Below are 142,665 nucleotides of genomic sequence, written 5' to 3'. Positions count from 1 at the left end.
GAAAAAGAGGGATTTAGGTTAGCCATGGTGAAATTTCACTCTGAAATCCATTTTTAAAGGATTTGGGGATTTACCTTTCTCCTTAAATACTTTTCCAAGATATTTTGGACGTAGTTTTAAGTGATGTTTAAACATCAGTATTATCCTTCTGCTTCTATCATACAAGACAAAAATATCAAAAAAATTTTTAAGGAAACGTCTAGGGCATGTTTTAGGAAATGGCCAATTGGAAAAGAACAGGTCAGCTATGAAAAGTAAGCCATTGACTTTGCGAATAATCTTCTATTTCTGCTTTGGTGAGTGAGGAGGCAGAAGGAGCCTCGGGCGATGGGAGAACTCGATCAGTAAGACTTGGGGGCCAAGGATAGAAAGTTTGCAATAGAATTCTGTACCTTCTCCCATTGCTATTGGTCCACTTTCTCTTTTCACTTCCTAAATTCCCATGTCGGGCTGAGTGGGCAGGTGGAAATTAGTCATTCCTCTCTCCCCCTAACAGAAGTGAAAGGCCTGCTGGTAAGGCAAGGGAATCTATGTTGTTTTAGTTGCATTATTTTTATTTTATTATTATTTTAAAATGTATTTTTATTGTTGAGAATGTTAAGGTGTCCCCGTTTTCACCCCTTTGCCCCCCTCTACCAGGCTCCCGCCCCACCCCAGGCCTTCCCTGCACTATTGTCTGTGTTCATGGGCTATGCATATATGCATACAAGAGCTCTTACCCTTGGAGACAGCATGGAGAGACCTGCAGAGTATTATGCTGAGTTCATAAGCCAGGCAGAGGAAGACTATACCACACGATCTCACTTATATGTGGGATCTGATGAACAAAATAAACTGATGAACAAAATAGGTCCAAAGACATGAAAGCATATGGAACAGACTGACAGATCTGGGGGGAGGTGGCAGGAAGAGTTTTGGTTGCTTTAGAGCGCATAATCTGCTCTAGCCAGCTTGACTCAGTGGATAAAGCATCAGCCTGGGGACTGAAGGGTCCCAGGTTCGATTCCGGTCATGGGCACATGCTTGGGTTGCAGGCTCGATCCCCAGTAGGGGGTGTGCAGGAGGCAGCTGATCAATGATTCTCTCTCATCATTCATGTTTCTTTCTTTCTCTCCTTCTCCCTTCCTCTATGAAATCAATAAAAATATATTTAAAATTAAAAAATATGCCTAACAATATGCTTAAAAAAACAACAACACATAATTTTTCCCCTTTCTGGCTGTATATGGGTTCTTTACCATATGCTTATATGCCATGTTTTGATTACTTTTTTATAATCATTATAAACATATCTCTTTAAAGGAAAATTGTAAATTGAAGAGTGGTCGGGGGAAAAGGCAGTTTGGTCTCCTCATTTACTGGTTAGCACACTGAGGTCTCTTCCATGGATAATTTTCTGTGAGTAGTTCACCTGGTTATCACACAGACACCTCAAAGTTACACCTTAGCTCATCACTTTCTCCTTCTTCCGCAGCCTGATCTTTGCCCTCTATTCTGTCTCGATGAATGACACCATCATCCACCAATCACCAGGCTAGGAAACTGGAAGTTATTATTCACTCCCTTCCTTCTGCCTTTAGGTTGGTTAAGGCCCTTTTACCTTGGAAGTGGCAGACGTCTGGCTCAACCAGTTTAAGTTTAAAAAGGGAATTTGTGGACTTACAGAACTGACAAGTCCAATAGCACTCTGCTGTGACAATGAGGGCCTGTTGGATAAACAAAATAGGGTTGTTAAATGCACCCCCTCTAGATGATTGTGAGAACTAGCAAGATTTGGAAATCAGTTAAGAAATTACTAAAATTAAAAACGACAACAACAAAAACCCTCCAACTCCTTCAGAGCAAAGTTCAAACAATGGGTCCAGAAGGCTGTGTTCTGTTTTCTCTCTCTCTAAGGCCAAGGGACTTTGCTATTTATTCCTATGTCCCCGTTGTGTGGCCAGTACTTTCCCCAGAGCAGAGGGTGTGATAAATATCTATATCCGGACTGTCCAAATTTGGCACAGCTAGTGGAGGCGTGTCTGGTATCTTGGTCCTCAATTGGATCCCAGGTAATTCAAGGTGTTCAACTAGATCCTGGTTACATTAGAGCACCTTTCTCTGTCCCTCATCAATGAACACATTTATTTATTTATTATTATTTTTAAAAATATATTTTATTGATTTTTCTACAGAGAGGAAGGGAGAAGGATAGAGAGTTAGAAACATCAATGAGAGAGAAATATCGATCAGCTACCTCCTGCACACCCCCTACTGGGGATGTGCCCGCAGCCAAGGTACATGCCCTTGACCAGGAATTGAACCCGGGACCCTTCAGTCCGCAGGCCGACGCTCTATCCACCGAGCCAAACCGGGTAGGGCTGAACACATTCATTGAGCCCTTATTCTGCATGGTATTGGGGTCCCAAAGTAGGTGTCCCACTTGTGCTCAAGGAGCATCAGCGTAACCGGAAGGGAGCTGAGAGAGACAGAACCACGATGGGCGGTCAGGAGAACCCCAAGAGAATGGGGGTGAAGGGAGACCAAGGCAACAAGGTTTCTCCCGTGGCCTCTTCCCAAACTGTGTGACCGTGAAGGTGGAGGGAGTTTGCCTGGAGGGGCACTCCCGTGTCCAAACCTGGTCAGCAGGATGAGGACAGAGCGTTTGCTTTGCTCAGGGCCTACTTTACTGCTGTTTAGAATGTGGTCACTCTTGCTCTGCTTTATGTATCCTCGTTCAATGTTATTCTTTCCGTATGTACCCGGTGTTGATGTTCACCTCCCTGACCCCAGTCTGGCCCCTGGTGGGCCTTCCTGCCCGCCGCTCAGAGGTGAGTGTAGACTTGGCTCGCGCCTCCCAACCTGCGTGAAATGTTCCATTCGCCGCTCTGCCGCTGCTCACTTCATTAGCGGGCCTGGTGTTTACAGAGCCAGGAGATAATATTTTTAGGCTCCATTTGGAGTTTCCTGGGCAGCTTCTCTCTAAGCCACTTAGGAAGTTTAGAAAAGGAGGTCATGGAAATGTTAGACGTTTTTCCACTGAACTTTGGTTAAGCAAATGGTCTTGAGATGATGTGCGTAGACTCCACGGGGCAGACTTGACTGGATGATAGGAAATTCCTTCTTCTTTCTCTTTTATTTGTCTTGCCTTCACCTCTGGAAAGCAGAGGGGCTATTTTTTTTTAAACAACTTTACGGAGATAACCTTTATTGATATAGAGTTCACATACTATACAATTAACCCATAAGGTGTACAAGTTAAAGTTTGTATGTATATTCACAGTACTGCACAACCATCACCACAATTGAATTCTACGACATTTGTCCCTCCTAAAAGAAATCCCATACCCATTAGCAATCAATTCCATTCTCTCTCATCCCTTGTACCCCTATGCCCTAGTACCACTGGTGGAATTTTTGTCTATACATTTGCCCATTCTGAATTTCTCTTATAGATGGAGTCACACATTATGTAGCTTTTTGCTACTTTCTTCTTTCACTATTTTCAAGGCTCATTCACTTTGTAGTATATATCAGTAGTTCATTTCTTTTATCATCAGACTAGAGGCCCGATGCAGGAAAATTTGTGCAAGAGTAGGCCTTCCTTCCCCCAGTTGCCAGCACCGGCTTCCCTCCGGCACTCAGGATTCCGGCTTCCCTCCTCTGGCTGCCCACAGGCACCCGGACCCAGGCTGGCTTCCCTCAAGATGCCTGCAGGCAATGGGGACCCGGGTTGGCTTCCCTCCACCCCAGCTTCATTAGGAAGGACATCCGGAATGACGTCCGGAAGATGTCTGGTCTAATTAGCATATTACCCTTTTATTATTATAGAAGATAATATTCCATTAAATGGATATGCCACATTTTATTTATCCATCATTTGTTGGACATTTGTGTCTATTATAAATAATGCTGCTATGAGCATTCATGTATAAGTTTTTGTGTGGACATACGTTTTTGATTTTGTTTTTCTCTTGTAGAAGTGGAATTGTTGGGTCATATAATAACTCTATACTTAAATATTTGTGGAAGTGACAGGCAGGTTTCTAAAGTGGCTACATCATTTTAGATTCCTCATACAGCAATGCCTGAGGGTTCCAATTTCTACATGTCCTCACCAATGCTTGTCATTGGGTGTCTTTCTGATAGTTCTCCTAGGGAATGTGGAATAGGATCTCATTGTGGTTTTGATTTATATTTCCTTAAAGATTAAGGATGTTGAACATTTTTTTTTGCATATGCTTATTGGCCATTTGTATATCTTCTTTGGAGAACTGTCTCTTTAATTTTTGCCCTTTTTTAAGTTGGTTTGTCATTTTACTATTGAGTTGTAAGAGTTCTTTTATTTATTTTTAGTCTGGATAGAAGTTTTTTGTTTGTTTGTTTGTTTTTATATATATTTTTTATTGATTTTAGAGAGGAAAGGAGAGGGAGAGAGAGATAGAAACATCAATGATGAGAGAGAATCATTGATTGGCTGTCTCCCTCAGGCTCTGCTCCTCCCCTCCCCCCCCCCACTGGGGATTGAGCCCACAATCCAGGCATGTGTCCTTGGCTGGAATTGAATCTGGGACCCTTCAGCCCACAGGCGATACTCTATCCACTGAGCCAAACCAGCTAGGGCTGGATATAAGTGTTTTGTTTTTAATCAGATATATGATTTGCAAATATTCTTCTCCAATGAGTTGTCTTTTTACTTTCTTGATGTTATAGTTTGCAGCACAAAAGTTCTTAGGCTTAATTAGCCTAATTTACCTACTTTTTCTTTTGTTTCTAGTGCTTTTGGTGTCATAACTAAGAAATCATTGCCTACCCCCAAGGTTATGAAGAGTTACTCTTGTAAATATTGTTTCTTATAAGAGTTTTATAGATTTAGCTGTAACATTTAGGTCTGTGACCCCCTTTGAGTTAATTTTTGTACATAGTGAGAAGGGGTCTTTCCTTTGCATATGAATATCTTGTTGTCCCAGCACCATTTATTAAAAAGACCTTGAATTGAGGTCAGGTCAGCTCGACTCCTGTGCTGGGCCTTGAGCAACTTGTGTGAAATAATAGCAGCCAGGAAAAAGCAACAGAAAGCAGCCATGATTAGTGCAACTTGTGAAGAATGCAAAAATCTGAAAATGTAGCTATGCCAATTGGTTATCAATTTCCTCATCTCCAAATAGGAACATAATTCCTTCCCCCTTACTTCCTGAATTACAATAAACCACAGCATATTTAATTTTTAATTCACTCCAAGGAAAAAAAATCAGCAGACTTACCTAGGAAAATGTCATCAAAATGTTATGAATTATTTGTATACATCTTATTTAATGCAAGTTTTTTTTTTGTCCAAGGCATCAATATTGATATTTATGCTATAGTTCTTTTTTTTTTAATCTTTGATGGTTTTAAAGAAGGTCACTAACAGTTGTCTGGCAAGCATCTTGAAAGTATAGAGTTTGCCATAGATAACACTCTTTTTAAAAAAAATGATTGATATTAGAGAAAGAAAGGGGGGGAGGGGAGAGAAAGAAAGAGAGAGAAACATGGACGTGAGAGAGAAACATTGATCTGTTGCCTCCTGAATGTACCCTGACCCGGGATTGAACCCAAAAGTTGGGTATGTGCCCTGACCGGGAATCAAACCCACCACCGTTTGGTGTACTGGACCATGTTCCAACCAACTGAGCCACACTGGCCTGGACAACATCAATGAGACTGTTAATAGGATTAACATATTCAATTAGGGCATCTTAAAGGAACAGCTACTATGAAGCCAGAGGAAGCAGAAATACCTCCTACATTGGAGGTGTCGATATGCAGTATACCCAAGTCAACCCCGTGAGCCCTCTTACCTTCTTTTCTGCTTTCTCCCTCTGTCAGGGGCTCAATTGGCCTTTGGGGAAGAATTTGAGATATGTGACTTTAGGACGAGACCTTTCCCAGAATGTATTGTTGGTGCATCTGTAATGCCATGTCCTACTCTACAGGAACATGCTACTATATCATCTCAGTATACATTCAAAAGAGGAAAAAAATTAGAAATCTGTGTCTGAGACCAGCTGCTCTTATTTGTAATGCTTCCCAACATCTTCCCGCTGCAGCTGCGAGGGAGATGTGCAGCAGACACTGACCCTTCAGACCACAGGGGTTACTCCGTGTCGGTTTCCCTCGCCCCTTAGTTCCCAGGGGAAGAAAGCTGAGTCCTTCCTCCCCTTTCCCTTAATCCCCAGGCCTGATTTCAGTCCTTCTCTGGTTCATCCTTGAGCTCAGGCAGATGCATCACTTCGCATCCTACTGCATCCACCTCCCAATGACAGCTTCGCTTACGGTTTCCCTATTTCGCTTGGAGATGGGTGAGAATTAACACATCAACCATCTCTTCCCACCATCATGCCTTCCTTCCATCTCCCTCTACGCACACTTTCTTAGTGGGAAAATAATGACTCCGAAGGTTTATGGTACACACGTGATAAAATGTCTAATGAGAAATCCAACAAATGATGACAAAAGACTTGGCAGGAGAAAACCACAGTTAAAGGTCTCTGAGCGGCAGGTGAGAGATTTGGGACTTAGGAGTCATTTGAAAGAGTCGAGCCAATCTGTGTCTTCAGTATTGTGTGCAGCTGACTCGGATCAGAGTTGTGCAAAGCACTGGAGAATCTCTGCACCTTGGACAGACATGCAGTCTGAGGGCTAGGGTCCTGCCCTCCTCCTGGACATTTCTCAGAGGGGCTGGGAGATGCCATTGAGGGACGTGCTTGGTGACCTTCCAGGCCAGACAAGGTAACCCACTGCTGTTATTTCAATCACAGGAAAGGAGCTGTGCACGCTCACATTTACTTCTGAGGTTTGGCACATAAAGGATTTAAAATGATCCAAACTGAAGAACAATATAAATGAACAAACAAAACAGAAACAGACTCGCAGATACAGAGAACAGACTGAGCTGCCAGAGGGGCGGGGGGTTGGGAAAGTAGGTGAAAAAGGTGAAGGGATTAAGAAGTACAAATTGGTAGTTACAAAACAGTCACGGGGATGTAAAGTACAATGTAGGGAGTATAGTGAGTAGTATTGTAATTACTATGTATGGGGCCAGGTGGGCACTGGAAATATTAGGGGAAATGCTTTGTAAAGTATCTGATCGTCTAACCCAGTGGTCGGCAAACCGAGGCTCGCGAGCCACATGCGGCTCTTTGGCCCCTTGAGTGTGCCTCTTCCACAAAATACCACGGCCTGGGCGAGTCTGTTTTGAAGAAGTGGCGTTAGAAGAAGTTTAAAAAATTTGGCTCTCAAAAGAAATTTCAATCGTTGTACTGTTGATATTTGGCTCTGTTGACTAATGAGTCTGCCGACCACTGGTCTAACCAATATGCTATACACCTGAAACCAATATAAAATAATATTGAATGTAAACTATAATTAAAAAACAAAATAAAATAAATTAAAAAAACAAAATGGCCCAACTCTATGAAGATAACATGTAATGGATATCTTAAGGGTCTTAATCTCCCTTCTAAGGAATCCTATTTGGAGAACTACATGGCCAGCTTATCTTGAAGCCATTGGTTAACTAACCTGCTAACTGGAATGTATTGATATGAACTATCGATGGGGCTGCTCCTTATAGTCAATTTCCTCTTCTAATGAGACATGTCTTGTGTGTCTTGATTTGTCTATGTTATGCCGTTTGACATTGCTCAAAACTTCAACTGGTTTTAGAAAGCAGCTATTTCTATCCCATATAAAGTATGCTATCTTCTAAGACCCTAATAATATTGTTTACCCAGTGTACTTAATTCTTGTACCCAATATATCCACAACAGTGCTCACATTAGCATGTTTCTTATCTTATGTTCCTACTCTTTGAAGATTATATGCATGTGATATTTCTATTGGATCAATATGGCATTCACACTTACATCCATTTCCAGTCCCTCTTCTCTTTCTACCATGTTTTCTATTTATCTTTGTTGTAACAGGTTATTCCTGCCATGTAGTTTATTTGACCTGCCCTTGATGAATTAACAGGTGTGATTTTTACACGCTCCATGCTCAATGGCTGCTTTGTAGTCATACCAAGTGGTATATTGAGGAGACAGATCTATGTAAAAATGCAGATCTACTTGTCTTCATTTATTATCCTATTTTCTGCACATCTTCGAGGTGTTGGGCAAGACTGCCTTAAGGCAAGATACTAGAATGGAGGCGCACTGTGGTGAAGGCAAGTAATAAAGAGCTTCTTGCTAAGCAGAATTTAATACTACAGCCTTCAATCCATTATGATCATCGTAAAGTGGGCGTTCCTAGCAAGTGGGGGGCTTGCCAGAGCAAAGTCACTGCCAAATGAATGGCAGTGTTTTCTCCTCTGGTCTCTGGTTGGAGGTTATAAACGCTTTTGCTGATAAGATGACTTATTACTGTGATGGCTACTGCATGATCATGGAATCGTCTCTGTGTCTTTCTGCCTTGGTTTCCCTCTCTACATCGAAGGCACCCTCCAATATGAGAAAAACACATCTCTTGAAAGTTGAAATTGTGGTGGCAAAATAGCAAGGAAAGAAATGACCCCAAATGACACCATGCACAGAAATGAATTTAGACCAAGAGTCATCGGTCAGTGATTTTTTGTTCAAGGCTTCATGATTTAGGGATTGGAATCATTCAGTGACTTTGGCTTTAAAAAAAAAATGTTTAGGGATTTGGCAGAGTTCAAATTCTGTTTTGCTAAGTGCTTTAATTTTTTTTAATGCTAATTTTGAGGCCCATGACTATTTCATGGAAAATTTAAATTGAATGGGATTTCTTTGTAGTTTAGTCATTCCCTCATCTGTGTAGGACATCCAAACAGATTGCTGAGGCTTCTTAAAACACTTGGAAGGAAAGGTTTGTATGGTTTAAAAATTAAGTAAGCTAGAACCCTCAAAGACTGCAGTTGGTTTGAAAAGTTAAGTTCTCGAACTATTAAAAAAGATTTAGAAAATGACTGGCCTGGTCTTCAACTTTATTATTAAAAAAAATTGTATCTAGCCCAAGCCAGTTTGGCCTAGTAGATAGAACGTCAGCCTACGGACTAAAGGGTCCCAGGTTTGATTCCGGTCAAAGGCACATGCCTGGCTTGCAGGCTCAATCCTCAGTAGGGGGCGTGCAGGAGGCAGCCGATCAATGATTCCCTCTCATCATTGATATTTCTATCTCTCTCCCTCTCCCTTCCTCGCTGAAATCAATAAAAAAAATATTTTTTAAAAATTGTATCTAAAATGTGTGTGTATGTGTGTGCATGTGCATGAGATAGGACACTTTCAAATGGAGAGAACCGTGTCTTAAAATACTAATATTCCTTTCCAAGGGCACAGGCCATCAGCAGGGAGGCTGGCCATAGGCCTGCTTTTACTATCTCAGGTCACATAGAACATCAAATGGTCATTTTCATCATCCCTCCTTTTATTCATTATTTCATTCACTTACTCCTTTATCTCTTCTTTCAACACTTACTAAAGCAGTGACCATGCTACTATGGTGAAGTCGCTGTGTTTTAAGCTGGAAATGAACACTTGGATGGAATGTGGTTCCTGCCTTTCAAGGGCTGAGATTTTTGAGCCGTGGAGAGAGTGCTCCCTCCGTCAGGGCCTTGTGTGCTGATTTTAAGCGATTTGTCCTGAGAATAGAGGAGGATGGGCAGGAGGGGAGGACTGTGTCCAGGAAGGACCTGGAAACCTGCATGGGATGGGGGGGGGGTCGTGCTGTTTGCTGCTGTGTCATGACAGATGAGTGGGACAGGTGGCCTAGGGCTTTGCAGAAAGACAACGGCCTCCAAAAGTGCACCCAAGGGCCTGAACAAGTCCCCACTGTTGGAATGCAGGGTCCCTCTTGGGGAAACAAGTGAGCCATGGTTGAAAGGGGGTAGACACCCATTTTGGCCTTTTGGAGGGATTTACACTGAGTGGCCAGATTATTATGATCTCTGAACGCATAATAATCTGGCCACTCAGTGTATACCCGATATAATAAAAGGCTAATATGCAAATTGTCCCCTTGACCAGGAGTTCCACTAGCAGGCAGGCCGGCCAACTGCCCATGTCCCTTCCCCCTGGCCAGGCTGGCCGGACCCCACCCATGCACGAATTCATGCACCAGGCCTCTAATATAGATATGTATATATACTGAGTGGCCAGATTATTTTGCATTCAGAGATCATAATAATCTGGCCACTCTGTGTATTTCTCTGTCATATTTAGAAAGTTGTGGTCGCCACGTGTTCTCTAATTTCTGCTTTCCTGTCTGATACCTTCCCGAGAAGCCCTCTCTTGGCACAGGTCTGAGGGCTGCCACGGCCCAGGAGCCCAGGACACAGACTGGCCTTCAGCTGTGCTGGCTGCGTCCCCCAGGCTCAGAGGCTTCAGCTGGGAGGCCTTCAGAAATGCTCCCCTCTGGCGGGAATGCAGCTCTTGCAAACTCCCATGTGTGGCTGGATTCTCACCAAAGATTTTTACATGGCAACAGAAATTTTTCCTTCCCAAATCGTTCATTCATTTTCATTTTTTTAATCCTCACCTGAGGATATGCCCATTAATTTTTAGAGAGAGTGGAAGGGAGGGGGAGAGACACAGAGAGAGAAACATCGATGGGAGAGAGACACATCAATTGGTTGCCTGCCACACGCTTCCAGACCATGGCTGGGGATTGAGCCTGCAACCCAGGTACATGCCCTTGACTGGAATCAAACCTGGGGCCCTTCGGGCTGTGGGCCGATGCTCTATGCACTGAGCCAAACCAGCTAGAGCCCAATTCATTTATTTTTAAAATAATATAAACTTCATCTATTCCATGAGGATGGAGGTGACTGAAGTCTGAGCTGGGATTGACAATGTGCAGCACGCACCAAAGATGCCATATTGATGTGATGGCTTTTCAAAGGCTCCCATTGGCGATGGGGGCTGGTGAGAAGTGGAACATCGGCTTATCTATCTCTAGGCGCTTTGCGGAGGTTTTGGACCGAGGGCTAGCTCATCAGGAGACCTGCATGGGGAGAGAGGCGTGTTATTTAATTAGCTTCACAATGGGCTGACTTGAAGGCACGTGGTGGTTTTAATGGAGGGAGATAGATGTCCTTTTTTGCTGGGCTAATTGTTGGGGAAAAGCAGGGTCTTTGTTCAGGCCCAGCATGAGGGCTCTGATCTCTTGGAGCCTAGGGCTGCCCCTGCTTATAATTTTAGACGGAGCTATTCAAGGCTGCCCTGTAGAGCAAAGAGGAACAAGAGCAGCATTGTGTGTGCAGGATCAGTGCCCAAACCTCCCCAAAGTCACCAGGAAAAAAGAGAGAATGGGAGGACCCCGCCATGTGCCTGTCGGAGTAGTTCCCCATCATTCATTTGCTACGCTTGTTGGAAAAGGGCAAAGCGACACTTTAATCAACTTGGAGCTGAGGCGGGGTGACTTAACTAAGCACCCTCAGAAAACCAATTAAGTTCACTTTCCCCATGATAGGGCGTTCGCCTTGCCAAAACGGGACGAGCAACCCGTGTGGAGACTGATGTATATTCCACGCTGCCAGCTTTGGTGGCTGGGTGCCAGGCACCAGTCGTGCCAGAATGCAAATCGTGTAGCTGGTGCCGCTAAATAGCGCAATCTGTGTTGCTAGAGGGCAACAGAAGAGCAGGGATGGGCTGGTGGGTGATGGGTGGTGGGAGAGTCAAGGAGGATACCTTTCCCTGGGGCTCTTTTGGGCAATTAGCACAGGTAGTTGATGCCCGCCCGCAGGTAAAACACTTCATCAGAATTGTGGGCAGCTACATAGGCCCAGCATTCTGCAACCGAATGCGTGTGTTTGGCCCAACTAGAGATGGTGAGAAATTCAGGTTCCGAGTACAACTTAAGTTGTTCGAAAACTTTTGGCGGTCAGAAAAAGGTTAGGTAAGGGAAATGTAAGATGGGATAATGCAGAAAAGGGCTTTAATGAAGCGAAGGCAATGGTGCTCTGTCTAAAGAGGGGCTCGTCTGGAGGAGGCCTCAGCCGCACGGAATAGGGTGGGTACTGCACAGTGTGTAAGGTTGTGCTAACTCTCTGACCAGCTTGAAAGCCAAGTGGCGAGGCCATTTGCGTAAGATCTTATTTTGCTCAGGTGGCACAAATCACTGAGTGGCTATCAAACCCGCGGCAAGAATCCAGTGTTGGAAGGAATCCGAGAGGGTGCCTGTCGCCTTTCTGCTGCTAACATGTAACGTAGCTGTGGACACATGATTAGAAGTCCCATCACCGCCTCTCACGTCTATATAATCATAATCAACCCCTTTCATACAAGGGACTGGTGTCAGGATTTGTGCGGAGTTGCAGACTCAGGCCTAAAATTAGCTTTATGATGATGTCATGATTTTAATGGCACACACCAGGGTGGGCCGCCATGTTGGAGAACATTGTACGCCCCAGTTTGGATGAACTTCCATGAAAATGTTACACTCACTGCATTTCATTGGTCACAAGCTCGTTTTCCAATGAAAAACAAGAGTGAAGGGACGCTGTGCACACACTCTATATCCCACACAGTGCAAGTCCTTGGCACACAATTCCTGCCACACTCAGTTCAACCCTGCGCACTGGGCTCCGTGATCGGCTCCATTCGACAGGTGAAGAAACTGAGGCTTCCTGAGGCCAAAGGGCTGGCAGCTGGGGACTGGCAGGGCGAACCCCCAAACTGCTGCCTATCTTCTGCCGGGGCCTGTGCTCTTTCCCAGTCTCTTACTTTGCCTCCCGGTTGTTTCAGGGTTGAAGTACCTTCTCTACAGTTAGGAAAGCAAAGCCCCTGATGGTGGATTTGGCAAGAAACTGCAGGTGTTTGCATGGGCTGTTTGGAGACTGCAGATGTTTGCATGGGACATTTACTTGGAAGTGTCTCCTTACCTCCACACTTTAGTCAATTCAGTTCAATTAAAAAAAAAAATGCTCTCCACAACAGAACATGCTGGCTCACTGAGACTGAGGAATGTGCTGGGCCTCTCCTGGATCTGCAGGGATTGCTGCCAGCCATCTGGTCCCTCAATGCTGTGGAATTCCCTGAAAGAAGAGTCCAGCATCTTTTTGATTTTTCAAAATTCTCATGATGAGTTAGAATGTTTAATTCCTGGAAAGGGATCTCTCTTGGGAACTTGCCCTGGGAGAGCTGCCTACCCTGTGCTTTCCCCCCAAGTCTGCTCAAGTCCCTGCCCTCTGCCCCTCCCGCCCCCCCCCCCCCCCCCCCGCCTTGGCATCCCTGTGGCACTTCCCACCCAGGGCCTTTCTGGGATGAAGTCTTTCAAGATGGTTTCCCAGTCTGGGGAAAACACGTGTTTCTGATCAATCTGATGAAATCCGTTTCCATGCAGAAGGAACCTCTATACTTTCTCCTGTCTTCATTCTCCGCATTACCTACATCACCTACATCACTTATGATGTTGAGCCCCGGACCCCTGGAAGTGCCGTACAGGCCAGACTGATTAAAGGGCGCCTTCTTGCAGGTCACACACGTCAGACTTGCTTCTCTGCTCTTCACCAGCTTGAAGGAAGAAAGGTTTTTGTTGTGTAGGAGCTCATCCAGATAGATGATGTGCGCTGGGGGCTGTTCCACCCCACGTGTCATCGCCAGGCTCCCTCGCAAGGGAGATGCAGATGTGGAGCGAGCACAGCTGGCTTCCTGTAAATTAAAGAGGCTTCCTCTCTTTTGGGCCCTTAAGAACAGAGAATTAAATGTGAGCTGGAATCCCAGAGAAGTTGACATATCCTTTCTTGAGGCTGTTTTTCAACTGTCAGCTTTCACTCAGTGGCATATTTGCTGCTCAGAAAATTCGAAGTCTGAATCATGACACTGGGCACCCTGTTGTTGTTTTAATGGATTTATCTTCCTGCGTTATTGATGAAACTCAGATTCTGGGCACATTTTTTTAGGATAGTACACATACAAAAGAGGTCTGTAACAGCAAGAAGCAAGATCTGTAACAAAAGCGATCTCTGTTACTAGATTCAGCACTGGCAAAGGTAGGATTTGTATTGACTCATTAGAACCCAATAATGTTGTACAGTGAAGGATGCTAAAGTTAAGATAGAAATAGATTCCTGTGTGTGATGCTTGTAGATGACTGCAATGTTGCACTCAAAGAACGTTAGATTGATGAGCTAGTAAGATATACTCATTCTATGTTTTCTCGGGCCTGTTATATGAACCGAGGTCTGAAGGAAGGGATACAAAATCATGTGTGTTCATGATCACCATCACAGCTCAGCGGCAATGGTAGACCCTAACCAAACCCATTATTTCCATGGTTTCTATGGTGTAAGATCAGTCTGGTTTCCCATGGACACAGCTCCATTAGCAGATATAACTAAGTGTGGAGAGGTGTAGGCTGCCACAGTCCAGCCGGCAAGAGGTTCCGGCCTTCTTTATGTGTTTCTGCACCACCTGCGAGGGGGCAGTGGCTTAGCTGACTCACCTCCCCTTCTCCATTCCCAGTCCCACTCTCAGACCATCCCTTCCCTGGGGGATGCCTGCCGTATGTCCAAAGGATTCCAAAAACACAATGCTTTCTGGGGACCCGACCAGTGACAGTCAACTTGAGAAGGTGCAGGGGATTCCTAACAGGCACTGGCTCCCTATAAAGCGTCTGACGCTTGATTCTTCCTCACAAAGATGGAGAAAATTGGGCTCGTTTTTTGTATTCTTTTACCTTACAAACTAGGAGCCCAGCATGCAATTCGAAATCGCGCTGCGCCGTCCACCCTCGAGTCGCTGGTCCGGCCCTGCCTCGCTCTCTGGCCCTTGAAGCAGCTGCAGCCGCTGCTGATCAGGCCCTCCCCCAGCGCAGGCGCGTGGAGGCCCCTGCTGCCCCGTCCCCAACACTGCATGCACAACCTCCTCCTGTCCAGTCAACCCGTTACGGTGTCCCAGTTAATTAGCATATTTCTCGATTATATATAGATTAAATATAGAGATAGTGAATTCGGCGAGTACATCTTACCTTCATGATAATTTGCGAAATAAAAGATTCCACTCAAAGTTCAGAAATTCCTGAAGGCTGTTTCTGAGCAGCAGTCTGAGACTCTGAACAGTATGATGGTGTGAAAAAGTTCAGACCAACAACACAACAGCTGGCTTGCTTTGTGGCGAGCCAAATGCCATTTTTCACAAACAACGATACCCAGATATACTCAGATGAAAAATAAAGCAAATATGGTGACCTCAGGCAACACTGTCCTTTACGGGGCTGGGGAGCGGGAGAAGAGAGGAGCAGAATAAAAGTTTACAAGGCTCCTTTCTGTTGGAAGAGAGTCCCTTGGGTATCTCTTTAGTCTTCAGCTTTGAGGAACGTTAAGTCTCACAAAAAACACAAGACAGATACCGCAGTTAAAGATCTATCTGTGGATGTCAGAAAGTTATCTGTTCATTCATTAAATAATCAATATAGTTTATTGAGCTCCTCCCCTTCTTGGCTGAGCACCTTAGTTTATAATGAGGATTGGAACTAGCCCCTGCCTTTAGGCCAGTGGTTCCAAACCTTTTTTTGGCCATGTCCCACCTAAGCATCTCTAAAATCCTGACACCCTCCTCCCCCGCCCCCCGTGACATAGAATTCTTACTATTCAAAAAAGTGAACTCCTATTCACATGGAGGAAGCCTAAAAGGCCATTAACTTGGTCTAAACAAGCTTCCAGAGAACATGGCTTCCATGAAAGAGAAAAACAAAAGAATGAAAGGACATTTGAAGGACTGAGGAAGAAACCACTATGAAATTGTTAAAATAATAATATGAAGTGACATGAAAAATAGCAAATAAAGTTTCAAAACATATAATAGAGAACTGAAATGTATAAATAGGTCACAATATATATCTATATGCTATATATGAAGCCCCTAGAAGCATAAGAAATGCAAAAAATTCACTGTTAATAACTCATTCTTGAATTGCCCCCCTTAAAATTCAAATTGCCCCCCTGTGGGTCGTGTGCCCCACATTGGGAACCACTGCTTTAGGCCTTGTGGGAGGCAGACTCGCAGCTTCAAATAGGCCCCGGGGGTGTGCGCAGGCTGCTGAGCACAAAAGGGGCACCTCTGGGGACGGGGAGGGGGGTTCTCGAATTCTTTGCATACAGCAAGTGTTCATGCGGGGCAAGACGGAGAAAGAGCCTCTGTGTTCAGTGTCGGTTTTTGGCTTGACCTTCCCTTGCAACGCCTGTGACCTGCTGAGACCCTGTCACTTCCATTCCACTTTGTATCCTTTGCCCTGGACCAGACGGGGGACCTCCTATTGACTTGGTTCATTGTCCTTCCATCACCACTGGCCATGCCGGACAACTACACTGGCTCTGTGAAGTCCTGGATAGATCACCAGTCCTTCATTTCATTTTGGATTCATGGGGATAAGGACATAGAATTTCTGTGAGTCTACAGCCTCTTCCGGTCCCACCCTCCCCTTCCTTCTGCCCCCCCCCCCCCCACTTCTCCTTCCGCTGTTCTCAGAGGAGGTCCCTTCTACTGCTTCCGCCTACACCATGGTCCCTTTTCCTCTCAGGGATTTCTTCTCCCAGTGCTATCTGCCCTCTCCGCCTGGCCTCGGGCATCAAGAGCAGGAGGAAGAAATCCCCCCCCCCCCCCCCCCCACCATCTCTGCTCCTTCATCTCCAGGGTGGTAAATGCTAGTCCTTTGGGGCGATTGACTTGGCATTTCCAAATGAAAGGGAGAGGAGGAGGGGGAGGGGGAAGATTCCACAATAAAATTATCTTCATTTAAGATTCAGGCCACAACTGCACAGAACATCTGTTTTGAAGTCTGGTGTTGTCTTTGTAACCAAGAGCCGAGCAGAGCAAGATCAGGGGAGGGCCTTCGCCTTCCAGCAGCGAAACCACCTGCATCCTCGGGAGGGGCCAGGATCCTGTTCCCAGGGGTGCTGCCGAGGAGCACCTTGCTGGGAGCCGGGCTTCCTGCCTCTGCCCGGTTATTTAAGAACATGGGTCCTCCTGCCATCTACGCCGATGCCATCATCTCACTGCCTCCCCCAGAGGCCAATTTAGGACAACTTACATCGGAATCCAAATTACACAATCCCCAAAGGCTCATGGGTCAGCATGAATTCTGCCTGATCCCTGCCCAAGAGGGAGCCACATTCCTGGGGAATCTGCTCCTGCCAGTCTTTGCAGGAAAGCAAGCTGATGCTGGGTGTGGGGGAGCCTTAGAACCCCGCGGCCTTGCCTGGCAGCTCCCCGCCTCTTTGAGTGCGATTAGGGTCTGATTTACTGCAAGAGGGAGACGTGATGGCTAAACTGGTGGATTCTGAAATGTCTGCTGGCCTGGTTAGGGGGCCAATCCATCCCACATTGTTGGGGCTGCAGATGCAGCTGAATGGCTCATAATTACAGTCTGAGGAAAGTGCAGACGGCGAGAGAGCCAACCCAGACCCCTATTCTCCTCCAGCCCACGCCAAGCTGTCTTCCACAGGGAATGGCAGTGGTTATCCTGTCATGTGCTTGCCCCACGACAGCACATGCAGGGCCGAGAAGATGGTTGTATTTCTAGAAGCCGAGTCTGATCCTCGGCCTGTTCCTGGGTACATTGCATCCCGGCTTCGTGTCTCAACAGGGTCCGGTAACAGGCCAAGCCGAATGGCAGTGGCTTCTCCAGCGAATGTGATATCTGTAAACGCAAGGAGCTGCCAGGAGAGAATTTCAATCGGGGGCGGTTGTGGGGGGGGGGGGGGGGAGGGAGGTCCCGTTCTAGTCCTGGTGTTGCCTTTTTTCAGGCTGTGTGGCTTGAGCTGGATGACTTAACCTCTCAAACACACCCACACACACACACACACACCCTGGTAAACAGTAGGGCTGGCCTTGCCTCTTCCTAAGAGACCCTCCCCTAGTTGTAACGTGTGACAAAGCCCAGACCTAAGGTTTTGTCTCCAAAGAGCCACCGCAAACGTGGCCTTCCTTCTGAATGTGAACCACAGCTTTTCCGTGACTCTTAAACACCAACCTGCAGTCTTCTCTTCCTCTCCGATGGGGCTGGCGTTTCCCACCCGAGACCCATGGTGGTGAGTTCCCAAATCGGGAAGGGAGGAGCAGGCGTGGGGAGAATTTTAAATGAAATGTGGCCATTCTCCCTGAGGGTCCCGGCTTCTCTGCCAAGGGTCCCCCCCCTCCCAAGAGATTTAATGTGATTTCTCCAATATTCCACCTTATACTGGAGCTTAATAGCAGTCACAATCTTCTATATTATAAAAGGCCAGTGACCGTAACGCCGTAACGACCAAATGACCGATCACCAGTAGGTGCATTGATGGGTCCCGCAGCGCAGCAGGTCTGAGTCTCGCGTGATTTCGCGTGCTGGGCCTCCAGTGATTCAATAATAACTGAGCACTCGTTCTGACCTAGACACGACGCTAATAGCTTTGCATGCATTTTCCCACTGAATCTTCCAAACAGCCCTAAAAGGTGGGTGCCATGATTATCCCTGCTTCCCACAGGGAGGGACTGAGGTTCAGGACTGTGTGCCTGATGTGGGCTAACTCAGCTGGTTAGATTGGGGAGCTGGAATTTGAACCTGAGTCTCATTCCAGAGCTTACGCTACTCGTTTTTGTCTTGGTTTTATTATGGAGAGATTCCCTGGCGAACAGGCCCCACGTCCTCCCCTCGCCTGCCCATCCCTCCGCCCGCTTCCCTCCCAACTGCAGCTCCTCTTATCGCTCATTGTTTATTGTACCATCTAAACAATAGCTAATGAGTCTGTATTACATGGTGGGGAGAGCCAGGGCTGGTTTTCTTCCCTGAAACAGAGATGAGGTTGTGACACAAGAAGGTTAAGTGGCTTTGCTGAGGTCACAGAGCCAGCCTGCAGTCAGTTCTGGGTCCCCCGCTCGGGTTCTTGGGTTGACCCCAAGGCCCTTTGACATCAGAGTTTAATTAAGAGAGTTATTCTCACCCCTCCCCCCCCCCCCAATCTCTGATTTTCCATTTTATTACTGCTTGATGGTGGTGGACAGGGGGGCCCCAGGCATCTTTCTTGCCCTGGTGCCTTTAAATGACTTGACTTATCAGAGAAACCACTTGCCTTCCAGTTAAGTCTTAGGCGCCTGTTTCTGTGTTAGAGACTGTTGCCTGTTCTCAGAGAAAAACAACCACAAACTCAGACAGGTTGTTAATCGAGGAGTTTCTCTCTCTCTTTTTTTTTTAATCTTACACTTAAACCGGTAAATTAACATCTGTGAGTCATCAGCTTGTTCTGGAGTAGCCGTTAGTGGTCTGAATGTTTTTGTACTTACCTCTAATAAAGCGTATTTTAGCTTGAAACTCAGAGATCCAACTCAGGTTTGTCGAAGTTCAACATTCAGGAAAATAGACGACTTATTCTAGCACACTTCTGGAGAGGGGAGTCGGTCTGCCATGTTTGAAATTAGGTGTATTTTAATATTTCTTTTTGTTAAATTTGGAGTGGAGTTGAAGGAGTATAACTGACAAAGTTTGTTTTTTTTCTTTTTACATACTTCATTGTTTTTGAGGGAATTCATGTAAAAATGTGATTTTTTTTTTTTTTTTTTTTGTACAATAATGTCTGGCTCCACACCCTTGTCCCTCAACTCCTGCAGCCTTTTTTTGATCTTACTGCCATGATGTTCCTGGCTTAAGCAGCTGCAGCCCTTGCTGGATGTAATTCCCTAAGTCTAAGGAATGTTTAAAAATATACTTCTGTTTTCTCCCAAGTGCGGGAACAAGAGAATGCCACAGGACAAGCAAAAGCTAAAAAGTATGTCCTCGGTTGATTTGTCTTGAAAGCCTTAACAATCAGATATCATCTAGGAACAACTAGCCAAGCCCCAGGCAAGGCTCAGCCGATCTTGTTTTGCTGGTGGGGAAACTGAGGCACAAATGACCTGGAGTGGCATGGGTATGGGGAACAGACGCTCTCCCCTGCCCTGCGGGAGAACGGGCAGACCTGGGTGCGGAGTCACTGCCGTTTTTCAAGTTCATCTTCACAGCCATGGCATACCAAACTCACTCGATCTTTGATTTAGAGAGAGTTGGTGGCAAGCCGACGCCCACATGACCGGGAAGTTGATCATTCATCATTCAACACATATTTATGGAGCATCTGCAGTGTGTCAGGCCCTGGGCCAGGCATTGTCTTTAAGGACATGGCAAGACAGAAATGGCATCTAAAGTTCATAAGGAACATTTAGAAAAATCTACTTGTGTCCCAAAGAGAATAAAATTTTCGCCCAGCTGATGTGGCTCAGTAATTGAGGCTGGACCTATGAACCAGGAGGTCATGGTTTCATTCCCAGTCAGGGCATACGCCTGAGGGAAGGGTTCGATCCCCAGTAGGGGGCGTGCAGGAAGCAGCTGGTCAATGATTTTCTCTCATCATTGATGTTTCTCTCTCTCCCTCTCCCTTCCTCGCTGAAATCAATAAAAACATATTTTAAAAAAGAAGAAAAATTTCATTAATCAAATTTGATTAGGTTAATCACATTGATACTTGCAATATTTTAACTTGTCCATAGTTTCAACCAGGGGGTTAGATGCATAACTTCTGATAACACCGATATGATATTTATGACCGCCTCACAGAGACGTAACTTTCTGGGAGGTCTGTGGTGGCTCCTGGCTATCTCCCCAACCTGGCCATCTCCCCAACCCCATTCCTTGACTGGGACCCTCAAACATTTCCAGTTTCTGAGCTTCCGGCCTGGCTAGGTTAGAAAAGGGTGAGGACACGTTGAGTTGGAGAACTGAAGGACTAAATCTCCCCACTGCTGGAGTGGAAGGTGTTTACAGTTGAACCAGGGAGGACTCTTAGCGAAGAGGGGGCGGGTGGTATTAGCAGCAGTGTTTAGGCTAGCGGCTAGCCTGAAGAAGAAAGCTGAGGACCCCACTGGGGAAGAGAGAAGGGACTTGTTCCGAGGAAGCTGCTTTTGAAAATACCGAAGTACTCATACTAGAATTAAAACAAAGCCCATTTTCTTAAGATAACATCAATGAGAGAAAATTCCTCAAAGCCACACTTGATTTGCTCAGTTCTTCTGCTAATGTATTCACAGTGGGTAAGGCAGGGCTGGTTTCCGATCCTTTTCTTTGGGGCTCATCTGGATGTGTGAATGCACAATTCATTCATCAGCTGCTTCCCGGCTTTTCCCAGGATCAGAACTGCCTGTTCTTGTCATCTGGGGGCCAGCATTGTTTTCCTGTACCTCTTGGAAACACAGCTGGATGACAACAATCCTTCACAAATTAGGATTATTCCGTACAAATATTTCCCCCCTGGTTCCTGAAGGAGGGGCATGATTTGCAGTTTGAACCGGAAGTTCAAGATTTATTTTCTATTCCTAGTTCCTTCCCCACCAGCCTGCGAGTTAGAAGGCTTTAAGGAGATGAACCTGGGGTGTGTTAAAACTTACCAGAAGCAGGTGTGTTAAAACTTACCAGAGGCAGAGGTTACAGTGACAGGCAAATTTGTGGGAGTTCAACGTATGCTTAGAAATCAGGCAACAACACTTAGTAAAAATAGCTTTCTCTGGCGTTGCTCAGAAAAATTTATATTCCATCTTTTAGTGACTCAAAGAGAGATCTGAATGTCTGGCCCTAGCTGTCTCTATATAGGAGTAGATTGTATGTACCTCTATATCTTCTGGTTAAGACCAAGGATCTCCATTTATGATAAGCAATGTACCAGGGGCAAATCATTAATTATTTGGGATCACGTTGGCGTGTCCAAAGTGTCTGGCGTTCCCAAGTGGATGATGTCACAGATGATGGTTCCAGAAATTCACAGCCGCAGAGACACCCCATGGCCTCTTTGGTGGAGGTGGTAGAGTGGGGTTGTCAGTTTCCTCTCACAGAGGAGAGCCTGTGAAAGGGACAATGGGGACATAGCTAGGGACAGAACAGTAGTTCCCCTTCAACGTCAGCGCTGCTCTAAGTAAAATGAAGCTTATGGAAGCCCAGGGCTGATTCTATTTGGGGGCCCTGTTCTGGACTCTCCCAATAAAACAGCAGCACGCGAGCCTCTGTCTTGGGGTGCCCAGGAGGCTGCCTTGGGCTTGAGGCTTATCAAGGGCAGGTGGGTCTTTTCTTGATTGCACTGGTGGGTTCTGAAAAACCTAAAACCAGTCCTGCTGCCTGGCTCACTAAGCAGTGGGAGTCCACTCTGCCCACAGCCCCGTGGGGACACCCGCTCGCGAGGCTCCTGCGCCTGCTCACACGCACGCCCTCCATCCGCATGCCTCACGTCCTGTGTGTCAGTCTTTGTGAATGAATGATGCACACGCACTTCCAAAACTATGCTGCCACCGGGAGGGGGCCGGAGCGGGTGACCAAGCCCTCAAGAATGCGTGGAGAATCAGGGGGACTTTCCCGAAGGTCGGGGAGACTCTTGCACGCAGCCTGCTTACCCCGCGGCCCCGCGCCTCCGTGCCCAAGGGCCCCCGGCCCGCCGGAGGCGCACCCAGCTCCACGCCTACTCCTGGGCGGCCTGACCCCGGGGTCCGGGGTGCGGGGCGGGGCGCCGGCTGCCGGGAGCCCCGCCCACCTTCCTTTCACTTTGGGCGGCCGCTGGCGATTGGCTGCGGGTCCGGGCCCAGCCGCTGCCCGCCCCGCCCCGCGCCCCGCCCGCGCTCCCCCCTGCGGAGGTCCTGGGGGATGCGGTGGGGGGGCGCAGACCCGGCGCCCGGCTCCGCGCGGAGAGAAACGCCCTAAAGAGGAGGGAAGAGCGCGCGCGGGAGGGAGGACTGGCGAGCGGCTCCGGGGAGCGGCGACGAGCGGAGGCAGCCGGCGGCCGAGAGGAGGGAGCGGGCGCGGGCGCGGAGGGAGCGGCGCGGCGCGGGCGAGCCTGGGACCCGAGCGCGCGACTTTCCCCGCAAAGTGCCAACTTCGCCGGAGTGCCGGGCGCGCACCTCCTGGGCGCGGTGGGGGGAAAGTCGGCGGGAATTTGAGACTCGAGGGAAGAAAACCGGATTGCCCCCCGTCCCCTTCCCCCCCGTGACGAATCCCCATTAAAAAAGCACACAAACAACAAGAATAACAGCAAACTTGCTCTCACCCTGTCCGCCCTTCACTCCTGGCACCATGAAGGCGGCCGTCGATCTCAAGCCGACTCTCACCATCATCAAGACGGAAAAAGTGGATCTGGAGCTGTTCCCCTCCCCGGGTGAGTGGTGACTGCCCAGACGCGCACCCCAGCTCTGGGGGTCCGGGTCTCCTCCACGTCTCCCCCCCACACGCCTCCAAATTCCCTTCCAGGCTGTGCGTTGGTGCCTGAGCGGGCGATGCTGGTGGCAGCTGGAGAGAGGCAGGGAAGAGGACTGTTGGTGGCCTGAGACCCTGGTTTGGGGGTGGTATTTATTTTCACAGCTGTGTTTTTGTGAAGAGTGGGAAAAAGCTTATAGAATGTCCAGCACCCCCATTCCCGCTTCTGTATTTTTTCCCAAATGAGCAAGAACCCTCTGGCTTTTTTCCCTTCACGTTTGGGGAATGGATACCCGCAGAGGACATCATTCTCCTGACTCTCCATCCCCCAGAAATGGACCTGGATGGAGGGCCCGGGGCAGTCAGAAGGGGAAAGCTGTCTAACTGGCTGGCCCTCCAGGGCTGGTTCACATGTCTTGCTCCCCTGTCACCGGTGCCTTAGCTTTCTAGCCCCTCTTTTTTCTGGCTGAAGGACAAGGAGGTGGGAGGAGAGTTGAAATGGGCATGTTAATTTCGGGAAACACGCTGATGCTTTTCATGCAGATTACTCACTTTGGCCATTTTTTTTTTTCTCATCTGTCCTCTGGGACTACAGATGCCTTAGCAGAGGGCAAACATCATCCCAACACCCCACTTTGGGTCTTTGGTTAGTTAGTGGGTGGCGGTGGCCTCCTCTTTGATTTGAGGGACTTGAAGAAGAAAGGGGTGGGAAAGAAATTTCATTTTGCCTTAAGCACAGTTTTTTTTTTTTTTTGGTGCTGAGCAGTTTCACGGAGTCTGACACTCCATTATTCCTGGAATAAATGCCGTTGAAGAAGAAAAAGATGATGGCTTTCAGGATAAGGCACTGCCAGCTCTCCTTTGAGATTGGTGATTTGGGAGGGGAAGTTAGAAAGATACCTGGAAGAGGCGCTGCTTTCTGGAAAACCATGAACGGCAGTCGTGTGTAAAGTGTGCATCAGCTTCTCCATTCGTTTAGCTGCTGCTCCCTGCGGCTTACCCTTCACCGCCTCTGCCAGGAGAATTAGTTGTGCATTTTAACTCTTTCTGAATCTGCTCGCACTTTCCACACAAGCCAAGCCTCTGTTTTGTCACTTGGAGGGTCCTTCAGAGATGTCAGTCAGGGCGCGTCCTCTCCTCCCAGACCCCCTAAACACTCAGCCCCAGTTTGGATCACGGAGAAGTACGCAGAGAAGGCTCGAGCTTGTGTGTCCTCAGGAGGAGGGCGATGGGTGGCGAGAGCAATGCTGAGATCCACTCGAAGCAGAGACCTCTCAGGCACTGAGCGCTACAATTCAAAACTCACGTCCCTATGACAGTTGCCTTTGGGGGGTCGGAAGGAAGCTGGAATAAGTTTTGTTAGTCACAGCTGGTTCCAACCATAGAGGCGAGAGGCGAAAGGGTCGTGTCCTGCAGAGACATACATGCAACTAGTAGGTCTTTTCCTTTAGAGTGGCTTGTTGATCCGCGTGTCCACAGAGTGGGTCGTGTGGGGAATATGGTGTGGCTATGTCAGTTCACACACCTACCGTGGAGCCCAGGGGCTGGGAAGGAAAAAAAAAAAAAGTCCTTGGCAACCCAAGTTTTAGATCACAGTAAACAGCTGAAGCAACTTTTAAGTAATTAAATGTTAAATTTTAGACAGGTTAAGTATATTATGCTGTTATGTGGGTTATTGATAAACACAAACCCTGGGTACATAACTTCCCTTCGTTTTTCCATCTGCAAAATGGGTAGAATAAGGCCTAATGTTACAGTCACATCCATTCAAATAAACGTCTTTATAGGCCCCTCTTTATTTTTTTCTTTTTTTTAAAAAAAGGTTAACAAACCATGTAAGCAACCTTCAGTACAACAAATTTCAGCTGGTCAAAGGGGTTGGGCAGTTGTCTGCCATTCGTTGTAATGAGGCTTGATTTCTGGAACTATCTTGGGGAAAATAAAGGGAGAAACTTGGAAATACATATATAGGTTATCATAACCAAGTTTTAGTGAGTTTAATTCTGGGTGTTTAGAAACATGCATGAACATTATACCCATACCCCACAGAGCGGGGAGGGAAAGAGAGGCAGAGAGAAGGTGAGTCTCTCACCTGGGAATATCTAGTGAGCGCTCAGCTGAAGTACATCAAATCCCTGCTTCTAACTTCAGCGTCCACTGCCTTGAGCAATACTGCAAGTTACCTCTGCAAAGCCCAGCAAAGAACCTTCAGTTGCGACTTAAACGTGCAGGTGCAAGGATGGAAAACACGCTGGCCTGGCCGCCTGCTTTGTTGTGGGAGGAGAAGACCCTGGCTGAGCGGGGATTTGCCTTGCCCACCAGACCGTACAAGACATGTGTTTAAAGTTTAACTTCTCGCAGCGTGGCTTTGTGTCCACAGCTGTGACTTAAATATTTGTCAGAATGAGTCTACGGGTTGTTTAGTTTCTTAGGTGTGGAGACAACCAGTTTGGGATCTTATCTGGTTTAAATAGTTAAACCAGGTCCCCCCCCCCCACCCCCGTCCCCCACTCCCATGGGAGAGCCAGAGGCAGGCAGTAGGGAGGCGGGGGATTGGGGAGGGGGGGGAGGGACAGGAGTCCTGGATTGTTTGCCTGTGTTTGTGAATAGGACTTGATCAGGAACCTTTATGCTAGATGGAGACCTCCCAGCATTTTTGACAGCTTTCGGGCCCGAATTGACATGTCTGTACTTCGAAATGACATTGGAATTGCATTTTCCTTCGGCGTGGGAAGATAGACCATGTTGATGGCAATGTGCAATGGCAGGGTTCTCAGATCTTAAATGGGCTAAAACAAACAAAGCTATTGAGTGTCCATGGAGTCCCCTCCGGGTGGGGACCTTGCTGGGGACGGGGTGGAGGCTGGGTGCCAAAGCAAATACATTCCCAAGCTGCTTCAGTTTTTGTCTCCTTCCCACTCCACCTTCTTGGTGAGGTGAGTGTAATGCCCAGAGAAGAGCGAGAGAGTGTCCTAATTCTGGATGTGTGCTGCTTTACAAAAGTAAAAGATTCGCCCCCCTCGGGCCCGAGCAGAGGATGTCCATCCATTGGGGACCTTAGAGATAGGAAGACGCTTTGTCCCTCTCCCCGTCTCTCTCATCAGTCTGTGTGTCTTCATCAGTGTAGACAAGAAGGAGGCAGAGTTGCCAGGCTACCAGGATCCCTTGTTCGTTGTGCTTCAAACCTTCCCCACCCCCCCCCCCCGCCCGCCACGGACCACCCCATTAGTGACTTAAGGACCCCAGCAGCTCAGAGCTGGGGCTCTGGAGCCAACCTGTCTGAGTTGGAATCCCGGCTCTGCCACTTCCTAGCTGTGTGACTTTGGGCAGATGGCTTCATCTCTCTGTGCTCCAGCTCCTGCATCTATGAGTGTAGTCAGTGTCCTACCTCATGGGTTGACAGGAGAATTAAACCTATGAATGCGTGCAACCTCTTAAAACAGTGCCTGACCCATAATACATTCTCTTGAACAGTTAACTAGAAAACAAGTCAACAAAAAAAGTGACCCTGATTGGGGTAGAATTTTCAGGGGCCCTTGAAATGTTTGATAGGGGCTGCCGCTGTATTCTGTACCTCTTTAGGTATGAGAAGAGTGCAGTTAAAGAGACCGCCTTCTCCTGCTTAGTGGAGATCTACAGAGAGCACACACGGAGATGGGTACCTTTCAGAGGATCGCGAGGTCTCGCCTGTCAGAGCTAAAGGCACAAGGGTCCGTTAGTTGCTTTGGGTGATGGGCTTTGTCAATGCTGCCTCAGATCCAAACAGCCACCAAGACTAGAGGCCACCAGGACATTTGCAGGGCGGATGGAAAAGTAGGGTATTTCAGTTATGCAGGCTTGGGACATGCATCGTGTCCAGTTATTATAAAGTATCTCACATTTTATTTATTTATTTGGTTGGCAGAGCTTGCATTCCTGGCATTTTTGGTTGGTTTGTATTGCTGGGTGTTTTTTGTTGTTGTTGTTGTGTGTTTTTTTGGTCTGTGCAACTTTTTTTCTTTCTTAAAGAGACCAGACCACCCTGTAGGAGATCACCTCCCTCTAGGAGACAAACCAGCCCTGGTCAACCTCCCAGAGCCAGCTTGCTCTGAGCTCCATCGGACTCTGTGCAAACCCAGAGCCGGTTAGTGCAGGTTAGGGCTTTTCAACAAAGCCAGGCTCCCATTTCCAAGAGTGCAGGTTAACCACAGAGGCTCAGCAGCAGCACAATGGGATGCCCCTCAGGTTTGCAGAAGGAATGGCCCGGGCTGTGGTGGCATTCCATGAGTTTGCGTTGAAGGGAGATTCTTGCATTCACCCCTATAGGGGTCTTCCTGATACAGGTGGAGCCTGCATCATGTACTTGTCGTGCTAACATACAATTGCTCTTTTACATTCTGGGCTGGGGGAGGTCTTATTCTATCTCCTTTTCAGAGGAGGAAAATGATATACAGAGAGGTGCATAATTCCCCCAAGGCCACACTGTTAGAAAATTGCAAACTGACCAGCTGTTGCAGGCATTTTATGCCTAAAAATAAAAACACCGTGTTATTCTTAGAAACTGTGGAAATTAGAAGAGGGCCCTAGCCGGTTTGGCTCAGTGGATAGAGCGGAGGCCTGAGGACTGAAGGGTCCCGGGTTCAATTCCGGCCAAGGGCATATGCCCGGGTTGCAGACTCGATTCCTGGTGTGGGGTATGCAGGAGGCAGCCGATCAATGATTCTCTCTCATTGATGTTTCTATCTCTCTCTCTCTCTCTCTCTCCTTTCTTCTCTGAAATCAATAAAAATATTTTAAAAAATAAATAAAAGAGGGGGCAATGAGAAGGCAGTGGTGGTTGGTGCTTTGGGGGTTTAAGAGGTGCAGGGGTCCCAGCCACCCTGCATGACTCCGCTGAGCCTGGGGAAAGAGCCTGTCCAGGCACCGTCTCCAGACCTGGCTGCTTCAGGAAGATGCTGGAAGGGTCCAGCAATGTTTGCCTCCGATCACCAAGCAGAGACCCAGGGGCTCTTGTCTTCCCAGTGTGTTCACTCTCGCACAGGTGGGGAGGTGGTTATGTTCACTTCCAAGGTCGCTTCCTTCCCGCGGCTCCTGACTCGGCTTGTTCCACCTCTTTCATCACGGACGCTGCCCTTCCTGGCATCTCACTTACACGCTGGGTGGTGAGAGACAGACCAGCAATGAGTTCCCTTTCTTTACATGGGTTTAGGTGAATTCTCCTGCTTGCAAAGAGGCCGGAGGTACCTACCTTTGCTGTCTGCACAGCAAGAAGTGTGTGTGTGTGTGTGTGTGTGTGAGTGTGTGTGTGTGTGTGTGTGTGTGTGTGTGTGTTTTGGCCTAAAATTTAGTGTTTTTCAAAGCCTAAAATTTAATGTTTCCAAGCTCATTCCATGGGCCAGGGTACACTGTTTGCAGTTATTCCGGCCCAAGAGGGAGAGTGAGCCCCAGGATTCTACCTGCAGACCCGCCCGCCCTCCTCAGCCCACGGCTGATGAAGAAGCAGCCAGACACCAGGCTCCTTGTCTGAGCCTGAGGTATGGGCTCCTCTCCCCCTGCCCGACGGGGAGCATTTTCTCCAAATCACCAGCATCCTCAGGCCCATGCAGTCATCACAGAGGAATTTGTGTGTTAACAACGCAGTCGCCATGTTTTTATCTGGCTGCCCCAGAACGAGATGCTGGCCCCATTTCTCTGCTTAGACAGACTCTCGGATGGGATGTGCCTCTCTGTTCACCACATTCTAGGTTTCTTCTTTGCTCCTCGCTGCTAAGCTTTTCTTAACTCAGGGTTAGGAATGCCAAGACAATGCCCACATCTCTCATCTCTACTTGGCATGCGTCTAGAGCTACTTTTTTTTTGCAGCTGGGTTAAAGATCCTTTTTTATTTTTTTTCTCACCCTGTCAGTAGATGTTTTTCAAATTGCATAAACAGACTCTTCCTCCCTGGCTCCCTTTCGGAAGCCCCGTGTCTATCTGTGTTACCTTTTTCATGTAATCGGGCAGTTTATAGTCTCCATGCAGATACAGCAAGAAATCGGTCTGTAGCGTAGGTTGCAAGAGATCCAGTTTCACTGGCAGGGAGCCATGCTTACAGACACACTCAAAATATTGTTGTTCGGGCCATAAATATTTATTGATTATTTGGCCAAGTTCATTCTATTTTCCAGGTGCTTCCCAGGGTCTCCTGCTTGGGTGCCAGCCTTTCCCTGGACCCTTGAAATGTGGCTTCTTACTGCCCCATCAGCTTCTTTCCGTTCTTTTCTGTAGCATTTAGTTCTTTCTCTGAAAATCGTAAACTATTGGCCAGATCATGCTTTAAGACCCAGAGTAGCAGTGGGAAGTTTCAGGCTATTGGGTTTCGGATCTTGATGGTGTATAGATTGGGAGGTCATATAATTTACTATCTAAACCTGGACGCTTCTGACGAGAGTCAGCTACTTAGACACGGAATTGGAATGATAATATTCTTTTTAACATCTACTCTGAGTTGTTAATCTTAGGGTTTACACCATCCAAAGTAAGCCGAAAGGACCAGATGAAGAGTTTGAGGCAATCTAAAGTGCAGTGTGGTTTTCTCCCCAAGCACGGGTTATATTTTTAAATGTTTTTGACGCATAATGTAATATTTCTCAGCGCCTGAGAAACAACTAACAATCAACCTCAAACAAGTTCATTTCAAGCATCTGAAACCTCTTGGTAGCTTGGGGTCGTGATGCTAAGCTGTTCACTTTGGCTTTGCAAGGTTCTGCTGAGGCCCTGTAAACTTTCTGCTTGGAGGAAGAGAGAGAAGGAGGGAGCGAGGGAGGGAGGGAAGGAGAGAGAGAGAACTTCTGAATAGCGGGGGATGTCATCATTACACAAGTGAAGACAATTAAAACTGTTGTTTCGTTTTAATGCTTAGCCAAAATGAGAAGTTCTACTGTTGGGACCAAATGGGGCAAAAAAAAAAAAAAAAAGAGTTTTTATAACATTAAAGTGGGTACCACTAAAAAGTAAAAGCAAGCCCTCAATTCTTTAGGGAGGGAGGGAGGGAACGGTGGATTCAGTTGCAACATCCCTTTTGGCTAAAGGAGAAAGGAAGAGGAATGATAAGAAAAAAGTAAGAAAGTATAAACAAACTGACACAACAACAAAAGGCACTAATGAGAAAAGGAACGAAGGAATGTAAGTGATGTTTCATAGACTTTTGGAAAAGTCCTCCTATGGGCCAGGCATTGCCCTCGGTCGGGTTTGCAGTCTCCGGCGACCATGTCGGTCAGCGTGGCTGCCACTCTTTGTGTCATCATTTCTGAGTACCTGTCACCCCTCCCGGTGTGTGGCTGGTCAGGAGAACTCAGGCCAACTAGTCGCGGTGTTCCAGGTGCTTCCATGGCTAGAGGTGCAGGAGACCACTGTTGGAATTTATGGAAGTATGTGGGTGTCAATACGTGGGCCCCTTCTTCCAACAGTTCTAGGCTGGAATGAGTTCATGGGTCGGCTCCAGGGAGAACAAGGGTATTTCAGTAGCATTTGAAGGAGGCCTTAGAACAGGGCTGTGACGGTTTTAGGTTTTAGACGTAGAAGACAGCGTGGGAAGAATGTCGAAAGTTTGGAGAGTGAGAGAAAGGCTTAGATAAATATGAAGAAAAATATTGATTGTAGGAAGGAAAGAGAGGAGGAAGTGTGTGAGGCAAGACGTATGTGAGAGCATCTGGAATCCCAGGATGAATTTTGCCTTTGAAAGAAGGGAGATGTTTCAGGACAGAGTCGTGTTATCGAAGAGCCTTGTGAGAGAGGTGATTTTTTTTTGGTAGCATTACTTTACTTCACCCTCAAACTGTCAGTTGTTAAAACCTCTATATCAGCTTATCAGGCTAAGTGTTAAACCTCAGAGATGATGACGGAATCAATCAGGTACATATTTTCAAGATACAAATGGAAAATAAAGAAACTAGGTCAGGCCAGGGCATTCCTAAGTCTGCTAAGTGTAGGTACCTGGGTTGTGAAGTATTGAGGAACGCCTGCTCCCAATTGATGAGATTTTTTTTGTGCAATTACAGTTTTGTGCGAGGGTCCCTCATTAGTTATCTATCATGTACGTTTCAAGTCAGAGTGTGCTGTTGAGTCTGATTCTAAAATTCCCTTCAGAAAATGCCTCACAGGAGATTTTTCAGCAGAATTCCCATGTGAGGACTTCAATACTTCTAGTGTTCCTACATGTTTCCCCATCTGGTTGATATTCTTTGCCTAAGATTTAAGTTCATTCTATACAGTATGCATACGTTGTCTTCTATCCTCGAATGGCAATTAAAGGCCTGGAGTGTCATGAGGATTCATGAGTGATAAGGAGAGACCCGTCAGCCTGGTATGAATAAATACCGTGTACGGAATAAATAGGATGACCACTCCGGGGGAGCCTACCACTGCCTGGAGGCCTTGATTCTAGCCCTGGCTTCGCAACTGTTTATCCCCCTGTGACCTTGGACCTCATGGTCTTCCTGAGTCAAAGAAATTAACTGGGGATGATGGCCTATTAGGTTGCTCTGAACACTGACATTTTGTGACTCTCACATTGAAAATAATCAGGGCCTCCAGAGAGCAGGGACTGTCATCCAAGCGGTTGGCAGAATAACCTGCCTTCTCCCCCAAATTGGGCTCATCCCCCAATTCTGTTAATCACGCTTCCATCACCTGGGGGAATTTTGAGTGTAGCTGTGAAGGCTGCCTTTCTCGGAAAGAGACGTTGGGCATTGTCAGTGGCCCTGCTTACAGGGACAGACACCGGCGCATTGTCTGGGGGTGACCCTGGACCCGGGGTCAGACCTTCCTCTTGGTCGCCCTCCATGCAGCAGCTTCCTTTCTCCATAGGCCTCTGATACGGTTGCAGCGGAAGGCAGCTCCAGCGCGGGCTCTGATCTGGAGGAAGGAGGGGGAGGTTGGGGGTCCGGGAGGCGAGGCAGCCAGGCCCAGCTGCATCCTCAGGGCTGGGCCTGTGGTCTGCGCAGGGAGCTTGTTTCATCGAGTGCCCTGCTCTGTACATGAACAGTCCCTCCTGGGTTTGCTGGAGGCCACCTCGTGCCTCTTCCTGACATCCCCACGGAGTCAGTCCCCTGCCTCCTGTCTGTCGGAGGGGAGGGCCCGGCCCCCCTGGTTTCTGGCATCTTAGGGAATGGTGTCTGGACCCAGGCTGCCCACAGAGCCTGGGAAGACAGGCTACCCCTGCCTTGGGCTCCCTCAGCTTCTGTCCGTCTGCCCGGGAAGCTACACATGTGTTGGGGGGGCGGTGAGCTTTGTAAAGGCTGTTTTTGCAGCCGTGGGAGAGCCTCATCGCGCACACGCAGGCGTTATCTGAACATCATTTTCTTGATGTTGTGTCTACATCTTGAGAAAGGCCCATCACAGTTACTCTTTTCTCTCAGAAGCAGAGACCTAAGATCAGCATGCCGGTTTGGGGGGGAAAACAAGAAACGCTGCCCTTGATAATAGGGCAGAGTTTATCTAGGGGTACTTCTGTAGGATCATCTCATATCCACTCTTCTTTAGCTTTGTGTTTTTTTTCTTTCCTATTAACGAGTGGGTGCTGTCTTATGAATGTGTTAACGTATTAACTTTGCCAAGAACCTTATTCTTTTATCCTAACATTCCCATTTCACAGATGAGGAAACTGAGAGGTTAAACACCTTGCCCAAGGTCACACAGCTGGATGCTTGTTGAATGTGGGCAAACGCTAAGGTCTGTGGGTGCTGATGGTGTACCAGCTCACTTAGTGCTTGGCTAGAATTGGCAGCCTCGTGCGGCCTGACACGTGACTGTGCCATATTCGAGCTCCCTGGTAATCCTTGGAGTTGTCAACAGTTTACAAACAGTCCGGGAACTGCAGAGCAGCCAGGCTGCTGCTTTTCCGAGGTCACGTGGTACCTGGCAGAGCTAGACCGGGAAGCTAGATTTCTCTACCCTCACCCCCTGACATTTCCATTCTGCCACCCCATTTTAAATATTCCTTTGACTTGATTAGCACATGGTGCATTTACCTTAATAATAGTAATACTAATAATTACAACAATAATAAACATTAGCTTGAGATCAGAACTGTCAACCAGACACCCTTTCCTGTTTTGCTAGAGACAGATTTCCCTGTGTATTTTATATGTAGTCGGTCCCACGCACACTCATTGAGCTCTGAGTGGGCTGTGACATAGGATGAAGAAAATTTGCTGAGTTCTCCGTGATGCCAAGGCCCTGGCCAGCCTTTCAGTAAGATGGCAAGTTAGTTCCTTCTCAAGAAGTGAAAAAAACATGACTGACTTCCCGGGCTGCTCACAGATAGGCAACTTCCCCCTGGTGTAGGTTGCCCTTGGACTTTGAGAAACACATTTGTTTTTAATCTAACGTGTTTTGAAAAGAATTTTTGATCCCACCTCTGCTTTTTTTTAAAAATTACATTTTATTGATTTTTTTACAGAGAGGAAGGGAGAGGGATAGAGAGTTAGAAACATCGATGAGAAACATCGATCAGCTGCCTCCTGCACACCCCCTATTGGGGATGTGCCTGCAACCAAGGTATATGCCCTTGACCCGAATCGAACCCGGGACCCTTCAGTCTGCAGGCCGACACAATATCCACTGAGCCAAACCAGTTAGAGCCCACCTCTGCTTTCTCATGTTGAAATATATGCACATGGTCTTCCGTGCCTCAGTTTACTCTTTTTAGCAAACGAGGTCCACTTTAATGAACAGGAGGACCTTCAGCTAACTGGAGGAGCAGATCAGGAAAAAGAAAAACACCCCAAAACCTTTGAATCTCATACTGCATGTTATGGAAAAGAAGCATATACGAATTAATGACATCGTAGATGCCTGAATTCCGCCCCCCCCCCACCCCCCTTGTTAGATTCTATTTGGTGTAGGGGCGTTTGCTAGGGCACCAGGTACCTACACAGAGTTTAGTAAAGTTATATTAGATTACCCCTTGAATACAATGTGTCGCTTCTTGCCATAACTTAAGCCCTCTCCCTCCTTGTTGGCTTCATTCTGGGAGCCAGAGCAGCCCAAGGCCAAACCCCAGGTGTTTACATTGAGCAGGATCCTGTTAGCCGGTTACTGCTTCCGTGGGAGGGAGTGTGATGCTAAGTAGCCAGCAGTGCCCTTGCAAAGGGCCTCTGGATTATTGGGGAACAGGAGGTGGGATCGGGAAGCAGAGGTGGGTTCGGTTCGTCTGATTGCAGCAACAATGGAGACCACAGCGTTAAGTGTGCATGTTTGTGTATGGGCACTAACGTGGATGCCAGGAACATGTAGGCTTGTAAAGCACGTCTTAGTGTGTCTCCTCACAGGGGTATGCAGGCCTCTGGCTCATGCCCCCCCCTCCCCACCTTCCCGCCACCCCCTCCCCCACTTGGGAATAGTTTGAACATTTTCTGGACTGACAGCCAGGCAGGTCCACCTATAGGGGGCCACCCTTTTCCCTTTCAGTGCCTGGGTGAGAATCAGGACACCTGAGTCTGCTTCTGCTCTGAGCTGCCCGGTGGGAGCCGCCTCTCCGAATCACCTCTCTGTTCCTCTGGGAAAAGGGCGCTCCCCGTGACCGAGCTGCCTTTCTGGGGAGACAGTGGGGGGAGTCCACGCGTTCACGTGGAGAAAGCGCTCTGGAGTCGCTGGCGATGCCAGGAGTGTTATTGGATTAGCGAGAGCTGTGATGCAGAGTGGTGATTCTGAGCACATATGGACTCTCTGAGGGTGAGTCACGTGTGTGTGTGTGTGTGTGTGTGTGTGTGCGCGCAGGAAATGCATCCTTGATTTCACAGAAGATCAAGAGTTCAATCTCACACCTTTCTTGCCTCTTAATGGAAACCAAAATGCTCTTCAAAACTGCTGGTGCTTGCTTTTGGTCTGTGTATACGTCTGTGTTCAGTTGCGGGGAGAGAGAACAGGGAAACATAAGAGCACCTACTGTGTGCCAGGCATTGAGCAAGGTGTTTCACACAAACAATCGAATTCTTCAAACAACCCTGGAAAGATAAAGAGATTGGATCTTGGAAAGGCTCCGGTAATTTTCCCAATCAGAGAGCTTTCAGGTCACAGATTGGAACTTCGATCTTTCCAATTACAAAGCCTTACAAACTCAGAATCTGTTCCTAGAGGAAATTTGCCAGTATTCTCATCTGAGACTTTGATTCTTGGAACATTCTTCTGTGCGGAGTGCCTTTTAGGCTACTCATGATGTGAGGATAGGGCAGAAAACATTCAGGATATCTATAAATATCAACCATTGGGATGTGTAATAGAGAGAGAGCAAAAAAAAAACAAAAAACAAAACAAGTTCACCTAATGTCTACTTTGCAGTTCCAGTTTCAAAATGGACAAATGAAAAGTGGCTAACTAAATTTACTGAACTTGTGCACAGAATGGGCACGCATTGGCCCCCATTGTCCACATTGGGAAACTGAGGAATGAAGTAAGAGCTTCCACCGGGGCTTGAGAATTCTCCAAGCCTGGGGGACGAGTCTAGGCCTTGAGGCCACTTGATGCCATAGGAATGTTTGCAGAAAAGTAAACACACCCGGAATGATTCCGTACCGACAGGGTGCACCTGGAGTTCACCTCTGATTGGAGAGTTTTTAAAAAATAGACGTGCGTGTATTTTATTTATTTCTGGATTTCCGAAGGCTTCTCGGAGGAGCTCCCTGGCTCTCTCAGGCCCTGACCCATACTGTCCTGTGATGGATGGGCTGAGGGGGGACCTTTGAAATTCCAGACTGGCTGCATTGTCTCAGAGGATGTTGGGTGCTGGGTGAACCAAACAGGGACCTCGTTTGTGAAATGAGATTGGGCCCCGGCAGCTTGCCCTGGCTTCCCAGGGTCTGATCAGCTGTGTGGTGCGCAGGCTCCTGCAGACGGCCAGGGAGGAGTGGAGATGGGTCCTGCCTGTCCCCCACTGCCTGGCTTTGTACGGAGAGAATAGTTTCAGCGTTTTTATGGGCGGACCGATGCCAAGGAATTGATGTTTGAATTTCGAAAAGGCTGGGGCAAGACACATAGTAGGCTCCTCCCATACAAACCAGCCACGAGTCTACTTGCCAGTCTTCTCACAATCCCTCTGCTAAGGGAGCCTCAAGTGCAACTGACCTCTTCCAGGAATCAGTACTTGGTTCTTACATTCATCTGGGGCATTTGTTTATGCCACACGTTTCTTACCCTCATCTTAAAGTTTAGGTAAGAGGAGGCCTCGAAGTCCGAGGGAAGGGATTTGCATTGGGGCTGCTCCCTGGAAAGTAATCGTTGTCCCTGAATCGCACAGCCTCTCATTCATTATTTTGGTTACAAGACATTCCTCAGTGCAGGCACCCCGGTGCCCTGGCTTGAAAGCAGTTCTGGAGGGGAGAGCCCTGGGTTTGAAGTCCTGCTTGCTGATTTGTCCGTACGTACAGCATTCAACGCCCTGAAGCTTTCCTTTTTCTAATCCTTTCGTAATGAAGAGCTGGCAGGGCTCTTGTAAGGCTTCGAGAGAATTCCTGTAAAATACGCTTGCCCCGCCACAGGGCACGGTATTTTTATCATTATCTTGTGGGCACCGTATTTTGTACAAACGTTCAGCTGACGGGGCTGTTATTACTTCGGTGGTTGTTAAAACTGTGGTTACTGTTAACCTGGTTACAGAAAAATTTTCCACTTGACACCCCCGTAACCAAGTGGGCCAGAGCAGGCCCTGTGGCCAGGTCACCCTGGCTTCCTCTCACGCACCCTGAGCGAGAGGGCAGGTCTCACTCCCAGCTCGCGAGCATCCCTGGCCGCGCGGGGACCAGGCCTTTTACTGGAATCGTCCTTATCTGGACGTGGTTGCCTAACTGCTCTCCTCTGCGCCCTGGAGTCCTTTCCTTTCTGGGAGTGACTTGGGCATCTGAGCTTTGGGAGGAAAACTCCACGGATGAATCCAGCAAGCCAGGACTGGAACTGTGTCCTCCCTGCTGTCCCTACCTGAGCCAGGCTGCCTTCCACGGCCAGGCCAGTGCATCTGTTTGGACCGTCCTTTCTTTCTTCCCCACCCCCCTGTCCCTTCTGGGCCCCAGCCAAGGCCCCCGAGACCCTCCCAGCCCCAGCAGACTTTCCCTGAAGTGCTCTGGGGCGGAAGGCGTCTGCAGGAACCCGGGCCCCCCTGGAGGATGCCCGTTGCCAATCGCGGGGGTTGATTTTCAGCCAGAATCTGGCACCTCGAAAAGGGGATCCTGTGTCTTTAAACAGCTGTGCGCCAATGTGTGTAAATGGGCTTGCTAATCCGGTGACTAATTCAGTATATTATAAAGCAGCAATGAGCTGGCTGCCAAGGCAGGGCTGAATCCCAACTGGAGTGAGTGGTGTGTAAGGGAGGCTCAGAGAAGGCGCTCTTGAATGCTGCCATACCACCCGTCTCTGGAAGGGCCTCGAAATTTCATCTGTGTGTTCCCCGAACCGGAGTCAGCACTTGCCTTCCCTGTTCCCCTCTCCTCCATCCTTCCTGCTCTCTCCAGCCCCTCCCCCCTCCCCCCTCCCCCCCTTCCTCCTTCCTCAGGTCAGTTTATTTCCCCATGTGAGGGTGGAGCCCGCTCCCTCTGAGTCAGGGCCAGGGAGCCAATGGGAACTGCTCTGGGGCATTCCAGGGGACAAAACTCATAACCCCTCTTGGGAAAGAATTTTCCAAAAGATCCCTTTGGTCACAGCGTGGTGACTGCACCTTTCCCGGCTCACGTCCAGGGAGCCTGGCCGAGTGTGTGTTAGCCAGGAGCCCTGTCCTACCTGCCCGTCCTTTGTCTCCCCCCAAGGGTTGGGTAGGAAACCTCCAGAGAGAGCCAGGTCTGATGGGGACTTTGTTCTAACAACGCAATGTCACTGTGAGTGCTGGGCCAGCCTGCGAGGGGGACACCTGTGGGAGAGGGGTGTTGGAGGTATCCTGCTCGTCTCCTACAATCTGTGCCCCCCTCATCCCCACATCCGAGATCCCAGAAGGGGGAGAGGCCAGGTGTCTGCCTCGGGAAATGGACCGGCCTTTCCCACCAGGCTTCCCTGGCTGGTGACCCCTGACCCCTCCTCTCCTTCCCCCTGGACACTCAGGACACCATCAGGCTCTTTCCCACCCCCTGTCCTGCCGAGCCCGGCGCACACTCTTCTCCATTCCATTCAGAGCCTCCTGTCTTAGCAGCAGCAGGTGCGAGCCTGTGGCTCTTGCCTGGCCTTCGTTTCCCGCTGGAAGGCAGGGTCCCTGTCTCCCAGGCACCGACCTATTCACACGGCTGGGCCCGTGGCACCTGGCTCACTAGATCTGCTTTAGATTTATTCATTTCTATGGAGATGCAATTGATGCAATTCACGTAACACAAGTTTTCACCATTTTCAGGTGTATAATCTGGAGGTTTTAGCCCTTTCTCAGAGCTGTGCAGCCATCACTGATATCGAACTCCAGTACATTTGAACCTCTCCAAAGAGATCCCATACCCACCAGCAGTCAGTAGGTCATTTTGAGGAAAGGAATGCCGGTGGGTGAGGCTGGGGAGCAGGGGGCGTGTGTTTCCTGACAGAGCCCCAGCATTGGGCCTGAGGCTCCAAGCGATGCCTGGAGGGGAGCTCCCTGCATCGCCCCTGTCTCTATGGACGGTTTCCATCCCCCTCCCTCACCCACCCGCTCAGCTTTATTCTGGCGGCTCACTGAGTTAGGGGCCACTGGGCAGTGAGCTCCTGTAAGTCTGGGCGGAGATAATGAGCGCCTTCCCCAGCTGCAAGCACCGTATTCAGTCCGGAGCTGGAGGCTGTGGCGGCTGCAATTTCCTAATGGCTTCCTGACAGGCAGAGCCATTTACCGGGAGGATGAGGGCTGCGCATCCCAGGCTCTCTCTTCCCCACCTGAGGCAGGCTGGCAGGCGCAAAGTGGCTTCTGCTCCCGCCTCCTTTGGCATCCAGCACTTTTTCTCTGCTCGCCACCCAGGGGCCTGTCAGCCCATTGATCTGGGCATTGGTTCTCAGCCTCTGGGGTTTGCTGCTGAGGGAGGCATCTGACGCTGTCCGCTCTGGGCCAGCATGGGTCAGGCCCTGCGCCACAGTGGGCTTGTGAGATGACCCCAGCCGAGGTGTGAGGGGCCATGAGCAGAAGGCCATTCTGAAAGGAGAGAAACAAATCTGCAGAGGCCAAAGGAGCTCGCAGCTAAATGCATCTTTCCCAGAACCCTTAGCTCCCTGACCTCTAAATGCATTTGCACGCAGACCTGGAGCTGCTTGGGTAGCTTCGGGACATGGCCTTTTGGAGTTGCACCTATGGCCTCATTAATTAGATACGCCAAGTTCAATGTACAGGCCGATGCCTCAGATTTCAAATTCTGGCTTTGGTGGGGTTTGCGGGATCCCCTCAACCCTGTCACTGTGTCTTCGTTCCCCTACCTGCAGCACAGCTGGGACTGGGGTGGAAGTTATAGAACCTTTGAATGGTATCATGGTGATCTGCTCTCCTCGCCATCCGTGCGTTTTAGACGAAGGTCAATAATTGATCACTGGCATGTCCTGCCGCCTTCACTCTTTCTGGATGGGTAGGCGAGCACCTCACATTTTAGAGCCCCTCACATTTGTACAGATGGGTGTCCTGCAACTGAATATTGCTGGCTTTACCACCCCTGGTATTCCACGGGCATCTCTGCTCAAAAGGAAGGTCTACCGTAGGGCCTGATCATTGTTACCGAAAACTGGTAACCCGGGGTGGCGACAGGTGGCATCCGGGGGCTGAACATTTCTGTCGTGTTTGCTCGATCTTAGGATGGGTCGTTTCTCTGTGGTTCTTATGAACTTGGGGAGGCGCAGTGTTTGTCCAGAATGAAGATCCAGGAGCTTGATAGCAGTGGTGATACGTGTAAGTAAACACGGTGGCGTAGAGAAAAACAGCAGACCGGGCGGCAAGAAGTCTAGAATGAGTAACCATGTGGCCAAGGGCAAGTTGGTGTCACCCCCTTGAGCCTATTGTCTCTGTTGGTCAAAGGAAGGGTTTGAACGAGGTGATGTCTGAGTCCCTTGGGGGGATGGTGTGGGACCAGTGGTAGAGCTGGCTCCTCCCCCTCTCCCCAGGGAACCTACTCTTCTTTCATCCTAGTAGCCAGCGGGGAGCACACCCCTCCAAGAAGTTGTCCAAGTTTCATAGAAAATTCTGTGAATTCCTCTTCCTGCTTTGGCCCTGGAGAGAGCATTGTGCATCCTCTGGCCACGGTGAGGGTAGCTCAGAGGAGCAGAGACCAGTGTTACAGGGAGATAGTCTGATGCTCAAGGCCACAAAAATGGGCAAAGCTGAAGAGGTGTAGGGGCCAAAATCTGTCATTGGCCCCTAATGACAGGTAGGTCTAGACAAACTTGGGAGTCGCCACCGATGATAGGTTTAGCGGTAAACTTAATGGTTTAGGGAGAATACCCATAATCCCTTTGTGGCCATCTCTCTGGATCCTAAGTACTTCCTTAGCAGCTCAGGAAACGTGAGCTGGGACTCTGAAACTATTACCTAAATCCCTTAGAGCAACAGGATTCCTGACTCCTCATTATGGACATGAGTTTGGATTTCCTGTACGGAACGAAGTGGGACCTTTATTTCATGAGTTATTGAGCACCCAGAGCCTGATGCCGTGAAGTCCAGCTGCTCCCTGTTAGGGCAGGGCCATTGCTTTGTGGTGCATTGAGCTGGTGTGCAGGCGCTTTTGAAGGCTGTGATAGGTGCCGAGACGGGCTGACTCATGAACTTGCCAAACACTCTGGGTGGGAAGATTTGCATCTTTGACGTCACCCTGGCTTCAGGGTGGCAGTGTGTGTCTCTGCCTTCTCCCTGCTCCTGCCATGTGGCTCCCACGTGGCTCTCTTGACTTACACTGGGGTGATTCAGCAGGGCCCTTGGGAAGGGAGAGCTTAGCCTGTTGGAAGCAGGGGGTGGGGGAGGAGTCAAGGAAGCGGCATTCTGGGAGGTGGGCCGAGCACCCACTTAACCTTCATAGTTTAGTGTAGTTTAGGCAATCGGAAGGTTTTAGTCTCCACCATCTACTTAGCACAGAAGATGCATAGGCGTGTCTGCTTGTGGTGGCCTTGTCCATGTTACCTCAGTTTTGCTGGTGGTTCAGGTGTATTAGACCACCCCACAGAGGTGAGCCCTCAACATCTGACTCCTGCACTTGGGAAGTCAGTGAGAGAGTGTGGGGTGTGGAAGGAACACAATGCATCACTCTTAACCATTCCTTGGGTGCACCGGCCCCAGCCATGTCCAGCCCATGCCTGCTCTGCGCTTCAGCTTTTAAATGATAAAACATTGACGTGCCTGCCTCCGGGTCCCTCTGAATGTGGCGCCGTTCCCCGCATAGTGTCATTGAAACATAACCTACGCTATCTACATGGAGAGGAAGACAGCGATCATGTGTAGGTTTCTCTCTGCTTACGTAGTGTTGCTTTTCCAAGAGCAGGGAGGGAAGTTGGTGCCAGGAACTTGGAGGCAGCAGCGGGAACTGAAGTTACTCTTCAGGGGACGTCTGTATTAAGCCCCGAGTTTCTTGCCTTTGGGGGGTTCCTGCTTTGCACTTCAGGGGGGGCAGTGGGACGGGATCCAGGGTGCATTTGTGGCTCTGTTGGTTGCCCAGTACTGTTGAGGGTTGTTGGTGGACACTCACAAGAAGGCAGGAGGGCATGCAGCAGATGACTGCCTGAAGGGCACACTCCTGTGTCCCCACGCCGGCTCCTTTTCAGTTTGGTGTCTGTCAGGCTTGTGTGGCCACTGCTGGCCCTGTTCAGTGAGGATTAAGAATATAAGTAGCACAGTCGGGAGGGATTAAAATGGTCCCTCCAAAGTTATGAAGGAACTGTCCAAAGGGGCTGAAATAAAGGGGAGACAGGTCTTCCCCGAGACACGAGGCACACAGTCGTGCCTTTCAGCTCTCGGCCTCTATGATATCCAACGAAGTGGGGAGGAGGAACTTGCCCATGGAAAAGCTCTTCCGTAGTGCCCTACACATGTGTGATCAATGGCCCTGTGAGGACTGCTGTTCCCGGGACCACAGAGTTGACCTCCATCTACTGCTTAGCCCCCTGACATCTCCTCCTTCCTTTGACCTCTGTGCAGAAAGGTCTTCACTGCTTTGGGCTGGGCTGAGCAGTGGTTACTGTTCTGACCTCCCGTCATCACAGTGGCTGCATGTTAGCAGCAGCCCAGCTAACGACTTGGCTGAAGAGATCCTGTAGACTAAGAAGAAACCTTGTGAGAAAGAGGGAGCCTATTCCTAAGCAGGCCACGTTCTTGGTGACCTCATCTTCCTCCCAGCTCGAGTCCAGTTGGAGCTGTGTGTACAGGGCAGACTTCCAGTTCCTCCTGTCTGGGACCCACAGTGGCAGATATAAATAGACCAAGACTTCGTCTGCAGCCATTGTTCTCTCAGCGCCCATTGTTTCTGGAAGCAGAGTGACTGTAGCAGTTGAGTGTTAGGCATGCTCTCTCTCCCCCCTCACTCCGTATCTCCCTTCCCTCCCCCCCCCTCTCTCTCACACACACACACACACACACACACACACACACACACACACACACACACACTGTGCAGAGATCTGAATCCCAGCTCTGCTGTTCTCCTCAGCTGCCTTGTGAGAAACTTGAGGGAAGAACAGGTTCCACGACGGGTAGACCAGCTGGCTCAAGTGAAGCTTCTGCCCAAGTCTTTCCATGATGTATTTGTGGCCAAGATGAGGCTGTGTGGATCCAATGATAGTCAAGCCAGGAGGATTTGTAACTGGTTGAGCAGCTGTACCCAAAGGGTCTTGATTAACGTTGGTGTCGGGATGATGCAGGGTCTCTGGTATTACCTTATGGGGCTCAGAGCTTGGTCATTGCCTCTTCAACGTTTTTGTCAGGGGCTCCGATTAGAGAAAGATGCCGGAAGCTTACTTAGTAAGTGGCAGATGGTGCAAAGCTCACAGGACGAAGACAGATTCATGATATAAAAATGACCTCTACACGTGGAAACATGGATCAGAACAAGGTGACGTTTAATACAGACACATGTAAAGCTCTATTTGAGGTTAATAGGATTCTGGTGGTGCCGACATGGCTCAGTGGCAGTGACTGAGCAGGGGCCTGGTGTGCATGGTGCATGGGTGGCTTTTGGAGAGTGGCTGTTAGAAAAGCGAGTGTTCGTCTGCACCAACAGAAGTGGGCGGAGCAGGAGGGTTACCCCCGTGTCCCCATTTCATTCCTGGGAAGGGTGGGGTTCACTTAGGATGCTCAGAGGCTCTTCTTAGGAACAAAGGCTTCCAGGATTGCTTCTGGGTGGGGGAATGGCCAACACCATGCCATCACGAAGGAATCGAGGGATTTTAACACCTGGACGGAAGTGATAGCAGAGGGACCAGTGAAAAAGGGTGAAAAGCTGGTAGATGAGGAAAGATGAAAGTTGTTCCACGCGGCTTCCACCAATGGAACTCGGCCTTATGGATAGAACGCATAAGAAGGCAGATTTGAACTCAATGTGTGTCATTTCAAAACAAGTATTGTAGCCGAAACCTATTTGGCTCAGTGGATGGGGCATCATCCTGCGGACTGGGGGGTCCCAGGTTCGATTCCGGTCGGGGGCACGTGCCTTGGTTGCGGGCACATCCCCAGTGGGAGGTGTGCAGGAGGCAGCTGATGGATGTTTCTCTCTCGTCAATGTTTCTGATTTTCTATCCTTCTCCCTTCCTCTCTGTGGGGAATCAGTAGAATATATTTAAAATAAAAATAAAAATAAATAAATAAAAACAAGTTATTGTAGTCTACCAGGGAAATTCAGTGGCTGGAAGAGCAGACAGCGACTGAACATGTTAAGTGAGGAGTTGCTAGGAAGGACCTCGACAGGCCTTACCAGAGAGTGTGGAGGTTGTGTCCCAGGTCCTGCCCTGCCTGGATTGTCATGATTCACTAGCAGGGAGTCCTTTGTGGATTTGGAAAGCTCGGGTGGGAGATGTTTGACGAGTGTGTTGGCCTGTTGGGATTTGTCCCTGCGCTGGGAAAACGGGCTTCTATGTTCTTACTTTTCATTGTGGTTTCCCCGGGGTTGAAATCAGACAGTTGCCCCGTGCGAGTGTGTGCGAGTGCGCGTTTCCTCCGCTCCCAGATTTATTTATTAAAAGGAAACACATCTGCATGAGAAGCCTCAGAACACAGGAAGAATGTCCACTTTGTTTTTCTTGCCGCAGCACCGAGACATGGGGTTCAGCTTCCTCCGAGGCGTTTTGAAGACTGGCTTTCATCTCCAGCAAGGCTCTTTCCCATTGGAAAAAAAGAAAAAAAAGTGGCCCTTTTTTGGTTTAAAAAATTATTTGTATAGTGTATAAATAAATAAGAAAGTCGAGAGAGAATTTCCCTTCCAGATTGATGGGAAAGTGCTACTTTCTGAACACACCATTCATGGGGAGTAGGTTGCTGGCTCTTCCAGGCCCCCTGTGTCCCTTTATTCTGGTTTGAAATGTTCTGATACTCACTTCCCCCGCCAATTCCTTTCTTTCCTCGTTTCCTGCTTTGCCATCGCTCCTTCTCTGGTCCTCACCCAGCTCTTCCCACCTTTGCCTCTCCCAGCGCCTACCTGCCGCCAGTGGACCCTGCCCATCGCCGGCGGCTCCCTCCTTGTGCGTGACCTTGTCCTTCTGCTTTTCCCGGGTCGCCTTCAGCGACGGGAGCCACACTGAAGAGGCCTGTCTCTGTGTTTGTTTCCTGCGTGGGAGGGAGAGGCAGGCCTTGAGAAAACAGTTCAAAAGTGCAGGAAAACGTTGCCTCTTCCAGCCCAAATAAACGGGCTCCACTCCATTTGTTTGCCCACATTTTCCCTCGCCCTCCGCCTTGCCCAGCCCAGCCTGCCTGGTGATGCTCAGGAGCCCCTGCCATGCCTATCTTGGCCCCAGACCAAGTGCCCGGTGGCCCCTGACACGGCCGGTGATGGGTCCAATGTGGGGTGGAGCCCTGAGCTCAGGTGTCGCAGCTGCTGTCAGCAGAGAGCCCTGGGATTGGGGTGCTTCCCTTCTCCAGAGGGAACCCTCTCTGGAGAGAACATGATGGAGACAATGAAAGGAAATATTCTTGTGTTCATTGTGAGGATTAAACTAAATAGCTGTGAAAATGCCAAAGCCTACTACATAGTAGGTGCCCAATAAATTGTTGGTGACTGGGACTTGTTTCTGCTCCCCCCCCCCCCCCCCCCGGCTTTGAACTCTGCCAGCAGGTGTGGGGAGGAAACGCCTGGTTCCGTGTCTGAGGGTCTGGGTCGCGCATCTTGGTTAAGCCACTGAAGTTACCTGTGTGCGCCTCAGTATCTTCACGTCTGTGATAGAGAGAGTCCCCAAACCTGGTTGTTTTCAGGATCATATTAGCATATGGGAGAAAATATTTTCTAAAACATAAAATCCTACTCAGAGGGAAGGACTGAAAATTATAGCTGGGAATCCAGTGAAATGAAAATGAATTTGGTTCACCCAGTCACCTGCATCTGCGGGATCTCGGGGAGCGAGGCCTCAGACCTGCCCTGTGAACTAGTGGGAGTGGGACCTTGGATAAACAGCAAGATGTCAGATGTTTCCCGTGCGCTTCTCGAGTGGGTTATCCTGTGCCATGTTGTTGGTAGCAAAAGCCTTTGACCTTGAGAGTGTTGTAGTTGAAGGCGGGGCCGGAGCCTGCCCACCCTCCGAGGCGTAGGATCTGGAAGGGACCCATCGCATGCCCCTGGCTCTCTGCCAGGTGCTGGTGGCCGGGGCCCAGGCCTCGCTTTCCTCCTGAGTAACCTGCAGGCCCGGCTCTGTGTTTTCATCACGCTGCCCTGGGATGCCCGGTGTGGTGGGGGTCAACTGTGATCATCCGTGCAGCGCTGGTTGGAGCCACGGGAGGCACTCTGTAGAGGTGTGCATGATCTGCATGATCATTTCAGAACTGCAGCTGTTAAAGTGCTCTGTTGGGGTGGGCTTTGCATGCGGGAATCCTAACCTCCGTAGTTAAAACCTCCTCTTAAATTGTGAGAGGTTATTCATTTAGGGGCACCCGAATGACTGGGATAGAAAAACAGCTTGGGTCTCGGCAGTTCCAGGCCTAGAGAAATAAGGGTTGGAGTACAAAACTATGGTTTCGTTTTGTGTCATATTGAGTCCGCGATGGCACTCTTAGTAAGTTTTAAAAACCGAAAGGATCTCAGGCCCATTGGATCCCGTAGCTGTGAGGTGTTCTCATGGCAGAACACATATGTTAGGTCAGTATTGCTACAGAACGATTTCCCCTGTAGCAGATCGGAGGATGCAGGATAGATAAGAAATCAGTTTGTTCTGTTAAAACAAAGACCCAGTTTCAGGGGTTGTCAATTTCCACTTAGGTCTCAGAATCTGCTTTTTTTCTTTTTATTTCTTTTTTTTCTTTTCATTTTCTCAGTTGCTTAGTTGTACCTGGGGAAATGGTCAGATTCCTTCTTTTTGCTCTCTCTAAGCATTGTGAAATAAAGTCTTAGGGGTGTTTTTTTATTTTTTTTAATCTTCATGTTTTACAAGATGTGTTTCAGTTCAGTTCATCACCAGCAATTTATTGAGCACCTACTATTTTGGCATTTTCACACGTATTTACTCAAACCCTCACTGCGGGGCAGGTACAGAATCCTAGAGGACAGCCTGCTCCGTCTCGCTGATCTCTGAGATCCATCTCCTGCACCTTCCCGGCCGGGCCGCTAGGGAAATCCCATAGTGAGGAGTCCTTCTGGCGGGGGTCATTCATTCATTCAAATGTTTCCTCTTTCGGGCCATTCGCTCCTCGGTGAGGGTGGGAGGTTTGAACGGTTCTAAGGAAAGAACCAGAAAGCGTAGCTGCAGGACCCAGGGGGCAGTTGTGCTTTCTGGCTCCGGTCCTGGAGCGGAAGAGCCTCTCTGGGTCCTCCCCGAACACCTGGGATTGATTTGGGCTGTGCTCTGACTTTGAAACATTTGCTGAGGTGGAGGATGGTGAAGGGGGTAGGAAAGAAATAAATCCAGTGATTAAAAATAGCTTTTGCATGTCAGGTGCCTGAACGAATTTGGGAACATGCCTGCAATCCCTTTTGTCTGGCAGGTCTGAACCCCGGCGCTGCCGAATTACAACCGCTTTCATTTGTTTTTCCTGCTCCCCGACCATGTAATGGTCAAGGGCTCATTGGAACCATGTGTGAGCCTGGTGAGTCACCAGATCCTCAGGACTTCAGTGGGAATAATGTGTTAAAACGCCTTTTGGGGGCTGGGGCGGGGGAGGAGGCAGGGGGGAGGGTGAAGGGAAGAAGGGAGAGGACTGAAGTCACTTCCCTACAGATGTTGAGCGCGCCCAGCCTGTCTGCAGGCGTCTTTCCCAGGCCTGGCTGCAGGGCCCAGGCCGGCCTCCCCGGGGCAGCTCGGAGCATGCTTTGCCTTCCGGAGGGCCATGTCCTTTGTCCTGGGGCAGCTGCCCTCTGAGTAGGGGCATTTGTCTCCGAGTTGGCACATTGTACCCCAGCAGCCTGCGCTCCCCAGGGGCAGTGTGCAGGTAGCAGAACCCAGACGGTGTGATGGGAGACCGGCTTGCGTTTTTGGTCAGTCAGTTCCCTGGAGGGTGAACTGGGGATTTTCTGTGCAGCTTCTTTCTCTTTCTTTGGCGTCGTTTCCTATTGGCTGGTGATGTCCAGGGGGTTGGGCATTAAGAGAAGGGCAGCCCTACCCAGGTTGGCTCAGTGGATAGAGCACCGGCCTGCAGACTGAAGGGTCCCGGGTTCGATTACGCTCAAGGGCATGTACCTCGGTTGCAGGCTTGACCCAGGAGGCAACCCATCAATGTGTCTCTCTCACATCGATGTTTCTCTCTGTCTCTCCCCCTTCCTTCTACTCTCTCTAAAAATTAATGGAAAAATATCCTCGGGGTGAGGATTAAAAAAAAATAAAAGAAAGAAAGAAAAGGGAAGAAGCCCAGTTGCATGTTTCCCTGACTGATAGGAATCTCTTTGGGGGTTCATGGTGGCCCATTATTTGGAGTCATGATGGACTGTTTGGTTGGCCCATCGAGGGCACTGAGCCATTTTTTGCTTAGGTCTTGCTGGAGCCAAGAGTCCTGCTTGTCCCTCATCGCTCTGTCACATCATTACGTTTATGAAACAGAGCTGAGGGGCTGAGGAGGGACACGTCTCCCCTCCTTTGCATTAACCTCAGCCAGGAGCGTTTGGGTTACGCGAGCTCCCTCCACGGCAAACACTGCCCACCACCTTCCTAGGGCCTGCAACAGGATTTGGAACCAGGTTGTAGGAGAAAGAGGACCCTTTTCTGGTCCCTTCATTCCTAGTTCCAGGCCTGTTGAACAGGCAAGAGAGACTGTTGTGGAGATTTCCTTCACATGCTTCTGAGATGGTCGTGTTTTCACTGGTAAATCCTCTTACAGACCAGTGCCACCTGCCCAGGGCAGTCCGCGCTGGAGTCAGTTAGCAGTCACTGGCCACAGCCCCTGTTCTGTTTCTATTGATCTGAATGAGTAAAGGCATCTTCTCTCCTACACCGGGACTTGTTCTAGGCCAGTGGTCGGCAAACTGAGGCTCGCGAGCCACATGCGGCTCTTTGGCCCCTTGAGTGTGGCTCTTCCACAAAATACCACGGCCTGGGCGAGTCTGCTTTGAAGAAGTGGCGTTAGAAGAAGTTTAAGTTTAAAAAATTTGGCTCTCAAAAGGAATTTCATTCGTTGTACTGTTGATATTTGGCTCTGTTGACTGATGAGTTTGCCGACCACGGTCCTAGGCTGTTCGGCACCCGCCTTTAGGCACTTGCCAGACGCCCAGCCTTTTGCACACTCCTGGCGAGAGCGAAGGTTCCTGGGGGCCGTGAGGGAGGATGATCCCTGGGGTCTCCTGCTTGTAGGACGTGGGTGTCAAAGGGAGTGCTCACCATCCTCGCTTGAAATTGTCTCTCTCGGATCAGACTTTTCCACTTTCCAGATCACGGTAGGGTCGCTTGCCATGTGGGCCTGCGCATGCGACGTAGAGCTAGATGCCAGCACCGTGGAGAGGAATCCGAAGCCTTCTTTTCTTTTTCCACGAGTGCATCTGCCTCTCCTAAGCTTTCCTAGGATGACCCTCCTTTACCTCAGAGATACCCCCACCACAGTGAAATATTTGTGGGTGAAATGACATGTTGTCTGGGGTTGGCTTCACAGGTCTTCCGTGTGTGTGTGTGTGTGTGTGTGTGTGTGTGTGTGTGTGTAGATGAAATAATAACTGGTAAGGTTGATCGATTTGGGGTAGAGATTCGTTGTATTCTTCTCTCTACTCTGGTATGTGTTTGAAAATTGCCATCATGAAAAATGTGAAACCCTGTGCGGGATGTAGACCCTGCCTGTCCACAGACCTCTTTTTAGCACTGCGCGGAGTGGCTCACCCGGTGTGATCGCATTAGTGGCAACACCGAGATAAGAACCCATGGCTTTTGACCAGCAAACCAAGTCAAGCCCAGTGCCCGTCCCAGCAGGTGCCTCTTCCTTGTGGTCAGAATCCTGCCTTTCCATCTGTGACAGGTGCTCTTCTATCCTCCCCCCATGAACAAGCTTTCTTCTTGGGTTTCTTTCTCTTTAGTGAACACATTTTTGGTGAGACTCTATGTAACTAACTCACCTTATAGTATGTGCACGGCTGCCCATTGGGGTGACTTGGGGTGACCACGGACAGGGAAGGAGCCAGGTGGGTGTCACCTGTGTCTCTTTGTAGAGAAGGAAGACTCACTACCTCAGTCCCAAGAGGGGAACAGGTTACAGATGATTCTGCATGGCTTTTATTCACGTCTTTATGGGACCAGCCACGTGACATTCTGCCTTTCTTCAATCCAGGAGCGGTTTTAAGTTTCTTAATTATTTCCTCAAATGTATTTAATTCTCAAATAAGAACTGAAGGTCCTGGTTTGTGTGTTTTTTCTCTCGGCCAAAAACATTTTAGTGTGTTTGGATCTCGGGTCGATACCTACTTGCAGCAGCAGTGAGAGAGTACAAGGACATTGGACTTAAGAGTTGAAAGGTTGGGTTCCAGCCCGGCCTGGACCCTCCCAGCCCTGGGACTTGAGGCCAAGTTCTTGAACTCTTGGGATCTCCGTTCCCTCATCTGTGAAATGGGATCTTGTAATGAGTACCTTCCCAGGCCCCTCGGAAGTTCCAGGTTGTGAGGATATTGTGGCATAGCGTACGGGAAGGGTCTTGGTGGACTTAAAGCAGTTTTCAGTGGGAAGGAATATTATTTATGCTTGGCTTTTCTTTCATGCTGCCATTGCTTGGACAATACCCAGCAGGCACCACTAGTATCGTCATGGCAATCGCGAGAGTTTGGTCAGCCCAGTGGTTGCCTAAGACTGAAATGTGCACTGGTCCTTGGCTGTGTTCCTCACCCTCATCCCAGAGGCTCCAGTCCTTCCTGTCACTCACTTGAGGATGGAGAGAGGACTATCTCAGGTCAAGAAGGCCAGATGTCTTGAACGTCTCCCAGGACAAACCTCACTGCGGGCTCAGATTCTGTGCAACCCTGTTGCTCTGTGAGCCGCTCAGGGTTGAGAAGTCACATGGACCGCCCCTGACATTGAACAGCCCTGGACTTTGAGTTACACACGAGTGAATTGAAACCTTGTTCTACATGTGAGTGAAAACATCCACCGGGCGTATACGCTTTTGTTCAGGGTGAGGCCACAGTGAAAAATAAGCAGATGTTTCCCTGCATTGAAAAGGCCACACGGGCTCATTATACGCCCACGGATTCAAGGAACGCTACCTGCTCGTTTCCGCCTCCACACTGAAGCCCCGCTAAGGCGGCTGGGCCTGTATTTATGCACTCGCTCCGGTACAACTCCTCTCAGAAACTTAGGGTGATTCTTGTAAACACTAACTACGATTTAGGGTCCTGAAGAGTAATGTCAGTAAGAAGTCTAATGTTCTTGTAATGTATATCTGTTCCCAGTTTCTAGTGCACTTGCTGGTTGGAATCTCCCCTGTATTGATGTAGTCTTTCCCCACGTCGGGTGTTCAGCATTTTGAGACATTTTGAGACAGATGTGTTATTTGAACTGAACATATCACAATGACAGTGATGAGCACAAAGGCAGTTTTAGTTCTTGTCCATAAAATGCAATTAGTTGATTTCTGTGGAGGCATTGATTGAGTTCTCGGAGCTGTTCCTTCAATTAGAAATATGTAGTACCTAATGCAAAAGGATTATGATCGGACCAGAGAGCGAGTGTGGTGAGAATCATAGAGATGCCTGCTTGGGCTCCCCCGTGTCAGATCCTGCACCTGCGTGATGACTTCATGACTGTTGCTCACTGTAACTGATGGAACCGCCACAGTCAGAAACTAGCAACTTAGAGGGAATTTTTGCGTTCCCATTTTACATGAGGAGAGTTTAATATTTACATCAGTATCCACTGTTGAATGTGATTATTCACTATCATTTAAAGGCAGTGTCACTGCTACTGAAAAAGACAATCCCTTATAGAGAGGATGTTCGATTTTTTTTTTTTTTGAAACCAAAATTCCACCCTTTATAGCAATGGTGGATAAAGCTCTGACTCTCCGGTATGAATGCTTTGGGTCCCAGGGCCATGATATGCCCTCTCCTGAGCTCAAGTCCAAAGGCAGGTGCCCCAGGTGTGCAGGGGCGGCTTCCATCACGGGGCTGGGAGCACTTTCGCAGGAGATCCAGCGCTTTGAGCCTCAGCCCGGGGCAGAGCCGTGGGCACGGTGCAGCTGCGGCCGCCCACACGTGGGCCAGGCTTTACAGATGGCATTGAGGTGGAGACAGGCAGAAGTCATTCCAGCTGCTCCCCCCACAGAGAACAAGGGAGAGCTGGCTGGGGAGGCCGGCTCCCCGACAGGAAGCAAAAACCTACACGGAGAGTTGTCAGCCCAGCGGTCCTGGCCAGAGCCTGCTGCCGGAGTAGGCGGAGTTACAGGGAGCAGGCTCCAGGAAACGGCTCTCTCAGGCTTTCTGCTGTCCTTGGCCTTCACCTTGCCCTGGCATCAGGCTGCCCACGCTGCCCTGTGAGGAGGTGCCTGGGCCTCCTGGCCAGCCTCATCCTTCAGGTCCAGTTTGCAGCAGACGCCTGGCTTGTCCGTTTGGCCTGGCCTGGATTTTCCACATGTGTTGTCCTGGCCAATTTCCGCCATCAGTAAAATCCTTTTCATCGCGTCGTAAATCTAACGGAGGGAACAGACGCACAACACAAAACCCACACAGGCGAAGTTCGTGGATTTGTGTTGGATGGGAGTGAAGGGAAGGGAAGTTGATTCACATTCAGAAAACACGGTGTTCGCTGGACGTTCGTTGATGGACTTGCGTGTTTCGCCCCCGTGCTAGGAGTCAGGGCGGCTGCCCTTCTCTCAGATGAAATGCTCTCGGGTTAAATGGTCTCTTTTTCTAAAGCAAAACCGACTTCCACGCTAAGCAGAGACATTTCTGGACCTGCCACTGAGCTGTTCTTCGGCGTGTGGAGCGGGGACGAAGGGAGAGCCCTGATGTGTTTCTTAGTGACTCATTTGATGATGACACCATTGTTTGAAGGGCTGGATGTTACATAATCAACACTGTATCCCCTCCCCCTCTCCCCCCCTCCCCACCTAACAATCTGGGATTTTCCATCATTTTGTCAACCTTCCTGCAGGCATGTTGATTTTTCCACTAGATTTTTTTTTTAGGGCACGTCCCAGGGCAACCCAAACTCTCCACTCCCCAGATCTTCAGATTCCCGCTCCCTGGAGGGCCTGGGAGCTGCTGAGTGAAGCCTTCTGTGCCTCCAGGGCAGATGGACGCTGAGCTGTGTCCTGACAGCCTCACTCAAAGCTCAAAGCACAGAGCAGACAGAGGGAAGGAGCTGACTGCCCTTCTTCCTTGTAATGTAGTTCCCGTCACTTCGACGTTCAAAAGCAACATATCGCCTCCTTTTTTTTCAAAGGTCACCCATTGTCATTGTTTCCCTCGTACGTTTCCATTTCATTCAGCCAAGAACACATTGCGTATGTTCATGGAAGTTTTTGGCTCGCCAGGGTTTAGAGATGGCTAGTTGAGGAATCTCTACCGTGGCCATGCCCGGAACTCAACCCTTTGGTAAGCCAGTTTCCTAGGATACCCTGGAGATACAGGCTGAGGAAGGGGACTTTGGAAATTAGTTCAATAAAGCGTGTCACTGAAGGTCACAGGATGGCCAGGAGGAATTCTCCTGTCATTTCTTTGCTTATTAACTTTTTTGGGGAAATTGTGCCTGAGGTCGATTCAGGAGGTTGTAGACTTGAGCCATATTATATGTTCTGGCTGTGAACATGGTCTGCAGGTACAAGAAGGATTGAACATTGAAGAGATAAAGATGTCCGTGGGTACAGCAAAGGGCCTCACATTTGTGAGTCTGCAGATTTTGATACCTCGTTCTTCCTCCCTACCTGCATAAATCAATTTTACAGCTGTTATCTCCTACATGCACTTCAAATTTGTTTGCTTACACTATCTGCTTTGCTGCCGTCCCAGTCAAAGCCACCATCATCTCTCACCACAGCTAATAACTTTTTAACAAGTCAACCCACATCCATTTATAGTTACCTCCTGCACAGAGCAGCTAAGGTGTCTTCTTTAGATTTTCCATTTTCTAAATGTGTTGAAATAAACATAACAAAATTTTACCATCTTCATCATTTTTAAGTGGACAGGTATGCGGAATGGTGTGCTCCCATCACCACCATCCATCTCAGGAGCTCTTTGCATCTTGTAAAACGGAAACTGTCCCCATTCCACAGCAACTCCCTGCTCTCTTCCTACCTCCAGGCCCTGGCACCCACCATTCTACCTTCTGTCTCTATGGATTTGACTCTTCTAAGTACTTCATGTCATTAGTCTTTTGTGACTGGTTTCTTTCACTTAACATAATGTGAAGGTTCATCCATGTTGTGTATGTCAGAATTTCCTTCCTTTTTAAGGAAGGAAACAGTACAGTATTGTATGAATAGAATTGCATTGTGTGCATATACTACATTTTGCTTATCTATTTGTCTGTTGGTGAACCCTTGGGTTGCCTCCACATTTTATATAATGTGAATAATGCTGCAATGAACACAAGAGTACACATATCCTTTTGAGACCCTGTGTTCAACTCTTGGGTATATAGAAAACTCCTAACAGTGAACATCAGCAACAAGAAAACCTCCAACAGCTCTATCTAGAAATGAGCAAAATGTTTGAAAATACATTTCTCCAAGGAAGATACAAAAATGGACAGTAAGCACATGGAATAATGATTAAATATTAATAATCATTAATTAACCATTAGGGAAATACAAATCAGTAGGGGACCTCATTACTCATTAGGAAAATATAAATCAGCATCATTCATCATTAGGGAAATACAAATAAAGACTATCGTGTAATAGGGTGGCTACTATTCCCCGCCCCCCCAATAAAAACACACCCAGAATGTAGTAAGTGTTGGCAAGCTTTAGAACTCCTGTGCGCTCTTGGTGGGAAATTGAAATCATGTGGCCACTTGGAGGAAAGCAGTATGGCAGTTCCTTGACAAATAAAATATAGATCTTCTTAATGTGGTCATGTCATTCCCCTGCATAAAACTCTCAGTGACTTTGTAGTCTAACTTAGGATAAAACTATAACGTCCTTCATACACTCCTGGCTTACCTTTTTAACCTCATCCCAAGCAACTGGCCTCTGCCACTCTGCTGCAGCTTCAGGTCTTTTTGAGACTAAAATAGGCCAAGTTTTCTCTCCTCCCCCATCATGACCTTCATTGATGCCATCCCTTTATCTAGGATCACCGTCCTCTAACGGTCATTAGGATCACCTGAATTCTGTGTTAGAAATGCAGACTGCCAGGCCCACCTCCTAGAGGAAGGCTGGAGAATGGCTGGGAATTGGCATTTCCAACAAATTCCAGGTGATGCCGATACAGCTGGTCTGGGGGACCACACTTTGAGAACCATTGGTCTAGATTCTAGACTCTAGAATATTCTTCTCTTTTAAGTTTCTATATGTCCTTTAGATCTCAAGTCGAAAGCCTTTCTCTTCACCTAAGGGAGGCCTTCTCTGATTTCTCCAGACCAACAGGAATTCCTGTTATACGTTCACATTTTATCTTCTACATCTCTGAAGCCCTTAGTAACGTTTTGGACATTTAATTGTGTAAATCGTTTTTTAATGACCGTATCTCCTGCCAGAATCTGATCTCCAGCTCCAGGAGGAGGGGGGTTACTTCTGTCTGTTTATTGCTGTCTCTCGAATTCCTTGCACACAGCAAGTGCTAAATAATTATTTGTTGAATGGATGAGTATTATTTCCTTTTCACAGGTAACTGGAAGGATGCGGTAACATTAATCCTCCCTGTGAATTATGAAGGACGAATAGGGCCTGTGGCAGAATTGGTAGAGCTGTACAGAAAGAATAAACATACTTTGTTAATCAGGAGTGTAGGACAGTCTAGGCTAGAGTCAGTTTTTTTTAAGGGGCCTAGCAAACTTTGAGAAGGGCTCCCCCATCCCCCATTTTACCGGCCCCTATGAGGCTGCTAGTACAGTGATTTTTCAGTTTGCCTTCTCCAGACCATTCATGCCCTATTCTATTTTATGGGTGGTTAATCACCTATTTAGTTTTATTTTTTTTTAAATGGAGATATAATGGACATATATCATTATATTAACCTAGGTGTAGAATCTAATGATGTACTATTGGTACAATACTGCAGAATGAGCCATCACCTATTTAGTTTTAATTCTTCACGTGATGTTGTTTCTTACAGATATGGAATGTGCAGATGTCCCACTACTAACCCCAAGCAGCAAAGAAATGATGTCTCAGGCATTGAAAGCCACTTTCAGCGGTTTCTCCAAAGAGCAGCAAAGACTGGGGATTCCAAAAGGTACGCTCTGTCCTTGGGAAAGAGGTTGGGAGCAGGCTTTTAGGGGAGGTTCGTTTTCCCACCTGCCGTGTGAGGTAGGCAGACGTGGCCGCAGCCTGCAGCTCCAGGGCGTGGCGGAGTCTGCTGGAACAGTCGCCCACACGTGCTGACCTTCTCCGTCTCCCGGTTCCTTGCTGCCACCTTGGTCGTAGGGCACTGTCCCCAAACTTGTTTGCACATTAAAGGCGGCATCTTAAAAAAAAAAAAAAAAAAGTCCCCAGCCCGGGCCGTGTCCCAGATCAATTAAATCACAATTGCTGGGAACACCGGTGGCTTTGAAGCTCCTCAAGGGATGCCCCATACAGACACTTTGGAAAAAATCATGGTTTCGTAGTCGTTCCGGGCTGCCTTGGGTGAGCTGCCTGAGCTCCGTTTCTTGGAATGTACTGATTGCTCTGTTCTTGTCCGTGCGCTGTGGTGCAATGTGTTTATCCTTGGGTGTTCTCCTCTGAAAGGGTTTATTCAGGAATGCGAGGGGACTAGGGTTGTCAGAAAGGAGAACTGACCGGGGAACACTTAAGCCTTCACGCAGCAACATTTCCTGAATAGCTGCGAGCAGGAAGAACACTGTGCTATTGAGTAAGAGCAAGGCTGCCTTGAGAGCCGTCATGACAGGCCTGCAGCCCTGTGGGAACCAGGCCCCGGGCAGAGCCTGGGAATGGATCGGCACCTCTCCCAGGTGTGCTGCTCTACCACAGCCTCTGCCCACGGCAACGCCCAGCATCCTCTTAGGGTCACAGGCGGGATAAAGTGAATCCCCACCAGCCTCTCATCCAGTCGCCTGCTCCGTTAAAGGGGTGACCTTGAGAGCAGGTATCTGGGCCCTGCAACCTGCGGCCATCTGAGTTCTTCAGGTGTCCTGGCTGGTGTGGCCACGTGAAAGCTCGGGCCCCGTGGGAAGATTATGCAGAGTCTGTGCTGTGGACTGTGATATGGACGCACTTTGCAGGGGATGTAGTTTAATACAGGCACCCTAGTAATGTTGTTCTTACTAAGTACCATTCCAGTGACTGACTGTAACTAATTGCTACGGTTAGTACCAACCATAATTAGCTAAGATAAAAATAATTAAGCATAACAGTCTCCAGTACCCTGTAGGAGGAAGGAGCAGAGCAAATGTGACTTCGTTATTATTGCTCTTAAAGAACTAACTCATCTGATCCTTGTCCCGGGCTTTACAAAAAGTCTACTGGGAATCAGGCCTTGAGATGGGACAATTTGGAAAGCTTGTCTGCATGGAGGGTGGAAAACACTCGTGTGTTCCTCTTTGGCCGATGATTGTGATCTCCTAGCTGGCGAGCTGAGGAGGTGGGGAGGAGGAAGGTGCCCCAGGACATGCATTTGCAGGCTTGTGCTTCCCGGATCTTTCCATCAGAGAACATCCTCAGCCAAGCTCGGTTCCTCGGCGTCCTCTCCGAGGCCCGGGCTGGAGCTCGGGGCCTGACACGCTGGGTCCTCCTGTGCTCTCTCCCCGCAGACCCCCGGCAGTGGACAGAGACCCACGTGCGGGACTGGGTGATGTGGGCTGTGAACGAGTTCAGCCTGAAGGGCGTGGACTTCCAGAAGTTCTGCATGAACGGAGCCGCGCTCTGTGCGCTGGGCAAAGACTGCTTCCTCGAGCTGGCCCCGGACTTCGTTGGGGACATCTTGTGGGAACATCTGGAGATCCTGCAGAAAGGTACATGTGTGTGGATAGTAGGCAGGCGAATCCATCCATGTTCCAGGTGGCGGGACATCCCTGCCATCCCCTGTGGGTGCCCCGTCACAGCCTAGAGGGTCTAAGGCATGCCAGGACAGGTGCTCAATCCATGTGAGTTTCTTTTTCTTCTCTGTATTGGAGGTTCCGATTTTAAGCTTTAGTGAGATTGCACTCCTGACGCTTCCTGCAAAATGGTGAGCCCAGTCCTTATCTCAGACTCAGGACTGTTGCAAGGAGCAGAGCTCACAGCCAGCTCCGAGGGCTATTTTGTTCCTAGTAATCTCAGTGCCACTCCCTTTATCCGCGGCCACACGGTGCCCGGCCCTGCCCACCAGGAAGCGTAGCGTCTCCGAGCTCGTTCAGGCCACAGGCTCCTGCCCACTGGCCGGGTTGGGACGGCAGGGGCTGCCCTACCTTTGCATCTGGAGCAGGAACCGGGGTCACGTCAGGACACTGTGTTGCAACCTTGTAATGACATGGCCTCCCCTGCTAGTCTCTTCCAACCTTTTTGGACCAAGTGACTCATGTACCACAGTCCTGGCTGAGGATAGAAACAGCAGCAGGCGGCAAACTTGGGTGTTTTTGCGCTTATTTTTCTGAATTTCTTCTTAAAATAAATGGCAGTTACCAGCAGTCAGCGGTGCCCTCCAGCTGACTGTAAGCCTAGAAGCCGGTCGCCCTCTGTGACCCAGGCCCACCCTTTCCCTGTGGTCACCAGCTCCAGCCCTTGGCGCGGACGCTGGGGGCAGGGAGCAAAGCTCGGGGCTAGCACTTTTACTCCGTATAATACCTTCCTTTGTTTAAGGATATTTTCCACTCTGCCGTGCTCCACAGGGGCCCAAATTAGAGTCCTCTGGGCACAGGAGTGTTATCCCTTTTTCCCTTCTCTTCAGCTTCTGCTGAAAAATAAATAAATACACACGGGCAAGAACGAGGTGGCTCTTGCCCCCCGGCTGCCCCGGCTGGGGACTGGGGGCAGCCACACAGCCTTCCCAAAGCACAGACAGGTTCCCCCTGTGGCTGCACACACACCCACTCACACCTGTTGAGGTGAGCGGCCTGTGTTTAGAGGGAGAGACACGGCAGGCTCATCACAGGTCTGATGTGACCATTGGCTCCTCACCAGTGGGTCCTCTCAGATCGTGTCACCCAAATATCTTCTGCTAATACATCCGTTTCCTCTACTTCTCACCATGGCGTGGCCAGGGGTTCTGGAGTGTCAACCTGCCTCTGATCACGTTTATAATCAATACCTATATAGCACCTCCTTGTTTTCCTTTAAATATGTTGCCTTAAGGACCTACTAAAGAACGTGCCACCAACTTTAAGTGGTAGTTGCAATATCCTCGCCTAAAACAAAAATCATGTTGACTGAAGCATTTTCTTGAATGGTGGTCTTTTTTTAAAAAAAAAAAAATCCGACCTTTCTCTTGCTTTTTTCATTGAGGGAGCCTGTCACCTTCCCTATTCACTGAGAAGTATTGACTTCGTGATACACATTCTAAAGCATTTCTGATTTGAATATGTTTGCCCATTTTTATAAATTATTAAACCTTCTCTTCTAGAAAAAAAAAAAAAGAGAGAAAATAAAACAATCAAAGTGCTTTAAACTACGTTTTCCCTGTGGGTTCCCACCGCAGCCCTGAGCCATGGGAGGGCAGGCACTGTTAGCGTCCCCATCTGCAAAGTGAGGACAGCTTAGGTGGTTTCTTCATCACTCACTTCCTTAAACCTACGCCTTCTCAATTTAATTTCCTGCCCTGTGTCCTCTGTATAATAATATGGGCTCATGGGGGAGCTTCTGGTCCCCAAAAGAGGCTTGACCTAGCTTCTTGCAAAATATTAACAAGGGAATTCAGGATCCCGAGGGAATGATTGAGTACGTTCGAGGGCAAAGCTGGACCCTCCCGCCCTTTTTCTATTAGAGAGGCAGTGAGAACCCTCTGTCTTCAGGCCCTTGAAGAGCTGAGCGAGAGGTTTCTACGGAGGCTCTGTGATGAAACGAAAGCAACACAGCACAGAAAGAACATAGCTGCTTGGGGCGGGGTGGGGTGGAAGGCCAGAGGTACAGGGGATGTTTCAATCTGATAAGCTGCTCAAGCGAAGTGTAATCACTTTATCTCCACTGGGAACTGTTTTTCTGTGCAGGCATCAACTTGTTTTCCCAGCAGCCTCTGCTCCCAACAGGGCTATCAGATACCCGAGGAAAAATCCAAAGCACCCCTGTCTGGGTCTGATTCTGACAGGGAAATAGAACCAGCCACACAATGGGCAGAGGCCAGGAGGTTTGAGTCCAGGGTAGCTGGGGGGCCTGCAAGCTCCCCTTAGTTCAGCAGAGAGCCTTTCTGGGCTCAGTTACCTCCATCTGCATTCCTGTCTCCTTCCCGGGGAAGTTGGCTCCCGGCAACAGTTAGGTGGCTCTTCTGCTAACACCCTGTTTCACCCAGCAGTGACCTTCCTGGCGTCCTGCTCCTTAGCTAGGCCTGAGGGCAATGGAAAAAGTACACAACAAAAAGCAGACCCCTGTTAGAAGAAATGGAGGTTAGAAGATCTACCTGCCTGAAGATTTTTTTAAAAATGTATTTCTATTGACTTCAGAGAGGAAGGGAGAATGAGAGTGAGATAGAAACATCAATGATGAGAGAGGATCGTTGATTGGCTGCCTCCTCCACATCCCCACGGCGGGGATCAAGCCCTCAACCTGGGCATGTGCCCTGACCAGGAATCTAACCATGACCTCCTAGTCCATAGGTTGATGCTCAACCACTGAGCCATGCCGCCCAGGCTAAAGATTGTAATATATTTCTGAAAAGCTTTGGAGCTGATCAGTTTTGAGTGGTGGGGACTGATTTTGGTACCTGCCCAAGCTGCCCTGTAGCCTTTGATGCAAATGTGGTCCACGCAGGCATCAGAATGAGGGCGGAATGCCTCCCCAGCTCGTAGGGATCACCCACTGCTGCTCTTTCCAAGATAAGAATTCCCATCTTGCAGTCACTGAAATAGTCAACTTAGCCATACTTTTGTGATCTCATCCTTAGATGAAGCCCCAGTCAGGGCGGACTCACAGCCCAGCTGGGCTAAGGAACAGGCAGGTTTCTTCGAAGAGGGGCTGAGATCATTGTGCTCCTTGCGTCCGAGGTCCTGTCGGGCCAAGCAGCACTCGCATGTTGACCTGTCTGTCTCGTCCCCTCCCCGGTGTGTTGCAGAGGATGTGAAGCCCTATCAAGTGAATGGAGTCAACCCCACTTACCCAGAATCCCGTTATACCTCGGACTACTTCATTAGTAAGTTCACCCGCCACTCTTCTCCCCTCTTCTTGCTCATTTGGGGAAGGAGCCCTGTCCCCACTGAGCTCAAGCTCCTTCATGGTAATTCTATGGCAAACAATATTTCCTTATCCACACCCCCCCCCCCCCCCCCGCAAAGCACAAGGCTTCAGCCTGTTTGCACGTTGTCCTGACCTGCAAGCGTCTGCACATAGGACCTCCCTCTGATACCATCAGCCTGAAAGTCGCGCAGAGAGCTGCGGCCATTCTTGTCGGAGCCTGTGCGCTGTGGGGCCATCAGAGGGAGATCGGGTTAGGGATCTGGTCATGGCCCTTGTTCTCTCCCTTTTACGCGTGGATCTGACAGCGTTTCTTCTGAAATCCTCCCTGGAGAGTGGGCCATGCAGCTTCAGATCCGTTCCAGATCGGGCTTTGCATCTCACACAGAAAATAAAACCTTGTCCCTTCTCGTGCAGAACACCTAACCGGGCCGGAGGGAGAGTTAGTGCAGGGCTCTTCTGGTTTTGCTTCCAAAGGGACTCTTCAGCAGCTTCGTTTTTGTTTTATTTTCTCACTTTATTGTGATTTTTCTTCTAAGAACAACGTAAGTGCTATGGAGTAAGAGCTTACCCTGAGCCAGAAATGTTGGTAGGCGTTTTGCATATATATTCTTGTTTGATTTTTATCACAACGCTCCAAGCAAGATCGCCATCATCCCTGTTTTAGAGATGAAGAGATGAAGCCAGAAAGGGGAGGTATCTTGCCAAGGGCCCTAGCAATTAAGAAGTGGAGCAAGGTTACCTTGTCCCGAGGCCCTTCTCATTGAAAATATTTTCCTCTTACACTCTACGGTAGTTGGCCTGTGACACATTGTGGGACGGGTGTCAATAGTGAAAAACTGCTTGTTTTAGGTGCAAAGCTCTCCCCTCTTTAATGCCACCCTCGCTCTGTTTCCAGGCTACGGTATCGAGCATGCTCAGTGTGTTCCTCCCTCGGAGTTCTCAGAGCCCAGCTTCATCACAGAGTCCTACCAGACGCTCCATCCCATCAGCTCCGAGGAGCTCCTCTCCCTCAAGTATGAGAACGACTACCCCTCGGTCATTCTCCGGGACCCTCTGCAGACCGACACCTTGCAGACGGACTACTTTGCCATCAAACAAGAAGTCGTCACACCAGACAACATGTGCATGGGGAGGACCAGTCGTGGTAGGTCAGATTTCTTCTCCAGACGCTCTTGGTTCCCAAGAGTTCCCTAACGTTGAGAGTTTTTCAGGTCTGCTGTTTCCCCCTCACTATGGGCCCTGGGTATTCCTGAGATTCATTCAGCCTTTCCATCTGAGACTGTGTGGATGTTAAGAACTTTCCACCATGGGACTTTAGCCACGCCCATTAGCATGGGACAATGACCCTGGGTTCAAGGTAGAGTTGAACTCCGGCAGGATGACCAATCACATTCTGTATTTGCGCAAGACATTTTACCAAGGAATAACTAGGTGGATGTGGTTGCTGTTTAAGTTATTCTTGATTATTATTTTTTTAAAAGAGGATTTTGCTTACGGAGGACACAATCCAACAAAAATGGTTCAGGTGACCCTCCTGAAAGCTTAGTTTCGCATTGCCCTGATGCCCCAGAGCATTCTGGGTCAGACTGCCTGGAATCTGAATGACATCTGCTGCTCTGCCTGGGCTCCTGAGCCGTCTGTGAGTTTGGGAAGATACAGGATGGTTAACCAGTAGTTTTTCTGGAACCGGTCATCAGCAGTGTGGTGACAGTGTGTATTTAGCTAGGGGACCGAGGAAAGAGGTGGCTAGAGGCCTCCCTAAGAAGGTGTCCTTGTTGACATGACTTATGACATTGATAAAATATTCACGGACAGTGAAGTAAATGTTCCAGAATTGAGCTGGTTGACCTTTTTAAAGTAACAAAAGTGAAACACACTCAGATTTTAAGATCAGGACATGAACCACCGGAGGAGCAGCCACCCTTGTAAAGTGTGCAGATGGGTGTGTTTTTCTTTTAAATTTTATTTTATTTTTTCATTTTTTTATTAAGGTATTATATGTGTACATATCTTACCATTGCCCCCCACCCCCACCCCACTCCCATACATGCCCTCACTCCCCAGTGTTTTGCGTCCATTGGTGTGCAGATGGTTTTGTTGCTGCGACAAGTGCAGTCCATCAGAAGGAGGGATGTGTTCCTCTAGGAAGAACTAGCTGAGTTCTAAACAGTCTTAAAGGATGACTGTTCCCATAGATAATGGGAAGGAATTGCAAGCAGGAGGAGGAACAGCAGAAAGCCCAATCGAGGGCTCAGAGGCCTTGGCTGGCTGGCCTTCTGGTGACTTCTGCTCAGGGGTCGCCCTGAGACTCTGAGGCACTTGGAGAGGGGCAAAGGCATCTTCGCTTCGAAGAGCCCCCCTTCGGCATCCTGGGCCGCATACCTTGCCATCTTCTTCTAGTGTTCGGGCGTACACTTCCTCCTGGCAGGCCTCCGGGCAGCCAGCGGGCCTGCTCAGGGAAAGTCCCCAGCAAGATCAGAACCTGTAATCTCTCTGCTTCGGGCCCCAGGCTGCTTGTGTTTCAAACTGAAGGGGATGGGTGGGATCAGTTTGCCTTCCCCTTTTCTGACTCTTTATTTTTGGGTGCATGTCTATTTAAATACATACACAAATGTGACTGTGGATCCTTCCTCCCCACCCCCCCGGGGGGGGGGGGCGGGGGACAGGTCAAAGCATTCACACAGCTCCCTTTCCTATGGGGCTTTCTGTACGTCTATGTGTTGAGGCCGAGCCTGTGGGTTTGGGGCTCAGCCATGTTGTAACTTTGGGCAGAGCTGCTGTCACATGCTTTTCAGTTGCATCTGGCTTTGCGTTTGTGTAATTGTCTCTGCTTCTCCTTCTCTTGGTTCTTGGTTTCTGTCCCCGCCACCCCTCCAACCCCAAACTAATAACAGTGGAGCAGATAGTGACCCGTACAAAGGGCGTGAGGTATTTCTCTCTGGCCTCATTCTCCTTCCCTCACACCAAGCTTCAGACCACACAGACTTGGGGGCCAGGCTGTCCTGCCCACGGCTGCTTTCTGCATGTTAGCAGTGCTGCAAGCAGGACGTATTCCGAGGGCTGACTGAATCTGACGTGGTGTGATTGGTCTAGACTGGAAGCATCACTCTTAGCTGGTTATTATGAATACAGCTATTCATATGCTGCATTATTGCATACCAAATGCTTCTCTGGCCCACCTTCTTAGACTCTGAGAGCTGTAGTTGTGCCTGTCTGTTCAGGGGGCTGCTGGGGGGCCACCCCATCTGCTGCGAGTGCTCTGAGGTCTGCTTGGGGGAGTCAGGTCGCTTTGGAAGGACCTCGCCGAGACTCAGGAAAGTTAGCCAGTGGACATCCTTGAGGACATGTGCTTCCTTGCCTCAGCCCAGTAGCACAAGCGAGTGTCTAATCTAGTTGGATTCAACCCATTTTTGGAGAAAATGCCTGTAAACAAAGGTTCCTCGCTCCAGGATTGTGAAACAGAGCTAAAATGAAAGCAGCTCACTGCTGTAAACCACAGCTCTCAATGGAGTTGCCTCCAGCTCATGTTTGGGAGGATGCCAGAGAGTGGCTTCGTCCAGGTTAGTGTCCAGCTCGCTGGGACTTCTGGGAAATGCAGCTGTCTGCTTGTGGAAATCCTGGCCTCCGTGCCTTCCCCAAAGAAATATGGCTGATAAAGATAGAATCATTCCAGTGAGACCTAAGTATGAATATGCCCTAAGTATCGGTGACTTGGTGGGGTGTTCTCTATGAAAACGTACATTCTCTTTTGTCGGCTTTTGGTGTGTTGGTCTCACAGAGACATTGAATGACCATTCAGACAGATAGCTTTTTACGAGATGCCATAAAATGTCCTGATCTGTTAAAAAGAGGGTATTGCACTCTGGCTGTGGGCTGTTTTCTGGAGTCTTTTAATGTGGATTTCTGGAAGGGGCAAGTCCTTCATTTATAAAGAGTTGTGAATGTGACAGTGGATTGGGTAGGCAGGGCCTGTAACTCCATGAAGCTCTTCAGTTTGCCTTCTGGACATACCCTTCTTTGAATGGATGGTTGGAAGAAGGGCCAAGAAGAAGTAGATAAATGACTACCTTTGTGTTATAAGCAGTATTGGAGAGGATAAGAGGTTCAGGAAGTCTACAACAGTGGATTATATAAAAATTACATATTTAACTGAATACCCTTATTCTGGGATTTAAAAAAAAATTAAAATCCCCAACTTCGTTTTTCCTTATTAATTTTGGTTTGGACACCAAAATTAAATATTTGAATTTCACTTTTTTTTTAGCCAATCTCTACTATTAAGGAAAGGGAGAATGTGCCAAAAACACACTGGTATGGGTTTGTATTGGCCAACCTTATTCTGGAATTTAAACTTGTAGCAGATCAGCCAGCTCTGAGCAGTTGAGAGTTGACTTGTAGGTATTTCTACATACAGATTTGTCACATCCTTTGCCTCGTGACTTGTGCTGAATCGAGGTGACCATTTAGTGACCCAGGATTTAATTTAGCTTGCCTAAAAGGTATCTGGAAGTAGAACCTAGAAAATACTCCTGCGAGCCCTTTCAAGCTCTTTTTCCTCCAATTTTTGTTTGCTAGCCTCCCTTTTCAATGGCATTTTTGCCAATGGAAATTTCTCTTGGAGCGATTATGCAATGATAGCAGCTGTTTACAACCTGGTTTGGGAAATTAATGAACTTGCATGATCTTGTGGTCAGTTAAGAATGCTTTAAGCAACTGGGAGAGTAAAGGATTTCTGACATCGCTGTGGACTTTAATAACTCTTTCATCAACTCCTTTGTTTTTTTATTGCCCACGCTTCCCCAATGAAGTACAAATTTCAAGTACAAAGTTGTACTTGGAGAGAATCAGCAGCATGGATTTCTGTTTAGAAGAGTGATCATATATTTTTCTTTTTTAATCTCCTGGAAAAAGCATCCCATTACTTCTTTCTCTATTTGAAAGAACATAGAGGCAGTACTTGTATTTCATTTTAAAATAGTATTTGGAAAAAATGCTTAAAAAATAGCACTTCAGCTCCAAGGTCAAGGAAGGTCAATCTGCTCTTAGTCGAATGGAATTTTTTTCTTATGACCAAAATATTTTGCCAAATTGGGCCTTTGGAAATTATCTCATTGGCTTGAGTCGGACTAGGGAGTTGAGTTGCACTGCTTCGATTTCTTCACTTACTCATTCAGCCTAAGGCATCAGCCAGAAACCCACCAGAACATGTGTGAGTCTCAGCTTTTAGATTTCTGGCTCTAGGGTTCTCGAGGTCCCAAGCACTGCTGTCTCCCTCTGACAGGCAGGAGCAGCCCGTGGCTAGGAACCTCCATCCTGGGACCTGGAGACCGTGCAGTGCAGTGGCTCTCACACTGCAGCCAGCCCAGCCCCTCCTCCCAGAGCCAACCCACAGCTCCCGTCCCCACGGCCTCTCCCTTCTTCCATGCCTCCTGCGGGTCTGATGAGCGATCTGTCCTCACTCCGAGGGTTTTTACAGTTGTCTTTTCCCAATCCCCTCCTCCCCTGCCTTCTTCCCACCTCCTCCTTCACCTCCAGGTAAACTCGGGGGCCAGGACTCTTTTGAGAGCATAGAGAGCTACGATAGTTGTGACCGCCTCACCCAGTCCTGGAGCAGCCAGTCATCTTTCAACAGCCTGCAGCGCGTCCCCTCCTATGACAGCTTCGACTCCGAGGACTATCCAGCCGCCCTGCCCAACCACAATCCCAAGGGCACCTTCAAGGACTATGTGCGTGACCGTGCTGACCTCAACAAGGACAAGCCTGTCATTCCTGCTGCTGCCCTGGCTGGCTACACAGGTAGGCGCCTGCCCCTACCTCGGAGCCTCGGTGGGCGTGCTGCTGTGGGTGGGCTCAGCGGAGGGCCCTGGGCCCGTAGTCCCAAACACCGAAGCCTGCCTTTTCTTTTTGCGGGGAGTGGGGAGAAGACTCTAAGAGGTCTGGTCAGTCTCTCAGGCCCCTCTGTTTATGAATAGCCATTGATTGTTGGAAGCAAAGAGTATCCTTCTATTCGAAGGGATCATTTCCAAGAGTGGTAGGAAAAAAACACGTATATTTTGGGTCTTTTTCCATATCTGGGGGAAGGGAGCTATGTGAAGTTGGCGTCTCTGGAAACTCTGCCTCGTGGCCGAGCATCAAGGGCCTTTCTCTAGCCGGCTCTTAGGAGGTCTTTCAAAATACAGAACCAGCAGCAGCATCTCTAGGAGGCATCCCTGCGTGGCCTGCACCTGGCCTCCGCTGTGGTGGAACATTCATTAGGCGGGCTGTTCAGATGGCAAGAGTGTCCTTGGGCACCTGAACTCTGCCAGGTCTTGGCCAGGAATCCTCTCTCCTCACTTGGCTTTATGACGGGTTCTCTCCCAGGAGTGGAAGTTATGGTGAATGAAGAAAGACTGTAGAGGAAGGGAGATGTATGTTCAGAGCTTGGGCTTTGATTGAGAATCTGGTACTAGAGCCAAACAATGTCTTGTCCAAATGAGCTGCTGCCCGACCCTGGAAACCTTTGCAGTGTGTGTATGGGAACTATCCAAGGAGCCTTATAGTGTCGGGGCTCAGATCCTTCCTGTCCGATGGTAGTGTTTTCTAAAAACTAGAAATTGCGTTGTGAGTGCAGCTTGTGTTAGTGGATTACTCATCTGGGGCCTAGGCCTCGATTCTCTTGTCAGGTACTCCACCCTGGCCAGGTTGCCACGTGGGGGACCCTTGGTGTGGATGAAGCTAAGCAGCAACATCTGTGTTTCTGTGGAGGTAGCTGAAGAGTGAACTACATCTTCACTGTGTGTCAGGAAGCCTCAGTTCTTATTAGAAAAACAGCTGACCTCTGAGAGCAACTCAGCTGCGTAGAGAAATCACTCCTTTTTCAGAGACTAGGAGTGGGCCCCGCGGTGCTGTTCAGGGCATGCGCAGGTGCCCAGCAGTTTCGTCTGTGTTTTCAGGCAGTGACAAGGTCTCTATGGAGCCAGGGGCCAGAAAGGAACTTAAAGTTCCCCTCCTCTGCTCTTTCTACACTGTCCCCCATGGCCTTTGCTGGAAGGTGGCTTGTGTGTGGGAACGTGCTACTTTTGAAGGGACCCCCTTTTCCAGCGCCAGAGAGCAGACTCCTGGAGAGTTTGCCCATTCCTGTTAATGACCCTGGGAGTGGGGAAAAGTAGATTCAGTCTCTTTCAAGATGCACAAACGTTCTGGCTTCTGTAGTTACAAGGACAGTTTAGGTATTTGAAGAACTAGACTCCAGTTGGATTCACTGATGGAGGGAGAAATGCTCCTTCATTCGGAAGAGGAAGGAAAGGCTTCAGTGGCTGAACGATGACTCTGTGGGCCCTGGAGGTGGTAGGCATCTCCAACTGGGCACGCTGGCTTCTGTTCTTGGGATGCAGAGAAACCACGCCCTGTCATTTACCCAAGCAGAAAGGCCAAGTCCTCTACAACTTCCACCCCAACTTCCGGTACACATCCTCAGCTTAGTTTCTCCTTATTAAAGAGGTGTCTTTGTTCACTCTGGCATAATCTCCGCTATAACCACCATCCACATCCACAACCATAATTCTTTTCCCACGACAGTTTCCATCATTCTCTCTTAGCTACAGGTGTGATTCTGTTAATGTCCATAGTTAGGGCAGTTTGGTGGATAATGAGATTAAATAAACTGACTTTAAGTCCTAAAGTTTGAGTTCTGGCCAAAGAACACCCTAGGATTTAGGTCAGCCTTCATGGGATGAGATTCTGGTAAGGGTCCATGGCCACACAGCAAAGGTCTAGATGCCTCTAGACATGGTAAAAGCCCGATTTCCACCTCAAATAGGAGCTTCTCAGCAAGTGTTGCCAGGTAATATTATTGGGTTTCCACATGGGAGATGCCTGCAGAGCTAATAGTCTACAAGAGTGACTGAAAGGGTTTTGTCTAAGATGGTTTTAGAACCTTGACAAGAATGATCTGAGAGCGGGGATCTTTCCCAGTGTCTCAGTTTTGAGGAGAGAAGGACAGAGATGACTTGGAAATTCCAAGGACTAGGAATGAGTGTGAAGTACAAATGAGGGACATGAACAGTCAAAACAGCCAACACCAAAGGCTGCCTGTGAGACTTCTCTGGCAGTCCAGACTCGGGGACAAACAGATAAAGCATCAAGAGCTCTTTTATCACAAGGATAAATAATGTACTGGAGGTCTGAGTTATGTTTGATCCCTTATTTAGATATATATATTTTTAATAGATGCCCCTTTTTCCCTCTCTCCTTCCCTCCCTCCCTCCCTTCTTCCCTTCCTCCCTTCTTCCCTTCCTCCCTCCCTTCTTCCCTTCCTCCCTCCCTCCCTCCCTCCCTCCCTCCCTCCCTCCCTCCCTCCCTCCCTCCCTCCCTTCCTTCCTTCCTTCCTTCCTTCCTTCCTTCCTTCCTTCCTTCCTTCTTCTTCCTCTCCCTCCCTCCCTTGACCCCCCCTCTTTCTCTCTCTCAGAATAAAACATTCAGTAAGTGGAAGAAAAGGGAGGGTGACTATTGATTATAGGTCTCAAAGGCTAAAATAGTCATTTGAATTAAAAAATGTTTTTAAGGATCTTACCATTCAGCTGTTTCTTCTTTATAATTGTAGGTTTAATTTTTCATACTATTTCAGATCACGGTGAGAACAATAGCCCAGAAAACGGAAGTCCCTCACGCTCCCTCCCAACTGTAACACACTGTGTGATTTTAGGCAAATTTACCTTGTACCCTTTTCTACTTTTAGCGAAGGAGAAGTGCTCATCCTTATCTTGGTGGTAGAATATCTGTGAAAATGTAATTGAACCAAATCGATTAATTTAAACAAATAAGTGCTAGACATTGTGCTAGACATAGAGGGGGGAAGAGCTTAATGGTAGCAAATCAGTTACTTCAGCAAATGTTTCCAAGCACATGTTGAGTGCAGATAAGTGCTAGAAGCTTTTGAGGGTTCACTATCTTGTCCAATTCAATATTAGTGTAATTGTCTTCAGACTTGAATTGGATTTTCTTATTGCTGTGGTTTCTATGAAGGCCAGGATTTGCTAGGCAGATGGGGTGGAAAGCCCACATGGCTTTTTTCTCTGCTCAGTGTCTGGTGAGCGTCTCCTGCCCACATTGCAGACTGATTCTAGGTGGTGGGTGTTGGCTCTGGAGCCCTCACTGTGGCCCCTTCTCATTTCAGATGCATCCTAGAGAATGGGGAAGGGGAGGGAGCATACCAAGTGAGCCCCAACATCGCCCAAAGAGCAGGTGGTGACGAACACACATGGGTCTCTCGCTTTATGCAGACATGCTAAGATGAGCTGAAGTTTGAAAAAAATAATTGAGAAGGTGGAAATCATTGTATAAGTGCTGGCAACCCTTTTTATTGCTTGTAAAAGTCACACCTACTATTTTTTTTATCTCAAGTTCTGCCTCCCCGCCTCCCCCAACTCCCTTAAATGTTGATTGCTCCAAAGTATGTGTGGCCACACAGTAGGAGCACTTGAACGCTTACATCACAATTCCTTGGCCTGAATGAAAGGATGCATGTATAGCTTCTCTGAGCTGGGAGCAGAACCCATTTTCCTTCCCTTACACGAGGAGCCTAGGTCTCCATCCATATCCCTTTCAAAGAAATACATTTTATTTCTTCCTATGATGTCTTAGGTACTGCACTGTACGTGTGGAAATCAGTTAGAAACTGAATTTTCACATTTTCTTGCACAGTTACATTCTTCCTCCGAAGATAAGAAAATTGCATCAGCCTTCACTGGGCTCCCATGGCAACTTGTTAAATTAGGTCAAGATGTGGGGGCAGATAACATGGCTTGAAAGCCTGCCTGTTAGCCGAGTTTAAGAATACATCAAATGCAATGCTGGCTTCCGCCAAAGTGTGTCTTCTTACCTTGCTATGAACTGCCTATGGTTGTCAAACTGATACAATCAGAAAGCTCCATTTTTCTCTTGTTCGAGGATACATTATGAACCGCACCTAATGAAGAAGACAATCGGAGGCAGGCGGCCCAGTGTTTTCTGTAGAGCTAGCTGGTCGACCTAAGCAAAATGCTTTCCGGATTCTCGAGAAAAAACACAGGCCTCTCTGATTTTTACTACCAGGTTCAGTAGGTATAGAATCACATACGGGATTGTCAACTAGTATTTTCTCTTTCTGTCCCCCCAGCCCCATTTTATAGATGATGAAACTGAGGCATAAAAAGGGACTTATTCAAGGCCACCTAATTGCAGCCGGCACAGAATGGTGGCTCCTGAATTGGATCCAAAGTGCCAGATGCCTATGAATTTTGTCTCCATATTAAGGAATGAAAGTCCTCACGGGTTATTATCTCAGTTACCTCCTCAGAGCAGATCAGGGGCCTTGTGGCCCGATAGTCACCAATTAACACTGTATGTACGTGACTTAGCAAAATGGAAGAGGGGGCAGGGCTAGTTTTTGGCTTTCGTTCAGAGTTATTGGTCTGTAAGTCACCTATGTCCCACTCCATTCCGGATTGCCAGGCATTGCCACAGATAAGGAACCCATTCCTGTCCCTTCTGGGATTGCTACTGAGCCTACCTGGTGGGTATGCTCTTGCTGTCGGTATCCAGGGGTATCCCCACGCTTGGGGTTGCCACGGTGAGTGAAGTGGTTAGGGTCTCTTTTTTACCCCCAGAGTCTGAGGAAAGCTAGGCCCGAAGCCATTTGTGAACTGTAAAGGAGTTACGTTTTACAGCGCTGTGCGGGGTTTGCAACTAGAGAGACCCGCAGTCTCCTCAAGACTAAACTGGGGACTAACTGGAATTCAACTTCCAAATATTTGGGCAGGAGACAGAACCAGGTACCAGTCTTGTAGAAAAAGACATTCCCCTGCAGGCCCTCTCCAATAGCTCTGGCCTGAAAGAAGTCTTCTTGCCACTTTGTAGAAGGCCCTGGAGCAAGTTTCAAGTCACACAAGGAGAAAGTCCCAACAAGCCCAGAACCTGGGCCTTCTGGCTTGTAGCTGAGTTTTAGGGGTCAGTAACCCTACGCTACTGCTAAAACATGTTCTCGAAAATAAACAACTTGACTGCAAAAGGAAGTCCTTGAAAGCCCTTCCATGCAGAATAAAACTGGAGACTTGGCAGCGAGCGCTGCCTGGAATCCGTTTTCTGGAGGAAAGCGGGCTTGCAAAGTGAGTTCGGTGGGCTCAGGCACAAGCCACGCCCGGGAACTCGGGCATGCGCCTAAGTTGCTGATCAGGAAGGGGAGCGGGGTCACCAAAGAAAATTAGCAGGGCAATGTGGATTTCTACAGGAGAGTAAAAAAAAATCTATCCTGAGGCAGCATTGTTATGAGGGACAGGATAGAGCTTTTTAATTTGGGGGTTTATTCCCTGAGCCAAACTGGAAGATAGCCTCCCTGCAGAAATCTATACTAATAAAAGCGTAATATGCTAATTAGACCGGACAGCCAAACGACCTTCTGGACGTCCTTCTGGATGTCCTTCTGGAGAAGCTGCGGGTGCGAGGGCCAAGCCCCTTGCACGAATCTCGTGCATCGGGCCTCTAGTGTTGGGATAAGACAGAGTGAACTGACTACAGTTGAGGAGAACCAACTGGTTGACGTGGGCACAGAGCTCAGATGCCCATTTGTGCAGCCCATGCCTTTCACAGGGATCCCGGGTCAGGCACGCGAGCTGGCCACGGGCTTGCGGGAAGCCATCAGTCCCAGCATAGAGCATCCTTGGGCAGCATCTGAGTGGGCAGGAGGGAAAGAGCTAGAAATGAGAAAGGCAGCAACCGAGTGTCTCCCCGTTTCTGGCTCAGAGGCCCCTTCCTTGGCAGGTGGCAGGACGCCAGCCAGACCCCTGATCCCGAACGGAGCTTTGCTGCCAGCCAGCGTCCCAGGAGCCGGGGGATTCCGGTCCTCTGTGTTGTTTGATGGTAGGTCCTGAGGCGGGGCGTGCAGTGAGGTGGGGGTCTCCCTGGAGAAATGGGCTACCCTGCTGCTCAGTAATGGGGTTGGTGGGAAAAACTCCTGGCAAGCTCTGACCTGGGTGGGAGAAGAAGCCTCCTCTGTTGTCTGCAGGGCAGGGTCGTAGCTCCTGCCTTCTGATTCACTTTTGGGCAGTTTCTCTTCATCATCTGCCACCTGTAGAAAAGGATCACGTGGTCGGGGCCTCACTATTAAGTCTTTTTTCTAAATGTCTTTAAAAACGTGGAAAGCAGAGGTCCCCTGTTCCCTGTTCTCCATAAAGTGTCTTTCACGTGACGCCCGCAGGGTGGGTGTTTATCAGAGCCCACTCTGTCACTTGGGTACGCCTTCTGGCCACCCATGCTGTTTAAGCAGGGTTATTCCAGGGGCTGGATCAGTAGGGTTAAGAGTGTGGACTTGGGAGCCAGTCGTCCTGAGCGTGTCCTGGCTTTGTCACTGACCAGCTGTGTGACTTTGGACAAGCTAACATCTCTGTGCCTCAGTTTTCTCATCTGCAAAATGGGAATGATAATGGTTCCTCTCTCCTGGGATAGATGAGAGAAATGAACCAGGTTATGGGACGCACCCACAAATAGTGCTGGCATATAGGAGAGTTCTCTGGGTGCCGGTTGTTACCACTGTTCCATATTATCCTCCAACCTGTTTGTCTTTCCAGGATCATACATGCTTTGTGGTTGGAACTATATGTTTTATGTACAGAATTCCAGTCATTGCTGGCACTGTCCTGGGTGCAGCAGGTATTTAATGTCAGATTAGGTCATTTCTGCTATTGAGCAGAACTCCCGCTGTTTGCTAGACTCTCTCATATCCATTAAATTATTTCATCTGTCACCAGTAGCCACATGAGGAAGGTTCTGTGTTCTCATTGTACAAATGAGGGAGTTGAAGTTCAGAGGTGGGAAGAGGACTAGTCCACAGTCATACAGCAACCAACAAAGCGGATGCCTTTCAAAGTGTTCCACAGTGAGACAATTAGCCGGGACACATCCGATGTCAGCAGTGTATTTGTTTGGGTCTGTGGAGGAGCTGATGTCAACACCTGGTTAGTCTTGCTCTAAAAGTAGGAGAGAGCGAGGGAAGGCAGGGGGCCTCTAGACCGTGCTCAGGTGTGTTACCTGTTAAAGGACAGAGGGAAGGAAGGACACTGGGGTGGGAAGAGCCTCCAAATGCAGCTCAATCCCTAGGAAGGTCTGGCCAGGCTGGTGGGGAATCCGCTGGTCAAAGTTGCCCAGTGGAGGCACTCCATGTCTCTCAGAAAGGGTCCATGCCTCCAAACATGCTCAGACCCTGGCTGGAGCAGACCCTAGGAAGCTTGACCTTGGTGTGGACATCGTGGATCCAGTCAGTTATGCTCCCTGCTGCAAGAGACCCGAGTAGCTCGTTGTCATGGCTGCCGTAGGTCATGTGACCCCCATCCTACCTGACTACCAAACATAGGCTGTCAAATCAGGGCAGCCCAGCTCTTCTCAGACTAGTTGTAGAGCAGGACTCAAGACCAAGGTCAATCTCAATGCTCCTGGTGGCCCACGATAGGCTCCAGAAAGCAGCATGTTGTTGATTACAACTAACCAAGTGCATTGCCTGGCGTGTGACTCACCTGTCCCTGAGAGATAATGAGAGCGAAAGTTCTCCTATGGCGAGTGAATGTGACAGTTTAAACTCCGGATGAGGATGGGACTTGCTTGGCTGGGAAGGTGTGCAGAGGGCACAGCTCTGTGGAGGGTGTGCCGTTCAGAGCCAAGGTGGGCACAGTTTCTGTGAAGGCCTCTCAAAGCTAGGTTCTTGGTCGGGCCTTCTTCACAGGTGTAGGTTAGGACATTTTCAGCTCATCACATTAAGGTGGCACAGAAAAGATGTTCCTTCTGCTACCTCTAGGTTCTTGTCACTGTTAACGTTTCCTTTTGCTATTCATCCCCATCTGGCCTCAATGCCTGATATTGGAGGGGTATTCAGAAATTATTTGCTGGATAAATACTTAAGAATTCAGTCTTGGTTCACCTCCCCAAGAATTGTAAGGTGCTTGACCAGTCATTCCTCTCATCCTTGCGGTGCTGGGGACATTGCCCCTCGGATAAAATGAATTCCAGAGGCTGCATTGAGATCTGAGAAAGGCCTGGGCTTCAGTGTTTTTAAGTCCTGTTTTCTAATCCCAACCAGTGAACGCATCTTTCTTCCTGGCTACGTGTAGGGAGACCTTTCCTTCAGTTACATTGGTTAGAAAAAGTATTGCCTTGGTGTCTTAAGGAAATTCTCACCCTGTACCCTCAAATCCAAACCTAAGCCATTTCTGGTGACTTGAAAGAATGCCTTACCTAGAAGACACCAGGAGGCAAAGCTCTAAGGAAACCCACTTCCTGACTTGAGCTTCGCTGGCTCGCTGTCCAAGTCTGTGTCTGAGGGCAGGTTGAACTTGGTTAGACAGAGTTCTTGGGCTTAGGGGAAAGAGGCAGGTGCATTTGAATACAGGCTGCCCCTTTAAGAGAGAAACAGTCTCCTTTCTCCTGCAGCCACCCCCACACACACGTGTGCTTGAACGCATGCAGGTGTGAGCCTGAGCAAAAACAAGGGTCTTTTCTCCACACACTGAAGTGTGTAACTGTCACATTCTCAGGCCCCAGGCAGATGCCACAGTGAGCCTCCCTTACGTCATCCCAGGAGGGGCAGCCAGGCCAGTCTGTGACCAACCAGTGGGGCCTGCTGCCCAGCCTGCCTTGGACATGGATGGCTGGACAGACTTTGTGCTTCACCTTCCCTGAATGCTGACGGGGTCTACCTCTGGGCCAAACTGCTGACATTTGTGGGGAACGCTGCTGAACTCGGTCAGCCCTCCATAATAATCAGGCAGAGCATGCTTGGCGAGGAGCATACATGATTAGGGAAGAAAAAGCACATTGGAGGAAAGAGGATCTAAGTCTGTCTGTGGCCAAGATTTCCCCAAACCATAAATGTCTGTCATACTTTCACTTGCAAAGCAGCTTGCATCTGCTCTTTGGGGGCCTACTTACTTTGAGTTAGAGTCAGGACTTCTCGGTTATTCCTAACGCGAGCAGATCTCAACCGGCCCTTCTTAACTGCAGAATTGAGAGCATTTCACACTCACCTGCTTTCATCTTTTGTATTTTTATTTTATTTTATTTTTTGCCTCCTACTCTCTCCTTTTTCGAAGTTGCCATATAAAAGGCCAATTTAATTCTTGGAAGAATAATTAAATTTTAGCTAGTGCTTTTGCTGTTTTCTTTTGAATTCTTTTACTTGTCTTTCTTTGAAAAGTCTGCATTGGAAATATATTTTCTATTGCTTTATTCTTCTCTTTAAGTTTATTGTTGTATTTTATATTGTTCCCAACTGTTCTGCACTGCAGTAAAAAAATTTATATTCATATACATATATATGTACACATATATATATTCTCTCATGATTTAGACTTAACTTATATCTCTATAAAGTAGGAAGGAGCAGGGGCAGTTTAGGATTGGGAACACTAAAGGCCAGAGAGTTGAATCAGTTGCTAAGATCACAGTGAATCAGGGAGAAATTTGGATCAAAGCCTTGGACCCCTGCCTCCCATTCTGGGCTCTCCCGAAGGCATGGGACTATTTTAATTCTGTAGGATGCGGTCTGCTGTCATCTCAGCCCTCAGCTGCTTAACCTGCTTTATGGCTATTTTTTGATGCTCTCTCCTATCTTTTGGTCTCACGTGTCAGCACACATAGACTTGGCATCAGAGGGTGGTTTTGTTTGTAGAGCTGTTTTCTAACTTGTTTCCATTGTTGGATGCTGGTTAGAACATCACTATGTTAGTGGTTTTTCAGGTACCTGTTAGAATGTCTGTTTTTTTTGTGGTTCTGGGTTGAATTATTAGAGCTTATGTCCCCAATTGCTGCCCTTGCGTGACTAGCCATTGATAAGGGATCAGATGTAGAGGACACATTGACTGTATAGTGAGTCATTAAACCAAAGCCTGTTGGCTTGTTGTAGAACGTACTGCACATGGATCATGTTGGAGCTGAGATGAGACTGGGTCGGGGTAGGGGCAAAGGAAAGGCATACCTCAGAAGAAATAGGAAAAGGCACAATATCAAGCAGTCCTGCCCTTCTTTTTCTTTAAAAAAAAATCTTCCCAGTGCTTTGGTTGCCAGACAATCCAGCAATAAGATCTCTTGACTTTTTCAGTCCCAGACAGAAGGTTTGTACAGCTTCAGACTGAGTTTGGGGTCCACAGGGCAGGAAACTGCCAGGATGTTTTCTGTTGAATTGGTCAGTAAACTTCATTCACCAAGGACTTCATGGACATGGAGAGATTTTGGACATTTTTTGTGTGAATGATCCTTTAGAAGGGGGTTGACCGAAAGGGGGGGTGTGATGCTTAGACTCTGGGGTCACCCACCCCACCCTCAGAGTTGGGAGCTCCGACAGAGAGTAGTCTGAGAGGAAGACACACTTATGCACATGTGGGTGGGTCATTTCTGGAGTTGAGTGTTCTGTTTTCGCCACCAGCGTTTGGCTGTGGGTAGACACCTGGGTGGCAGGGAGGGGCAGCCAGGCCCGTTCCCCTGTGTCAGGAGCACCTGGCAGATGTGTGCTCTGAGGGTAGAGGCAGCCCTGTTGCAAGGGTGACCAACCATGAGTTTCATAGGTTAAAATAAACGTGGTGTTTGATTTGACTTTGAGAGTCAAGCTGAAGAGATTAGCTTTCTTAAAGTAGCAAACGAATCCCCAAAGGACAGGAGGTGTGGTAGTTTTTATTTGGGGGGAACATGTTGATGAAATGGAGCCTGGAGTCACCCCTGTTTGGTCCCAAATATAGTTTTAAGAGAGAGAAGCAGTTTGAGGAGCTTTTTAAGTCCTAACACCTTTTTCTGGGGTGTGTGTGGGGGGATTGTTGCAGTCATACAGTTCAGTATATGTTTATTGGGCACGTGTCAGAGACCAGAGACCATACATGGGACTGCGGACATGGTATGGTAAGCTCTGGTCCATGCTTGCAGGGAACGGATAACTGGAGTCATTGAACAGCAAACAGCTTTTGTTGTTGTTGTTAATCCTCACCTGAGGATATTTTCCCATTGATTTTTAGAGAGAGGGAAAGCAGAGAGAAACATCAGTGTAAGAGAAACACATTGATTGGTTCCCTCCTGCATGAGCCCTGACCAGGGTCCGGGCTGGGGAGGAGTCTGTGCCCTTGACCGGAATTGAGCCCGGGACCCTTTGGTCTGTAGGTCGACGATCTATCCACTGAGCCACACCAGCTAGGGCAGCAAATAGCTTTTTAACGGTTGGTGTCTGTGGGTGAGGCACCGTTCTAGGCTTTGGATTTGAGCCCTTGAGCATATATTCTCGCAGTGAGGGGCGGGCGTAGAGCAAGGCATCAGGTTGGTCTTGTAAGCAAACCGCAGTGGGAGGAAGCCCACCAGAGTGACCGCCTGAGCTCACCTCCCTCAGTGTGGAAAAGTCAGCTCTTCTGTGTGCCAAGCACGAGGGCACAGGTGGCAGAGGAGAACTTGCAGTTGAGGTGAAAAGGCAGACCTGCAGCCCCGCCCTGAATTCACTAAGGGTGAGTTCATGGACATGGCAGGCAACCTCCGAGCCTGGACAATGGGAGGAGAGATACTGACAAATGACCACCTTACTTGTCCAGAGCATCTCACTGATATTTTTCTAACCCATTGCTGTATATTTCTTTAAGTTGCTCACTTCTTAGATTCAGAGTATAAAAGCAAAAAAGCAGGTGTTTTTTTTTTAACAGCCAACTCTTATGGAGATGTATTGGCAGGCCTTCCAGTGACTTAACAAGGAGAGAAGGGACTTAAAATGTAACCAAAATGAGTAGGAATTTACCTGAAGCTTTGTCTTAGAGGGGGGTGGGGGGTGGGGAGAGACACTCTGATGGGATTGGCTGTTGGTCTGGGATGCCTCCAGGTACCCACCTGATATTTCTTCTTCTGAGTTGTATCAAGTTCTTCAAATCAGGACTGTGAGTGTTGTTCTAGGAATTTTCCTCGTACCCAGAGCCAAGAAGAACAAAGCAGGCAGGGGAAATCCCCCTACTGCAGCCAGAGGAGGAGGAGGAGGAGGAAGAGAAGGAGGCAGACGCAGGGTGTGGAGGCGCAGGGAGTGGGGTGGGTGTGCGTGTGTGCGGTGCCCTCCCCCCACTTCTTTGGAGAGGGACTTCCTTCTAACAGGGACCCCTCTGTTGTTGTGGCTCAGAGCTGCGACTTGAGAGGCATAGTCTCCCAGTGATGCCACCGGATTCCTGATGCGTGACACCCCGGGCAGCCTGCTGAAGGCCGCCCTTGACTGCCTGGGGCCCCCAGACAGGGACGCCATTGTGAGTCACATTTAGTCTGTGAGCTCCCTCGGCCCATGACGGGCACTATTCTTAGCACCATTCTCTGCTCCCTGGGACAAAGGTCACCGGGACCCCAGTCTGGTTGGGTGGCTGGCTGCGGCTGGGCCCATGCGTGAGAGGAGGTGCAGGAAGGATGGAAGGGGAGGCTTTGCAAAGTTAGGATATGTTGGAGCAAGGGTGAGGGATGGAGCCCTTGGGCCCTGGGGACGTACCCCAAGCCACACAGAAACACCCGTGGGCGGGCCTGTCGCTCAGAGTGCTGGCCTCATCCAGTGTTTGCACACGTCTGGGGCACACGAGGCTCCTAGACTTGGATGTTGCTGGGGAGTCTACAGAGTTAGTGTGCACCCCCAGCCCAGAGCTCCCTCCAAGCTGTGGGCCTCCAGGCGGCCCCGGATCGCCTTCCCAACCGGAAGTGAGGAGGACACGTTGTGGAAACAGGCTCCTGTGTCAGGCTGTCCACTGGTCCAAGCCCACCCTGGGGCCTCCTTGCTGGGGGAATATTCCATGTCCTTCCTGTTCCTGCTGCTCCCACACCTAAGAGGCCATTCAGGGCTCGGCACACCACATGGGCTTTCTGAAGCGTAGGCAGTGGCCTGCAGGAAGCCCAGGCTGAGAGCCCTGGGTGGCTCACAGGAGTTTTCCTCAAGGCCTGGGGGGAGGAGGCAGCCGACCACCGCTGTGCTGACTGGGTGACTGCGAAGCTGAGCGGCCAGCCGTCCCCTCCGGGTCCTGTGCATGCTTCAGGCATCTGCCTCTCCTGTCTCTGATCCCTATTCCCTTTGGTGTCAATAGAAGAAAAGACTAGAGCTCAGGACTCTCCGGGACCCGGGCTCGCGGCTCCCGAATGTCACAGTGTGATGTTCTTTATGAACAAAGGCGAACCCACAGTGAGAAAAACCCCTGCCTCACCCTGGCCCCGACCCTGTGTGCAGACACCAGGGCTCAGCTCTACAGCGCGGGGCCGGGGCCGGGCCGACGCTGCCCAGGCGGACACCTCAGGCCAGGGAATGGCACAGGCAGGAAGACCAGCGACAGGCCCTCCTCTGTGTGCGACCCTTCCTCTAGGACTGGCTCCCAGCCGGGAACTAGTCCCCTCTCTACATTAAGGCTGCCCAGCCCAGCGGTGGCGTGCGGGCTCCTGGGCCCTCCCCTCCCCTCCTGGACTTGGACTTGCCTGGGTAGAAGCTGGAACTTCCTTCCCTTTCCTCCACTTGGTATCACTAGCCTTCTCCCCACCAGAGGGATTTTAAGATAAATTGTGTGAGGGAGCTTTTAAGGTAAGGGGTGGGAGGGAGAAGGAATGACATGAACAGCTAGCGCAGGGGACCTAACCAACTGGGCTGGAAGTGTCACCGTGGAGGTAGACGCCAAGGTCCCTGGCTGTCCATCATCCTCTGGCTGCTGGGAGAGGTGAGGAAGAGAAGGTGTTTTTTAAAAGCGGGTCCTTTTATCCCTTGGATTCGTGTGACCAGGCAGGTCGATACGATGTCGGCCTCCAGGTGGTCTTCTCTGGGGTGGATGTGGTATTGAGCTCAGAATGTGGGGGTCAGGCTGCGTGGGTTCCATCACGGCCACTCCACTTCTGTTGTGAGTGGCTTTGGCCAACGCCGGTGGGCACGCCGCACGGTTTTCTGTGCTGTAACGTGGGAAGAAGAAACACGTTCACAGTAGCAGCTACCCATGGAGTTACTGTGGAGAGTAAGGGAAAAGGGTATAAGCATCAACACGGTGTCCGGTGCTTAGTAGGTGTGCACGAAATCATAGCACTTGCGAGCATTGCGCTCTGCCAGGTTCTTAAAGCAGCTCCTCCCTCTGTCCTATATCTGTGGTTTGGGGACCTGACTCACATGAGGACAGCAGACTCCAGGGCTCATTTACATAAATTTGGGGCAGTTGATCTTTCTCTTTCTGTCTCTCCTCGGGGGTCCTGGTGGGTGTATAGTCATTTTGCACTTCACCAGGAAGCCTATTATATCACAAGGGGTTTTGCAGCTGCTTTTTTTTTTTTTTCTAACAGACATTCCATAGCATCTCTCAATAGAGATTTGTTTTCTTACACCTTCTGCCCATCAGGGTGGCTTTTCAATGGCTTCCTCACATAATGGTGCCTTTAGTCCCATGTGCCCAGGTAGGGAGTACTAGCTGGTGACTTTAACTCAACTCATAAGAAACATGCAAATGTGTGTGAGTGGCATACCCAGTGGTTTTTCCAGGAGGGGTGGAGACGAAGGAGGATAAGGCTTAAGTCATCCAGCATCTAGGGCTGTGTTTTCTAAAGTTCATTTGTTTTGTAGGCATTGGCTGAATCGTTTCATTCTAGGCTGTGTAGGGTATTTCTTGCAAGACAGTTTCAAGGAGCTCAAGGTGCATTTTTGAAGGAGGAGGCAGTGATAGTTCACGTCCCGTGTTTCGCGTGGGGTGTGCAGGGGGGGAGCGCTGGGCCCACCACGAGGAAGCAGTTAGTGAAGGAGCGTTTCCCAGATGGCAGATCACAGCGATGCCGGTCACTGCTTCTTCACAGGTGTCTGTCCAGGTGGCCCTGTGCTTGGAGTCTGACGGCCTGGACACTGGACCCGAAGCACCGTTTTCTAACGGGACTTTCTGAGCTCCTTTTTCACAGATAGAATGGGAACAGCAAGGCCACTGTGCTTCATGTACAGAGGAGTGGGCCGTAGACTTTCAGGAGCGAGCGACGTGTTGCATACGCACGGGCCTTGTAGACGTGAAAGGTAGAAGAAGAGGTTGCCCTGATCGATCATAGAGGACATTTCACTTTAAGATGGGGAGGGAACCAACCTAACGCTTGTGTTTTATCGGGTCTCAGTTTACTTTGGATCAGACACATTTGAAACTCAGGTTAAGGGTTAGAAGTTTAAAAAGTCGGGTTTTTCGATGTGAGTTGGAGCATCCCAGGCCTCCTGCATCTGCATGGGCTGGGTGCTCTCAGTCCTGCCCTGGCTTCTGAGATGGTGTGCAGGGCACAAGAGGTATGGCCTGTTGAACCAATATTTCTCTCTCTGGTGCACTCATGAGTTATAGGAATCAGTCCACATTGTCCTTACTTTTTAAGATTTTTTCAAAATTGGTTTTTAGAGAGAGAGGAAGGGAGAGGGAAAGAGAGAGAATGTGAGAGCGAAACATAACATCCATCTGATGGGTCCCGCACGCCCCTCCACTGAGGATCGAGCCTGAAACCCAGGCATGTTCCCCAGTGCACGGGATGACACCCAATCAACGGGGCAGCATTGTCATTTTTGAATAAAAAGTTATCCTAAAAGGAAATCTATGTAGCAGGAATCTTTTAGCATAAGATAAATTGACCTTCAGAGTATGCCAGGTCTTCCAGAACTACGATAGTGGCAGTGTTGTTGGCTAAGACAAGAGAATGTGTGTGTGTGTGTGTGTGTGTGTAAATTAGAATATTCTTCCTGGACCCAGGAAGAATTTAATAGTCATCACCTGACCTTCGAGGATTTCTGGGTGGCAGCTTCATTCCTCACGAAGTGATGACTTGATTCTTTCCTCTCTCTGTTTGGATGCCTGCCTCTACGTGACCTGGGAGGACAGGATGGTGCTGGAGAGGAATATGATGACGTAACTAAGTCCTTGTTACGTAAGCCTAGGACAGTGATCTTCCCTCTTGCAAATCAGGGGCCAAAGGCTCCCTCTAGAGAGGAGTGCTTATGAGGTTTGACTTCTGATTGGAACTGGCAATGGGCATTCCTTGGTTAATACCTTTTTTTTACTTCTTGAGGCAAAATGGCTTCATTGTAAAGGCACAAAGGACCATGTTGCCTCAGAGGATAGAGTCAGTGTTTTCTTTCTAGAGTTTGCTTAGCAGTAAACGTGGCCTGACCCTTCAGCCATTCAACAGAAGGCAGTTGCTGTATTGTCTTGTGTTTTTCTTCTCCTTTGGGTGGGGACCGTCTTCCCCTCCTCCGTCTGTGTGAGCTGTAGCGCCTCCTCCCTGTGTCCTGTATGTTGCCCGCCTTTTCTCCTGGCTGGATGGACCGGGGAGAGGGAGAGCTGGGTCCTGGGATCCGGGGCTGAGAGGGCTGGGCCTCTGGAGTGATGAGTCAATGCCTTGTGTTTCCAGGCAGTGGACCGATCCAGCTGTGGCAGTTTCTTCTGGAATTACTCACTGATAAGTCCTGTCAGTCTTTTATCAGCTGGACAGGAGATGGCTGGGAATTCAAGCTCTCTGACCCAGATGAGGTAAGGAGGGAGTGAGCCGAGAGTGCCGTGCCAGAGAGAACTCTGGAAGAGGTTGTGTGATTCCGATGGCATTTTCTAGGATTCCAATCCCAGCTCTGCCCCTTGCTACCTGTGTGACCTCCTGCAAGTGGCATAGCCCATCTGAGTCTTAGTTTCTTCACTTGGAAAAATAGAGAACGTCTCTACGTTGCCCATTGCTCTTGGAATGCCTCAGAGGATGCACCTAGGTCTCAGGCACATAGTCGTCCTTTGTGAATAGGAGTTGCCTTCTATGACTTCGTCCTCCTCCTGGCCTCTCGGCTCTGTGAATCTGAAAGGGCTCAGACAATTCAAGAGGCTTTGGAAAAATGGGTGCAATTTGTTCATTAATCCATTCTTTGATCCAACAAATGCTTAGTGAGTGGTTGCTCGCTGCCATGCCCAATTCTGAGGATAAAAATGGAGAGCCAGCCACGCTGTGTGGCATACATGAGAAGAATCGTGCCCCAGAACAGAAACCTGCGTCCTGTTGATGAAGGGCAGGTGTGGCTGCGGCTCAGCGCTCCTCCAGCCCCTCACATGAGAGCTCCTGCTTTCAATGCAGGGGCATTCTCTCTCTTTAAAAAATATTTTTATTGATTTTAGAGGGAAAGGGAGTCGGAGAGAGAGATGGAAACATCAATGATGAGAAAGAATCATTGATGGGCTGCCTCCTGCACACCCCACACTGGGGATCAAGCCCACAACCCAGGGCATGTGCCCTGACCAGGAATCGAACTGTGACTTCCTGGTTCATAGGTCAATGCTCAGCCACTGAGCACCCCTGGCTAGGCCAGGGACATTCTCTTAATGATACAGGGATGGAATAGAGTCTACAGTGTTGCATTCCTTTGTTGTTGTTTTTTAAACTCCATTATGTAGAAGTCCAGGGTCACTATGTTTTCATCAACTTAGAATCAGCGGTCCAGCCATTCTTGCCTAACCCTTTACATTGGAGTTCAGGAGAGATCAGTCAGGAGAATATCCTCCACGTACATGAACCTCTTACCGGACTGACTTGAACGTCATAGGTCATCATGAATGGCTATAGGCATATAAACATGCATATTTGGATTATTTTATAGATTTTTATACCCTCTTCCCCCATTTTTAATTTCAGGTGGCCAGGAGATGGGGGAAAAGGAAAAACAAGCCCAAGATGAATTATGAGAAACTGAGCCGTGGCCTCCGCTACTATTACGACAAAAACATCATCCACAAGACAGCGGGCAAGCGCTACGTGTACCGCTTTGTGTGTGACCTGCAGAGTCTCCTGGGATACACGCCTGAGGAGCTCCATGCCATGCTGGACGTCAAGCCGGACGCCGACGAGTGATGGGCACCTGGGGGGCCAGGGAAACTCTGCTGAGACATTTCAAAGACCCACATTGGTTGGACTCTTCATTTTTAATTGTTATTCTATTTTTAATTTTCCAGACTCCTTTTTTTTTTTTTACATTCAGGGGTGGGAGCTAAGTGAACTGCAGCTATAGTCAATTATGCGTGGTTGGCAAAGGAGAGCCAGGACTGGCGGGGTGGGTGGGACAAGAAATTCTTGAGCAAATTTGTAGGAGAGAGAGAGAAAGGTCTCCTTAGAAGCTTGAAGAATCTGGCTTGAGGGAGGATGAGACGCATGTGTCTGATCATTTTTAAAAATCATCCATGAAAAAAAAAAGTGCCTCAAGTTATGAACTTACTAGCATAAGCAATTGAGGCATCAGGGGTCATGAGATGGATGAAGGGCAATTCGTTTGCTTCTGTTGTTAGGTCTGGGTGGGCAAAAAAGAGGGAGGTGGGGTAGGACAACTTGTTTGGGGAGGGAGTAGACAAAACCCAAGGACTATTTACCTTTTACTCTACTTTTGAAACAAAGATGGACATCAGTGGGGAGGGACCAAAACTGTATTTGTGTTGAAATTTATTTTATTAAATTTTGTGCCAGTATTGTTTTTTTTCTTAAAAAATCGTCTTAAGCTCTAAGGTGGTCTCAGTATTGCAGTATCAGTGCAAGGTTGTTTTTATTTGCCAGCTGAGGATTCTGTCACAGTGAAAGGAAACTGTTTATATAGACCCCACTGGAAAGGCAAAGTGCTGTCACTGAGATCGGACCCCAGATCCCAGTGGCTTTCTAGATGAAGGAACAAATGATGCTGATTTGGGGACAAGGGACTTGTGCATGTGAATGTCATCTATCGTTTTAAAAAATGATCATCACGCCCCTCTACGTATTTGTCATGAGTGGATTCTTGGGGTTTAGACTTAATGTTGAGCTAAGAAGCATTAAGTCTTGAACTTGAATGTATTTGGCAGCCCTGGTTGGGGACCACAGTGAATCAGGAGCACTGTTGGAAAGGACATCAGAGAAGGAAGGTTGACTTGATTCTTTACTGGTTCTTTCCCTCTGACTCGGAATCAAAGCTGTGTGCATGGGCATTACCCCTCGGGTCTTAGGAAGTAAGTCCTGAATGCATGTTATTCCCAAGTAACACTTTATCTTTTATGTCTCATCCTCTCAGCCTCCCATACTTCTTGCTTCCCCCTGCTCTTATTCAGTGCAGAGAAATGTAAAGCTTTCTGATTGGGGAGTGAACGAGTGACAGCAGACATGAGTTGAAAAGTGTCTGATAAAGCCATTTAGACTCATTGGGTGTTTGGAGCAATGGAAATTATGGGTGCATAGTGGCAAAAGGTGGCTTGGCTGTCTTCCAGAGGAGAAGTGCAAGGCTAGTTGAGTGGAATGTCTATCCAGTTAAGACCGTGCATGCAGAGCGAACCGTGCAGCTGCTGTTCGGGTCTTGCACTTGGACCACTATCGTGGCCCAGGGTAAGTGAAGGCTCCTAATTGCAGAAGAGAGGAATGACTAGAAGGCAAAGGAAACATAAGAAAAGGAGCTTGAATGAAGACAATGAGGTGGTCCATGAGCTGTGAATATATTTTTAGTTCCCCCATAATTTAAACAACTGAGTCAGTTGTGAAGGGTAATCTGAAAATGGGGTTTTGGGTTGGTGGGAGTGAGGACCAACATCGAACTAGTGAGGACAAGACCCTAGTTCAATCAGAATCTCCACCACGACAGAGATGCCCGATTCAAAAGGACGTGGGCAGTGGGACGGCTTTGCAGACTGCAGTGAGTGAGGAAGAAGCGGTTAAGGTGGGCTTCTCAGGGCTGGCTTCTCGGGGCTCTAGCGGAGACACTGGAAGTGCTAACCACCTCCAGCGTATCTTCAGGAAAGTGGATGGTTTACTCCAGGTCCTCTTGCAGACCCTGACTGTCAGGAACTTAGCTCTGTGACTCACGCTGACAAAGCAGAGCGCCTACTTGGAAAGCCAAGGCAGAATCCGCCCAGCTGTGTATTTTGATCTTCTTCCAAATGCAGGTGCCTTAATGAAGCTCTCAAAATGTTTTAGGAGCTGCTCAGGGAGGGTAGGTGGAACTGTTGGACTACATGGTTTTCTTTTAGGTTATTTGATCTTTGATGGGCACAGGCAAAGGTGTGCGTGCATGTGTGCGTGCGTGTGTACGTGTGTGTATGTGTGTGTGTGCCTGTGTGTGTTTGCAGACATGCACAACTGCAGCTGAGATAATACCTGGGTTTTCTAGGTATGCCTTTCCACATTTCAGTAACGGGCACAGGTAGAACCAAGGCTGGGCATCAGTCATGGCTTGCTGTTTGCAACCAGGCATACAATCGCTTTCCCAGCTCATCAACCTTTCCTGATCCTTTGATGCCCCAAACTCCCCTCGTGCGAGTGTCTAACCCCTGCAGCCACCCCACAGCAGCTCCGATGTAAGAAAGTGCCTCCCGCTTGCTCGCTGCGCGGCCTTTCTCTACAGGTCCACCGTTTTCAGTATTTATAGTTTGTTAGTTAAGATCGCTTTGTTGATCTGGCCAGATGCCTTTTTCTCCTTCTGTCCAAAGGCCAGAGACCATCCCAGGAAGAGTGGTGGGTGGTTTATACACTGGAAATGCAGCAGAATTGTTGCATTTATGCTTTTTTTTTAAAACACACACACACATGTTAGCTTCAGAGGAAGGACGGGCAAATCTGATGTAGCCGGGGGAAACCCTTGTTTTCTTGGAGATGCTTTAACCCACGTCATTGTTGGCTGTGGGGTCAGAGGCCGCCGGGGACTTGCCTGCACGGAGCCCTGGTTGGGTGGTGATGGGGATTGGAGGTAGCATTCCAAGATCAGATGTGCTGTTCCTCACTTTGGAAATGAGCTCTCCGGGTTTTAGAGCATTAACCTGCCTGTCTTCAGGGTGCAAATGACACCCCCTCTCTTCTAGCCATGCTGTGCATGCTGCTTTCTCCGTTGGGGTCTATATAAATGTGTTAGCTCTTATCTACATTCCAAAGAAGTTTCAAGGAACCATAAGTATATGTATCCAGATACATATATGAAAGATATATATGGAAATGAAACTATCTCTATCAGGAATACTGCCTCAGTTATTGAACTTTTTTTAAGAATACTTTTTTTTTAAGCTGAGAAATATAGGGGTAAAAAGATGTTATATTGTGTTTGACTATTTTCCAACTTGTATTTTCATATAATTTATATTTTTTAAAAAGCTGAACATTTAAAAGCAAGATGAAAAAAAAAGGAAAAGCAGGTGCTTTTTAAAAATCAGAACTGAGGTAGCTTAGAGATGTAGCGATGTAAGTGTCTATGTGTTTTTTTTTAAATGCAAAAAAAAATTTCTTATGGGGGAGTTTTTGTTTGTGTATTTTAGTAGCTGATGCTGGCACATCATTTTGCTGGAGAGTTTTTTATATACTGTAGCCTGATTTCATATTGTATTTTAAACTGTGTGAGATTAAAGACAAAGAAATTCATTTATAACGATGTGGGTGTGGCTTGATTCTTTCCCTGTCTGGTGCCTGTGTGAAGCGGGTCAAATGAACCAACCACAGAAGCTCAGGAAGGGATGAGACTAGGTCTTGCTGATCTCATTAGCTTGGGATCGTTCCGGATAAAAAATTTCCCAATAAAGTGAGAATTGCAATAAAAATATAGGGAAGTATGATCAATCTTACATTCCAGTTATTGAATACACGGTGTTATCCTTCACGAAATGTCCCTGGCCTTATCACACCTCATTTTCTTCATGTCTGAAGGATTTAGGGCGACATGAAGACAATTTTTAATGACTCAGCAGATAAACATCTGATTTCAACTAGGTCAAGTTCCTGATACTAACACAGGAAGTTGAACATCTTTCCTGATGCTCTGGACAGGAACAGTATTGTTGTTTCTTCTTTTTAAAAATATATTTTTATTGATTTCAGAGAGGGAGGGAGAGGGAGAGAGAGAGAAAAAATAAACGATGAGAGGGAATCATTGATTGGCTGCCTCCTGCATGCCCCCTACTCAAGATCGAGCCTGCAACCTGGGCATGTGCCCTGAACTGGAATCAAACTGTGACCTCCTGGTTCATAGGTTGATGCTCAGCCACTGAGCCACACCGGCTGGGCTCTTGTTTCTTCTGATACCAATTTTATCTGTGCCATTTTGGACCCATCACATCCACCTCCTTGACCCCAGTTCTTTTTTGGGGACTGAAAATTAAGAATGAGCCCCCAGCACCCTGTCATAAATGCAATCTTATTTGTAAGTGCTCTGGGGAGAATGCTGAAATCCCATCTGCATGGTGCTTTTTTCTTACTCTTGAAACTGAGAAGGTGGATGTTTTTAATTAACACCAACATTTGCAACATGAATCCCAGCTCACAGCTGGAGAGAGAATTTTTGCTGAATTGTTCACAAAGAGGGCTCTGTTTTTGGAAATTGCTTCTTCGGGCCTGGAGCTTGAGGTTTGCTGAGTGCCCGTTAAGCACCAACTGTGTGGTCTGGTGGTTGGGGGCCCCGTTGGCCAAGAGGAGGGCTCCAACATCCTGGTCAAGCCACCACCACTCCCTCAGAGACTTGGGGAAGATGGCTTGAGGTCCTTCTATTTTTTTTGTCTTCAGTTGCAAACCTGGGCAAAGTCATAGCTCCTGAGCCAACCTGAGGCCACATCTGAGCTATCCTCCCCCTACATAAACAGAACACGGAGAATAGGTTTCTGCCTCAGTCAAGGATTTGGGCAGAGAGCTTTCCTTTGATGCCAAGTGGCTTATATACCCCAAGTATCTGATTTAATGCTGACCAGGTTAAAAGACATCAGGCATGCTTGAATGAAATCAGCTTAGTCCTCATGTTTCTCGAATTAGGAGCTTAACTGGGGAATGCTTAGACAAGTGGGCTTTGGTGATCTTTCTCACTCTTTTTTTTTTTTTTTTAATGATAACGCAAGGATATATTTATTGATTTTTAGAGAGAGGAAGGGAGAGATAGAAAAACACTGATCAGTTGCCTTCCATATGTGCCTCAACCTGGGATCCTGGGCACCTAACTCACAACCTAGTTATGTGTGCTGATTGGGAATCAAACCCACAACTTCTTGGTATACAGGACAATACTTCAACCAATTGAGCAACCTTGCCAGGGCTGGTGAGCTCTCTTAGTGATGCTGCTGAGAGTGCCATATTGAAGTGGTGGTGGTAGGAATCGAGGAGAGACAGTATCCCCTAAAGAAAGTGCAGGGTTTTGAGAAAGCAGGGTAGGGTTTGGATAGAAGGAGGCACAGGGAAAAGAGAAGTAATTCAAAAGAAGCTGGAGGTAAAAAAATCTATAAACTTAACATGCTTTCAGGAGGTTGTGGGATAAGGTAATTGCCCACGCTATTCTGGCTTGTCCCTGCCATGACTTTGGAGCAAGCTGTAGCACCGCCACACACACACACACACACACACACACACACACACACTCACACACACTCTCTCACACACACACACACACTCACACACACACACACACACAAAAACTCACACACACACACACTCTCTCTCACACACACTCACAAAAACACACACTCACACACACACACTCTCTCACACACACACACAATTGAGCAACACCAGGGCCTTCCTGTATAATGAAATGTAACTATTTTAACCAAAAAAGAAAAAAAAATGTGGAGGATTGTGATTCGTGCTTTGGATGAAATGAAGGAGGCAGTGGCGATAGGAGGTTACACACTGGCTGAGTGGGCTGATCGAGGTGCTTGGTGTGTGTGGCCTTCCAGAGATGGGACTCAGTTTTGCAGCTCAAGGGAGCAGTATAGGGCAGCAGGGTCCTGGGAGGGTGGTCTTTGATCCTGGCATCCTTTATAGCAAACTTCCATGGACACTGAGTGGAGCTGCCCCCTCGAGAACTTGAGTCTCATAGTAGGTCAGCACCACACATTCCCACTCCTGCCTGTGACTTTGAGTTTGTGACCCCTGTGAAGAGATCTCTCCACATTCCAGGTTTACTAGGCAGGAGGCCCATCTTATTCTAGAACCTTCAGTGGAAGAGAACAGGAGGTCATCAGGTACATCAGAGCCACGTGACTTTTGAGCTCTGCTCTTTCCATTATACCATGCATGCTGCCACCCAAGCACTGTAAAAGGGTTCCTTTGGTGATGCTGGCCAATGGCTCACCACCCCTGGGAGCCGCAGCCCTGGTTCATAAGAGGTGCACTTCACATAGCAAATAGAGGACAAAGCCAGTCTTCTTTCCGTAAGGAAGCGTTTCCGACCTCTACTTTCCCCCACTGGCTGCTCTGGGAGGCGGTTTGTAGTACAGCTGTATAGATGCCTTCCTCTAGCTCGGATGCAGGAATACTTGACCCTTTGGGTAGCTAGCTGGTCCAGGGACCTGGCCAGGCCATTTTATGGGTATGTTGGCTCACATGCCATTGGTTGTTCACTGTTCTTTGGGATCTCTTCCTACTATAAGAATCCTTCCCTAAGAACAATAAATATGAGAAAAACATGTTCCTGGCACCTCTTGCAATGAAGCAGAGATTTAAAGAGTCTGATAAAAGCAGGTGTTGATCAACTAGTGAAAAGTGGAAAAGGCATAAAGTTGAGGAAGCAAATATACCCAAATTAGGAAGGTAAGGTGCCTCTGGCCCCCGGCCTCTCAGCCAGTGTCACTTCCTGTTTTACTCAATGTCCCAGGCCCTTTCCCCTTTTTTCATTTTCCTGGAAAATAATTCTATCCTGGGAAAATCAGTTTCATTTGATTGCCTGGCATATCTCAATGTGCTGACGCCCAAAGTGATGATGGTGATGGTCCTCTTCCCATAGCAACACTCAAATCAACAATGACCAGGTCTCAGGACCTGCTATGTGATCTCCAGAGACCTTTGAGTTTGTAGTCTTGTCTGTAACCTCTCATTCCTGCCACTCAGGCTCTAGCTCTCTCAGGCACAGAATTTTTACAAGGCTCTGATGTCAGGTCAGCTCTGGGACTCCATGTGATAACACACGGAGGAGCAAGGAGGTTTTCAGCAGCCACTTGTGGGGATTACTGAAGGTCAAGAGATAGCCACTGCCCATCCTACACTGGCAGCCTGAGCTGCTGGTCCTGGACTTTTCTACAGGCAAAACCTGAAATTTCAGCTGTGACTCTTCTACTTCTTCAAGGACTGTCCCCCAGATGTGCCTGTAAACAGTAAATGACTTGAATAGGTGGCAACAGTCTTCAGAAGGCTGGAAAATTGGTGATCACTATTCACTTGCATTGCCTTTTTGAGTCAAGAATATTCCAAAGGGACAGTCGAAGATGGCGACCGGCAGGAAGGTAGGGAGGGAGAGTGTGTGATCGAGTGAAGGAGTGGTAGAGGTGTGTGTGGACGTGTGTTGGGGTGTGTGTAAGTGAAATGGGGACAGTTAGACCCTGCAGTTCTTCCAGGGGGCTTCCAATCCAGGCAGTCTTAGACGGCAAAACCCCGCGGCCGCTGCAAACACTCCGGGGAGGACACCAGCGGCACAGGGACCCCACCATCTTGAAGAACACAACTGCTTGAGACTAGAATCCTAGCCTCGCCACCACCCAGTCTGGTCTCGGAAGCAAACCAGGACACTACAGCCACTCTGGTAGAAGACCTGCCACCCCAGCTGCAGACGCGTGGACCCTGAGACCTTCACCTCCAAAAGTGCGCTGCTGAAAGCAGTAAGTACAACCTCCCCCTCCCCAGCGCCGGAACTCAGGATGCGCCGCATTCCCGGCCCGTAGGCACCCAGGCACTCCACTACCCAGGCAGTGCTTGGGAACCACTGAGAGCCACCGAGGGTGTGATTCTGCACAGACAAGGGCTCACGGTCCTGCAGTACAAATTCTGAACTGCCTCTTCCTAAATAACTGCCCATGGACACCCCCGCTGTGCAACTTCAGTGCCAGGGCCCCTCAGAGAGCGTCAGAGCTCTGCGCGGGCAAATGCACCACCAGTTCGCGTGGTGCACATTTCCAGAGCCGGCAAACTCACAGCCACAGACAAGGGAAGGCACCCTGAGCCCATATATCCACAGGGTCCTCTGTGGAGCTGCTTCGAGCCCCTGCTGGGTGTGATTCTGTACAGACAATGACGCGCTGCCTCACAGCAGAAACTCTGATCTCCTTTCTCCTGAATAACTTCCCACATTCACCCTAGCTGTTTAACTTCAGTGCCAGGGCCCCTCAGAGTGCGTCAGAGCTCTGCACAGGCAAACGCACCACCAGTTCGCGCACACTTCCAAAGCCGGCAAACTCACGGCCACAGACAGGGGAAGGCACCCTGAGCCCATATATCCACAGGGTCCTCGGGGGAGCTGCTTCGAGCCCCTGCTGGGTGGGATTCTGTACAGACAAGGTCGCGCTGCCCCGCAGCAGAAATTCCGAAACCCCTCTTCCTGAATAACGGCCCACATTCTAGCTGCTCAACCTCAGCGCCAGGACCCCTCAGTGCGCATCAGAGCTCTGCGCCTGCAAACACACCTCCACAGAAGCGAATTTCCAACAGGCAGGCACCCTGAGCCCATCTACACACAGGGTGCTAGTGGGAGCCCCTGTGAGCTCTCCCAACAGACGGTTCCTGGGTGCCACTGTGAGTCCCCACTGGACACGCACGATTTCAACTAAGGGTACATGACAGCAAAAACTGGTACACTCCCCTCCATAGCTGCTGACTTCTAGACACCATAGTTGTGCCTCGCGAGCTTGCAGGCCTACATCAAGAGAACCCAAATAGCTCAAGTAGGGAGCTACACTAGATTACCAAGCCCAGGAGAACTGAGAGATTACACCAGTAGCACCATCCCCAAAAGAACCTGGGTAGCAAAGCAAGCAGTTCTACAACTAAAACATTACAGAAAAACATGGGAAGACAGAAAGGCAATCCCCAAAGTAAAGAAAAAGAGAAATCACCAGAAAGGGAGTTAAATGATATCGAGGCCAGCAGCTTATCAGAGAAAGAATTCAGAGTAATATTTATAAGGATGTTTAAACGGATGGATGACAAATACACACAACTCAATGACAAATACACACAACTCAATGAGAACTATAAGGAGCTGTATGAGAATGTCGCCAGCATGAAAAAGAACCAAGAGGAGATGAAGAACGACATAGCTGCAATAAAGAACACAGTGGAAGGCTTAAAAAGTAGAATAGAAGAAGCTGAGGACCACATCAGCGAATTAGAAGACAAAGTAGGAAAAAGCTCACAAACACAGCAGCAACTGGAAAGAAGACTTAAAAAGCAAAAGGAGAGCCTAAGGGAGCTTTGGGACAACACAAAACAAAACAATATTAGCTAATTGGGATACCAGGAGAGGAAGAGAAGCAAGGAATAGAAAACCTGTTTGAAGAAATAATGACAGAAAACTTTCCTGATTTGGCAAGAAAAAAACCATGCAAGTCCAAGAAGTACATAGAGTCCCAAACAAGTTGAACCCCAAAAGACCGACACTAAGACATCATAATTAAATTGGCGAACACCAACGACAAAGTAAGAATATTAAAGGCGGCCAGAGAGAGACAGAAAGTTACCTACAAGGTAACTTTATTAGAATATCAACCGATTTCTCAACAGAAACACACCAGGCCAGAAGGGAATGGAATGAAATATACAAAGTGATGCAAAGCAAGGGTCTGAATCCAAGAATACTATACCCAGCAAGGCTATCATTCAAAATTGAAGGTGGAATCAGGAGCTTCACAGACAAAGAAGGGCTAAGTGAGTTTATCACTACCAAGCCAGCAATGCAAGAAATGCTAAAGGGACTTCTGTAAAAGAAGAAAGAGAAAGGCAAGAAGAAACACAAACACTAAGGAAAAATATGACAACAAACATGTACTTGTCAATAATAACATTAAACGTAAATGGATTAAATGCACCAATAAAAAGACATAGGGTAGCTGAATGGATAAGAAAACATGACCCATATATTTGCTGTCTACAAGAGACCCACCTCAGAGCAAAGGATTCACACAGACTGAGAGTGAAGGGATGGAAAAATATTTTTCAGGCAAATGGAAATGAGAAAAAAGCTGGGGTTGTGATACTTATTGCTGATAACATAGACCTCAAAGTAAAGACCATAATAAGAGATAAGGAAGGCCACTACATAATACTAAAGGGAGCAATTCAACAAGAAGATATAACTCTGGTAAACATATATGCACCCAATGCAGGAGCACCCAAATACATAAAAAATCTCCTGGAAGATATCAAGGGAGAGATCGACAACAATACAATCATAGTAGGGGACTTTAATACACCACTGACATCACTGGATAAATCCTCTAGACAAAAAATCAGCAAAGAAACAGCAATTCTAAATGACACACTAGATCAGATGGACCTAATTGACATCTTCAGAGCATTTCACCCCAAAGCCATGGAATATATGTTCTTCTCAAGTGCACATGGGACATTTTCAAAAATAGACCACATGTTGGGTCACAAGCAAAGTCTCCCCAAATTCAAAAAGATTGAAATCCTATCAAGCATTTTCTCAGACCACAATGGCATAATATTAGAAATAAACTACAATAAAAACATTCCAAAAAAACAAAACACTTGGAGGCTAAATAGCATGCTACTAAACAATGATTGGGTTATCAATGAGATCAAAGAAGAAATTAAAAACATCCTGGAGACTAATGACAATAATAACACAACATTGCAAATCCTATGGGACACAATGAAAGCAGTCCTGAGAGGGAAGTTTATAGCTCTACAGGCCTACCTCAAAAAACAAGAAAAAATGGTAATAAATCACCTAACTCAACAACTCAAAGAATTAGAAAGAGAGCAATAAGAAAAGCCCACAGTGAGCAGAAGGAAGGAAATAATAAAGATCAGAGCAGAAATGAATGACATAGAGACCAAAAAAACAATACACAAGATCAACAAAACCAAGAGTTGGTTCTTCGAAAGGATAAACAAGATTGATGAACCTCTAGCCAGGCTCACCAAGAAACAAAGAGAGAGGACCCAAATAAACAAAATCAGAAATGAAAGAGGCGAAATAACAACAGACCCCACGGAAATACAAGAGATTGTTAAAAAATACTATGAACAACTCTATTCTAACAAACTAGACAACACGGAGGAAATGGACACATTCCTAGAAAAATACAACCTTCCAAAACTTACTCAGGAAGATTCTAAAAATCTCAATAGGCTGATAACTATGGAAGAAATCGAAGCAGTCATCAAAAAGCTTCCATCAAACAAAAGCCCGGGGCCAGATGGCTTCACAGGGGAATTTTACCAAACATTCAAGGAAGAACTAAAACCTATCCTCCTCAGACTATTCCAAAAAATTCAAGAGAAAGGAACACTTCCAAGCTCCTTCTATGAAGCCAGCATCACCCTAATACCAAAACCAGATAAAGACAACACAATGAAAGAATTACAGGCCAATATCCCTCATGAACATAGATGCCAAAATCCTCAACAAAATTCTAGCAAATCGGACCCAGCAGTACATCAGAAAGATCATACACCATGACCAAGTAGGATTTATCCCAGGGATGCAAGAATGGTACAATATTCGCAAATCAATAAACGTGATACATCACATAAACAAATTGAGAGATAAAAATCATATAGTCATATCAATTGATGCAGAAAAAGCGTTTGACAAAATCCAACACCCTTTCTTGATAAAAACTCTCAGCAAGGTGGGAATAGAAGGATCATACCTCAACATAATAAAAGCTATATATGATAAACCCACAGCTAACATCATACTCAATGGGCAAAAACTAAAACCATTTCCCCTAAGAACAGGAACAAGACAGGGATGCCCACTCTCACCACTCCTGTTCAACATAGTGCTGGAAGTACTAGCCATTGCGATCAGACAAGAAGAAGAAATAAATGGCATCCAAATTGGAAAAGAAGAAGTAAAACTCTCCTTATTCGCAGATGACATGATACTATATATAGAAAACCCTAAAGACTCCATCAAAAAATTATTAGACTTAATAAATGAATTTGGTACTGTAGCAGGATACAAAATTAATGCCAAGAAATCTATGGCATTTCTATATACCAATAGTGAACTTACAGAAAGAGAGACTAAAACAGCAATCCCATTTACCATCGCACCAAAAAAATTAAGATACCTAGGAATAAACTTAACTAAGGAGGTAAAAGACCTATATGTGGAAAACTATGCGATACTGAAAAAAGAAATAGAGAAAGACATAAACAGATGGAAGAACATACCATGTTCATAGATTGGTAGAATCAACATAATCAAATATCCATACTACCCAAAGCAATCTATAGATTCAATGCACTTCCCATTACAATACCAACGGCATATTTCACAGACCCAGAACGAACTCTCCAAAAATTTATCTGGAATAAAAAAAGACCCTGAATAGCTGCAGCAATCCTGAGAAAGAAGAACAAAGTAGGTGAGATCTCAATACCAGATTTCAAGCTGTATTACAAACCCACTGTTCTTAAAACAGCCTGGTACTGGCACAAGAACAGACACATAGATCAATGGATTAGAATAGAGAACCCAGAAATTGACTCAAACCACTATGCCCAATTAATATTTGACAAAGGAGGCATGAACATACAATGGAGTCAAGACAGTCTTTTCAACAAATGGTGTTGGGAAAATTGGACAGATACATGCAAAAAAATGAAACTAGATCACCAACTTTCACCATACACAAAAATAAACTCAAAATGGATAAAGGACTTAAACATAAGATGGGAAACCATAAAAATACTAGAGGAATCCACAGGCAGCAAAATCTCAGACATATGCCGAAAGAACTTCTTCACTGATACTGCTCCTAGGGCAATGGAAAATAAAGAGAAAATAAACAAATGGGACTACATTAAAATAAAAAGCTTTTGCACAGCAAAGGAAACCATCAATAAAACAAGAAAGCCCACTGCATGGGAGAACATATTTGCCAATGATATCAACGATAAGGGTTTAATCTCCAACATTTACAGAGAACTCATACAAATTAACAAAAAGAAGATAAACAACCCAATCAAAAAATGGGCAACTGATCTAAATAGACACTTTTTGAAAGAAGACAGAAGGAAGGCCAAGAGACATATGAAAACCTGCTCAAAATCACTAATCATCAGAGAGATGCAAATCAAAACAACAATGCGGTACCATCTCACACCTGTCAGAATGGCTATCACCAACAAATCAACAAACAACAAGTGTTGGTGAGGATGCAGAGAAAAAGGAACTCTTGCACTGCTGGTGGGAATGCAGACTGGTGCAGCCACTGTGGAGAACAGTATGAAGTTTCCTCAAAAAACTAAAAATAGAACTCCCATTTGACCCAGTGATCCCACTCCTAGGAATATATCCCAAGAAACTAGAAACACGAACCAGAAAGGATATATGTATCCCTATGTTCATAGCAGCACAATTCACTATAGCTAAGATTTGGAAACAGCCCAAATGCCCATCAGCAGATGAGTGGATGAGAAAACTGTGGTACATCTACACAATGGAATACTATGCTGCGGTAAAAAAAGAAGGAGCTCCTACCATTTGCAACAACATGGATGGAGATGGAGAGCATTATGCTAAGTGAAATAAGCCAGGCAGAGAAAGATAAATATCACATGATCTCACTCATTTGTGGAATATAATGAACGGCATAGACTGATGAACAAGAACAGATCCAGAGACTGAGAAACATAGATCAGAACCTCACATCTCAGAGAAGGACGGGGTCAGAGGAAGAAAGGGGGAGAGATCAACCAAGGGACTTGTGTACATGCAATAAGCCTAATCAATGGACACAGACAACAGGGGGTGGGGCACGAATTGGGGATGGGGGTAATGTCCACCATCCAGAACTGAAATATCATTGCTGTTATGTACACATAAAGAACTGTTGGACATAGAAATTGGGACTCAAAAGAACTGTTGGCCCAGAAAGAAACTCACTATAGACTGATTCATTTGCCTCTCAGCATAACCATTATTGCTTGTCTCATTTTTGGTTCCTATAAGTGTATTCCTAGTATCACATGAGCTCACTCATCTAGGGGAAAAGATGAACAACATAGACTGAAGAACAAGAACAGCATCGATCAGACTGTCAGACCTCAGAGGGAAGGTAGGGGAGGGTGGGGACAAGGGAGATAGATCAACCAAAGGACTTGTGTGCTTGCATATGAGCCTAACCAGTGATCACGGACAACAGGGGGATGGGGACATGCGTGTGGAGGAGTTTGGGATGGGGGGGGGGGGTTGAGGACAAATTTGTGATACCTTAATAAATAAAGTAATTAAAAAAAAGGAAAAAAAAAGAATATTCCAAAGGTTAGAAGGAGAGATGTGATGGAGAACCTCAAAAAGGCTTTGGGGATTTTGTAGTGTTCATGCAAACCTGTCATTGCTCTTTACAGATCTCCAGGGAAGGCAAGTTCAAAACTGTACGCATTCTCTCTGCTAATCTATTTCTCAGGCATACCGATAGTTTCCCATATGTTCTGGTTTCCATGAGAGTAGGAACATTTACTATTGCAGCCAATGTACTTTTAGTCTGGGGTATTTATACAGATTAGGAGAAAGGTAAGAGTGATGGGGGATACAATAACCAGCAGTTGAAGGTCAAGGGGTATTTTATTCAGGTATCTGTTTCCTCTATGGTCAAGTTTTCAAGATGATATCACAGAGTGTGCACTTGAACCCAAGGGGATTTACTGGTAAAGCGCCTGGCCTTTGACTGACTGGCCTTAGACCACTGGGGTGAGGAGTACAGTCATTAGGGTGTGGCTGGAAGGTTTCCCTGGGCTCAGGTTTCTTGTTAGGAGTGGGTAGGGGTGTAGGTGGGCAATTGATGTGATTATGAGGAACACCTAACATGAAAAAAATTATATCCTAAAGGTGAGTAACTTAACTAGGTGGAAAGGGAAAGCGGTGGAGGTCAAGGCCTACAGATGAGAAAGTTTATGGGCTGACAGAGAAACAGGAAGTAGTTTTGCGGAAGCAGAGCACAGGGTGCAATGAAGGAGTGGAGAGAGGTGAGGAGGGGGAGATAGAGAGGAGATGATTCAGGGCCTTGTGGGCCGCGACAAGGCCGTGGGAAGAGTAAGGTGGAGCCCCGAGGTTCTTCCCACATGTTCTGATATAATCCTGGCTGTGGAACAGAACAGATCAGAGGGACAGGATAGCAACAGGAGGCCCCATTAGAAAATGATTTCATTTGTGCAGAAGAGACGCCTCTGAGAGAATCAGCAGTGAGTAGATCAGATGTGGGCGGAACCACCAGGATGGGGTGAATGGTTAGTGTGGGTGGCTGGTGGACTCTGTGTTAGGACCAGAACTTTGGGAGGTATGCAAACATGACCATGACGGTTCTTGTCTGTGGACACAACATCACCAGAGTATGGATCTGGAAAGACCTCAAAGTCCACCCCCTCATTGTAGAGATAAAGGGTTTACGGTAAGAGAGTTTAGGTGATTTGTCTGAGGTCACATTGGAAACTGGTGACAGGCAAGATGAGGTCTTAGATCTACTAATACCAAGGCAATCCTATGTATAATATGAGGGTTCGGGGCTAGTCCCTCCAAGCACAGGCAAGAAAGAGTCCATTTCTGCCCTCCTCCCCTCCCTCCTTTCCTTTCTCCCTCATCCCCTCCTTTCTTTTCTTCCATCCCTTCCTTCCTCTGGGGACAAGAGCAACTTAGCTCACAATGGACATGGCAGGCCTCCCTGAAGCAGGCTGCCTCTTCTTGTTATGGTGCTGGCCTGTCCCTGGAGCCTGGGCACCTGCCCAACCCAGGCTACAGCCGGAAGAGAAAGAGGTGCCCCTTTCTCTGCCCCAGCTGCCTGCTCCCCGGCCTCCCTGGGAGCTGCCTGAGCCCCAGATGCTGAGTGATCTCTGAGGATTATTCCCAGAATCCTGTTTGGGGGACGGGAAACAGAAGGTGACAGACCAGTGCTGTTCCAGCTTCCATTCCCAGCTCAGCATGTTGTGCTGTCTCGTCTCTGTGCCATGGTCTCACATTCCTTCCCCTAGACTGACAGCTCCGGCTTTTTTGTGTTTTATTCTTTCTCTTATTTCAGTCCTTAGTCATTCTCTCTCTCTCTCTCTCTCTCTCTCTCTCTCTCTCTCTCTCTCTCTCTCTCTCTCTCTCCATTCCCTTTATTCTCCCTCAGTTTCCTCTTTGTCTCACATATTTTTATATTCTTAGAGAGGAATAAAAACATCTAAGGTATGAACTCTGACATTAAACGGCATGGTTTTACATCCCAGCCCCGTCACTTTAGAGCTGTGTGACCTTGGACAAGTTATTTACCCTCTCAGTGCTTCCGTTTCTTTGTCCATGAACTAGGGATAATAGCACTAACCTCACAGGATGGAGATGGTGCTTGACACAGTGTTATATGAGTGGGAACTTTGAGCAAATCTGAGAGGACAGCTCAAGAGAGTATTTTTCTCCTTCTTTGTGAAACATCGCCCCTGACTGCACCCCACCCCCTTTCCCACCTTCCCCACCAATCCCTGGGACAAGGAAGAGACTCAGCATTCAGGGTAAGGACTCTGGAGGCCTTGTCTGCAGAGACAGGAGCGTCTGTGTCCCGCCCTCCAGGCCCTGGGACAGGCTCCGGGTGCCAGGCCTCCCGGCCCGCTGTGGCAGCTGCTGGCGGGCAGAGCCTGGCTCTGAGCGCTGCCAGGCGGTGCTGTTCCGCCAGCTGGAGGACTCAGCATTTTCCACGATCCTGGCTGTTTGTTTTCCTCCTCCGGCTGCCGCGCTGAGTGGGGACTTCTGAATGAGGTCCAACAGCAACCTTGGGCTGCCCAGCGCCCTCGCCCACTGCCGAGCTCGGCCCTCCTCTGGCCTCCTCCCGTCGCAGGCAGAGGGAGCGGGCCAGGCTGGCCAGGCAGGGGCTCCCACACAAAGTGCCATTGTGCGGGCCCCAGTCTCTGGGAGACAAATGAAAGGGGTTTCAAAATCAACGGCAAGTTATTTTTATCCGTGGAAGGGCTGAGATGCCTTTCTTTTCCAGCTTGGGAAACAGACCTGAAGGGATGCTTGTGCTGCAGAGAAGGTTTCATTTTCTCTGGCATTAGGCTTGAGGAGGGAGGCTCTGAGAGACCTGGACTCAGAGAAGAAGGAACCAGAAATCCAGGCTGCTGCAGCCCATGTGCCCTCCAGGGTAGGGGCTCTGGGGAGACCAGACTATTGCTACGTGGCCTTCAAGGCTCCGGGCATCTGTCCTGCAAGTCCTCTGAGCACCCGCTTGGGTCTTCCAGACCCCGCACCTCTTGTTCCCGTCCCACCTGCTGACCCCACAGTTCTTCGCTGGCTCCTTTTCTCACCCACATCCTGGGCCTCCTGTACCCTGTACTGGAGTGAGTCCAAACCAGGTCTAGGGGGCAGGGGTCTCCTGGGGGAAAGGGCACATGCCAGGGACTACACAGAATAAGACACGGGATATGGGAGGAAACCATTAGAACTTCTATTCCTATTAATTTTCTGTCTAAACATAGGAAACACATTTTCATTTACTAATAATGAATATGCATATTGACCCTGCTGCCTTCCATCAGGCTTCCTTGGGTCATTTGCATGAATTCAAAGCACTGTATGCGACAGTTGGAATTACGCAATGCCATAGGGGTGTCTTCACTGGCGCTCTCATTTCTCTTTTCACCGTTGGCATATTATGGTGGTTTGTATTTTTTTAATCCTCACCTGAGGATATTTTTTCCATTGATTTTTAGAGAGAGTGGAAGAGAGGGAGGAGGGGGATAGAGAGAGAGAGAAACATCAATGTTAGAGAGACACATGGATTGGTTGCCTCCTGTACACATCCCAACCAGGGCTGGTGATAGAACCGGCAACCCAACCGAGGTACATGCCGTTGACCGGGAATGGAAGCTGGGACTCTTTGATAGGTGGGCTCTAACCACCAGCTAGTGCTATTATGGTGTTTTAAGGCTTACATATACACCATGGGTAGACTTACAAACCAGATCATCTAATTTTAAGCAAATACCCCTCACAAAATGGACAAGTGGCTTAAAATGTTTTCCGCAATGCAACTGGATCAAAGACAGCAAAACCAGATTACTCCTACTCCCGGAACAAATTATTTGTTACCCATGTATATAGTGAGGTTAAACCAACAATGATTTAATTAGATTTGGCCAAATAATTTTCCACGTTATTAACAGCTTATTAAGCATAGATTTACAATTGTCATTAATGACAACTAGTGCCCTGGGTTTTATATTATCAATCAATACTAAGACCTATTAGTATATTATGCATCTAGTTTACAAACGAGTATGCATATATTGAAGGTGGAGCTTAAAGAAATTTACTGATAGATGTGTAGAATCAGAAAAAATTGAGATGCCTGGCCTAAAGGCATAGTTGCTATGAGCCAGCAACATTTCTGCTTTGGGTAAAGAAAGCTCAACATTTGAAATCAGTTAAAATCAGAGTTTAAATTTTGATTATTCCACTTAATAAACTAAGTGGCTCTGGCAATACATATAATTTCTCTGAGCTTTCGTTTCCACAAAATCATAATGATGACAGGTTCTATTTTGAAGATCCATAGAATAATTCATGTTACATGCATAGAACAGATCTTATCATAGAGTAATTGCTCAAGATAGGTTTTGCCGTTCACATCCTCACCTTGCTTCTGCTGTGAAACTGGGGAGGGTGAGAGGGTTTAAGATGAAGCCTAGTCCCTATGAACTCCTACTCCTGACCCTCAGAGAGCATTCCCTGTGGCTGAGAAGGGGAGCCTATGTTTTTTTTAACACATCACTGATTGGCTGTTCTTGGCGCTAAGGGGAGAGAAGATGTGAGAATGTATGTGTTTAAGAACACATACATGCTCAGGCTAGGCCTTTCTGGTGGCTCCCTAACAAGGCTGCAGCCAATGGTTGCATGTTGGTGTTAGTCCAGTTAGCAGCGGCCATATTTTTATATCAGAAGGTCTAACGCAGTAGTACCACGATTGGCAGTAATTCGCCCCCCATAATGCAACTCAGCCGAAGGTCTCAGGAGTGAGTGAGGCATGGAAACTAGGAAGCACGCCCTGAGCCTGGGGCCTGGGCTTTGGCACAGCCCCGCTGTGTTATAAAAGAGGCAGTGTGTGTGTGTGTGTGTGTGTGTGTGTGTGTGTGTGTGTTTGGGGAGGGGGAGTGAGGCTCAGTTCTTTTGGTTCCTCTCCCCAGTCCCCATTTTGCACACAGGGCTACAGGATGAAGGATGGTGAAGCCGTTCAAGTGTGAGAGCCATACCCTCCTCTCTACCCACTCATACCCATATCTGTCGCTTGAACTAGGATTGAAATGATCTTCTAAGAATTACATGCTGACTTTGAGAGAACATCAACCAGCACATATGGGAGCTCTTTACTCATCAGAGTCCCCCATTCCAAAAGAGCTTCAGGCACAAGTCAATGCCGGACTCCCCAGCCCTTGCAAATGAGCCTGGGGGGATGTGGGGGGAGTCAGAGACTCCATTTCAAGCTTTGAGAAAGTGATTCATGAGTGTTTCCTTCACAGTTCTAAGCTGGGTGATGCAAGAGAAAGCAAGTGAGGTGTTAAAGCCCAGCATTCAAAGTACGTCGTTAGGTATTAAAAGAGCTTCACTTCACAGGCAAACAGCCTCCTCCAAAAGGCGGAGTGAGTTGGTGTGACCTGAACACGGTTGACAGCGAAACTGCTCTGGCCCACTGCTCTCTGGATGACCTCACTGGGGTGCCGTCCCCAGGTCCATTCCAGACAGGTGACTGAGCGGTGAGTCAGGCTTGCCTGGGCAGGAGGCAGCTGATACAGAGAATACACCCATTCCTGGAACCTGGCAGCCTTGACCGCTGGCCTCTGAGGGATTAGTCCATCCGGGGACAAAGCAGCCTTTGTCCTCACAGGCTGCCCACAGGTGGAAAGGAGGGAACGCATTCCTTCCTTCTCCCCCCCACCCGCCATGCAGGGTCCTGGATCTCCTGGATAAACTCTGAGCCACCCGCTTGTCTTCTCGTCTCAGGTCAGACTTCCTTGAGTTTAGATGAACTGCGTTTGATCCATGACTGTGCCTTCACGGATAATTCACTTGGCCTGCTTAAGGGTGGACTCCCAGAGTGCACTGTGGCAATCCCCAAGCCTGTAAACAGTGATATATTTCTGGGACTTTTCCATCCTGCCAAGCATTCTGTACTCTCTGAATTTAAAAAGTCTATCTCGGGGCCTTCATTTTCTTTTTAGAATCAAAACATGAACTTGACCTAAGCTCAAGTTGAAGGACCTTGCACACATAATGACCTGTCTGAAATAGCGTTTCCTTTTTTTCTTTTTTTTTTGCAAATGAGATAATACATACGTCATACATACGTTGAACAAATGGAATAATGTTATAAAGTATCTTTTAAAATACCTGAGATACAGCAAATGCCCAATAAACATTAGTTTTCTTTCCTTCATCCATTCTACAAGACAGAATCCCTCCAAAATACTTCCATTCTTTTAATATTAGTTTTATGTATTTTAAAAATAGGTTGTATGTTTATTAAAATTTTAGCTAACACTGAAAAATAGAGATAATTTTTAAAATCACCTTATATTTTTCACTATTAAAATGTTGGTATAAATTCATTCAGAATTTACATACATATTTATATATAGAGTACATACATATACATATTTATATGTAGTACAAATATATATATTTGATACTATGCATGCATTTTTATTGAGGTAAAACAACAGTGATATTCACAAGTCTTAATTGTTCAATTTGATAAATCTGTGTGAGCAGTACTCCAGAAAGTTCCAGTATCCACCCCTTACAATCAATCACTATTCTGATTTTTGTTCCAATAAGTTATTTTTGCCAGTTCTTGTACTTCATAATTCATGGGGTATTGGGAAAAAAAGCTTTGCCTCAGTCAGGGAACAAAATGCTGTTCTACGCCTGCCTAATAAAGATTAAAAGCAAGATTCGAAAGGCCCAAACTATTTCCAAGTAACTTAGCTCACGGATATTTTTAGAAATACAAAAATATCCAACAAATCCACAGTATCTAATATCCAACAAAAATGATCAGGCATGTAAAGAAGCAGAAAAATATGACCCATAATAAGGAAAAATCAGTTAGTTGTATCTTTCCCAGAAATTATACAGATAATGGAATTAGTATATGAGGATATTAAAAGAGAGTAACAATTTCACATGTTCAAATAGCTATAGGAAAAACTGAGCATGCTAAGTAGAGATAAAAAATATATAAAAAAAGATCCAAGTCAAACTTCTAGAAATGAAAAATATAATGTATGACATGAGAAGTACACCGGGTAAGATTGATGGCAGATTAACACTGCAGAAGAAAAAAAATTAGTAAACTTGAAGACATAGCAAGCATATAAAAAAGAAAGATGGAAAAGAAGATGAGCAGAGTTTCAGTAAGCTATGGGACAATTTTAAGTGCCTGAATAAACATGTATCTGGAGGCCCTGGAGGGGCAGGAAGTGTGATTTAAAGATTTATTGAAGAATTATTAATGGCTGAAATTGTCTTAAATTTGATTAAAACTATAGACTGACAGATCCAAGATATAGAAGCCCAATAAACCCCATGCACACACAATTTGAAAAACACATTATAACCAAAATTGTTTAAAACCAGTGATAAAGAAGAAACCTTAAAACTAGAAAAGAAAGACTCATTTTATACAAAGGACAAAAAGTAAGAACAACAGCAGATTTCTCATCAGAAACAATTCAAGCAAGAAGACAGTATTCAATAGCTTTAAAGTACAGAGAGAAAAACATCAGTCAACCTAGAATTCTATACTTAGTGAAAATACAAAAGCAAAGGCAAAACAAAGACTTTTTCAGATATAAAATATTGAGTTTATCATCAGCAGAACTCCACTATAAAAAATCATAAAGTCTTAAAAGTTGTTATAAGAAAAAAAAGTAAGTATGCATGTTGATGTATGTTAACTTGACTTATTGTGATGTTCACTTTGCCATTTCAAAAATAAAATAATATAAAAAGCAATTAAAAAGCTATCAAAAAGGATATCCTTCAATAAGATGGAAAAAAATACCAGGTGTAAATATGGATGTACACAAAAGAATTAAGAATTTTGGAAACAGTAATTATGTGGGAAAATATAAATTATGTTTGTTTCTTATTATTTAAATGTCTTTGAAAGAACATTGACTGTTGAAAACAAACATACGAGCATTGTAATGTTGGGATTATTACATATGTAGAAAAATGTATGACAATTGTAGTATAAAGTTCAGGAGACAGGAATATAAGTGTATTGTTGGAAGTTTCTTTTAATATCTGTAAACTGCTTTACATATAATATCACTTGAAAGCTGACTGTGATAAGCTGAAACCATATTTTATGAAGCCCAAATTAACCATGAAAATAATGCAACAAAAGAGATAAAGTAGAGTAATAAAAAGTAAGCCGTTAAAGAGAACATAAAGAGAGGGGAAAGGGAACAAAAAAATAAAACCCAACACAAACATATGGAACAGATAGAAAAAGATAGCTAACTGTTAAATTTAAAACCAACCATATACATAATTACATTAAACAGAAATAGTTTAAACTTCCCCTATTAAAAGTCAGAGATGTCAGAGTTATAAAAAAGAAAGAACCAACTATCTGTTGCCCATAAGAATGCACTGCAATTAATTTTCTCTTTTTATGATTTAGGCTTCTGGTATAATATCAAAGAAAATATTTCTTAATAAAGATTTTCTACTATGTTGACTTTTAAAAGTTTTAGTGTTATGTTTTTCCATTTAGATCTATGATTTGAGTTAATTTTTGTCTATGGTTGATATAGATCAACCAATATTTCCAATTACTAAAATCATTGAAAAGGCTTATGCATACTTTTAGCATATTTATGAAAAATCCATTGAATAAATATATATGAGTCTATTTCTGAAGTCTCCATTCTACTCTACTGATCTATATGTTTATTTCATTAATCAATACCAAGCTATCTTGGTTTTTGTAGTTTTATAGTAAACTTTGAAATTAGGTCGCTAAGTTCTCCAATGTTATATTGTTGTTTTTAATAAAAATTGTTTTGATCCTTTGCATTTCCATATAAACTTTAGAATTCACTTGTCAGTTTCCACAAAAGAGCCTGATGGAATTTTGATTGACATTGCATTGAGTCTATAGTTCAATTTGGGAAGAATTATCATCTTTACAATATTTAGCCTTCCTATTCATGCACATGGTATACTTTACCTTTGTATTTTTGTCTTCTTTAATTTCTCTCAGGAATATTATTTTTTCAGTGTAGAGTTCCTGGGACTCTGTTATTAGATTTATTATTAAGTATCTTATATTTTGTGGCAACATTATAAATGGGACTTAAACTTTTCCCCCCCATTGTTTGTTGTTAGTGTATGTTTGCCTGTAGGTCTGTTGACCATGTACATATAGTGAACTCCATAATTTGAGTGTAACTTTTTGGTAACTTTATTTTTTGTTAACTTTTACATGTCATGAACCAAAGCACTAGCTCCTAACACTTGATATAGGTTTTCCTATCTGATGCTTGCTGTCAAGATGAATAGTTAGGAAGGAGTACCTGTTAAGCACCCTACCCATCTCACTTTTCCATCCATTATTCCATTTTTCTCACATGAGGTTAATTTGAATAACATCTTTGAAATTTTTAGCCATAAAATTTAGCTCTTATTTCCTCATTTGTAAAAATAATAGCAGTTAGTATTTTTTTTCTTTAAAGAACTCCTGCTGTATGCAAAACAATGTGCTAAATACTTTACATGCTTATCTGAAAATGACAGTACCCATATAGCTCTAGGGTAGCTCTGAAGATTAAAATAGATGTTATATATAAAGCACAAAATCCAACTCCTGGTACAATAAGAGCATTAGCTAAGTATTTAACTATTAATTACTAATATTAACCTACTACTACTACTACTACAACTACTACTATGTCCTATTTTATCAAAGTGACATTGATAGTTGTTGGAACTATTGACCATTGTATGGCAATTACATGCAATGCTGTGATATTTACTTTTATATATGTCTGGCAACTATTTCCTAAGGCCAAACTTTCAGAAGTGGGATTACTGTTTTATTTTATTTAGATAAAATTGACATACAAAATTATATGAGTTTCAGGTGTACAGCATGCTGATTCTGTATTTGTATATGTTGTGAAATAATCATCACAATAAGTCTGGTTAACATCCATCACCATACAATGGAATTACTGTTGAGACTCATTTAGTTGCAAGTAATAGGAGACATCTTGAGCGCTCCTAGGGAAAATATCTATTTTATGGAATTGGGGTGAGTGATGGGCCTCTGTGACTGCCAGGAAGGCAGCTGGAACTGTGAAGGTTCCAGGCCAGGGGCTGAAAAATCACCAGGACTTCCTCTCCCTCTCTTGTTTCTCCTTGCTATACTCCTGCAACAGTCTTCCTCCTGTCCACAGGCAAGCTTCCACTGTTTGTCTTGTTCTATATGATAGGAAACAAGTCTTGTGAAAGTCCCAGAACTTATGTGGCCTGGGTCCAGCCACATAGCAAGAGACTAAACCTTTGCCTTCTATTTCACAATTTAAAAAACCAAGGAAAAGACTCTGATTAGTCTAGCACAGGTCAAATGCTTTTCCCTGACCACATAGCAATGGAAAAGGCACCTTGTTGCCTGGCACTTCTCTTGTCTGTAGGGCCAGCAGTGTTCAGGCAACTCACTGTTCCATTCTACTGGGTCAACGTGTATGCATGTAGCAATTTTAATATGTATTACCAGGTTTTCTTCCAAACTGGTCTACATTCCCACCAATGGTGTGTATGAGCAACTGTTTCTAAATCAAAATAGCAATGTTCTTGTCTAGTCCTTTATATCCGAGTCTTTCAAATGTAATATTCAATTCATATCCTACCTAATAAAAGAGTAATATGCAAATTGACCCTAATTCTTCTACACCCACAAGCCATGCCCACAAGCCACGCCCACCAGCCAATCAGGAGCAAATATGCAAATAAACTCAACCAAGATGGCTACAGCCACAGAGAGCGGGAGGGAGGCTTGGGTTTCCCAGGGAATGGAGGAAGCCAAGCTTTCCCCCTGCCCTTGCCGGCCTAAGCCTCCACTCAAGGCTACAAAGTTTCAATAATAGAAGGTAAACAAATCTAAACAGAAATGGCGGCAGCTACAGAGCTGAAAAGAGCAAGAGGCAAGGGTTTCCCCCGGCAATGGAAGAAGCAAAGCTTTCCGCACACCCTGGCCAGCCCAGGCCTCCACTTAAGGCTACAAAGTTTCAGTTATAGAAGGTACACAAACCCCAAAAGAAATGGCTGCTGGCCACGGAGCGAGCATGAGGCTTGGCTCCGCTCCAGACTACAAAGTTTCAATTGTAGAAGGTAAATAGATTCCAGATACCAGGGCCTCCTCTTGGGTCGCCAGGGGGCGTGGCTGGCCTGCAAACCACCACAGACCCCTAGCTCAGGCTGCCCCACGCCCCAAGGGAACCCCCACCCTGATCCGGGACACCCTTCAGGGCAAACCAGCTGGCCCCCACCCGTGCACCAGGCCTCTATCCTATCTAATTAAAGAGTAATATGCAGATTGACCATCACTCCAACACACAATATGCCTGCCCCCATGTGGTCAAAGATCCTGCCCCCATGTGGACACAAGATGGCCACCACAAGATGGCCAGCAGGGGAGGGCAGTTGGGAGGGACCAGGCCTGCAAGGAAGGGCAGTTGAGAGGGACCAGGCCTGCAAGAGAGGGCAGTTGGAGGCGATCAACCCTTCAGGAGAGGGCAGTTAGGGGTGACCAGGCCAGCAGAGGAGGGAAGTTGGGGGCAAACAGGCTGGCAGGGGAGCAGTTAGGCATCAATCAGGCTGGCAGCGGAATGGTTAGGGGGTGATCAGGCTGGCAGGAAGAAGCGGTTAGGGGCAATCAGGAAGGCAGGCAGGTGAGCACTTGGGAGCCAGCAGTCCTGGATTGGAGAGAGTGCAGGCTGGGCTGAGAGACACCCCCCCCCTCCGTGCACGAATTTTGTACACCGGGCCTCTAGTATTTAGATATCAGTAAGGGAGAATCTAATGTTATGTCTTTTTCCTAAAGAAGAACATCTCTCCTGTATCTATAACTCATTCCTATCCTCCTTTATCTGAGCCTCCTTTTTTGGGGTGCCCCTAATTTGGAGTGTCCTCCAAGGATCTAGGCTTAGCACTCAGGAGTTGCACCTTTCATTCAGCACTTTGTAATGTCTTTAATCAATATCTATATCTCCTTCCTAACTGCTCTCCTATTCTGTTATTAGTACCATAATTCTTATATTTATGGCCAGAAATCGAGGTATCAACCTGGTCTGCTATTTTCTCCTCCTTTGCTATAGTCACTGTCTTGCCAAGTTTGTTGGTTATTGACATAGGCATCCTTCATTTCCATCTGCTTACCATCAATCTCTGTGATTCACATGAAGGCAAAGAATGGCTGACCTTCAGCTCCGAAGTTTAGATTTTACAATTTAAGTCACAAACAGGAATAGGCTACCTCTTTCAGCCCAAATCCCAAATGCTCTGCAAGGGTCAAGCTCCTATTTCTAGACCAGTTAGGTATAGCTAGGGGTCAGGGTCACACAGCAGAAATACGAATGGCTATCAGCCCTTCTGGTTGTGGTGTGTTGTTCCCAGAAAACAGGGACTAGAAGGACAATTCTGTCAGTGGCCATTACATGAGTCACTGAAATATCACAGGAAGAGGGTCACGTGTTACCTGAAGTCAGAATTTGGGACACAGTCTATACATTGTTGATAAATTTTAGGTTCAAATGTAGACTTCCTGAGTAAATAAAGCTTGATTTTGTGCTGGAAATTTTCATATAATGATTTCACTAAAAAACTCTGAACACCCAAATAAAGGAAACATCGTCCCATATTCATGGCTTTCCTTGAAAAAAGAAAAATCACACCACCTGCCACCGGCAGCCTTTCCAGACTCTCCAGCGCTATCATCCAGACGTGCAGTGTGTGATCGCCCTGCTGCCAAGGTCTGTGGCCTCCAGCTCCCTGTTGCTTCATGCTGCTGGAGTGACATCAGCGCTCTGGGCTTTCCCAGATGTGAGCCCGGAGGCTCTCAGTACTCTTAGTACAAGTTGTTTTTGGATTTGGAAAAATAAGCAGACAGATCTAGAAGAGGCTTCCCAGTTGCCTAATACATTGTTCCTACTGCTCTAGTGGTCAAAATTCAACTCAAAGAAAAAAGTTAAACTCAAGGAGCGCGTCGCTCTTTGGCTGTTAGTCTGTAGGTGTTTCTGTGAAGTTTTTCAGGCTGGAGAAGTACATTAAGCCCTTCCTGCCTCATGGCCCACATTGGATAGCACTTTCACACAGGATCTTTCCATCCAGGACTTGCTATACCATCTCATCCATGCCTCTGGGATTATGCAATTGCTGTTGCCTTTGGCTTTTTGATGTAGAAAGTGTCTACTCAATTGCCAAAGTCCAGCTCAAATATTTCCTCTTCTATGAAGTCTTCGCCCCAATTGTTTCTCCTCTTCCACTTCTGTTGATAAAGCTGGTCCTTCTTAAGCGAACCCGCCACTCGTTGGCTCTTGACTCTTCAACAACATTTGACAAACAGGTTGAACATCTACTTTGTGCCAAGTGTAAGTATTTGACTTGTACTTACATAGGATGAAAGTATTGGATGAAAGGCACACTTCTTGCCTACAAATATCTTTTAATCTCATGGAGAGACATGAAAGGAAAATATCATACAACATGTTTAACAGTTGTACTGTGCATGTGTGTGTAGGGGAAGAGACGGGCAATTTTCTTCTCTACTCCTGGTGTTTCCTTTAATGTGGAAGGAGCTCCATTAATGTAACACTCCTAGTCTCTCTATGCTCCTTACTTGCTCCCCTCCAAGGAGTGGTATATTTGATTGGTGAGTGTTGAAAAAAGAAATTAGTCCTGCTTATCGGGATTCATATTATTTTCTGTTGGACTATGCTGTAAATCTTACACTTGTAGGCGCTCCAGTAGGGAAGTCTGACATGGTCTATCTGAGTCTGTGTCTTGGACAATATGCTAGACAAATTCTGGGGGGTCATTATTAGGAAGGTCCCTTGTTCAGTTGTAAGTTTCTCACAGCTTGATGTCAGCTTTATCAGTAATAAGGGTAATAGTTCGGTATCCTGTTCCATGTGTGTTTTTTTTTTCTGGTCTCCCCCTCCCCACTTATTTCAGAACTCCAAGTATTATGTTCTTACCCCTCAAACCCTCCCAATAATCATGTAGACAGGTGCAGGCAGCAAGGGACTTTGGTAAATGGGATCCAGAGTGGGAATCAGAGCAGTTTCTACAGAGGAGGTGATGCATCAACTCTTCAGTACATTAGTAGGAGTGTGCTAGGTGGTCAGGACAGACAAATTGTTCCTAACACGAAGGGTAACATGTCTACAGAAAGAACACAGTGATTTCATGGACGATTGTGTCACCTGGGTGGGAGGCCTGAGGGTGTCCAGAGATGTGACTGGAGAGGTTAAGAATTAGGTCACAAAGGGCTCTGTCATGTTTAGGAATTTAGTTATTTTTCTATAGCCAAAGGGGGAATTGGTTAAGAAATTTTGGATTGAGGGATGCTATGAGGAATTTGGGTGCCAAAAATAGGATCCTAGCAGCAGTAAGAAATAGACACGGTAATTAAGACCATGTGGCATTGGCATTAAAACAGGCAATGTAGACCCATGGAACAAAATAGAGAGCCCAGAAATAAAGCCATACATATACAGTCAACCGATCTTTGAACTATGCTATAGTCTTGGTACAAATGGTGCTGGGATAATGGCATATCCACATGCAAAAGAGTGAAATTGTACCTTATTTCACTCCATGCACACGAATCAACTCAAAATGGATTAAATATTTAAAAGTAAGACCTCAAACTGTCACACCTAGGAGAAAGTGTCGTGGCATTGATCTTAGCAATTATTTCATGGACACCAAAAGCACAGGCAACAAAAGTAAAACTAGACAAGCAGGACTGCATTAAACTGAAAAGCTTAGCCTTGCAAAGCAAACAGTCAACGGAATGAAAAGACAACCCACATAATGAGAGAAAATATTTGCAAACCCAATATTTTACAAGGGGCTAATTTGCAAAATGTGTAAGGGACGCTTACAACTCAATAGCAAAAACACAAAATACATGTAACACAATTGAAAAGCAGACAAAGAACTTGAATAGACATTTCTGCAAGGAAGGCATACAAATTATCAAACAGGTATGTGAAATGTGCAATATCACTAATCATCAGGCAAATAGAAACCAAGACCACAATAAGATATCACCTTAAGCCCTAGCCTGGGTTGCTCAGTGGTTAGAGCATTGGCCTGAGCACTGAAGGGTCACAGGTTTGATTTCCAGTCAAGGGCATGTACCTGGGTTGCAGGCTCAATCCTGCCCTAGTCAGAGTATGTGTGGGAGGCAACCAATCTATTTGTCTCTCTCACATCAATGTTTCTCTCTCTCTCCCCCTTTTTCTCCCTTCCACTCTCTCTAAAAATCAATTAAACAAATATCCTAGGGTGAAGCTTAACAACAACAAAAAATCACCTCACATTTGTTATGATGGCTAGTATAAAAAAAAGAGATAACAAGTATTGGTAAGGATGTGGAGAAATTGGAACTCTTGTATACTGTTAGTGGGGATGTATAATGATGGAACTACTATGGAAAACAGTATGGAGTTTCCTCAGGAACTTAAAAGTAGAACTACAATATGATCCAGCAATTTACCTTTTTGGTATAATCCAAAAGAATTAAAATCAGGACCTCAAAGAGATATCTGCACTCCCATGTTCATTATGGCATTATTCACAATAGCCAAGATATGGAAACAATACAAATCCCATTGACAGACAAATAGATAAAGACAAAACTGTGTATATATACACAATGGAATATTACTCCAAAAGGAAGAAAATCCTACCATTTGTGACAACGCGGTTGGATCTGGAAGAAACACTGAGTGAAATAAGTAAGTCACAGGAGGACACATGCTACATGAGTCTACTTATATGAGGTATCTCCACAGTAGTCAAACTTAAAGAAGCCAACAATAGAATGATGGTTTCTCAGGGATGAGGGAGGGGGAGGGAGACAGTTATTACTGAGTGAGTATAAGGTTATACAACATGAATAAAGTCTAGACTTGCTGTACAACTTGATGCCTATAGTTAATAATAATATGTGTTATACACTTAAAAATTTGCTAAGAGGGAAGATATTCTGTTAATTGTTCTTATTTTTAAAAAAAGGAAGAAAGACAAGAGACACAAAGAAACTTTGGGAGATGGTGGATATGTTTATCACCTTGATTATAGCAATGGTGTCACAAGTATATGCATATGTCCAAACTCATTAAATTGTGTACATTAAATGTGTAGGTTTTTTTTGTGAGTGTATCAATCACATACCTCAATAAAACTAAAAAGTAAGAAAGAAGGAAACTTACCTGGTGGAGGTGAGGAGATGTTTGGAGGTACGGAGACTGGTTTTGGCACTAGTCCATGTGACAAGTGATGAGGCACCAGAGCAAACAATGACAACAGGAAAGGAGCGAAGGGAAGAGTTCAGTAGATAACAGCAAAGTGCACTCCGTGGGATATGGCTCCGAGATTTCAGGTTTGATCATCTGAAAGGATGGAAAAGATGAGATGCCTGTGATCAATGCCTGTATCTTACCACCTAACACATCGCCTCCTAATTCGCTGATAATTCAACCCTCCTTGTCTGTGACCTCCTCAAAAAGAGGGACTGTGACTTTCATTCCACTTCAGTATTCAGGGGGTCTTGTACATTGCTTGATACATAGTAGACACAAACACTTCAATTTTTCATTAAAAAACATATAGTGCTTACTATGTGCCAGGTACTGCTCTAAATGCTTTATAATTACTATTTCATATATGCCTTAGAATAATACCTACAGAATAAGTATTATCCTCACTTTAAATTAGGAAACTGAGGCTCAGAGAGATTCATTAACTTGTCTAATGTGATAATAAGTTGTCAAGGTGGGGTTTAAGCTCAGGCAGTCTAGCTTCTGAGATGTTGCTCTTAACCAGTGTTACCCTGAATAAATAGGTACTTCACTTTCCTGAAGCCTGCTAAGTTAATACCTCCAAAGTGACTTCTATCCACCTTCAATTGAATAACATCTTTGAGACTCAGTTCAAGGGTCCCCCAACATTCCAGCATTCTCCTGAGCCCGAAAGTAGGGTTCAGAACCCCTTCTGTGCTTTCAGTGTCCAGTGCTGACCTCTGTCCTAAGCCAGATCCTACCTTCCTGAAAAAGCCTGTTTATTTCTCTGTCTCCCTTATTAACCTATGAGCTCCTCAATGGCAAAGGGCTACATCTACTACATATCTGTGGTCGTTGCACCTAGATTTCATTTATGGGGCTAAAATAAAAAAGAGATGACCCAACAAGGTAGACATCTGTGTGGTAGGGTGCCCAGATGAACCTTGGAGAGATGGAGAAGGAGTTGGTGGGGGGCCCAGGGGTGCGGCAGGGTTGGGGTAGGAACAGAAAGGCAGGTAGAGCAATGGTCTTATCTCAGGGACTAAGCCCTTCTAATCTCATGAAGAGGGGGTTGAGTTGGAGAATTCCCTGCCATTGAAGGCTCCAAACATCTGTTTCTCATCCTCCTATCCATTTACGATGTTCTCTCTCCCTCCCTCTGACTCTTGGGGTTGGTTGCAGCTGGAAAGCCATGTGGAAGTAGACTTCCCGGTAAATCACCCAGGAGGCTCCAGGGCTTTGGGCTCATTTTTCATTGGAAAGAGCCAAATCCAGCAGAGGCTGGTGAGGGCCAGTAAAGAAAGCCTGGCTAAGGATACCTCTCGGTCATGTTTCTAATCTGTACAATCAGGAGAGAAGGGTGAGGGTTTGGTGTGTCTGTGTGTGAGCCCTGGGGATAGTCAGACCCTTCCTTGCAGCTCTCCTTAGGCAGAGTCACAGAGTCAAGTCCTGTCAATGGCTGAGCCTGGACAGTCCTCCCTTCCCTCGCTGCCCCATCCCAGCAAGAAAAGGGTGTCCCTCCAGGAGAAAGTCTCTGCAGAGGCCAGGTGTGTGCCAAGGCTCCTGCTCCGCACTTTCTGCCCGCAGACTTCACAGGGACATGACCAGGGGCAGGGAGGGCACATCCAAAAGACTTGTGGGTAGCAGACAGATTGGAGCAGAGTGAGGCAGAGGAGGCAGCAAGACCACAATAGTGAAGGGACAGGAAATGCCATCTTCTGGAATCTCTGTAAGGCTGGTGGTAAAACTTGGTACTAAAGCTAGTACTAAGCACTAGTGTTGCCTTTAAGCTGCTCTCTACTTAATTTGGCCTTAACATTTTGCATTAACATTTGGTGAGATCCAGGTTAGGGTAGATGAGAAAATCATAGATGAATCTGTGGAACCATCAGATTCCAGTATGAGCTCTCTAATAAACATGGGAACTTTGTAGAGATCATTCAACCACCAGGTCTTGAAATTCAAGCAAAGCCGCCTGGCCAGTGTGGCTCAGAGATTGAGAGTCAACCTATAAACCCAGAGGTCAAGGTTCGATTCCCGGTCAGGGCACATGCCAGGGTTGTGGGCTTGATCCCCAGTAGGGGGTGTGCAGGAGCCAGCCAATCAATGCTACTCTCTCATCATTGGTGTTTTTATCTCTCTCTCCCTTTCCCTTTCTCTCTGAAATATATATATATATATATATATATATATATATATATATATATATATATGATCAAGCGAAGCTGTATTAGGAATAACTAGATTTTTCTTTGAGATTCTCAAGGGATGGTGTTAATAATAATTCTCTATTATGAGCGCCACCATTTTGGGTGGGGGTTTACTGAAACTTGAAGCATTGGAGGTTCTTTCTGAAGGACTTGAAATGATCTAGAATGGGCCTTTGTGGTCCAGGGCTTGGTTTGGGGTATTATGTGTGGTGGCCTCTACTTCTCAGCCCATCAGAAGCCTACAGCGACAGCAGAACTGATTCTCAGTCTAGGGTTCTTTCCATGAATGACTTGCCCCACTGTAACCGACTAAATTTGAGACTCACATGGAATAAAAAAAAAAAAAAATCTGTACCACATCCAAGTGTGAAGAAAAGCCTGGGAAATGTTGTTTCCAGAAAATGTTGATGGTTTATGAGAACAACAGATGAGATTATTTGAAATTGAGGCCATTTCTGACAACCTAGGACTAAAGCTTCCCATTCCAACGGGACTTTCCAATTTATATTTTAGGATTCCAAGGAATAACATCTTGCTTTCCACAACATTTGCCATAGACTCCCACTTTATCCTGAGAAGAAATGTTTCTGTGTTTCCATTGAGGGAGAGCTAATAGTCTGGTGGAATTCATACTATGAGGTAAATGACTACTATCAGAGCCTGAGGGCAAAGGGAGGAGTGTTTTCGAGTCTCTACAGAACTGAACTGAACTGATAACCCCACACCCGCACTGTAACAAAGACGCATAGTACCAGCAGAGGGGTGTTGATTCTATTTCTAGGAGCATCTGGGACTCTCCTCACAGCTTTGTTTGGCTAAAGCATTGCTGCTGGGACAATTCACGCTACCTGTACCTAGTTCCAACTTTTCTTAGAGTGAGTCCTCTCCCAGACACCCCGCAGGGCTAATACAGTAAAAATGTTGGGTAGGCTCAACTCCGAGCTTGACACAACTGCACAAACATGTTGAGTCCAGCAGTGTACACATCCTACACTGAATAGTCATAGCAACAGCAACAACCAGGACATCTGATATTTGTTGAGTCCTTGTGATGTGTCGACAAGGCATTGTGCCAATTATTCTGCATCAATTATGTTATTTAATTGTCACAACAAAGGACCCCGCCTCAGGCAATGAGTGCTGGAAGGTGTGTCAACCTAGAGGAAAGTACTCTTATCACTCATGTCATTTTGCAAATGAGAAAACCATGGCCTGTGGAGGGAGGTGGAACACCACGCCCAAACATAGTGCGTGGTTGAGCTTATTTGCACCTAGGTTGATTGGCTGTAGGAGTCTATACTCGCCCCAACTGGGTTTGCTGCTTCTCTGGCACTGAGAGTTCTGAGATGTAGGTCAGCATTTAGCTCAGGACCTCCTGGGAGTGTCACTTCCCAGGTCCCTGCTACCCTAACGAGTAAACACAACTGGTATTTGAAGTAGAGAGGGCAGGTCTCCAGGAGTTGGATGCTTAGTGTCTTTCTTCTTCCATTTTCCTGGTACCAGCTACGGGCACCATCTGTGGTTCTGGGACTTGTTAACCCCTTTCAGTGGCCGGATGTGGGTAGAAATGGGACAGGATGAACTTGGTTATTGTTACCTATTGAAAGTGGGTAAAGGGGTATTCATATTACTGAAAATGTCAGGATACACTTCCTTTGTGCAAATGCAAAGCAAAAGTAGGGAGGACAGGTGATTCTATCCCTCGAACATTCCCTCCCATTTGGATGTGATGGAAAGGATGAGAAGGCTGAGCATGACAGAAAAAGGTGATAACTGTCCCCATGTCTGGGCCAACCTCTCTCCAGGGAGAAAGTCCTGGGATCAACCAGCTCAGCCAGAGGGAACTGGGTCCTTCCACAATATCCTAAGGCCCAATGGGGCACCTCATGGTTGGCCACCCCTGTGCAAGGACCTGCCTTTGTGTTGATTACTTTGACTATTGTCTAAAAAATATTTTATTTATTGATGAGAGGAAGGGAAGGGGAGAGAGGAAGAGAGAGAGAGAGAGAGAGAGAGAGAGAGAGAGAGAGAGAGAGAGAGAAACATTGATTTTTGTTTTTCTACTTATTTGTATGCATTCATTGGTTGGTGCCCTGACCAGGGATAGAACCCACAACCTTGGCTAATCAGGACAACACTGTAACCACTGAGCTACCTGACCAGGGCCCATTTTTACTGTTCTTCTGAACAAGTTCCATGCTTTGGAGAAGGGACTACCCCCTTTCTTCAGTCTTCACCAAGGGTGTAGCCCCAGGGCCTCCCCTCTTCCTTTGGCCCCCAGGCTCCACATTTGGGTGGGGAAAGCCCTGTTGACATTTCAGAGGGAAAAGAAGAAAGAGTGGGTGGCCTTTAGGCAACTCTGCATCCTCAGGGCCCCGAGCCAGTTGGAGGCTCTCTCAGGCATGTGACCTGCATGTCTTTTAATTGCCTTAGACAGACAAGAGCCAGGGAAGGAAGGGTCTGTGGCTGGGAGGAAGCTACTGAGGTGGAAGGAACCTGCCTCCGGCAATGAGTTCTGGAAGGTGTGTCAACCCAAGTGACACCCGTCAGAAAGGGCCCTTCTCAGAGGTGAGGAAACCTGGGCTTTGAAGGTGGCCAGAGGGTCCTCCACCGCTGCCTGCCCTGAGGCCTGGAAGCCCTAGCTCACCTCGCTCACCTCAGACCTCAGGAACAGGCTGGGCATCATTTTCTCCTGTCTGAGATGTGATGTTATCAGAAGTCTGATCATACGGGTGATTGAGAAAGCCTCTGTCTTGGAGTTTGAAGGCCTGACTTTGAGTCTAGCAAGTTTCCAAGTCTCCTTAAGCCCATCTACAAACAGAGCCAGAAACAGAGAAGCATTGATCAGATAGATGCTCAAACCTCAGAGGGAAGGTAGGGGAGGGTGGGGGTAAGTGGGAGAGATCAACCAAAGGACTTATATGCATGCATATAAGCCTAACCAATGGACGCAGACAACAGGGGGGGTGGGGGCATGATTGGGCGGGTGGGAGGGAGGCAATGGGGGAATAAGGACACATATGTAATACCTTAATCAATAAAGAAAAAAAAAGTAGTGCTGGCCATCTTGTAGGCTAGCTGCAAGACTCAAGTGAGTTTTGAATGTCAAAACCTCCTGTAAATCTGTAATGGATTATTTCCATGTGAAAGGTGACCATTATTTCTACCCAAACAAGGTAGCATGCTATTAGTTAGTGATGTATGTTCATTATGTTATCAGTTAATAACATATGCAATTAATATATATTGTATTAATTTTTCTTAAGAGAGAGAGAGAGAGGAAGGGAGAGGGAGAGAATCATTGATCAGCTGCCTCCTGCACACCCTCTACTGGGGATCGAGCCCGAAACCCGGGCAGGTGCCCTGACTGGGAATTGAACCTGTGACCTTTTGGTGGATGGAATGACACTCACCCAACTGAGCCACACTGACCAGGGCAGCAGTTAACATTTTTTAACAGATACTGCATTAAGTATTTTTCTTTAGTTTAAGAAAACAAATATTTATTTAGTGACGATTGTGCACCAGGCACGATTCTAGGAACTGGCAATACAGCTGAGAACAAGATCCTTGCTCCCCTTCAGGGGCTTACTCTCTCCTGGGCAGACAGCTCATGAACAACTGCATGAAAGTAACCAAGATAACATCAGTCACTGATGGAGAAAGGAAGTAAATAATTCAGAAAACGAGGCAGAGAGTCTCTGGGGGTGGGAGCCGGCAGTTTTGTGCAGATGACTTCCTTCGGAAGAGCTGCTTTCTGAGCTGAGGCTGGAAGACCCGAGAAGCCACCAGTGTGAGGGCAGGTGATGCTCTTGGTGGGAGAAGGTCCCGATGCAGCAGTGAACTTGAGGACCTGAAGGAGGCCGGGGTGGTTGGAGCAGATCCATGAGTGGGACTGGGGCACGAGCTGAGCTTTTTGGGGCTGCCAGCGGGTGTGGCCTTGGGTCCATGGTAAGAATCTCATTCGTAGGGGGAGAATTGGAAGGTTTTGAAAGGGAAGCAATGTGATCTGATTCATATTTTAGCAAGAGCTCTGCCTGTTGGTGGATGAGAATTAGAACGAGACAATGAAAATCAGGGGGGCTTTAGGAGAGTACTTCCTACATTATCACACTGCTTATCAACCCAATATAACAACCCAATGAGGGGTGATGATATGTTATTATCTTAACTAGGAAACAGGCCTTCAGGAGCCTGGGCAGATTTTGTGAGGCTACATGGCTAGGGAGTGGTGGAGCCAGGATCTGAAAGAGGCGGCTCTGCTTCCAGAGCTTATGTTCATAAACCTTCAGAATATCGTTTCTCCCCTCAAAAGCCTTTGTAAGCCGCTGCAAGTGATGCTATTAGTTGTGGCTAACCAATGGCTGGAGGGAGCCGGATGAGGTGAGGAAAGGAGTCCAGTCTGGGCGGGGTTGGGTTGGTGGTGGGAGAGGCCAGGCAGCTGTTATTTGCATCACACGCTGGACCGGTTAGCCTCTGCTCCACCCTCCCATGGGTTTTCCCGGCTCAGTCCCAGGGTCTCCATTCCCACCACATTGTGTCCCAGCAGTTCTGTTTGTGCTGGTGCCGGGAGCGCTCCACTGAGGCCTGTGGTCACAGAATGGCTGCCCTCCACGTTCTGCCGCAGGTCGGGAGCCGTGGGGTGAACATCTGACAGCTCTGTTTTGCCATAACAGCTGTCTCCATGGTAACAGCATGTGATATCACTGGAAAAGTGATTTGCAGGACTCCTGAGCTGGAAAGGAGGGAAACAGGAGGGTGGGGCTGGAGACGGACAGGGCAGAGCCATGCCGGTGCCTGAAGGGGCTATACACACAGGTCCCTTTCTGTGGCCCTTGTCATGTCATATCTTGTTCTAGGCTCAGAGAATCCAGATGTTCTTCGGATAGGCTCATGCATATTGGCCCCGTCACACACGTCTCTTCATTTTTCAGCCAATCTGGCAAGTATTTGCAATAACCTCATTCTGTGAGTCCCAGGACACCTTCGGGCTGGAGGGGTTAATGAGAACCAACCCTCCCCTGGTAGCTTCCCTGCTTCCCCCTGGGGCTACCCCGAGCCAGGCCAAGCCTAGGTCAGCAGGGCTTGCTGTGCAAAGATCTCCTAAGACGGCCCAGCAGTCTTTTCTTAGAAACAGGAAATTGTCTTCAGCCAAGTGTAAATGAAGACCCAGAAACCCAAGGACCGCTCCAAACTCTCAGACAGGGAGGGCTGAGCTCCTGGCAGGGTCTCCCCAGCACACTGGCTCATGAACGGGATTGAGCTCAGCTGTGGCCTCAGCCATTTCTTATTGCACTCAGACCATGTAAATGCTAGTAACAAATTCACTGAAACACTTTCAGCAAAATCTTTTCCCACCTTAAAATATATACATACATGTGAATCAAGACAAGATTATTTGTTTGTTATTTTTCATAACCTCATAACTTATTCATTGAACAGATGCTAGCGTGGTTGGAAAGATTACTGACAAACTTCCTAGGCTGTTATTTGAAGAGGAAAATGGAACAAAAGAAACACTGTGTTTCTTTCTAAGAATAGAAGTAGTAATGGGGGCACTGTGCAAAGGTTCATACATCCTGTGTCCTGCAAGTCTTTCTTTTCAAGAGATAAATTAATATCCCTGTGCTCTTTGCCGATTAGGAGCATATCTGTAACTTTGCTGTGGCATCCCCAGCACCTGGCTTGATGCTTGAAATTCAGTAGCTACTCAATAAATAGTTATTAGATGAGTGAATACGCAAATGAGCAAATCAATGCAATTAGCTCTTGATTCATCAAGGTCATAATAAGTCAGCTTTGGACTGGAGAGGGGCTGGGTGAAGGACAGCAGAAAAGGCAAGCGTTGGTATGATGGCGAAGAATAACTTTATCTTGGGGGTGGTGGTGGGAGGTTAGGGGAAGGAACCTTAGACTGAAAGTCAGAAAAGCAAGTATTAAAGCCTGACTCTGTAACCGGGTAGCTATGTGACCTCAGCACAATTGTTCAAAGTTTCTGAGCCTCAATTTCTTCATCTCTAAAACAAGACTTTTAATACCTACCAACCCTATATAATAAAAGTGTAGTATGCAAATTGTCCCCTCCACAGGGAGTTCGTCCGGGAGTTCAACCAGGGGGCTTAGCCGATCGGGGGAAGGGAGGGAGGCCCCTGGCTGGCAGCTGGTAGCCACTAGGGACCCTACCAGTGCACGAATTTCATGCACAGGGCCTCTATCCTACCTAATAAAAGAGTAATATGCAAATTGACCGTACCTTTGCTACACCCACCAACCATGCCCACCAGCCACGCCCACCAACCAATCAGAGCGAGTATGCAAATAAACCCAACCAAGATGGCTACAGCCACAGAGAGCAGTAGGGAGGCTTGGGTTTCCCAGGCAATGGAGGAAGCCAAGCTTTCCACCTGCCCTGGCTGGCCTAAGCCTCCACTCAAGACTACAAAGTTTCAATAATAGAAGGTAAACAAATCCAAATAGAAATGGCGGCAGCCACGGAGCTGGAAAGAGCAGGAGGCTAGGGTTTCCCCCGGCAATGGAAGAAGCAAAGCTTTCTGCACACCCTGGCCAGCCTAGGCCTCTGATTAAGGCTAGAAAGTTTCAATTATAGAAGATATACACAAACCCCAACAGGAATGGCGGCAGCCATGGAGCGAGCAGGAGGCTTGGCTCCGCTCCAGGCTACAAAGTTTCAATTGTAGAAGGTAAATAAATTCCAGATACCAGGGCCTCCGCTTGGGTTTCCGGGGGGCGTGGCTGGCCTGCAAACCACCACAGGCCCCTCGCTCAGGCCACCCCACGCCCCAAAGGAACCCCCACCCTGATCCTGGACACCCTTTAGGGCAAACCAGCTGGCACCCACCTGTGCACTAGGCCTCTATCCTATCTAATAAGAGTAATATGCAGATTGACCATCACTCCAACACACAATATGGCTTCCCCCACACTCCAATGCACAATATGGCTGCCCCCATGTGGTCAAAGATCCTGCCCCCATGTGGACACAAGATGGCCACCACAATATGGCCAGCAGGGGAGGGCAGTTGAGAGGGACCCAGGCCTGCAAGGGAGGGCAGTTGAGAGGGCCCAGGCCTGCAAGGGAGGGCAGTTGGAGGCGATTAACCCTCTAGGGGAGGACAGTTAGGGGTGACCAGGCTGGCAGAGGAGGGAAGTTGGGGGCAAACAGGCTGGCAGGGGAGCAGTTAGGCATCAATCAGGCTGGCAGCAGAGTGGTTACGGGGTGATCAGGCTGGCAGGCAGAAGCGGTTAGGGGCAATCAGGAAGGCAGGCAGGCGAGCAGTTGGGAGCCAGCAGTCCTGGATTGTGAGAGGGATGTCCGACTGCCCGTTTAGGCCCGATCCTGGCCTAAATGGGCAGTCGGACATCCCTCTAGGGGTCCCAGATTGGAGAGGGTGCAGGCTGGGCTGAGGGACACACCCCTCCATGCACGAATTTCGTGCACCGGGCCTCTAGTTATTATCATAATTGCCTTGGGATTAAATGAGACAAGGATGGGAGAGAACTTAATAGAGTACCTAGCACACAGTAGGGCCCCTACACACTTGATAAGTTGGCATTTTGGCTGCCTTGGATCTGTGACTCCATCTCTTCTAAATGGACTGTGTCATTTACTTTCCCATTGATGGAGTTCCCCGTTCATTTTCACAGTCAACCAGTGTCCACACTCCTCTGAGAGTTCTTTCCTTCGGGCCACCCAGAGGAAAGCCTCCTCCTGTCCCGGTTGCTGTTTCTCTCGGGCGGGTCCTTCGGCCCCAGTGTTCCCAGCCTTCCCTCCATGGTCACTGTAATTGTCAATGCACCGTGTCTGCGTGAGCGCTCATAAAAACTCCAGAACGCACCCTCATGTGCTTTTGGAGCTGTGGGGTGTCAACCACTGATGAGATTTTGTGCTTTTCCCTAAAACCGGGCTGGGGACCAGCATTCATGACTGCACTGAGCCCGCCCTTCCTTTATGAGTGAGGACTCATGCTGAGAGGAGACAGGCCATGGCCCCAACCCTCCCAGCTCAGGACTTTGCTGCCTATCTCTGCCACCACCTACACGGGTGCCTCAGTGACAGCCCTTGTGGGGGCAGTGCCCTCCCCCTCCCATGGCACCTGGGCTTTCCGACGAGCCTGCCAACTGAGGGAGTGGTTTCTGTGGTGCGGTCCCCACAGCTCATTTTCCATTAGAGTCACCAGGCAACCACCAGAAAGCGACAACTCGTGACGCAAACGCTCCCTCGCCCAGCACTAGCTCAGTATCCCATTACTAAGCCTGGGCTGGCTCCAGGGCTGGGTGTGCCAGAGGCATGCTGCTTGCCAGGGTGGACTAGAGGGTCCAGGGCCGGGTTCTCAGCAGTGCTGTGCAGCTGGAGGTGGGGCCCAGGTGTTGAGATGGGGTCCGTGAGTCAGGTAGGGGCAGCCAAGGCCCAAAGCAGACAGTGATCCCAGGTGAAGCAGTGTCCCTTGTCCCATGCCGACTGGAGCATTTTCATTTTAGGGTGTCACTCAGGAAATAAACTGCTATGCAACTTTAAAAAAATGATGCTAACATCTCATTTTTATATGATGATTCCTAGTGTTCAAAGCAGATCTATTTCCACGATTAAGATTTGTTATCCAACTAGCTGGTTGAGGTTAATTATGGCATGATCTCTAGTTTAGAGCTGGGGAACTGAGGCTCAGAGAGAATTTATTAGCTCAGTGCCATGTCAGTGAGCATTTAGTTCACTAAGATGAGCCTTAGGACCTCAACCCACATACAGCTGTGGCTTCATTTAATTGTCTTTTTGTTGTTGTTAGTCCTCACCGAGAATATTTTTCCATTGATTTTTAGAGAGGGGGAGAGAGAGAGAGAAACATCGATGTGAGAGAGACACATTGAATCGATTGGTTGCCTCCTGCACATGCCTGACCAGGGCCAAGGATCAAGCCTGCAATCATGGCACATGCCCTTGACTTTAATTGAACCCAGGACTCTTTAGTCTGTGGGCTGGTGCTCTATCCACTGAGCCAAACCGGCTAGGGCAACTTTCTTCCCAAGGCCTCTGCTCTTCCTTGAAATATTAGTTAATTAATCCAGTCATTCCCTTACTTATTCATTTAATAAGTAGCTATGAAATACCTACAATGTGCTGGTATGAGTAGAACAATGAATAAAACATTCAACCCCCTTAAACATTGACAGGAGACACAGATATGCATGACATTTCAGGTGGCGATAAGAACACTGGGAAAAGGTTGGGTAGAGTTGGAAGTTAGAGGGAGCCAGTCTGTGGGTGTGTGGGGAGACTGAGGAGAGCCTTCCAACATGTTGACTTTTAATCTGAACCCGACAGGAGTGAGGGAGTGAGCCCTAGTGCATGATGGCTCTTTAACACGTTCTGGACGACATCATGGATTAGGACCGGCCCCCAGCTCTCTAGGGTAGGTATTGTCACCCCACTGACAGATGAAGCACCCTCAGAAAGCAGCTTGCCCAAGGCCTACAATAGGGAAAGAGGGTGCCACCCAAGGTCTGTCTTCAAAGCACCAGTTTGGGCAGAAGCACCTTATCAGGTGTGTGTGGGGGGGGGGGGGGGGGATTTGGGGCAGGGTCCTCTCTGCTCAGATTCCTCAAAAACATTCAGTGTTGGCCAATACCATCGAGGCGAGGTCAGCCAGGCACGTCCTGACATAATAAAGAGAGTGGGCTGTTTTTATTATTTGACTTCCTTTTGATTTCCTGTTTATATTTCATATCAGGCACAGGACCAGATCCCAGAGGTGATGGTCAACATCAAGGGTGTTGCAACCCCAGAGACTGGACTAATGATAGTCATGTTTCTTTACATGTCACCACATGCCAGGCAGTAGGTTCGATATTTTAATACATGTACTAACTCATTGATTTTCATAAAATCCTATATGCCACAGGTACGACTTTTATCTCCATTTCACAGATGATGGGCTTGGGTAGAGGAACCAGGGAAGTTACAGTAGTAAGAAGTGTCTGCCTTTAATTCAGCTCACCTCTTACACCATTACCAGCTCGTGGGACCTGAGGGATGGGCAAGCGAACTCTCCAGTGGCAACAGCTGGTGGAGAGGCGGACAGGTGAAAGGTGGGGAAACTGGAGGTCTGCTCTTTTAGCTTCATGATTTTCATGATACACTTAAGTGGGGTGCATTGGGACTGGTTCTATGGTGGCCAGGGGTCCTCAAACTTTTTAAACAGGGGGCCAGTTCACTGTCCCTCAGACCGTTGGAGGGCCGGACTATAGTTTAAAAAAACTATGAACAAATTTCTATGCACACTGCACATATCTTATTTTGAAGTAAAAAAACCAACAAAATGGCAAAAACACCCGCATGTGGCCCGCGGGCCGTAGTTTGAGGACGCCTGGAACCCTTTCTTCCCCAGAACTGCTCTATAGAATTATGACAAACAACCCATCAGTTCACTAGGAACAGGGGTGAAACTCCCAACATCCCATTAGCTTTTAATTAATGAATTGTTTATTCACTACCCAAGTCAAGTCTCTGTTCATCATCTCAGTGGAGGGATTGAACAAAAAAAGAAAAAAACAGAAAAATCTCATGGATACGGACAACAATGTGGTGATTGCCTGGGTGGGGAATTGGGGGTGAGAGGAGAGTAGGGGGAGGAGGGCATAGTGGTGATACATGGTGATGAACCATTTGATTTTTAAATTTCCACTTTTTTCCCCTGATTGTTAAAATACAGGCTTATTGGCAACAAATGAGAACATGCAGTAAAGGGTGAAGAAAAGGAAAGCATCTCCAATCCTATCACGCCGAGCGGTCACCGTTACCATTCTGATACCGTAGTGTCCTCACTCTCCCTAGGCCTCCCTAACGTGTCATTAGTCACAACGGTCTTTCACACAGAATGATGCGAGGTCACCTCTATATTATGGTTTGCGCTCGACCCCAGTCCCCAGCTCCCCCCACACAGAAACAGCTCTGGCTCAGGCTCCAGTGCCCACTGTTTTCTTTGCTCATCTCCTTGGCGTTGCACAGGAGTGTGTGCAGCCAGGCCCTGCCCGGGCCCCGTGTCTCTGGAAGGATTTTAGCTGACCCGGGGCTCGGGCACGGCCAGAGGGCGGCCGCCTCTGCTACTGAGCTATATGTTTCCCCTGACAGGAGTTCCCCTCGTCCTCCCTAGACAGCGAACACTTGCGAGCAGACAGCAAGATTCACGGCTGTCTGGCTTCTCCCACCCTCCCCCAGAGGAGTCAAGGCCAGATGACAGAGCATTAGACAGACCTGAGGAGGAGCAGCCCGGGATCCACGGCACGCCAAGCAGAAATGAACGCTATCTGGTCCCAGCTCGGGCTCGGGCTTAATCGCAACCACATGAGCAAAGCCAAGGCTGCAGAGCGTAGTTGTGATTAGAACAGAGTTGGAAGACAAATGGGCATCAGCTGTTACCGCATGAGCGGACGTACTGTTGCGGACAGCAGCCTTTTAGCAGGAACAGTAGCTAACTTTCATTGAGTGCCTATCATTTGCCTGGCGAGGTGTGCAATGCTCTCTGAGGATGACCTCATCAGCTCTCAGAACACACTGCAAAGGTGTGGGAACTATTTCTACCCTCAGCATGGAAATGAGGATGTTGAGGCTCTGTGGGGGCAGGGAAGGTGCCCAAGGTCACCCAGCTAGTACGTGGTTCAGTGGTAATTTGAAACAATGCAGTTTTACTGTTCATCCTAAACCTCTCACTTGAGGTTTCATTTCATTCATTCACTCCTTTACTCACTCATTCATTCACTCGCTAAGGAAGCATACTAATTCAAGCTACTGTCTTCTGTATCCTGGACAACAGGGAGTAGTAATTTCCTAAGATTTGTATCCCTCAAATACAGAGTTTCAACCTTGGCTGCATATTACTCTCACCTGGGAAAATTTCACCGCTACAGGAGCCTAGGTTCAGAGATACTAATATAAGTGAGATGTGGCCTAGGGGTGTAAGATATCGATACCTAGCTCCATGTCTATGTCTATATCGAAGCATCTGTATCTATATCTACTTACATATGTATGTATCAATTCTCATCATGTCCCTCTCCTGTGTAAAACATTTTCCTGGAGAAAGGCCACCAGCGAGCAGACACAGGGCCCAGGTGGGGCCTGGCTGGATCCATGGCTACCCTGCATGGGTCTGCAACAGCCAGCCCCCCCCTCCTTCCCAGCCTCCTTCTACACAGCTCACCCTCTCTCTCAGCACGATGGCACTCTTGCTTACTTGACCTCCTGTCTCAAGGTCTTTACATGCTGACTACAATTTTCTTCCCTGTTCGCCTGGTTGACTCATACTTATTCTTTTTTATAAAATACATATTTTGATTTATTTCAGAGAGGAAGGGAGAGGAAGAGAGAGATAGAAACATAAATGATGAGAGAGAATCATGGATCAGCTGCCTCCTGCATGCCCCCTACTGGGGACCGAGCCTGCAAACTGGGCATGTGCCCTGACTGGGAATAGAACCAGTTTCCTCTTGGTGCACTCACTGGACAACTATCAACAAACTGAGCCACACTGACCGGCTCATACTTACTCTTGAGGTCTTGACTTGGCCTGGCGGATTGTATAAGTGGTCAGGCTTCTCCATGCTCCTGGATCTGCACTTTTTGCCATGTGACCTTGCAGCTCTTCCAATGGAGGGGCAGTGTCTCTTCTCACCCTGGGATCTGAGTTGCCTTGTGACTTGACTTGGGCAGTGGAAGGGATGTTGTGTCAGTTCTGGCCTGAACTCCAGCAGGCCATGCTGGCTTCTGCTTGCTCTCCTGTACCCCTGCCATCACCAGGGGAACAAACCTGGTCTGGCTGCTGGAGGATCCCAGCTGAGGCCAACCCCAGCCAAGCTCAGGAGGAATGGGCCACAATCTCAGGAAGAAGCCTCGCTGAAATCTGAGCCTGGGCCATGTCAACAGAACCTTCCAGTCGATCCATAGACTTGTGAGCAACTATGAATGGTGGTTGTTGTAAACCACAAAGTGTAGGGTTCATTTGTAATGTAACAATAGATAGCTGGTACACTTTAATATCACTTCCTATTTCTCTTCTAGCCTAGACCAAGTTCTCCCATTTATCCACTCTCATAACACCTTGTACTTGTCAATTGTAGCATTTGTGACAATTCTACCAAGGCTAAAAAATTGAGTAATTGATACTTTTTTTCTCTCTGAATAGAGTTTAAGTTCCATGAGATCAGAGACCATATCTGATTTGCTCCCTAAAACATTTCTATCATCTGGCATTGTTTTGCACATTGTAAATGCAAAATAAAATTTTATTATAAAGCAAATGTAAGAATGAGCCCGGCTGGAGTAGCCCAGTGGTTGAGCATCAACCTATGAACTAGGAGATCATGGTTCAATTCCTGGTCAGGTCACATGTCCAGGTTGTAGGCTGGACCCCAGTGTGGTTGTGCAGGAGGCAGCCGATCAATGATTCTCTCTCATCATTGATGTTTCTATCTCTCGCTCCCTCTCCTTTTCTCTCTGAAATCAATAAAAATATATATATTTTTAAAAAATGAATGAACATATTTCATAAACATTTAGAAAGTGCCTTCTACATAGTGAGCAATCTGCAAGATTATAAAGATATAAGGATGAATAAAGTACAGTTTAGAAGCTGGAACAGGACAAAAACATATAAACAAAAATTATAGCCCAAGTTAATAACTGAAATTGAGGATGTTTTTAGTATTGAAGACAGGCAGGTAGAGTAGTGGGTTGAATACATCTGGAGAAAATAGTTTTTTGGTAAATGCTTTATGAAGGAAATATTTAAGATAATGGTTCTATATCTGATGAGTGTATTGCAATGAATATTCAAACGCCACAGTTGTATTGCCGTTGACAATATGACTTTTCGGAATGATTAACAAAGCTTGCTAAATTTCCATACAAGACAAAATGCAAAATTCCCTTGATTTACATAGCAGTTTCATTTATTGAAAACTTAAACTGAACAAAAACATGTTTTAAAACTGTACAAAATTAGGTCTTAGGTGTTTATATGTAAATGAAATTAAGTATTAGGCTCAGATAATTATAACTAGGTTTGCACACACATGAATGTCTGGAGGACATTTGAAAACCACAGGGATTGTGGGGTAATTTTTCCTTGCAGGGGACTGTGGTATGGATCTCCAGCCTCCCTGGCCACTGCGTACTACATGGCAATAACGTCCTTCCAATATTGTAATACCTAAAGTTCACTCCAAATTTCTAAGGGCCTTTTACCAGCATGTAACCACATCTGCATTTAACTACCCATATAGGAAAAATGCTTGGACTAATAATATTAGTGTTTTATGGAGCAGTGTTCTTTGAAAGGACTTATCCTACTCATACAAGTGTTCTAACACTCTCAAATTACTTCGGTTTTATTGCAAAAGATGACTCATCAGATTTTCTTAAAGGAGAAAGGATAAATCTGGAACAGACTGACAGATCTCAAAGGGGAGAGGGTGCAGAGGAGGACAAGAAGAGATTAACCCAATAACTTACATGCATATATGCATAGCCCATGGACACAGACAATAGTGTGGTGGAGGCCTGGGGTGGGGAGGGGGCTAGGTGGAGGGGGTAAAAGGAGGAGGTATGGGGGGCAACTGTAATACTGTCAACAATAAAAAAAAGAATGAATCTAAATGCTACTCCATTTCTATCTCTGGAAGCAAATAACCTTAATATCCGAGCTGCTCATGAGAAGGATGTGGGCAGGAAATAGCAAGCCCACATTTCCATGGTGCTGGGAACAACCCAGCTCAAAACTCGGTTCATGATTCTGGGTCAATAGCAGCACAAAAACACATGACATTTCCTGGAGACTTACTATGAGTAGAGCAAGTCCTCATTACTTTCTATTGACGGGAGTAGTTTGGGTGATGGAAGAATCCTAGTTGTTGTGAATGTGTAAGCATCTAACAAACCATTTTAAAGGGCATATTATCAATGAACAAACATCCGAGCACCCGCCTTCCGTGAAATCAGGGTGCTAGTTGCTTTGAGAATAAAAAGAATCCTATTAATTCTTCTGCTCTTCAAGGAACTGAAAATTGAAATTTGGAGATAGAATAGAATTGTGCAACATTTACTGACAACACAGACTGGAAATGCTGAACGAGTGGTACAGACACTGTGATCTGAAGGATGTGTAGAAGTTAGTTACCTTTTAGAGAAGGTGAAGAGCATTCTTGGTTGAGGGAACAGCATGTAAAAGATTGCTAGCAAGTGTGGCAGAGAAGAATATTATATGTTTCAGGCCAGCAAAACAAAACAAAACAAAAATGATAAAGAGGCAGAGGGACAGGAGAAAAGGTTGAGAATGTAATAGGTATCGGGTTATATCAGGTCCTGCAGATCATGGTAGAGACTATCCTTCTTGTTTAAATTTGGCCATGTGGATCAACGAATGGTAGTCAAAGGGCCAACTTAACAAATTAAGGAAATTTACTTGGGTGACTATAATATTCCATAGATAATAGTCCAATACAATTGCAAGAGTCTGACTATTTTTTTAAAATGCCCTTGAATGTATATATCTGATATTTCTTGAGAGAGGTGGTCCCTTAGCTGGGCATCAGAAATCACTGTGCTCACCAGAGATGTTCTGTATAACGGTACTTAGTGAGAATGGGCTATGACAACATACTGATAAACAATATTGGTATCATTCTCTTTTGATTGAGACTCACATATCTTTTAAGAATTTTTTAAGAAAACCTTTCAATGGTTGGAGAAAACAAGAATGAGTTTGCAATGTCTCAGCACAACCATGATTTCACCAAATGTGAGTTGTTGGGTCTGAATCATAGGGTTAATGCTTGGCTCCATTCTCCTTGGAGATTAAAGATATCTTAGAAGAGAGAACAATCTTAGAGAACAGAAGGCAATAGAAACACCAGCCAGAGAATTCCCTTCAAACTGCTGCCAAACCTTTCACCTTACCACTCTCCAGATTATTAAGAGATCAAAAGCCACTGTGACGATAAGGGGACGGGTCAGGAACTTCTGCCGACACTGTACTGAGAAAGCTAGTGACTGAAAAACATCTGTATCCCAACAAAACTGACATGAATAAGTGCCTCCTTTCTCAGGGAAATGGAAGAATCAGAAAGAAGTGTTGTGGAGACAGTCTGAAAGGAGGTGAAATCACAGAGTGGATTCTCTCGCTAAAGTAGGATCAGCAACAGAGATTTGGCAGTATTTTTCTAGCTTTTCTTTACTGGAGCAATGGCAGAAAAATTAGGGGCGAATGCTAAAATTGGCAGAATCTGCTACCCCTCAACAAAAAAAGGAATTGTAGCTCTGTGAGGCGATGCATGGTAACTAAGCTTATTGTGGTAATTATTTTGCAATCTATACACATATCAAATCATTACGTGGTACACCTCAAACTAATACCATGCTATATGTCAATTATCTATATATATAAAAGCCTAAGCAACCAGACGACTGAACGACCTGTCGACCTGTCTCTATGATGTGCACTGACCACCAGGGGACAGATACTCAATGCACAGGATCAGGCTCCCTCCTGTCTGGATCTGGCCTGTGGGGATTGGGTTCCCTCCTGTCTGGATTGGGCCTGCACGGATCAGGCTGAAACTGGCTATCTGACATCCCCCAAGGAGTCCCGGATTACGAGAGGGTGCAGGTCAGGCTGAGGGAACCCACCTGTGCACAAATCCATGCACTGGGCCTCTAGTATCTCAATAAAACTGGGGAGAGGGGGGAGAGAAAAGCAAAAAGTGACAAATGAAAAAAAAAAGTCTTGCTTATGCCATAAGTGTCCAGCTACTGATGCAGAAATATAGGAAGTCTTGGACTAGGAAGAAAAGGGAGGATGTAAAGTCAATGAATAGAAGAAGTCTCTCTTAGGAGTAGGAAGATGTTGAATGGAGCTTCCTGAGGATTGAAAGTGTCAACAGTATAAGTGGAAATCTCAGAGCCAGAAATGTAACCAGACATACTTGAGAGCTATCCTAGTACTGATGCACCCAGAGAAAAGGTGAAGATAAACCATACGCCTTAGCTTATATCTTGCTAAGGTCTCCAGTTCCGAATGTTGCTGGCTAGGAAACCACGGATGGCCTTAGAGTTGAGAGTTTTGTGCAGAAGTGCCTTGGTTTGGGGACAGGCACATCTAAGTGTACACAGCGAGTCTCTGCTTCTGGTGGTAAGGCTCCTTCCTCCAACTTGAGAGTTACATAAAGGAACTACTCTACCATCAGGCCAGTTATTTCAAGGCTGGCTAGAAGAAGAGATAGAAAAAAAAATTAGGCTGGACTAAAAGGAAGCCAGGCTGCGATGTTTTTGAATTTGGGGTAAATTCCAGAGCTTTAATACTCTACTTTGGGCAAGTTCTATCACATCTATCATGACTGGCCTGTGTCTCATGTCAGAGGAGACTTGTAGCATTCTGTGGGCTAACAGCATTGAAAAATTGCTCCAAGGTTATTTCAGCCACTCTTTCAAGGGTGAGTGCTTCTTTTCACATTTCTCCTTGAGATCCAAAATGCCATGCAAATGATCAACACTGGCCCCTTAATTGTTTGGGGTCAGATAAAATCTGGTAGGGCAGCCATGGGTTTTGGCTTTGTAAATTGATGATTGCACAACTGGAGGAATGGATAATAGCTCCCTCTTAAAGAATGGTTTTCTCAGCCTATGGGAACCACAAGAATGAAGAAGGTCTTGAACCAAACTGGCGGGCATGAGTCAAATTCCTAGGAATAACACAGTGAATCGCTGGGGAAACTCCTTACCACAACAAGGGGTGAATGCCACAGCTCATAGAAGCTAATGTACAGTGTTGCTAACCTTTCTCCTACCTCTTCTCAGTCTTGCTCCAAATCAGAAGAGTCGGTCTTTGCTTGCTGGGTCCCTGGAAAAAATAGTTTCCCACCATTCTTTTTGTCTTTATCTTTGGGAGAGATTGAGGAGGCAGACAGAATGAGGTCTGTCTGCAGTCAGCATGACAGTGAGAGCTGTTTACATCTGTGTAAGTGTATGGGAAGGCCACTATTCACTTACCAGAACCGCTGCTCAGAAACAGAATAGGCAGATGTGGGTGAGAGGTTATGGGAGACCCATGGGAGAGGGAGGGAGAGGGCAGGGTAGGTTCCTCTGGTCATGGTGAAGGAGAAAAGAGCTGTTTGCAGAGCTCAGCCTGTTCTGAGGTTGTCTGTATAGCACAAGATTACCTTTTCTGTCGTGTCCACATTGGGAAAATCTCTCTCTCTCTCTCTCTCTCTCTCTCTCTCTCTCTCTCTCTCTCTCTCTCTTTCTCTCTCTCTCTCCTCTCCTTTCACATCTTGTTTAGCTAGTCATAAATTCACATGAACCTTTCCTATAATCTTTTACTTTTCTTCCTTCTTTCCCCCACCATTGCCCAAGGCAAAGACAGGTTTGTGTAAAGGCCATTTAATAGGCAAGACAGTCAGGATAGGGCTCTGGGGATGATAAGAAAATTAGTGATGAAATGGGGACCACTAGGGGCTTTGTGCTTGGTGGTCAGCACCAGCTTCCCACTTCTTTCTTTTTGCTCCTCCACCCATAACCTTGACATTATGTTCTTAAATTCAAATGATTGTGTATTAGATAAACACAGTAGCCCTTTTTACCCATGGGGGATACTTTTCAAGAATCCCAGTGGATACCTGAAACCATGGATAGTACCAAACCCTGTAGATACTATATATTTTCCTAGACATGCATACCATAAATTAGGCACAATGAGAGATGAACAACAATAACGACTAATAAAATAGAATAATTATGACAATAACCTATATAATAAAAGCATAATATGCAAATCGACTGAATGATAGAAGGACTGGTTGGTGGGGGGCGGGGCTGGGGAGTAAGTGGCGCCAGGCCAGCCAAGGCACGTGCCAGCAGGCAGAGGGAGGGGACGGTGATGGGGGTGGGCAGTGGCGACCAGTGGTGGCGGAGGGGAGATGGGGGAGTGGGCCTAAGCCATCAATCAGACATCCCCTGAGGGCTCCCAGACTGCAAGAGGATGCAGGCCATGCTGAGGGATGTCCCTTCCCAGTGCATGAATTTTTGTGCACTGGGCCTCTAGTATTATAATAAAAGTTATGTGAATGTGGTCTCTCTCTACAGTAATTTTCATATTTTTTAGTCCAAACCTATTCCTGAATCTGTAACCATCCCTCACTTGCAGTAAATGGCTGGGTATCACTCGTTTCGGGGACCCCTTGCTGAAGTCTTCATATAGGCTCAGTGTTTTCTGGGCAACACGTTGACATAAATAGGAACACATTTTCTGTTTCTGTCTTGCACCCACAAATTTAGTGCCTTTTAGTTATTTAACTAAGCACTTACCCATTGTGGTTGTAACTTTTGCAGTTTGAGGTTCAAGAGCAAAACTAGCCCAAATTTCTTTTTCCTTCTTCACAATTTCACGGATAGATTTGTTCTAACTGCAGATCTTAATAACCTGAGCGTACTATTTAAAAAATTTCCTTATCAAGTCCATAACTTTCACCTTTCACTTAAAGGAAGCAAAACTGCTTGTGTGCTTTGGGGCCATTATTAAGTAAAACCAGGTAAGCTCAGTGATACCATGGCAGGTAAGCCGATACCTGAGATGGCGACTGTGTGACTAGTGGCCGTGGATGGATACCCTGGACAAAGGGATGACTCAAGTCCTGGGCGGAACAGAGCGGGACAGTACGAGATTTCATCACTCTACTCAGAATGGTGAGCAATTTAAAACGTATGGAATGTTTATTTCTAGAATTTCCCATTTCATATATATATATTTAATCTTTATTACAGATGTCCCTTTTTTTCCCCATTGACTCCTTCTAAATCTCCTCCCCGTCCCCGCCCCTGGGTTGACTGCAACTGAAATCATAGAAAGGGAAACAGCCAATAAGGGAGACTACTGTAAGTTTTTGGCTCTCACCTTCAGAGGCACACAAACTTCCCTCTGCATGTCAACCAACTGGCTAAGGCATTCCAGGGGTGCATATGCACGGAGTATGTTCTTACATGCTAATATATGGAAAATATCCTTATATGTTAATATATCTGTTAAAATATCTCTAAATACATGGGACCATGTGGAGTTGGGCAGATTTGAGCAGCTACCGTTGTTTTCCCTATCTTCCCCCTTTTTTTCAGAAGTAGATATTATTTCATAGGCTGCTGAGCAAAGGCATGCTGGGAAATCCAATGGCTTGGCCAAGGATGCTTTGGAAAAACATGGAGTAAGGCAGCTCTTACCTCTTTTTACAGATCTCCCTGATTCATAAAATGTAGGGTGAAGTCTCCTACAGACTGGTCCTGACCAGGTAACTCAGTTGGTTAGAGCATTGTCCCAAAATGCCAAAGTTGTGGGCTTGATCCCCGGTCAGGGTACCTAAAAGAATCAACCAGTGAATGCAAAAATAAGTGGAATCACAAATCCATGCTTCTCTCTCTCTCTCTCTCTCTCTCTCTCTCTCTCTCTCTCTCTCTCATTAAAAAGACTCTTGGAGACCATGGATTCTAAGCCTCTTTGTTTTACAGAAAGAGAAACTGAGGACCAGAGAGGAAAACTGACTTGCCCAGCACCCCAGTTTATGGTAGAACGGGATTCGCGTTTAGATCCCCGACTCCTTGTCCAGTCCTATATTTTTAGTTCACAGCAAAGCACTTCGGAGCCCTGGTTCCCACTCTCCAAACCCTGGTGCCGTGGGGGCGGATACGGTGACTTGACTCCCAGTTGTGCGGTTCTCACACTCATCAGCGTCTACATGGGAGACTTAGCTGCAATGCTTCTTCTCCCTGTCTCCTGAGGTTCCCGGTTCAGAGTCCAAGTTCACACCAGAGAATTCCTTCCCAGGGGCATCCGGGGTATGTCAGCAGTTTTCAGCGTGTCCGGGACAGAGTGGCAGGACCTCGGACCCCCTGCTTCTGAGGACTCAGCTCAATCTCTGCCTGACTCAGCAGAGGTTTCTGGACACTTCTCTCCTGGTGCTGACCAAGTCTCAGATGGGCATTCAGCAGCCGCGGTAGGTTGCCTCTCCGTGTCTGTAATGAGAAGGCCAAAAGAGCTGACGGTGGCCACGGAGAAAGAAAATGCTCTACACATAAACACAGCATTCCCTGCTCTATAAATAACCCTAATTAAAATGAAAACACCCGCACAGTCTCATCTTGTTTTATTTTTCCTCTTGGACATCCTGGGAGGTCCCTGCAGCAGAACCTCGAGTGCTTTGCCAACAATAACCGGCTCTGAGAAAGAGACATTTCGATGCTTCTTCAACTTTTCTTGCTAACTGAAGTCTGACTCTTTTCTGAGGCTTCTTGCTGGTCTCTTTCCCCTCTTGGTGTTTTTTTCTTCTTCTTTTTCTTTCTTTCTTTCTTTCTTTCTTTCTTTCTTTCTTTCTTTCTTTCTTTCTTTCTTTTTTTCTATTATTTATTTCAGAGAGAAAGGGAGAGGGAGAGAGAGATAGAAACATCAATGATGAGAGAGAATCATTGATCAGCTGCCTCCTGCACGCCCCCCATTGGGGATCGAGCCTGCAACCCGGGCATGTGCCCTGACCGGGAATCGAACCGTGACCCCGCCCTGGTTCACAGGTCGACGCTCAACCACTGAGCCACGCCAGCTGGGCTCCCCTCTTGTTTTTTAAGGTGACTTTCAGAGCACTATCTCTGACTGTATTCCCCTCCTAAAGTTTCCAGCATTAGCCGGTTGATTTATGAAAGCAGTTCAGCGGGGCTTAATTCATCACGCAATTCGAATAGTGCCAGGAAGGTTTCCCTTGGCGGGAGGCATGGGGCTATTCTCGTCCCCGTTTCTAAAAGGGACCAGATAACCTTAGACATAGCACAGAAATCTCCTTCTCTGAGAAGCCAGTGGGAGTGCGAGATGCAGCTCAGCTGTCGGAGGGGCTGAGCAGGAGGGAGGGCACTGGGTGGCCTGGTCTCTGTACAGAAAGGGTTTGGAGATGTCGCTGCAGCAAGCAGCCCAAGACTGCTTGCTGCAGCTCTGGGCTGACTGCATGCACAGAGCTGGCTCAGGTCCCTGCCTGGGCCCACCCCTGTCCCCTACAAGAGGGGCTGAGGTTTTCCCATGCTGCTCTGCAGGCTGGAGGGGCTATCAGAGGCCACACGGCATAGCTCTAGGGCTCAGGGAAGGGTCTGGGACCCGAGAAGTCACGAAATCATCCAATTTATAATGAGAGTTGATGCACATGTAAACTTAGGAATTATTGTCATTCAATCCCTAATGTTGTAAACTTTTGAAACAGATTCTGAGACAGTTAACTCGCTCAAGCTTTGTGTGGCTCATCGGCAGCAGAGCCGTGGCCTCCCATCCATGAATGAGTCTAGGTGGTCTCTTTAAAAATCACACTCTGCACTTGAACGTCTCACGCCAACTTCAGATCTCCAAACACCCCCACACTGTTAGGCCACACCGTTCATTGAGTCTAAATATTTAGTGGCCCTCTGTGCTTCCAAGCATCCCTCGAATGACTCTCATGTTTCTGATGACAGCAACTCATCCAACTCTGTGTCTCCCACTAGTTGTAAGGATTGAAACCATGTCACATTCACCTTCATAATGCTAGCACCTATGTTTGCTGAAGTTCACTGACAATTTTTTTTAGACCCACCTCTGTTCTGGATGCCTAAGGAGATACAAGATTATGTATATTCCCTTTATTCCAGCAGCTTACAGCCTGATGGGTGGTGTAAGAAATACACCTGCCTATTACCCGCTCACACAGGGACATCAAAAATCACACTTACTGACTACAATTCAACACTTGAACGTGCTGTTCAAAGGGGTCCTTCTCTTGGTCCTATTATCTTCTTACTTCCCTTACCGCCTACATGTGTTTCAGCTTTGTGGACAGTGTTAGGTGTCTTGGAAAGTCCCTGCATTCCCCAACTTTAGTCACTTTCTGTATGGAGTGGCCTCCCTCCTCAGACACTCTGTTGAAATCCAACCCATTCATTAGACAAGTTCCATGTCAAATGCTACTTCGTCCTGATAGCTGTCAACCACGAGTGCCTTGAAAGTCCTCAGTGTATTCATCCTCATTTTCTCAGACTCTCCTTACAGGGCCTCTGGTACCATGGTAGCTGACTGTGTAGTGTGAGTTACACACCTGGTTCCTTCCTCAGCCTGCATGTTCCTCACATCTCACTGGGTTTTATTGTTTTTTTAAAAAAGTTTTTATTGATTTTTTTTAGAGAGAACGGAAGGGAGAGGGAGACGGAGATAGAAACATTGATGAGAGAGAAACATCCATTGGCTGCCTCCTGCATGCCCCCTACTGGGGATGGAGCCTGCAACTCCGGCATATGCCCTTGACTGGGAATCAAACTGGTGACCTCTTGGTTCATGGATCAATGCTCAACTGCTGAGCCACACCGGCCAGGCTCCCACTATTTTTTAGTTCAGTAACTTCAAGTGCCCAGCATAAAATAATGTACTCAACTCACATTTGTGGAGTAGATAAATGTCTACCTTAGTAGACTGAGATTACTATAGATGGGGATTGTATCTTGCGCTTGCATCCTCACCACATCTCAGTCTTTCTTCCAATAGTATTGGCTTAATCCATGTTTGTTGATTGAAAGGATAACTAGTAATTACAAAGTAGCATGTGGAAGTACAGAAGTAGGAGGTGTTTCTGGAAGGTGCTTGCTTAGGAAGTAGAGTTAAGCAGTAGGAACACGGAGCTCCCTTGAGAAGGAAGGGAAGTGTACAAGGATGGAGAAAATCAGAAAATGATCCATAAGAAATATTCTAAACCAGGGGTCCAGAAAAATCTATATCGTATGCCTTGCTTACATGCCAGTTCTTTAGAGAATGGGAAGGTGAGTGGAGAGACCGTTGGTTTGGGGCCAGAAGACTTTTGGCAAGTTGTTTATTTACCCCGAGCCTCCATTTTCTCCTCTAGAGAAGAATGATTAGTTTCAGGCCCACTGGTGAATCAGATGAAAGAATACACAAACACACAGTTGAGTTCTTTTGACATTTGATGCAGCTTCTGGCATTTCTCTTCTGTGGCTTCTCCGGGGAATTTATTTTTCTTGTTTGTCCCTGCTCTCCGGGCACAGGGATTTTGTTTCCTAGTGAAAGAAATATCTGAAGGTCGATGTGCTAACTGTTGTGTTCCTCCTAGAAATTCTTAAGTAAATAATCATGGATTTAGCTATAAAATTGTTCTGGACAACATTGTTTATGAGCCAGATGTAATCTAAATGTCTAGCTATAGAAGGCTCAATAAAATATAAAACACCCATATAATATAGTACCACTTAATATAAACTTCATTCTGTGAGGTAAAAATGATAGTCACATTTTTGGTACCCATTTGCATTTACTTAACTGTTGAAAGAATTGCTGAGCATTTTTTTGTTTATTGGCTTCATGGTGGGGGTGTGTTTAAAATATATATTATACTTTATGTTTATATACATACTTTGTTTTTAGTGTGCAAGTATCTTCTAAGGCATGGAAGTCAAATATAGGTGCCCATAGGTTTTGTCATCTAATCAAGACACTTCTGAGAGTGAAAATTGGTGCTATCAATAATATAACCGGAAAGCAAGCATACACTCTGATTGTCAGGCCCACATTAGTTACGGACCTACATCTACTCTCACACACTAAGACTTCCAGCTTTCTCATTCTGTGTTCCTTATTCTTGTCAAAGGCTCACTTGAAAAATACACTTGCCCTAGCCGGTTTGGCTCAGTGGATAGAGCATTGGCCTGGAGACTGAAGGGTCTCGGGTTCGATTCCGGTCAAGTGCACATGCCCAGGTTTCGGGCTCGATCCCTGGCATGTGCAGAAGGCAGCTGATCAATGATTCTCTCTCATCATTGATGCCTCTATCTCTCTCTCCCTCTCC

At 47.0% G+C, this 142,665-nt stretch overlaps 1 protein-coding gene across 3 annotated transcripts; it reads left to right on the top strand.

The window, feature by feature from the left end:
• The first annotated feature begins 22,628 nt into the window (after positions 1–22,628).
• Positions 22,629–88,421, top strand: ETS1 (ETS proto-oncogene 1, transcription factor). 3 transcript variants are annotated; one of them, XM_079763143.1, is made up of 9 exons: positions 22,629–23,119; positions 47,189–47,290; positions 55,884–56,003; positions 57,520–57,720; positions 60,948–61,025; positions 61,965–62,213; positions 66,605–66,865; positions 83,444–83,562; positions 84,701–88,421. In XM_079763143.1, the coding sequence occupies exons 1-9, from the start codon at positions 23,038–23,040 to the stop codon at positions 84,914–84,916; spliced, it is 1,428 nt and encodes a 475-aa protein (XP_079619269.1). In that variant the 5' UTR covers positions 22,629–23,037; the 3' UTR covers positions 84,917–88,421. The 3 variants fall into 3 exon arrangements, with proteins under 3 accessions (XP_079619269.1, XP_079619268.1, XP_079619267.1); XM_079763141.1 differs by lacking the exon at positions 47,189–47,290 and having other exon boundaries at positions 22,632–23,119; XM_079763142.1 differs by lacking the exons at positions 47,189–47,290; positions 66,605–66,865 and having other exon boundaries at positions 22,630–23,119.
• The last annotated feature ends 54,244 nt before the right edge of the window (positions 88,422–142,665 follow it).

Source organism: Cnephaeus nilssonii (assembly GCF_951640355.1).
Source record: "Cnephaeus nilssonii genome assembly, chromosome: 22".
Taxonomy (NCBI): domain Eukaryota; kingdom Metazoa; phylum Chordata; class Mammalia; order Chiroptera; family Vespertilionidae; genus Cnephaeus; species Cnephaeus nilssonii.
The sequence above is the reverse complement of the archived record's forward strand: the minus strand, read 5'-3'. Positions and strand labels throughout refer to the sequence as shown.

Coding starts and splice junctions, on each gene's coding strand:
- ETS1 (XM_079763143.1), top strand. CDS start 23,038: ATGAAGGCGGCCGTCGATCTCAAGCCGACTCTCACCATCATCAAGACG. Junction 62,214..66,604: donor CATGGGGAGGACCAGTCGTG/GTAGGTCAGATT, acceptor CTTCACCTCCAG/GTAAACTCGGGGGCCAGGAC. Junction 83,563..84,700: donor AGCTCTCTGACCCAGATGAG/GTAAGGAGGGAG, acceptor TTTTAATTTCAG/GTGGCCAGGAGATGGGGGAA.